Source organism: Stegodyphus dumicola, chromosome 8 (assembly GCF_044657685.1).
Source record: "Stegodyphus dumicola isolate Sdum_Otavi_A_Nest chromosome 8, ASM4465768v1".
Classification (NCBI taxonomy): domain Eukaryota; kingdom Metazoa; phylum Arthropoda; class Arachnida; order Araneae; family Eresidae; genus Stegodyphus; species Stegodyphus dumicola.
The window spans coordinates 172,806,291-172,950,469 of record NC_140775.1 but is presented as its reverse complement, the minus strand read 5'-3'; the positions used below and the strand labels follow the sequence as shown (position 1 = coordinate 172,950,469).

General features: G+C 32.7%; 14 non-coding genes across 14 annotated transcripts; all 14 read right to left on the bottom strand.

Annotated features, from left to right (window-relative positions):
- Nucleotides 1–44,880: 44,880 nt before the first annotated feature.
- Nucleotides 44,881–44,952, bottom strand: TRNAH-GUG (transfer RNA histidin (anticodon GUG)). Its single transcript has one exon. It is a non-coding gene; the product is annotated as a tRNA-His (tRNA).
- A 9,213-nt stretch (nt 44,953–54,165) lies between these two features.
- Nucleotides 54,166–54,237, bottom strand: TRNAH-GUG (transfer RNA histidin (anticodon GUG)). Its single transcript has one exon. It is a non-coding gene; the product is annotated as a tRNA-His (tRNA).
- Nucleotides 54,238–56,556: 2,319 nt separating this feature from the next.
- On the bottom strand, nt 56,557–56,628 carry TRNAH-GUG (transfer RNA histidin (anticodon GUG)). Its single transcript has one exon. It is a non-coding gene; the product is annotated as a tRNA-His (tRNA).
- Nucleotides 56,629–60,210: 3,582 nt separating this feature from the next.
- Nucleotides 60,211–60,282, bottom strand: TRNAH-GUG (transfer RNA histidin (anticodon GUG)). Its single transcript has one exon. It is a non-coding gene; the product is annotated as a tRNA-His (tRNA).
- A 4,659-nt stretch (nt 60,283–64,941) lies between these two features.
- On the bottom strand, nt 64,942–65,013 carry TRNAH-GUG (transfer RNA histidin (anticodon GUG)). The gene has a single exon. It is a non-coding gene; the product is annotated as a tRNA-His (tRNA).
- A 9,344-nt stretch (nt 65,014–74,357) lies between these two features.
- TRNAH-GUG (transfer RNA histidin (anticodon GUG)) lies at nt 74,358–74,429 on the bottom strand. The gene has a single exon. It is a non-coding gene; the product is annotated as a tRNA-His (tRNA).
- Nucleotides 74,430–80,146: 5,717 nt separating this feature from the next.
- TRNAH-GUG (transfer RNA histidin (anticodon GUG)) lies at nt 80,147–80,218 on the bottom strand. Its single transcript has one exon. It is a non-coding gene; the product is annotated as a tRNA-His (tRNA).
- Nucleotides 80,219–86,400: 6,182 nt separating this feature from the next.
- TRNAH-GUG (transfer RNA histidin (anticodon GUG)) lies at nt 86,401–86,472 on the bottom strand. Its single transcript has one exon. It is a non-coding gene; the product is annotated as a tRNA-His (tRNA).
- A 1,799-nt stretch (nt 86,473–88,271) lies between these two features.
- TRNAH-GUG (transfer RNA histidin (anticodon GUG)) lies at nt 88,272–88,343 on the bottom strand. Its single transcript has one exon. It is a non-coding gene; the product is annotated as a tRNA-His (tRNA).
- An 8,246-nt stretch (nt 88,344–96,589) lies between these two features.
- On the bottom strand, nt 96,590–96,661 carry TRNAH-GUG (transfer RNA histidin (anticodon GUG)). The gene has a single exon. It is a non-coding gene; the product is annotated as a tRNA-His (tRNA).
- Nucleotides 96,662–102,275: 5,614 nt separating this feature from the next.
- Nucleotides 102,276–102,347, bottom strand: TRNAH-GUG (transfer RNA histidin (anticodon GUG)). The gene has a single exon. It is a non-coding gene; the product is annotated as a tRNA-His (tRNA).
- Nucleotides 102,348–108,749: 6,402 nt separating this feature from the next.
- Nucleotides 108,750–108,821, bottom strand: TRNAH-GUG (transfer RNA histidin (anticodon GUG)). Its single transcript has one exon. It is a non-coding gene; the product is annotated as a tRNA-His (tRNA).
- Nucleotides 108,822–114,781: 5,960 nt separating this feature from the next.
- On the bottom strand, nt 114,782–114,853 carry TRNAH-GUG (transfer RNA histidin (anticodon GUG)). Its single transcript has one exon. It is a non-coding gene; the product is annotated as a tRNA-His (tRNA).
- A 10,912-nt stretch (nt 114,854–125,765) lies between these two features.
- Nucleotides 125,766–125,837, bottom strand: TRNAH-GUG (transfer RNA histidin (anticodon GUG)). Its single transcript has one exon. It is a non-coding gene; the product is annotated as a tRNA-His (tRNA).
- Nucleotides 125,838–144,179: the final 18,342 nt, after the last annotated feature.

Sequence of the window (144,179 nt, the reverse complement as noted above, 5' to 3'; positions counted from 1 at the left end):
CTAAAGAACTTAAATATCTCGGTTATAAAATTTCGCAAAAGTGTATAGAAACGCAAGATTCAAAAATAAAAGCTATTAAGAATTTCCCACCGCCCAACACCGCCAAGAAACTTTCTTCTTTCCTTGGATTATGTTCTTACTATCGATCTTTCATAAAAGATTTCGCTAATATTGTTGAACCACTCTTAGTAATCAAAAGAAAAAGGGCTAAATTTACGTGGACAGCGGAAGCTAACACAGCTTTTGAAAGATTAAAAGAAGCGCTTATTAATGCCCCTGTTTTAAAATTCCCGGAGGGGGACGAAAACCTGGAAATTGCAGCAGATGCGTCAGACTATGCGGTGGGTGCGGTTCTTATGCAAAATAACCATCCGCTGGCATTTTTTAGTAAAACATTGAATCAGACACAAAGGAATTATACAGCTACAAAAAGAGAAACATTAGCCGTATTAATGGCTGTACACAAATTTCGAGTTTATTTCGGCAAATCGCCAGTAACAGTCTTTTCAGATCATGCGGCTGTTGGTAGACTTTACTCGAGGAAAAACCTAACGCCCAGGTTAATAAGATGGGCTTTAAAACTCCAAGAATATAATATCACAATAAAATATAAACTGGGTAAGGAAAACAATGTAGCTGACGCACTTTCTCGTATAAAACTGGACGATGAAGGAAATGAACTTAAATGCGCTGTGTTGACTTCAAAAATTTTAGATTCTAGAGATACGGTTATTACTGAACTGAAAGCTGATCCTGAATTTGGAAATATCTATGCTTATTTGAAAGACCCCGAAAGCTTTGAGCATACAGATATCGATGCGATAAGAAATAGAGCAAAAAACTATGAAATAATAGATAATTTATTATTCTATACGAAAACAACAAACGAAAATCTTGAGTATAAGCCAGTCATCCCAGCCTCACTTCGATTAAGCATTTTGAAGGAGTTGCACGAAGCAAAAATAGCCGGCCACCTAGGGGTCAGAAAGACTTTAAAAAGGGTACGCGAGGCGGTATATTTCCCGCAATTATACAAAATAGTAACGGCGTATGTCAGGTCCTGCAATCAATGTCAGTTAATAAATGATATTAATTACAGCCCGGCCGGGTACTTAAATAGCATTCGCGCTACATTTCCGAATGAAATTTTAGACATAGATCTCCTTGGTCCCTTCCCCCAGAGCGAGTTAAATAAAAATCGTTTTCTTTTAGTAATAGTAGATCATTTTTCAAAATGGACAGAAATTGTTCCACTTAAACGCGCGTCAGCCAAAACAGTCGCAGATGCATTCTTACACAGATACATTTTAAAATACGGTGCACCGATAAAAGTCATTAGCGAAAACGGAAAACAATTCATTAGTCAAATATTTGAAAACATATGCAATGGACTTGGCATACGCCATATCAAAATGGTTCCGTATAGACCACAAGCTAACATAGCAGAAAGAGTTAATAAAAATATAGTAAAAATAATTCGCAGTTACGTGAGCACACATCACAAGCGCTGGGATGGCTACATAAATGAATTAGCTTATGCTTTAAGAACGGCACATCATGATACTACGGGAAAAACTCCAGCAGAATTATTTTTAGGCAGAAAGTTAATTACGCCTTTAGATAAATTATTCTTTGTGCAACAAAGAGAGCAGGAGTTTAAACAAAAAGATGTGCAAAAGTTGATTGATCAGGCGCTTAAAACCTCGGATACGGCAAGAAATAGGCAGAAACTATATTACGATAGAAAACGCCGTGAAGCAGATTTTAAAGTTGGGGATAAAGTATTGAAGCGGAAATTTTCTTTATCAAGTGCCCCAGACAATTTTACGGCAAAGCTAGCTCCAAAGTTTGAAGGCCCCTATGTAATTCAGGAAATTAAAGGGGTAGTCTTATATCTTAAGAACGAGAGAGGGGAAATCTGTAAAGCAAGTCCCGACCAGGTGAAAAAATACTATAATCCAAATGATTTTGAAATCCTTAAAAGTTTCTTGCAGGACTCAAGTCTAAACGAAGTAGAAGAATCAGAGACTACAACAACTATTCCACCACCCAAGAAACAGAGAACTGAAGAGAGACCTTCTACAACCCGGACGTCGGTATCAAAAAGAAAAAATAATTTTCAAACGCCGGCGTTTAAGAAAAACAAAAATACAGATGCACCGGGTAAAGAAACCGTGGTAAAGAGAAAAACACCACCTACAAAGGATAGCAGGAGAAATTTCACATCAAGGAGAACACACACACGGCCACAGAGTCAGGTGCCAGCAAGGCCGCCGTTCCGGAAACTGAAACGCCAACAGGAGGCACAAAAATACGAGGAACAGAAGAAATTCAAGAAGGACTCCAGACCGGAGGACGTCAAGACTAGCCGTCCCAGGGCGAAACGGAAGTGCCAACAACCAGACGATTACTCCGTCAAGAGGCCAGCATGTAGAGGACGCAAAAGAAAAAGCAACGTGGACGACACTCGGAGATCAATAAGGAGAAGATTGACATCCATGAAACCTCTAACTTGGGACCAATTCTGCCAAAAACGAATGACGGAGTTTCAAGCATCGAAAACTCAAAGATAAGTTAAAACCTTCTATAAATTTTTTTTTCTCTTTTGTTCCGAAATGTTATGCATAAGTACGAAGTTCTATGTTTTGACGAAAGTCAATATGTCTCGGTTGAGACTTAGTTTTGTTTTACTTTATTTAGCTAAGGCAAAAGTATTATTTTCTTTAAGTGTAAAAGCTAAAAACAAGCATTTTCTGTTGGTCGAAAGACTAATTCTGTTATGTTAAAGCCAAAATTTTCCGAAGATAAAAATAACTTCGTATTCTTGTACTAATAAGAATTTTAGTTTCAGTGCCGCCAGCTTGGCGAAGAATGAGTAAAGTAAAAATTTATTTTCTCTTATTCATTTTATGGTAAATTGTAAAAAGCATATGTATTAAAATTTTGTAAATGTACGTAAATACTTGAATGTTATGTAAAAGTAGAATTTAGTCTAGAAGCATAAAATTGTAGATGCTAAAAGTGAATGCTTAAAAGCAATGAAGTCAAAATTTAAGTATTAAATTGCAGATAAAGTCATGCTTTAGAGCGAAAGCCTGCATGTTTAAAGATGAATGAGGGGGAAGTTAGAATGAATGTGTTTTGTAGGGTTCTCCACCTACATTTGAATTTTTAAGAGTATTAAAGTAGCTCATTGAGTTGTAGAATGTCGAGTAAGGTGTGTCTATTTGGTCGTTGAATTCTAACAAATCATGGTGGTTAGGGGAAGTGTTGTAAGACTAAAACACGAATATTCCCGTTTGACACCACACACGGTGGAGAGCCAGGGTAAAGTTAAATTAATGCTTGAAAAATTGAATGAATGTGAATTAAGCAATAACTAAGAAAAACGAATCGTTTAAAAACAAAAATTTATTGTGTCAAGAAAGTGTAAATTATAATGTATGTAGAAAGATACTGATACTTATTCCTTCCAGATGCTGGAAGGAAAGACCAAGATTGATTGATGAAGTTCAGGAAAAGTTGCTGTAAGAAGACAGCTTTATAACGATCAACAAAATTTTAGATACAATTTGTTACATAAGATTTTTTTTTTTTTTTTTTTTTTTTTTTTTTTTTTTTTTTTTTTTGTGTGTGTGTGTGTAAACGAGGTTCTCGCCAGTTAGTTCAGAATTAGAGAAACTTACAACAGGTCGTTTGTAGGACCTGCTTCCAAGTTTTCCAAATTCTGGTAGCGGCAAATGTAGGGTTTATATTTATTTTAACTAACATTTATTTTAAGTTTAAACTATCTTTCCTGTCAAGCCTTACTTTCCCCTGGAACTGCCAATGCCAGAATATGTAAATTTGAGTAGAACGCGCAAGCATTCAAATTATCAGCGGAAGTATTATGATTTAAATAGGAAGGAAACAAGTTCGGTGTGTGATATTCTTACTTCACGAGCGCGGAGGTAGTTAGCGAGAAATTGAAGAACCCCGCGTTTCGGCCTATGTGCTTGGCGGGAAGTAGCGTTAATCGTCCAAGTGATCTTCAAGTCTGCTGAATTAGCAGCGGTATTGTAAAACGCGGTGAGTTAGTTATTTTAGAGAGCCTCGTAGTTAGAGTCTTGTCTTTAATTTCTTTTCAGGTTATTAATTTTATTTGACCGCCGAGTTGGTGCCGTCTGTAAGCGTCAAGAGCACGCAATTGTAATTTATTACGTTGAATAAAAAGGGACTTAAACCCTTCACAAGACTCGGTGTTTTATACAGTTTTCACAGTCACCTCTTGGTTGCCTGCAAGTTGGAGGCACGCAACGTTACAAGTTAACGCAGATACATACTTAACATGAAACGTTAACATTTATCAAATGTCCAACTAACAGTTCAATTTTTTTCAGAATGGCTTTAGATTAAAGCAAGTAAAGAGAGAGAATATTATTTCAAGAGTCAACTTGGATAAACACTAAAGATTAAACTCTAAATTTCTTTCCACAAAATTAAGAGTTGCGAATTTCAGGAATGGTAAACTATGATAGGTAATCCAAACTTACTGAAATAGCGATCCTTTTTCCTTCCTTGTACGAAGTAAAAAGGAAGTATTGTAATCGCGAAAAGCTTCAGGCAGCATATTCCAACGAAACTATCCACTTTAACCGCTTTCGAATGCAATTTAACGATGTTTTTGCGTGATAAATGTACGTAAGGACAGAATAAAAGACTGTTTTCCTCCAAAAAAACTAAAAAACTGCTTTAAAATGAATTCTGAAGAGACTTTTTCGTGGCGTCTGTACCTATGTACGTACGTACGTATGTACGAACGTATGTACGTACGTGCGTACGTAAGTATCTCGCATTACTCAGAAACGAGTAGCCTCAGAACGTTGAAATTTTGTATGTAAGACTATTATAACATGTACATGTGCACCTCGTATTTTGATTTCAATTGGCCGCACCAAACGTATATAAATATACACTGGTGTGCAAAAATTAAGGACGAGACGGTTTTTTCAATATAACTTTGTACAAAAGCTTTCCAAATCAACACATTTAATACCGTAAGATCCCCAATACGTAAGGACATGACTAATGTAAGCAACACTTACTAAAAGAGAAATCAGAGGGATAAAAAGAAGCTTTATTGAAAAAGTAGCATGGAGCGCAATGCGACTGAAGGCCGAAACATCCCTGTGATGGGTGTCCAGCAAGAAACATCCGGTCTTTAATAGGGGATATGATCTCCCCTGACTGCTAGGCAGGTTTCACAGCGTCTGCCCATGCTGAGAATGAGGGTGTCAGTGAGTTGTTGAGGCATTGGTGCCCATTCGTCTTGCAGCGCCAATCGAAGCTCCGGAATCGTTACTGGTGGTAAGGTATGAGCTGCCAAGCGTCTGCCTAGAAAATCCCATACATGCTCGATGGGATTGAGATCCGGAGATCGTGCCGGACAATCCATACGTTCAATATCCTCACTCTCTAAGAGCTGTTCGGCAGCTACTGTGCAATGACATGGTGCATTAACGTCCATGAAAAGGAACTGCGGACCCATAGCGCCTCTAAAAAGACGCACATATGAAAGAAGAATCTCGTTACAATAACGGGTCACGTTGACTGAACCTGCGTCGAAGATGTGAAGGTCTGTGCGACTACCAAGCATGATGCCTCCCCAAACGAGAACACCGCCAGCTCCATACCTGTCCCTTTCAATGATGTTCGAGGGATGATTTCGGCTTCCCCGCTCTCTCCACATGAGTATGCGATGAGAATCGCTACTCAGACTGAATCTGCTCTCCTCTGTAAAGAGTACTTGTCCCCATTCATTGTCTCTCCAATTCCGGTGTTCTCGGCACCACAGAGAACGCCTTCTCCGATGGGCAGGCGTTAGAGGTACACACCGTACAGGGCGTCGTGCAAGCAGACCACCACCGTGCAGTCTTCTGGCCACGGTAAAACGCGATATCGGTCGTCCAGTCGCCTGTGTCGTGTGTCTAGCGATTTCTCCCGCTGTCTGCCGCCTGTTTCATCTGGCCTATAAGGCAATATACCGGTCATCTGCGGGTGTGGTTCCTCGTGGACGACCACTACTAAACCCCCGGATAGCTGTTCCTGTAGTTTGAAATTGTCTCCAAAGTCGTGAAACGATGCTGTGAGCAATTCCGATCTCCGCAGCCACACTTGTCATACTGCGGCCTTCCTCCAACATCCCAATGATTCGACCTCGGATAAAAGCATCCAGATGTCGTCTAACAGATTGATTATTCGCCATTTCTCGCTGAGGCAGCAACTCGGTGTGATTTTAACTGCTATACGGCGTGCAATCTCTTTGTCAGAAATACTGATCTTACACCGACAACATGCTTTATACTACTCAGACACTCCCCCATTACGTCTACCTGCATATCTGCGCATGTGCTACCGTACATCACCTTACTTAATCTCCTGATTGGTCTTTCTGTCCACTCTGCCTCTTCGTTCAGCTGATATGCTAATTTTTCGACTTCGTCCTTAATTTTTGCACACCAGTGTATTTATAAATATATCCACTCTTTTACCCGGCTCAGTGATCTCAGTTTCTTTACTCTTATATGTTTGTAAATTGTACATTTTTTGCTTTAAAAATGATTGAATTATGTTGTTTTTATCTTCCGGTTACGGGTTTTATGCCTTTAGTAAATCTGTATGCAATATTTTTAGAATTATCAACAATTTTAAAATTGTTTAAGTGCCGCTAAGCCTAATTTGATGGCGGCCATTGCTCTTGTTTACATTTGAAACAGCTGAGTAGCGGATTTGTTGCCAATCTAGAGAAACTTTGCTTCGCAACAACAAATATAACGCCTTCATTTATTATTTAAATCATGCTTAATCCTTTCTGGAATTTTTTTGAGGAAATAAGCGTTTAAGATTTACTTCGTAATTTTTAATACAGATATTTTGAGTTTTTATGTATTTTTGCCTTGTCGCGAAGTGAAAAACTGAATTAATTGAATGAGAAATACTCAATCGTCTGTGATAAACTGTTTCTTTTTCGTTTTGTTTGCTTAATTTCTTTTATACATAATTCTAGCTTTATTATAGTATTTGAATAGAACATGTGGCAACGATTAGATAATTCTTTATATGATATAAATTTTGTGCATTCTGAGTTATAATATAAACGAATATAATACTGTTAAGTAAACCTAGTGCCAGAGTGTCGCTGTGGTAAACAGAGTGAATTTTAAAGAATGCGTTTATTCTATTGTGGTTTATGCGCTGTCATCGAAGTAGGTTTAATTCAATCTAATAAGTTTAAATAAAATGCAAGAAAAAATGCGTATAATTTAATATTCCATACAAGGAAGTCATGTGGTGTACACATCAGATTTTTTAATAAACATTTGTAATGAATACCAATAAAGTTAAATATTGTGATAATTTTGAATCAAAATATTCGATGGTTTTTAGGTTGGTATTTGGAAGATTTGAATGGCAAAGAAAATGCTAAGTTTCGGGTTTTTTAATTTCGATTCTTCTTCAAAACTCTTAGAATTTGACGATTCCATTTTCCCATCCTACTGAAAACGTACTCACAAAGGCTATTTTTGTAAAGTTAATCAACTCTACTTTAAACGGATCACTTTTGTAATATTTTGAAGAGCAAATACATAAGGGTAAATTTAACTTCCAAAAGAAAATATTTTGACGGTAAAATTTGGCTATGTTATTTGGATTATCGCAAAGTGCTCTACGGCTATCAGCTAAAGAGAAGCGATATCTTTGTGGAGGACTTTTTAAGAAAAGCTGGATCTATTCACATTACTCATAGACAAAATCACGAAACCTCCCATGCAGAACTAGAGTCCTATCGCTAGAACTAGAACCCAGAATGAACTACCAGATTTGAGCGATTGTACCTCTTGGCTGTTGGTGGTATTTTGACGAGGAATAATTATCTGTGAATTCAGTGAAATGTTAAATGTAGAAAGCTTTACGTTATCCGAAAAATTAAATAATTATTGAATGTAAAATTAGTATAGAGCGAGATTTTCTTTCGATATAAGAATAGTTATATTTAATTTAAAAGATCTTAAAGTGTATCATTCTACTATTTCGTTTTTTGTTTATTGAAATAAATAAAATAAGAAACAGTAAATCTTTTATGTGTAGAAAAATGCTACTGCAATCGAAATCGGCTGATTATAAAAGTTTGTTTTCTTTCTCGCTAGAAGCATTATTTGAAGCACGTATATCTTTCTAGAAAAAATTGTTTGGCACGTGTTGCCCTTTAACTAAAAAGATCAAAAACTGTTTTTTCTGACAATACCTACTTTGAAAACAAGAACTCTAAAAACAACATATTTAATACAACGAAAGCCGACAAGTAACGTCGGCACATATATCTTTCCATAGAAAATAATCCGGAGGCATTATCTTATTACAGAAACGATTTAACATAGTAATAAACATCCATGATAGGCATATTTTTTAAGGCGAACACCTGGACAAAAGATAAATATCTTTTAGAATTATGGGGTTTGAAGCACACTAGGGACCGATTAAGATTGCTGAATACTGGTAGTTTGACCTTGTCAAATCTGGCGCAGGAAAATTTTAGTAGATTCCACCTGTGTAATACACTGACTACCAATAAGTATTTGGACACTTGTGATAGAAAAGAAAAACTAACTTTATTCAAAATCAATAGTTGGTAGAGCCTCCACGAAAGGTAATTACAACGTGGACCCTCCGAGGCATATTTTCCACAAGTCTTTGTATGACAGCTAGTGGTATTTTCTTCCACTCGGCTTGGAGAAGACATAGAAGTTCCTTCACCGATTTTGCACGGGTAGTGCACCCCTAAATTCGGCGATGCAACTCGTCCCAGACGTTCTCGATAGGGTTCAGGTCTGGACTCTGGGCAGGCCAGTCCATTCGATGAACTTCATTGGCACCATACCAAGCCTTGGGTAACGTCGAAACATGACAACTGGCATTGTCGTCCTGAAAGTAACAGGGGTCCAACCCGTAAAACTGCCACAACGTAGGAAGCACATTGTCATCCAAAATAGTGCAGTAGGCATCGGAGTTGAGTTTACCATGAATGGGGACCAGCCCATACCAGGAGAAACACCCCCCAAACTATAATTCCATCTCCGCCGAACTTGACTGTTGGCACAATGCATTCTGGCAGGAGACGTTCTCCAGGTTGACGCCAGACCCAGACCCTGCCATCCGAACGGTAAAATGTGAACATTGATTCGTCATTCCAAAGAACCCGTTTCCACTGATCTACGGTCCGATTTCGAATGGTGTATACGAGCCAGTTTCCCTTAGAAAGTCCTCCACGAAAGGCATCCCTCCTCTTAGGCAGATAGCCCTAGTGTGCTTTGCCATAATTAAATACACCATACACCACCGATTTCGAATGTGCTTTGCACCACATTAACCGAACAGCGCGGTTGGACTTTGTGATCAAAGGCTTATGGGCAGCAGCACGACCATGAAAACCAAGCAGATGTGCTTCCTTACGGATAGTATTCATTGAAACAATACTCCCGGATGCCTGTTGAACCTCCTCGCGGATGAGGGCCATCGGTTGGGTGCGGTTCTTCCGAATTTCTCTGGACAGCCCTCGTCGGTCTCTATCTCTCAGTTTCGTTGGTCTGCCGACTCGGGGCACATTCGGACAATCACCGCTCACCTTCCACTTCTTAAGGCCATATAGGCCACTGTCATAGGCCACTGTCGATTTTGGGTACTTCAGATCGCTAGATATGTCCCTTAAGGATCGGCCACATTTGTGATACCCGATAATTATACCTTTCTCGAAATAAGAGAGCTCCGAACTGAGAGTCATCTTGCATGCGAATAAAGCCGCTGCTTTTTCCTACACGGTATATACCGGCGGAGTCCGTGACGTACCTTAGGACCACAGATATCGTCATTTGCATAAGTGTCCAAATACTTATTGGTAGTCAGTGTATTTACACTAGCAAACTTCTATCAAAAAATCATCTACAAAGGCATTCTTCCCTTAGCTAGAGAGCCCACCAGCGGGCGAGCGGTAAAGTCGCTGTGCACTGGTAGTTAGGCTTGAGGCTCTAATCCTGCGAAAGGGCTGGCTGAATAGGCGTTTTCGTGGCTTTCATCATGTGTAACATGTATATGAATCTGTTTCCCTTAGAAAGTCCACCACGAAGGCATCCCTCTCCTTAGGCAGGTAGCCCTCGAGGCTTTGCCGTAATCACATAAAAACAAAACAAAAAAAACCTTAGGCAGAGAAGCTTTGCGTGTCTTATCATAATGTAAATAATCCAAAATCATGTGGTCTTTTTGGATTGTTTCACCAAATAATAATTAATAATTTCAAAATAGATTAAGAATATCACTTGTTTGAAATAATAAGATTTTGCTTCAAGCAAAGTTCCTCCTTCTTGATTATTGAAAATGTTTTGTGCAGCGTTGACTTCGGAAAAATTTTCTCATCTTACTTATAAATCTGAAAAAAGAATCTGATACTATATCCTACTTTATCCGATTTCCTTTTTTTAGAGAACAATAATAAGACTATTATTCCGGAATGAGTTTGCATGGCTACTGGGATTAAGGTTCCAAATGAATTTTCATTGGCTGGAAAAAAACTAGATTGTTCCATCTTCTTTTATGACAGGACTGCTTTCCATTACCTTCTTTTATATTTCTCTAATAACTACGTATTATATCATTCTACGACCCTCTTAAATTAAAAACTTTTCCGCTTTTCTGATACTAAAGTAAGTTTTTATGCCAATTACTAGGTGGTAAAAAGAATAAAATCTCCCACTTACTAGCTTGCAATACCGAATAATCAGAGCGTAACGATCAAAAAGAAACTTTCCCTTGCAGATGACAATATATTACAAACTAAAATTCAGATTCAAAGTGAATGTTAGTTTTTACTCTTCGTGTGATCCCTTTGTAAGAAAACAGTGCATTCCCGAAATAAGTCTGTGGTCTTCAAATGAGATTATATAAAGTGTGTTGTCCCATTAGATCAAAGCGAAAGCTTTAAATTATTATACCGAGGTCAACCAATTCAGACTATATAAGTTTTGGAAGCTTTAAGATGTTATATTGTGTTCAGTAGCTTCGGGTTATATATGGTTTGGAGCCTTAAAGTATTTATATTGTGTTTGGCAAATCCAAATTATGTAAGTTCTAAAGCTTTAAAATATTATATTGTGTTCAACTATGGATTATGTAAGTTTTAAAATAAAGATAAAACTAATGCTAAGTTTTCTCAAATCCAAATCATGGAAGTTTCACGAACCTCTAGGAAAAAAAGGAAGAAAAAAGGAAAGAAAATTTTTTTAGAATAAAAGTTTTTAACGAAGCAATATTGGAAACTTAATGGAAAATAAAATTAAGAATATGTTTTTTAAAAATATACTCGTATTTATTACGAAAATACGAATGAAATTTATTAAATAAAATACATAATTAAACTCTTGAATCTTGAAGTTCCTTTTTTTAAGTAAGAAATGATTTTGCTGTAATTTGAATTCCCACTTAAAATATATTTAGTAGAAGTTCAAATATTTTTATAAATTTCTAGAATTTTTTCTTAATCAAAATATCAGAATCAAACATCAGGATTAACTTCAAGAATTATCATATATAAACAGTAAATAATTAACACTGTATCCCTTCCAGAAAATTAAGAAATATAAAAAACTAGTTTATGTCAAGAGCTTATAAATTCACTACACATTGAACTGTTTATTACTAGAAAATTCCGACAGATTCTCTTAGATGGTTCATTGTAATTACATAATAGTTAAGTTTGTCAAGAAGTGATATTGTTGATGTATGTAGGACTGAAATTTCAACAATAGCATTCTTCTAGTAAGGATGTTGTTTGTTTTATTTAATTACGGCAAAGCATGCGAGGGTTATCTGTCTAAGACAAGAGATGCTTTCGTGGAGGACTTACGAAGCGAAACCGGCTCGTTGCTAGGTTACACGTCAGGAAAATCACTTAAAAGCCCTTGCAGTCAATCCGTTCTCCTGGAATCAAGTCCAGGTCGAACTACCAGTATTCAGTGACTTTATCGTTCGGCGGTTAATGGGTTTCATTCGCAATGAATTCTTCTAATGGACGAGCTAATAATGGCTAGTGCCCACCATTAAAAATGTTAAAATTAATGTAGATAAATTTCAAGCTAATATGAGGATATGAACGATATGAATGATAAAAATTGCTTTAGACTTCAGGATTTGAAGTCTTGATCCTTATTGAAATGTCCGCCTTGTTAATAGTGCCTCTTAAAAATTCCAGCAACTTTCTGCAAGTTATCCATTGTTTAAAATGATAGAAATCGTCATAAGGATGTCTAGGCATAACGATGCTTCCTCCCATATAAAATCAATTTCTAACCTCAAGAAGTAGTTTTTATAAGCGGAGTAAATAAGTTCCAGGTTCACTGCGTTTTATCAGTATTCTTGTGGCATAAAAGTGCCCTCACCTTTATGAAGGTTGCGTTTCACAATTTAGAGACTGATCTTCATAAGTCTGTAGGCACATTTTTGCCGAGGCAGAGGCGGATTACGTTCAGTTGAGGCTCCAGGCTCGGAAGAAAATTTGGACCCTCTTTAAAACAGAGACAGTCAGGCAAGATCAAAATGCATGTTCACGATTTTTGATTAAAGTAAAAATACTATGCACTATTAATGTGTTATTTTCAATAAAATTTGAATATAATATATGTATAATACAATTAATAATGGCATCATAATAATAATAATCCCAAAGTTTTGAAACAACAGTTGACTTATATATAATTTTTTAATGTGTAGACAGATCTATACCCAAATGGTTCCAGTTCACATATTGAAGTATTTATAGATAAAAGTGTAGAAGTTTCTGCGACGTTCTTGATCAGGAATTCTCGAACGTTTTCTTGCATCGACCGCTTTTAATGGAAAGGTTTTTTTGCATCGACTAATCCCCTTACATTTTTTTTCTATTATGTTGTTGCGTGCTTACAGATTCCTAAAAGATTGAATGCACACAGCTCCGATGACAGGTTGATAAAATTTATTTTCTCAAAAGAAACACGGCAGTGTTCTGTAACTTTCTACAGAAATACTTGTACAGGTGTTCACAATATAACAGAGTAACGTCTGTAGTTACATTTCAAACTACTAAGAACGTTAAACACAACGCAGTGCAAAGCGCATCAGAAGAGGAAGCTTTAACCGGGAGATATCTCAATACTCCGAGCTCACGCTGAACTCTCAACTACGTACAACTGAAAGCAGGTGCTCTCTCTCCTGTCTTTTATAGTTTTCACTCTCCCGCTGAGATATTTCTAATCCTTTCTGCTCCTCGAATTTACTGGAAGGCATATGAGGTCAGAATTACAGTTACAGCTAATGTGGTGATCAATTATATTTATTCAATTACAATACCTATTAAGGTAATACAGGAACCGTCGCCAAATGATCGCCTTTGGCGACTTTGAGAAATTTCTCGCCAAATTTGGTGACAAAAACTAGTCGCCAAAACCTTTGCAGCTTGGCGTTATCTCGCCAAATTAGACATACAGCCATTTACTCAATGTTAAATAGACTCGCCCCTGTATTCTTATTTTTTTTGCAAGCTTCCTTACTTTAGATTTTCATGTTACACTATACAAGCGATTCTCAACCGGTGGTACGCAAAGAAACAAAGTATTTTTAACTATTAAATTAAAAAATCTCGTGAAGAAAAAGAATAATTGATAGAAATTTCTTATGATCCAAATCTAACTGAAGATTTCAAAAAATAACACACTTGTTAACTTTTCGCTGAACCGAAAAAAAGAATTTAAAGCATTTTAAATAATGAATTAAGATTAGGATTATTCAATTATGGCAAAGCACACGAGAGCTATCTGCCTAAAGGGAGGGATGCCGTCTGAAGGAAGAAGAAGGGGGGAGGTATTTCTTCGAAGTGTGTTCGAGGCGAGCCTACGTGGTGTGGTGGTGTGCACGCTCAGCGCGTAATTGAGAGGTCCGTGGTTCGATTCCCGGCGAAGGCATTTCATATTTTTAATTTTACCTGCCCCCCAAAAATACCTAATGTCTCTACAGTGGCGCCCGAACTAAAAGGGCGCTGGGTGATGATTCTCCTCACCCAGGATTTGGCGACTGGGTCCTCTAAAAAATCCCCAGTTGCCCTTTAAAAGGGGTAGTATATAAGGTATTTCTCCCACCTTCTTAGCGAGTCTTCGTGGTGTAGCGGTCTGCATGCTCATCGCGTAATTGAGAGGTTCGCGGTTCGATTCCCGGAGAAGGCGTTGCTAATTTTTCATCTCTCTTGCTTCCAAAATACCTAATGTCCTTACAAATGAAATAAATAATTTAATGTATTTTTACCTTATATTTGTTTTATATGATTTGTTCCTCATTGCATAATACAGCTTTATGTCAATAAAAATTAATTATAAGTTTTATTAATACTTTTTTGTAATAAATGGGATCTATATTATGACAATCAATTGCTGGTGTATATTTGGCTATCGATCCCTTGATTATCACTGACTTCCTCTGAAATTTCCAGTGGACAATCTAGTAATACAAAGCTTTAACTGGTTTATTTTTATTTAGTTATTTATTAGGATATTTTTTATTAGGTTAGTTATGGCAAAGCACTCGAGAGTTATCTAAGGGGCGGGATGCCTTCGTGGAGCACTTTCTAATGGAAATTGTCTCGTATACACGTTACACATGAGTAAAACCATGAAAACGCTTATGCAACTAGCTCGTTCGACAGGATTCGAATCCCTGACGAACTACCAGTGTTCAGCGATTTTACCGTTCAGCCGCTGGTTGCTCAACTTTAACTGGTATGATAGAAATTTGAAAGTATGATGTTGATTAACGGATAAATAAAATTATACTTTCTCGAACACTTCCCAAATATATAGCTAACTGTATATAGTAGTAAATAATAAATTTATTTTAGGATAAAAAATATTGAATATTTTCATTGATGACAGTGAGGAAAAACATACTGAAAGAGTCAGAAGATACTAAGATATGCACGGTTAATACGTACATAAATAAAATGGCCAAGTGAAATATGACACCCAGAAACTTGTATAATAATTCCAGTTAAAGATTCAACAAAAATTTTATAAGGTACGAACATATCTTAATCATTTCCTCAACTAACACATAAAATAGATTATGAATGCAAATGGAAGTCGAAGTTTAAAATGAATATCAAACTATTAAAGCGTGCTTCCTATTTAATGTCAGTTAATTCTTATTTCAGACAGCAAACCTATCTAAATTACTGTTACCGCTCACGTCTGGGAGGGTCTGTTATCAGATACATTGAGAAATCAGAATTTAAAATCGATGTTAGACTGTCAATTAGTGCTTCGTACCTAATTAGGCTACTTTATTGTCGTGCCCCGTCCTACGTCGCTGGGATAAAATCTCAGTTCTGCTCTGTTTCTATAATATGCTTAAATGTTTGTCACTCACAACGAGTAAACAAGTTTACTTTAGTAGTACCAGTCGCTCTACCAGGGACAAATAAATGAGATCGACCAGAAAAAGGAAACTATGTATTGGCAACACTTGCGTGTCTTAAATTCTGAATCCTCTTTGCAGAGGTGATAAATTTCTATACATAAGTTTTTTAGAGTAAATATCTTTTGAAATTCAGGTACAATAAATCTGAAATTACAGGGCTTTTGTAATTAAACGAATGTTACTCTGTACCTGCAGTCTGAAAATGAAGATATGCTAATAATTGTTGGACATGTAATTAGACCAAAACAGGAAATGTATAGGATGAAATGTGTCCATTAGAGATCTGCATTTTATGGCAAGTACACATTACAGGAAAGTTCAATAACATCTTCATTTCGAAAAGAGCGTTTGCACCTTGTTTTTGTGTTGAGTCATTTTATAGCTATTTACATTTAAAGAATGTCCTTGTCTTCTAGTTCTTCTGCGTGGATTTGCCTTTTTCGAGTTAATCTAATGGATATATGATTCTAAAAATGGTATGATAGCTGATATCTTAAATTCTATTAGTATAATTCCGAGATATTGCAGTCTTGCAGATGAATTAAATTGTCCAAAATTACAGCCAATCACAATTTCTCTTTCGACTCCACCCAGATGGTATGATGGTTAGCATAGCCGACTACGATATCGAAGGGCCCAGGCCAGTACCTCCTACATACGTATGGTAGGAGGTACTGCCCGGGCTTGAATCCCGGAGATGGCATGGTTGTAATTGTTCTTCCCTTTATAGGAGATAAAGGTGGTCACCTTTAAGTTTTTTTAAAATAGGATTATAAGTCTTGTGATTCGAAACCCATCAATGTAAATTGTAAAATGTGCTCGAAATGCAGGCAAGAATATTTTTGGCGAACCTTGGAAACAACTGGGAACTTTTAGCCAGTTTGGAAATTTCCGGAAAACGCATTTTCGAAGCCCCAATAGGTTCTCCCCTCAGCTTCCAGAGGGCCAGGTCAGTGTATGAATACGGCTCCAACAGGCTCAACAGTCCAATAGTCAGTTCCTATTACTTCATTATTTATTTACTTGTAAATTTCATACATCTTATATTCAGGCTTTTACTTATCTCTAAAACCAATCAAACTAAGCATCACGTGATAATTGGTCGCACACCTTTACTAATATTTCACTTCTCCTTTCTGTGGGGCGTTCATTCAGAGATTACTGGGCATCATGTGGGATCACCTCAATGAGCCAGAGTAACTCATGCAAAAGCACGATATTCTTGGCAAAAGAGCCAATTTATTTCTGAGTTGCTGCAGAACGCGGTTCAGAGAGTTAGCTACGTGGTAGCAGTAATCTTTGCCACATTTCTCGTGGTATTAAGGAGGATTGGCCTTTCATATGCGATCGCGATCTCTTTTTCTGTACATTTTTGTTTGCTATGTATTGTCATTAATTGCTATAAATTGTCAATTTCTTTCTGTTTAAGAGAAGAAATACTTGAAGATATCATGTGAAACCTGTAACTTGCAGCAACATTCGTGTAGTTATAAAAGATCGCTTTTTTTTTTTTTTTTTTAGTCCAAAGGGATTTGAATCCCGAAGGACTATTAGTTTCGTTTTGGCATTTTGCGTCGGACTCATAAATGTCGGTTCACTTTTCAAACTGTTGCCACAAAATGTTAGAGTCCTGCATTATATTTAAAGAAATTAAATAATGAAAAATCTGCATAAATGTATGTATATTTCTCGTATTGTGATAAAACAACGGTACATAGGGTCATCGAATTTTGAATAACGTAATCCTCCAACGAATATGAGCATGTGGAAGACCAAATTTGAAATTTGAAATTTGTTTTATGATCGATTTCCTATTTTTTAAAACTTTGACGAATTTTTGATTAACAAACTCAAGGATTTCAAAGCGAGCAATGGCAACGTTGTGCAGAAAAAACATTTTTATCTCCAGCGCGTGAGTCTCTGTATCGGAAATTCTAAAGATATGCTCGTTTTAAAACTATTTTGCGATATTGCTGTTGCACTGGATCTTATGGTTTAAGTGCGAGGAACATGATATTTAATAAAGGAAGGTAACACACAAAATGTTAAAAAACGCCCCTTTAGACGCAATTTAAAATCTGAAACATTTCAGATTTTTTTTTTTTTTTTCCCCACATTTCGCCCATTTGCGGGTTGGCTACCAGAAGTCTCTTCCCATTCACTTCAAAGCAACTTCTGCGCCTATAAACAAAAGGCCACTCTCGGTTGCCACTCATCGTGTGCACTGGAGTGAGGCCCAGGGAGACCCCCTTTGTTTCGAATAATTAAAGGACATAAAAGGGGTTGTTATTATTTCATGGCTTCAGCATCCGGCTTACATTCAGAATTTTGACCCACGCCGCCGACGCGATTATCTTAAGTTTTGTTGTAATTGTTCTTTTTCGCTAAGACAATCGGGGATGTTTCAGAAAAATGCACACTCTAGGTAGGTTTTAGAGCTCTTTGCCAACGAGAGAAATTGCAGCTCACAAAACTCGTATAAAAGATATTAAAATGAATACATTAATTGTGTTGCGGGTAATATATGCGTGAATTAATTCCAGCGAGTCTTCTTTTGTGTGTAACTATCTAAACTGGTGATGAGTTTAGGTGAAAGAAATTATTACGAAACAAAACAGAAAATCACATATGTGAAGACGAAGACAGAAGGCTACAAGCAGATAAAACTTTCTCGGCCAAAAAAGTGTATTAGCGTTTTGGCAGAAATAAAAGTGTGCGCAGAATATAAAATGCATGACGTAATGCGAAAATCCAGCGCTGTGAAAGTAAGGTATATGACTTCTGAGAGAAAAGATGACACAAAAAGTAAAGTATATGATTTATTGAAAAAAAAAATTGTCCAGAAAAAGAAACTTCTTTAAAATAAAACGAAATGCGCAGCGGAAATCATATGATGAATGAAAACTGCGCGTACAGAAAAATGTAACCGTTGTTTAAATAGGAACTACGCAAAGAAAACGAGTTATGCATGTTATGAATTTTAAAAAAAACGATGGGTAATTATATAAGATTTTAAATGGAAATCCTACATACAGAAAATTAAAGTACTATATACAGAATCCTGACATATCAGTTATTTTCTCCGTTATGGGAAGGTCCAGGATGTCTTTTGCTTATAATATAAAAAATCTGATGTGTACACCACATGACTTCCTTGTATTGGAATATTAAATTATACGCATTTTTTCTTGCATTTCATTTAAACTTATTGGATTGCGCTAGATTCACCTAACAGTATTAATAATTATATAGCAGTTAACTTATATAATAATTATATAACGGAAACTAAGTTAACTGTTATATAATCCAATAATTATATAACAGTTAACGTATATATTTCGTTCATATTATAACTCATAATGCACAAAATTTATATCATTTAAAGAATAGAATTATCTAATCGTTGCCACATGTTCTATTCAAATACTATAATAAAGCTAGAATGATGTATAAAAGAAATTAAGCAAACAACACAAAAAAAGAAACAGTTTTTCACAGACGATTGAGTATTTCTCATTTAACTAATTCAGTTCTCACTTCGCGAGAAGGCAAAAATACATAAAAACTCAAAATATCTATATTAAAAATTACGAAGTAAATCTCAAACACTTATTTCCTCGAAAAAATTCCAGAAACAATTAAGCATGATTTAATTGGCAATAATAAATGAATGCGTTATTTTTGTTGTTGCGAAGCTAAGTTTCTCTAGATTGGCAACAAATCCACTAGTCTCCTGTTTCAAATGTAAACATCAATGGCCGCCATTAAAAACAGGCTTAGCGGCAATTAAACAACTTTAAAATTGCTGATAATTCTAAAAATATTGCACACAGATTTACTAAAGGCATAAAATCCTTAACCGAAAGATAAAAACAACATAATTCAATCATTTTAAAGCAAAAAATGTACAATTTAAAAACATATAAGAGTAAAGAAACTGAGATTACTGAGCCGGGTAACAGAGTGGATATATATATAAATATATTTAAATTCTAAACAAATACGTATAAAATTAAAAAAGTAGAAAAGCAAATTTAAATTATAAAAAAAGGAAAAAAGCCAAAATAATTTAAAAATATGCAAACATGTAAAAGATCTAACTCTCGAACTAATCTACAATATCATTTAAATTCAGAAGCATAAGCAAATCAAGTGTAAAATCTATCCATGAAAATAAATTTACTAATTCAATAAATTAAAATTAAATTAAACAATTTTTTAAAAAAATGCATATGTGAATGATCGTAGAGTAGGCAGGAGACAGACTTATCAAGGGGAAGTTGCCTCCAAACCTAACTCTCCAATCATTCAATTCGTGTTTCGTCATTCATGCAGGCAAGGGTAAAAGTCAAAACCAAAAGTAATTCCAATAAAGTGGTACCCTTAGAAATTAACATTTAAGTATTAACATTTAAGAATTAAAGTTCAAAAAGGAAAATACTAATTAAGTCTTTTGAGAAACAAACAAGTAAAGTCAAGAATTAAACTTTTTCTTAAAAAATTTTAAAAATTGTGAATTAGTTCTTTATGTTACTTATTGTTTCTTATTGGTTTATATGGATTATGTATAGTTCTTTTATAGTTTCTTTTTATTGATATGCATATTCGTGTAGGGGAAGTTTCTGTAGACAAGGATTTCTAAAATACATTGGTTTCAAAATTTTTTTTATTATTTTATAAAAAATTAATTTTTAAAAAATTTAATTTTTTAATTTTTTAAGAAAAAGTTTAATTCTTGACTTTACTTGCTTGTTTCTCAAAAGACTTAATTAGTATTTTCCTTTTTGAACTTTAATTCTTAAATGTTAATACTTAAATGTTAATTTCTAAGGTACCACTTTATTGGAATTACCTTTGGTTTTGGCTTTTACCCTTGCCTGCATGAATGAGGAAACACGAATTGAATGATTGGAGAGTTAGGTTTGGAGGCAACTTCCCCTTAATAAGTCTGTCTCCTGCCTTAGTATTTTCCTTTTTGAACTTTAATTCTTAAATGTTAATACTTAAATGTTAATATCTAAGGGTACCACTTTATTGGAATTACTTTTGGTTTTGGCTTTTACCCTTGCCTGCATGAATGACGAAACACGAATTGAATGATTGGAGAGTTAGGTTTGGAGGTAACTTCTCCTTGATAAGTCTGTCTCCTGCCTACTCTACGATCATTCACATATGCATTTTTTTAAAAAATTGTTTAATTTAATTTTAATTTATTGAATTAGTAAATTTATCTTCATGGATAGATTTTACACTTGATTTGCTTATGCTTCTGAATTTAAATGATATTGTAGATTAGTTCGAGAGTTAGATCTTTTACATGTTTGCATATTTTTAAATTATTTTAAATTATTTTGGCTTTTTTCCTTTTTTTAGAATTTAAATTTGCTTTTCTACTTTTTTACTTTTATACGTATTTGTTTAGAATTTAAATTGGTTTAAATTTAAATTTCATTCCTTGCAGCAATGGCGCAAAGAATATTTAATTAAATATGTATTTAAATTTAATTTTTTTAATTAAACTCAATTTATTCTTTTGAAACAATATATAAATATATTTATATACGTTTGGTGCGGCCGATTGCAACCAAAATACGAGGTGCACATCTATATGTTATAGAAGTCCTATACAAAATTTCAACGTTGTGAGGCTACTCGTTTTTGAGTTATGCGAGATATGTACGTACGCACGTACGTACATACGTTCGTACAGACGCCACGAAAATTTCTCTTCAGAATTCATTTTAAAGCAGTTTTTTAGTTTTTTGGAGGAAAACGGTCTTTTATTCTGTCCTTACGTACAGATATCACGCAAAAACATCGTTAAACTGCATTCGATAGCGGTCAAAATGGATATTTTCGTTGAAATATGCTGCCTGAAACTTTTCGCGATTACAATACTTCCTTTTTACTTCGTACAAGGAAGTAAAAATAGAATAAAATAAAATTCAGTAAATCTATATAAAATGAAATTCAGTAAATCTGTCGTAAAGTTTCTTATATTTTGAGTACTTATAAATGAAAAGTAAAATGTGAGTTTGTATAGAAGTTTAAACGCGTATAAATCCATTTCCATTTCTAGGCGAGTTATACATAAGACTATAATAGTAGGTATTTATGACAATCGTTTTTAATAAAAAGAGTGAGTAATAATAGGAAAATTGTGTTTTTCTGTATGGTATTTTTCTTATGATTTAAATAAATTTTAAAATTATATACAAAGAAAATATTTTGTTGATTAAAATAACACTATATATTCAGTACTATATTATCCAGTAACCTAATTTAAAGATGTAATAGTGATGAAAATTCTTCAAAGTTTCCTTTACACAAATTTATCAATTTTTATATATGTTTAATACTTAGTTTCATGGGATCGCCAAAAATTAAATAAAAAATTTGTTTATAGATGCAATCGTTTACCTCCAAAGAAACTTTACAACTGTTTTCTAAAATTTTATAGAAAAATCTTGAATTTATGTTCTTTATAAGAGAGAAAATGGTCCTGAATCATTAAATTCGTTCACAAACAACTTCTGAAAATTCTGAACATACAGAAACGATATACTTTCTGCTTTTAATTCACTAAAATACATAAAGACTAGTATACATAAAGACTATGATTGTAATTTTTATTCTATGCGGATTTTATAAAAAATATAAAAATCTACGCCACCTTTTTTTTACCGAAATCTATAATCTATGCCATTAAAACTGTTTTCACAGAATTATGTAATTCCTTTTAAAAGTGTCTTTTTAAATTATAAATATTAACGCGTAAAGCCATATACTGTAATTTTCACCATTTTCGATTATCCTGTTCATGGATTTTGTTCAATTAATTAGTTAAATAATTTTATCTATAGATTCACAGTGCGCCTACTAAGTCTTAGGACTTAGTTTTTAAAGAGTCCCAACAAAGCTCACAAGTGATAATTGATAGCGTTTATTATTATAGCTTGCCTTTCTTAAAATATTGTCAACTTACGTACAGTTTTTTTTATCTAATGGATAAAATATGTCATAGATTCGAAAGTTGAGCAAAGAATAACAAAAACGTTTTTCCGTAAAATGGAAAAAATAGTGCGGCCAGTGCAACTCTGATTAAAAATCCAGTTTTAACCAAGAGCAGTGCTGATAAGGACCACGTGTTTCTGAGACTCCTTCTCCTTTATTTTCTTCTTTCTAGGTATTTCTTTCTCCTGATGAGGAGGGACCTTTAGCTGCCCTCGAAATCGATTGAGTGTTTCATTATACTTACGCTAAATACAAGGTTGTTTTTACGATTTTGATAGTAATGGTGATATTCAAAATATTTTGTAAAGCACACGAGGACTAAGCATTTACACAATGTAATGTCTTTTCCTCAGTAGAGGTAATTTCAATTTGGACGCGAAGATGTTTATGATGAAGCCAGTTTGCAATCGCCCTTTGCAGCCTCGAACAGATGAGACCATCGATAAAGTTATAGAATTGTAGCTGAAAAAAATCGTTATTTCTCTTTTCGAATGACAGAAGATCAACTTAGTATCAATAAAGAGACGTTAACAAAACTATCCTGGCTGATCTTGAAAAAAGAAGAATTTCTTCTCGTTTTGTCCCTCACAGTTTCTCTTACCCGACAATACACGGTCAAAGCAAAGTATCAAATCTGAATCATTCCCTTATTCACCATATTTGGTGCCTGCAGATTAATATCTTTCTTCTAAAGTGAAGTATGAACTGAAAGGTCATTATTTTAATGGCATTGAGAAGACTCAGGAACCGGCAACCACAGACATAACCAGGAAACCGTAACCACAGATTATTCCAAACGATAAGCTCTAGGAAAGGGATCTCACAGCTGTTGGAACATGCCAGGTGTTGTATACACTTACCAAAATTGTATGTTGAAGGTTAAGGAATAAAAATAATGTTTTCTTATCGATTTTGTAAGAAATTGGTTCGAAAACGTTCGAACGAAATGATGCGAGACGCACCGCGCATTTATATAGAATTAAACACACAGTTTTATACAGAATTAAACATTATATTTAATGTTTACTTCATTATATTTAATTATTTATTATTATTATTATATTAACATTACATATTAACATTATATTTAATGTTTTATTCTGTATAAAAATTACAGTTTTATACAGAATTAAACAATTTATACAGAATTAAACACACAATATTTTACCATATCTCTGTAGTCCCATTTGAAATGAGGGATTATTCCTCAGATGACATCTGCCTATTGTTGCTCATGATTCAGGTGCATTAATTCATTGGTGATTAGCTCCTGGTGATGTCTTCCGTCATCCCTTGAAAGTTTTCTTCATTGATTTCTAATCACAAGATCTTGCTTCAACATTGCAATTTTATTGACAATTAGCAATTTTATCGGTGCTCAGCTGTCAAAACAATACGCATTACTCTTACTGAAAGTAGCTTTTTATTTATCAAGTTAAAATTTATTGCAAATTTTTGATCGCCTTCTAAAATATTCTCATACCAAGTTACTCTCAATTCAAGGTTTTATTACATATTCAGTGTGCGTAAGTTCTTTATAAATTTAATATATATGGAGTTTAATTATGTTCAGAAGCCAAGCTATACACTGCTTGACTTCTGAACATAATTTGTTCCGAAAGCATGTTCGTAAACCAAAGCATTCATAGTACATTTTCTCATAAAAAATAACAGAAACTCACCTGATTCATTGCGAAATTTAAAAAATGTTCATATAAAAATGATAAGGCAAAATATAAAGTAAATATACACGGAAAGAACTTGTTGTTTGCTTTTGTAAAGAACCACTGTTAACTAAACGTAATCACTGCTATCTGTTGGAATTCCTTTCCATTTTTGACCTGTTTTAACTATGAACTCATTCAATGAGAGTTCCTTTTGTTTCATTTTGATTATTTTACGGAAATATGACACCACATTGTTGTTTAAGTTCACCGTTTGCATTTCTACAAACAACTTTATTCGTCTGGTTCTGTTCTACAAAATTTATACACTTTTTTCCGTACGAATTTTGTACATAGATAGATGATTTTAGTGCAATTATGTGCGAAACTGTTATATTTTGCTGCGTAATGTAACATAAAAAATCTTAAGAGACAAGCTATGCCGGAAAAGTATGAATACAGGGGTAAGTCCATTTCACATTGATAAATGCGTATCTCGGTAATTTGCCGAGACATCGCCAAGCTGACAACGGTTTTAGCTACTTATGTTGTCACCAAATTTGGCGATAAATTGCCAAAAGTCGCCAGATTTGGCGACATTTTGGTCCTGTCCGTGTTATTACAGTAATAAATATTGTAACTGAATAAATTTAATTGATCGCTGTATTAGCTATAACCGTAATTCGATCCTCATATTGCTTTCCAGTAAGCTTCCTAGTTAGCTGTTGTTATTGTTGCGAGTTGTTAGCTCAGCGTGAAATAGGAGATATTCCGAGTTAAATTTCCCTTTGGATGAGATTTTTATTGCGTTGTGTTTAACGTTCTTAGTAGTTTAAAGTGTAACTACTGATTGTACTGTGAGATACTGTGTACATATGCACAAGTGTTTCTGTGGAAAATCCCAGAAATTTGAAGTGTTTTTGTGGCTAAGATAGATTTTATGAACCTTACATCGGATCTGCGTGCATTCAATCTATTACGAACCCGTACGCATGAAACAATATTTTACCATATCTCTGTAGTCCCATTTGAAGTGAGGGATTACTCCTCAGATGACATCTGCCTATTGTTGCTCATGATTCAGGTCCATTAATTCATTGGTGATTAGCTCCTGGTCATGTCTTCCGTCATCCCTTGAAAGTTTTCTTCACTCACTTCTAATCACAAGAACTTGCTCCAACGTTGCAATTTTATTGACAATTAGCAATTTTATCGGTGCTCAGCTGTCAAAACAATACGCATTACTCTTACTGAAAGTAACTTCTTGTTTATCAAGCTAATATTTATTGCAAATTTTTGATCGCCTTCTAAAATATTCTCATACCAAGTTATTCGCAATTCAAGGTTTTATTGCATATTGTAAGATTTAGTTTCATTTACTGGTTTTTGCTTATATTACAATTTGCGTATTCTCCGAATTTTTTATCCCCTTGACTGCCAATTTGCCAGCCGATCCATTGGGATATCAGCATATCGGCGGAAATGACGTATGATGATCAATATCTTCATTTCCAATGACGATCGATATCTTCAATACAAAGTTGCGCGTCCCAAGTTGTCTTTATTAGTGGACTTTAGGATTTTGCATAATGTAACTCGATGTAACACTCGCCAAAAGATTATAGAACTGGCATTCGTAATTTTTAATTTCGGCTTACCTCGGAACTGAATGTGCAGTACACCTGGCTGGCAATCAAGAAGTCCAGGATTCGAATCTTCGCGAAGGCGTAAACATGATATTTAATAAATAAAGGTAGCACACAAAACGTTAAAAAACGCCCCTTTGGGAGTAATATATGAAAGCTTTCAGATTTTTTTTATTAATTTTATTTTAAAATAGGAGTATCTTTTGAATTTCAGATATATCTCAAACTGGTACTTCTTAAACGTAGGTGTGGATTTCGTAACCATGTAGTCGAAAACTAGCAACCTGTCAAATTCTGTTAAAGGCGGGGGATTTATTCATGTTTTACACACTGGTATTATGGTTTCTAGGACTTCAGAACTTCCTGTAAGAAGTAATACCTTTCACCGAAAAATTGTCGTAGGTTTCTATGCATTTCGTAACTAAATGCAAAGACAAATCTTGTTAATAATAACATTTTCTTCAAACATAATCGACACATAACTCGACTTAAGAGAAAATATATTTTTGTAAACTTAAGGCAAAAGTGTTTTATATTGTATGTAGCAAATAAATTAAGGCAGAGAATTTGTACTAATTAATTATATTGATATTAATAAATGATTATATTAGTAAAAGTAATTAGTTAATTGTATTGGTAATATTTCTTAAATTCATCAAAGATTTGTTACCGATAGTCTCCACTGAAATTGCTGAATGTCAAGTCAAAGGAAAATGCGTTTATTGTTGATGTAACTTACTGTAGAAATAGAATTGAATATCGTGTCAACTGAAGATCTTTCACGTTGTTTTACAGTTCAGAAACTTCAATTACATGTAATCTAAATTTATTAAATGTGATTTTGTACATTTAATTCTTGTCGAGAAAAATTGCACACTTTAAGTTTATTAATCATAAATAAAAAAATCTGATGTGTACACCACATGATATTAAATTATACGCATTTTTTCTCGCATTTCGTTTAAACTTATTGGATTGAATTAAATCTACTTCGCCGACCACACATAAACCACAATAGAATAAATGCATTCTTTAAAATTCACTCTATTTGTTTACCATAGCGACACTCTGGCGCTAGATTCACTTAACAGTATTATATTTCGTTCATATTATAACTCAGAATGCTCAAAATTTATAACATTTAAAGAATTATCTAATCGTTGCCGCATGTTCTATTCAAATACTATAATAAAGCTAGAACTATGTATAAAAGAAATTAAGCAAACAAAACAAAAAAGAAACAGTTTTTCACAGCCTATTTAGTATTTCTTATTCAATTAATTCAGTTCTCACTTCGCGACAAGGCAAAAATACATAAAAACTCAAAATATCTGTATTAAAAATTACGAAGTAAATCTTAAACGCTTATTTCCTCGAAAAAATTCCAGAAAGGATTAAGCATGATTTAAATAATAAATGAAGGCGTTATCTTTGTTGTTGCAAAGCTACGTTTCTCTAGATTGGCAGCAAATCCACTAGTCTGCTGTTTCAAATGTAAACAAGCAATGGCCGCCATCAAAAAAATTATTAGGCTTAGCGGCACTTAAACAACTTTAAAATTGTTGATAACTCTAAAAATATTGCATACAGCTTTACTAAAGGCATAAAAACCTCCACCGGAAGATAAGAACAACGTAATTCAATCATTTTTAAAGCAAAAAATGTACAATTTACAAACATATAAGAGTAAAGAAACTGAGATCACTGAGCCGGGTAACAGAGTGGATATATATATAAATATATTTATATACGTTTGGCGCGGCCGATCGCAACCAAAATACGAGGTGCACATCTGCATGTTATATCAGTCCTATATACAAAATTTCAACGTTCTGAGGCTACTCGTTTTTAGTTATGCGAGATACGTATGCACATACGTTCGTACAGACGCCACGAAAAATTCTCTTCAGAATTCATTTTAAAGCAGTTTTATAATTTTTTTTTTTTTTTTTTTTTTTTTTTTTTTTGGAGGAGAGTGAGTCTTTTATTCTGTTCTTACGTACAGATATCACGCAAATACATTGTTAAATTGCTTTCGAAAGCGGTCAAAATGGATATTTTCGTTGAAATATGCTGCCTGAAACTTTTCGCGATTACAATACTTCCTTTTTACTTCTTCTTTACTTCTTCTTCTTTTTACTTCTTACAAGGAAGTAAAAAAGTTTGAAAACTTTATATTACAATTCAACACCATGAAGATTTTAACAATGAGATTTCAAAACAAATAAATAAATAAAAATTTTAAAGTGTAATAAAAGATCTGAAAGTTTTCAGATTTTATATTACACTCAAAAGGACGTTTTTTAACGCTTTGTGCGTTACCTTTATTTGTTAATTATCATGTTCTTCACCCTTATATCATAAAATTCGATTAAACAGCATTATCGTAAAATAATTTAAAAGAACATATCTTTAGAATAATTCCCGATACATAGTTTCGAGGACTGGAGATAAAAATGTTTTTTTTTTTTTTTTTTTCCCGTACAGTGTTGTCATTGCTCGCTTTGAAATCATTGTTTCTTAATCAAAAACTCGTAAATGCTTTACAAAATAAGTAAGAACTGAGCTAATTGAATGAGAAATATATCTCTAACGAAATTCGAGGAAATGCTTCTTATTAGCCGCAAATATTGTCGCTATTCTGTCTCGGACAGAGGAAAATGTTTACAAGTAAGCATGAGCTTTAAGCAAGCAGCGCTAAATCGTCTGTGAAAAACTATTTCTTTTTTATTTGTTTAATTTCTTTTATACCTCGTTTTAGATTTATTATAGTATTTGAAAAGAACATGTGACAACGATTAGATAGTTTTTCAGACGATATAATTTTTGTGCATTCTTAGTTATAAAATGAATGAGATGTAACGCTGTTAATTGAAACTAGCACCAGAGTGTCACTATGGGAAATAAATATAGTGAACTTTAAAGAGTGCATTTATTCTATTGTGGTTTATGCGCTATCAACGAAGTAGATTTAATTCAAAATTCGTTAATTGTTAATTCAATATGTTTAAAAGAAAGGCAGGAAAATTGCGTATAATTTAATATTCCGTACAAGGAAGTCATGTGTTGTACACATCAGATTTTTTAAATAAAAATCATAAGCATGTTTAAAGTTACTTTCGCTTTCAGTTCTAGATAAAATAGATATTTTAATACAAATGGTTTTCGCTTTAGATTCCTTGTTCTGTTGCATAATGCAAACTCTGAATATACAGCACTGTCTTACATATACACTGGTGTGCAAAAATTAAGGAAGAATTCGAAAAATTAGCATATCAGCTGAACGAAGAGGCAGAACGGACACAAAGACCAATCAGGAGATTAAGTAAGGTGATGTACGGTAGCACATGCGCAGATATGCAGGTAGACGTAATGGGGGAGTGTCTGAGTAGTATAAAGCATGTTGTCGGCGTAAGATCAGTATTTCTGGCAAAGAGATTGCACGCCGTATAGCAGTTAAAATCACACTGAGTTGCTGCCTCAGCGAGAAATGGCGAATAATCAATCTGTTAGACGACATCTGGATGCTTTTACCCGAGGTCGAATTATTGGGAAGTTGGAGGAAGGCCGCAGTGTGACAAGTGTGGCTGCAGAGTTCGGAATTGCTCACAGCATCGTTTCACGACTTTGGAGACAATTTCAAACTACAGGAACAACTATCCGGGGGTTTAGTAGTGGTCGTCCACGAGGAACCACACCCGCAGATGACCGGTATATTGCCTTACAGGCCAGAAGAAACAGGCGGCAGACAGCGAAGAAACGACAGTCGCCTGTGTCGTGTGTCTAGCGAGAAATCGCTAGACACGCGACACAGGCGACTGGACGACTGATATCGTGTTTTACCGTGGCCAGAAGACTGCACGGTAGTGGTCTGTTTGCTCGATGGTCTGTTGTACGATGTGTACCTCTAAAGCCTTCCCATCGGAGAAGGCGTTCTCTGTGGTGCCGGGAACACCGGAATTGGAGAGACAATGAATGGGGACGAGTACTCTTTACAGATGAGAGCATATTCAGTCTGAGTAGCGATTCTCATCGCATACTCATCTGGAGAGAGCGGGGAAGCCGCAATCATCCCTCGAACATCATTGAAAGGGACAGGTATGGAGATGGCGGTGTTCTCGTTTGGGAAGGCATCATGCTTGTTAGTCGTACAGACCTTCACATCTTCGACGCAGGTTCAGTCAACGGGACCCGTTATTGTAACGAGATTCTTCTTCCATATGTGCGTCTTTTTAGAGGCGCTATGGGTCCCCAGTTCCTTTTCATGGACGACAATGCACCATGTCATCGCACAGTAGCTGCCGAACAGCTCTTAGAGAGTGAGGATATTGAACGTATGGATTGGGCGGCACGATCTGCTGATCTCAATCCCATCGAGCATGTATGGGATTTTCTAGGCAGAGGCTTGGCAGCTCGTACCTTACCACCAGTAACGATTCCGAAGCTTAGAGACGAATGGGCACCAATGCCTCAACAACTCATTGACACCCTCATTCTCAGCATGGGCAGACGCTGTGAAACCTGCCTAGCAGTCAGGGGAGATCATATCCCCTATTAAAGACCGTATGTTTCTTGCTGGACACCCATCCCAGGGATGTTTCGGCCTTCAGTCGCATTGCACTCCATGCTACTTTTTCAATAAAGCTTCTTTTTATCCCTCTGATTTATCTTTTAGTAAGTGTTGCTTACATTACTCATGTCCTTACGTATTGGGGATCTTACGGTATTAAGTGTGTTGATTTGGAAAGCTTTTGTACAAAGTTGTATTGAAAAAACCGTCTCGTCCTTAATTTTTGCACACCAGTGTACAGTAACCCTTTTAAAAAAGTAGCATATTTGCGATAGCACTTAAGAATCTTAAATACGAAGTATGTCAATTTGCATTGGGGAAAAAACAGAAAAATTAGTTCTGTAGCATTATTGTTCTCAGCTAAGTATGTTATGACACGGAGTTTTATCTATATTTAAATAAAATATTTTGAATTCTTATCCCGTAGGAAAAAAATACCTTTCGAATTGTATTGCTTACCTAGATAGAAATTTTTAAAATGTTATTTTTTTATGCTAAAAATATTGCAAAACTTTGTGAATTTTCTAAATTGATGCAAAATGCAACAGTTAACTTTAAAGTGCTCTGTAAGTGTAATCACGCAAAGCTGAATACTGAATACAATTTTCCGTCTGACTGCTCAGAACAAAATGCAACGCTAAATGAGTCCTTTTTCCTTTCGCTTATCAATAATTTTCATGTATCAAAATAGCATTCCTTTACGCTTTCGGGCTAAATACCCTTTAACGTTTGTGAATTCCACAATTTGGATGTTACGTTTAACAGTAACATAACTTCACGGAAACTTGGCATACCTAAGAAAATCTACCTAACGTACAAGCAATTTAAACAGAGCTAAGAAGAAACATGCGCCATTTTCTTTTCTTTATACGAAATCATAGGGTGAGAGTGAAATAAAAACATAAGAAACATAAATGAAACGAGAGGCTTTGTCCTGAATACTGAATAGAAATTAAACGGGAAATTGCCTCTTCATAATTGTCTTACTGTGGCGTGCGGCTTCCCACGTATTTCAAGCAACCGTCACACAGATTGGTCTTTTAGATTGGTCATTGGCACAGAAGCCACCTATTATCAAGAGAGAGACGTCTCCAACAAATCGAAGCCATGATAGTCTTGGACCGCATTAATATTAATAAAAAATTATGTGGCAATACATTCTGGTGAAAGTATGGCAACACGTGGGATGCTGCGAAATAAAGTCAAGTTGATGAATTTCAAACTTGAGCGCATGAAATCAGTAAGTAATGACATAAGATCTTATCTTTGGCAGATTAAAGCATTTGAAGAAGCAGTAATGTATAGAAGAGTTGCTTTTTCGTAAATCAGATAAGCGCTCATTGAAGTAACAAAGGAATAACTAACCATGTGGCTTCTAAGTATTTTTTCAACTCCGACACCAGAGGTTCTTTTCATCTACGCTTAAACTTATGCTGTTGTTGACAGCGAGTTCATCAAATACAGGGAAAACAGCTCTTCGTCGTTTCATTAAACACGATTTGAAAATCGACAGAATAGAAATCGTATAAATGGCATTTCTGTAAAGGATTTCACTTTAACATTACTCAAGAATAGAGTTGTCAGAGTAAAATTTTAATTTGAAACCAGACTGCGAGATTAAAAAGCCTAAGAAAGCCCAAAAACATTTAAACGCATTTAAAAAGCATTTATTTTTTATTGAGGAAGGGGGGTTATGGAAATGGCATTTGAGCTAGATAGAATTAATTCATATAACAATAATAATAAAGACGCTGAAATTTAAAATTTCGCTCTAATAGGTACACGGGAAGCCATAAACTTAGACGGAAAAATCTGAAGGTTCCCCCCTGAATATATATATACATATGTAAGATATAATAAAATCTGATGTCTCTGAATATTCTAAATTTGATGTTCTTCCCCTAAGTTCATCTTTTCTCCCAAATTCGAGATCTTTCCAAGTTACATAACGCTGCTTGCAAAGAGAACTAAAACCTAAAATTAACCAATCGCAGCTTAGCTATACATATGCACCTGCCTAGCATAAATACTGCTTCGCGAGCAATTACGTCATTCCTTTTATTAACTTCTGCATTGCTGTGCTTAATGGTCCACATGTCCCCCTTTTTTGCTCTGTACCTAAAACCCGTGTACATAAAAATTATTTGATTAAACTATGATCGAAAATTATCTTGTCTGCAAAAGAATGATTTGACGTGAAGAAAATAAAGATTGTGAGTCGTCGAATTCAGTTGTGTCTGCGTCATCTTTATGCACTATGCTCAGCCGCAACGACCGTCAGAAGTTACCGGGTTTTCTTCTACGCATTAAAATACCACAATTTTGGGTAAAAGAAGCACAAAATTAAAAGAAAACTCAAGGGAAGACTTTATAAAATGCATAAATCGATGTTAAAAATTTAACAAAATTTTTTCTTTAGCCCCCCCCCCCTCCATTCACAAAAAATAGTTCGCAGAAATTAAAATAGTGTGAAAAAAAAACTCAGAAGAGGAAAAATATTTCGTCAAACACGAAAACGTTTTATTTTAACAAAGGAATAACCAACCATGTGCTTCTTTACCAGGAATAAATAAGAAATGGTTTATTTGTTACATATTATTAGTACGTAATGCCTTTAACGTATTATTATTTTTTAAATGAAACTCTTGTTTCAACTCCCGTCTCTCCCTCCTTTGTTTATTAGTTCTATCTCCTGAAATTCGAAAGGTTAATATTACTGAGTCTATATTCTTTCTGACGAGAAGTGTTGAAGAAGAACTTAGCAGATTAGAAAGCGTACAGAAATTAGACGTATTAATATAATTATATCCTATATCAACTATATGAAATATATAACAAACATATCAATATACTTAAAAAATGAGCTGTAGTTGTTGTTTTCAGTGCTTTTTCTTTTAACGGGAAGTTTCTGTATTTATTAAATTTGTTGGCGATTATCATAATCATATCATTACAGGAAACTTAGAAATTTTTTATAACCTTAAATTCAGAAATTTTATGCAATAAGCAACTATAAATTTCGTCTTACACCCAAAACTAATAACAAGAGATACTTGGAACGCATTATTTACAATATCAAACAATAAACAGTTAAAACAAATTATAAATAAGGTTGTCCCATTTTATCTTTTTAGAAAGGAAAAACAACAGAAATCAATTAGAACGGACAATTAGAAATACATTTATATGTAAGAATATATATGTAAGAATGGCAAAACAGCATTATTAAAATATTAAAAAAGAAAGTTATGTAATTTAAACAAAAGAAATATACAACATCAAAATTCCTACTCTTCAAAACAAATAGAGGTTTTCAGTGGCATCCTAATGTTTACAAAAAGTAACAGATTGCAAATAGCAACAGATAATTGTTGCCCTTCGAAATGCGAAGCAATGTAAGAAAATTTTATCTTTATATATGATAAAATTATGGAAAAGTGAAAATTTAAAATAGGTAATCCATTTTTAGCCCAAAGAGGCTTAAGGCTGTATCACTTTTAAAATCGTTGCCACCAAATACTATCGCCCTGTATTATATTTGAAGAAATTAAAAAATGAAGAATCTGAATAAATGTATGTATGTTTCTTGCACTGTGTTAAAACAATGGTACCTAGAGCTATCTACTTTTGAATGGTGTAATCCTACTGCGAATATGGGCATCTGAAAGCCCAAATTTGAAATTCGGAATTTGTTTTATTATCGATTTCATATTTTGTAAAACTTTAACGAATTTTTTATTAATAAACTCAACGATTTAAAAGATGGCAATGGCAACACTCTACGGGGGGGGGACATTTTTAATCTCCAGGGCGCGGAACTCTTTATCGGAAATTCTAAAGATATGCTCCTTCTAAAATTATTTTGCGACATTGCTGTTGAACTGAATTTCATGGCTTAAGCGCAAAGAACATGATATTTAATAAATAAAGGTAACGCACAAAAACTTAAAAAAACGCCTCTTTGGTTGTAATTTGAAATCTGAAACCTTTCTTATTATTTTTATTTTTTAAAATTAAAGTTGATGAGTGCTCTAAATAAAGTTTGATAAGACCATTATTAATTTCTTGTAAGGGAAGAATATAACTGCCGCTATAGATAAAGCGATAATGCTGCTATCCTATTTATCATTATCGCTGTAGATAAAGCAAATACAAATTTTAGCATGAATTTAAAGATTTTCTGTTATGAATTAAATGTAACAGAATTTAATAATAATATTTTATATAAAACTTCCAATTACAATGAAAAAAATGTAAAGAAAAGTTAACACTTTCCACAAAAAAAAAAAAAAAAAAAAAAAAAAAAAAAAAATTAAATCTAATAAAACTTTTACAATCTTCATGCTCTCTCATAATTTCATAAAACACCAATTAAATTCAAATTTATTGCCAGTGGTACCAACAATTTTAAAAAAAGAACACAGACTTTATTTTTGAAGTTATTTTTTTTAAAAAAAGTTTGTTTTCACATTATCCATGATTCGAATTTACACCGTAACCATTACTGGATTATTAAAAAGGATGAAAAATTATGAAAAATAGTTAAAAATCATTGCATTAATGATATTAACAGTTATGATTTTGAAAATCTATATACTTCTCTTCCCTTAAAATAAAGTAAAAATACTCTTTTCAAACTCTGCGTACTATTTCGAGCACTCATTAACATCTTTAATTTTGAAAAATGGATTATCTATTTTAAAAGCTCACATTTTTCATAATTTATTAAAATTTTTTTAATTATTCAATTTATTCAAATAGCTAAAATTTTCTTACAAATTAATGGCATTCCGATGGGCACCAATTATTCACCTTCTATTTGCAATTTGTTGCTTTTTGTTAAAGAATTAAGTTTTATGAAAAATTATTTCCATGTATCTAAAAGTAAGATAAATCTTATCTCACTTTTAGGTACATGGATGATCTTATCATTTTCAATAATTCTTAATTAATTGAAACAGTTGATATTTACTCAAAATGTTTAAAACTTAATAAAACCAATTCCAGTAGTAATGAAATTGTATACCTGTATACCTTGACCTTAAAACTCCCAACTGTAAAATAATTAAACTTTTTGATTAAAAAAAAATTTTTAACTTTTTCTGAAACTCGTTCACTGGAATTCCAATAATTCCAAAGAACTAATTATTTATTCCAAAAAAAAAAAGTTAACTGGCATTATCAACCATATTCTCAGAATTAAAAATATATCTGTTTCTTTTTATTATAATTATAAATTTCTGTTTTCTTACTGTTTCTTTTATATAATTAAAAATATATCTGTTTCTTTTTATTATAATTATAAATTTCTGTTTTCTTACTGTTTCTTTTACTTATCTGTTTCTTTTATATAATTAAAAATATATCTGTTTCTTTTTATTATAATTATAAATTTCCGTTTTCTTACTGTTTCTTTTACTTATCTGTTTCTTTTATATAATTAAAAATATATCTGTTTCTTTTTATACAGTTAAATAGGTAAATTAAAAAAAAAACAAATACAACAACACAACACAAAATAACAAATTCACAGATGAAACGTGAGTATGCAGAAAGAAAAGAATGCCATTTTATCCTGTAAAAAACATGGAGATGGGAGGAATCTTAATATTTACAGAGTTTAACTGAGAAATAAATTCTTTTCTTTCTTCCGTAAGGTTGAAATTATTTGCATTATGATTAAGACATTATTCCGAAAATCCAATAGCTGAAAATTACACTTATCAAATTCTACTTAACGTTATTAGCTTACTTCTCGAAAAATTACACATTAGGTCTTTTTAATTTTACTTTTTTTTTTTATGATAGAATTTACTTAAACTAAGTTTGACTGGATTTATTGGAGATATTTACTGGATGTGAAACAACTGTAAATATACTGTAAATCTGCAATTATAAATATACTGTAATTGTAAGTGTACTTCTAATATGTGTATTTTTCCTTTTCACAATTTTTCCACCCCTTCACCCACGTAATCCTCTTTTTTTTTATGTACAAAACTTAATTTAAAAAAATTTACTTTCTCATATACAGTTTGCTTATACTAATTTTAATAATTTTAGAAATAAAATTTAAAAGGTTTGGTTTCTTTCCGTGAGTATTTAAATAGCTAATTTATTAATTTTTAAGGTTTAATTTAATAAAACGAAATTTATTCCTTTTCAGTTTTACACTAAGTTTACAACCACAAGCCACTCAACTTGAATTTTTTTTAAAGATTCTTAATAACCACTAAACATTCAATTGAACTTTGTTTTCACAGAATTCTTAGCAGTTACAAAAAATAACGTTGGTCGTAACTTCATTCAAATTTTAATTTCATTTTAATTTGTTTTAATTAATTTTTGAGTTCATTGATTCGGTTTCACTATAAATTTTCTCAGTTTTTGGGAACATTACCTTTTTATTTATCTTTCATTTATTTAATTTTTCCTTTCTCAATTTTAGGCTTCATTTTAAGCCTTCCACTTTCATGTGATTTTTCCGTATTTTTCCAATCTAGAAAATTTTCCGCATTTTTTATTAAAAAAGTCTTTATATTTAATAAATTTCTTTTTAATAAATTATTTTCCTTAAAAAATTTTACTTGAAATATTTTACTTTTACTTTAACATGTTTTTTTTTTTAATTTTAATTTTAGTAATTCTGCTTGTTTTTTGGTTAGAAATTTATTTAGCAATTGCTTAAAATTACCCATTGTTTATTCTGGTTTCGTACTAGAGTGTTCTCCTTTTAATGTTTATTTTTCAAATATTTATTTTAGAGTCAGGTCGGAGCAGATTATATAGCATGTTGATTAAATTTAAAACATTTTTAAGAAAATTTTCATTTTACTGCTCGTTTTAAGCACTTAGATTATTTTAATTAAATAATCTTAATTAACACTTAATTTTTATTTTGAAATGTTTCAAGAATTCACAATCATCCAGATGTAATTCAGAAGCATGACGCTGTTAAAACTTCTTCAGCAGCTCCCTGAAAAAGACTAAGGAATTTTCAACAATAATTTATATTATGTATCAATTTATTACGTTTTATTAATTTTGTTGAATTGCTATTATTTCATATTTGAATTATTTTTGTTTTAATTTTGATTTTAATATTTCCTATTAGAAAGTTGCCCCTCTTTCATGATTTAATTTTGATTTAAGTATTGCTTCTTAATAAAATACCTATAACCTTAATTTGAAATTTCTCAGCTTTTGTTTGTATATATATATATATTACAAATTAAGGAACTTTATAATTATGAAACTACATGCCTCTAAATATTCTCGCTGCTAATTATGTTAAACTAAAACTGGATAGTGAGCATAAGACTTAAATTGGCATTTTAATAGTTTTTAAATAGTTATCTTTCGAAACATAACTACTTGATGAAAGTGTAAAATGATATTCGAGTTACTTTTAATAAATTAATTCACTATAATCAACTGTTTATCCTCTGAGGGTTACCTTTCTGCACTTAAATATATTGCTGGAGCTGCCATCTATTGATCAGTAATAGACAATTTCAACAGTAGCTATAGTTCCCAAAATACACTGTTTAAAAATATGCTCGCTGCTAATTATGTTAAACTAAAACTGGATAGTGAACATAAGACCTAAATTGGCATTTTAATAGTTTCTAAATATTTATCTTTCGAAACATAACTACTTGATGAAAGTTTAAAATGATATTCGAGTTACTTTTAATAAATTAATTCGCTATAATCAACTGTTTATCCTCTAAGGGTCACCTTTCTGCACTTAAATATACTGCTGGTGCTGCCATCTGTTGATCAGAAATAGACAATTTCAACAGTAGCTATAGTTTCCAAAATACACTGTTTAAAAACTTACAGAATCGGAATAAAAGTAAAAATTTCAGCCAACCAAAACATTTATATCTGAAGGTACAATTTCTCAGTGGTTAGTATATTAGACCATTGGTCTGAAACTGGCAGCCTGTGCGTGCGGACCCGAAGCAATTTTATTTAACCTGCGAATGCATTTTACATACGTATTTGAGAGGAAATACGGTGCCAAAAATTTGCAAATGCATAGGGTTACTGAAACAAAATTAAAACAGTAAATGTTATTCGTGGATAACTTTGAGTCATCCAGTTTTTGCAGTATTCGAAGGAACTTAAAGTAAGTGTAAGGAAATTATTTAATGTAACTATGTGGAGGAGCTGCATTAAAATAGTTTCTGGATGTAATAATTCAAATCAAAATTTTCATGACACAGAAACAAAGAAATAAATAAGTAAAGCCATCGATAATCTGTACAGTGATACACGGGTAACAGATTTTGCATTTCTTGTTGATTTAACAGGACATTTAAATATTCTCAATAAACACTTGCAAGGAAAGAATAAACTTATTATTGAATTATGCTTGTATTAAATCTTTTAAATTTCATTTACAAGAAACACAACTTGAATCAAAATAATTCGATCATTTCTTATATCTTAAATCCTGTCCTATTATTTCAAATGAAAAATATCAGAAATATGCAATATAATTAACATTATTACCACACGAATCTGAAGGAAGATGTATGGATTCTAATGATATGTAATCTAGTTTTACATTATTTTCTTTACCATTGAAACGTGAATAACGTGCCCCAAAACCAAAAGAAATACAGATTTGAGTAATTTTTGTTCGTATTTACGAAAAAGTAAATGCCGTCGGTTATGTATTTTTCTTATAAGAATTGCTTGCTTTGCTTGGAAGTGCATTTACATGTGAGTAGTATTTTCCACAGTTAAAGATTAGTAAAGTGAAAAAAGAACCCGAATGACCAACACCTACAGTCCGAGATGAAAAATAGTTGCTAGCAATTTTCTTCAAGGCTATAAACTTTATCAGAATCGAAATGTTGTCAAGTATTAGTTAAATTTACAGCAAACACAAGGTTACTCTTTTGATTCATTTTAAGTTTTACTTTAGCGTGTTTCCCTTCTTTGTTGATTAATGCGATAGTGAATAATGGCTGGCATTGTCTCAACATTGTTTCGCTATCAAATGTGTGCGAAGCTAATGCTCTGTTCAAATAGTGGTATAAATGTCATAGAGGCTTAGTCATGAGGCATAAAATGCGAGAGTTCCGTTCACACCTGCGAAATAGGCTCTAAACCGTAGCCAATTACAGAAGCTAAACTTGCGCGTGCGTGGACGTATCTACAGATTTCCAGCTCAATTGGTTCCTCAAGTTCGCTCTGATTGGTGAACTCTTTTAACAAAGTCGGCGTAAAGTTGGAAATTTCGGAATTTATGCCAAAACCTCTAAACCAGTTTTTGTTCCTTAGCAAGATCTGGTTACCAAAGAATTGCTTATTTTTGTGTCATCCATCTTTACACTTGATTTTACCGCCAAAAACTCTCAAAAACATGCTCTCTACCGTGTCTTTACCCAGTTTGTTCATCGGCAAAAATTCAATACTTATGTAGAAATACTGGTATTTAATTTAGTTTCATATCTGATGAAAACGTGTTTATCTAATTTTAGAAGAGCAACAATGTTTATAATATTTGCAGGAAACGGAAATCTTTTATTATTGAGATGTGTACTATTTAACATTGATGGTTTTAATTTCCAAAACACAGGCTCTAACTTTTAATTCATTTTCGTTTTTCATACGGCTACCTTTTAATACTCCTACGCTTAATCAAATGCAAGAATTCAGGACCTATTGTAGAAGACAAAAGCGAAATCTTAAGAAAATTAGTAACAGATTAGCAACTTTATTAGAAAATTAGCAAATAAATTAGCAACTTTATTAGAGCAAGATCCTCACCAATATTAATATGTTTGACAGTACATTAGTGCCACCCAGTCTGCAAGAATTTATGTAAATTAAAGCATTTTCTTTTCTATTAACAGTTAAATTATTACACCGTTTTGAAAAAAATTTATTTCTTTTTGGAATTTAAACATGCGATATTGTGGCTAGATTGCGAACAATCAGTTGCTTGATAATTCGATCTCTATTCAAAACCATTCCCCAGCGGCTGGGCAGTAAAGTCGCTGAACACTGGTAGTTCGGTCCGAGGTTAGAATCCCGCGAACGGGCTGGCTGCATGGGCCTTTTCGTGGTTTTCCCCAGATGTAACGTGTATACGAGCCAGTTTCCCTTAGGCAGTCCTCCACGAAGGCATCCCTCCCCTTAGGCAAATAGCCCTAGTGTGCTTTGCCATAATTAAATACACCAATACACACCACCAAAACCATTCGTTTATAAAGTTAATGGGAGAATTAAACAGTCCCTTCTACAGAAGGTTTCCTCGGAGACTAGAATCATTTAATAAATTAATTTGTCAAACAAAACTTGTTTCATTTTACCACAAAAGATGGCAGCACCACGTCTTAAAGCTAAAATCTTCTTATAAAGACATATCCAACCGAAAAGAATTTATGGGCTGCTTTGGAAATGTATTTCATTCCGACTGGCAGCATTATGTATTTTATACTTTGAGGCAAAAATTTAAAATAGATTATATTATTGTTATAGTTTTTATTATTATTCATATATTAACAAAAGAACAGTTAAATATTTATTATTATACATAAATAATTATAATCAGTGCCGGATTTACGTATAAGCTGCGCACGCTATAGCTTAGGGCCTACTCTCTTGGGGCAACCTCCAAAAATTGTACCATATCCCATATAAAAAAATTGTTCCATATCCCATATAAAAAAACTGTACCATATCCCATATAAGAAAATTGTACCATATCCCATATAAAAAAAATTGTTCCATATCCCATATAAAAAAATTGTTCCATATCCCAATATAAAAAAAATTGTTCCATATCCCATATAAAAAATTGTTCCATATCCCAATATAAAAAAATTGTTCCATATCCCATATAAAAAAATTGTTCCATATCCCAATATAAAAAAATTGTTCCATATCCCATATAAAAAAACTATACCATATCCCATATAAAAAATTGTACCATATCCCAATATAAAAAAATTGTTCCATATCCCATATAAAAAAATTGTTCCATATCCCATATAAAAAAAATTATTCCATATCCCAATATAAAAAAATTGTTCCATATCCCAAGATAAAAAAAATTGTTCCATATCCAATATAAAAAATTGTTCCATATCCCAATATAAAAAAATTGTTCCATATCCCATAAAAAAAATTGTTCCATATCCAATATAAAAAATTGTTCCATATCCCAATATAAAAAAAATTGTTCCATATCCCATATAAAAAAATTGTTCCATATCCCAATATAAAAAAATTGTTCCATATCCCAATATAAAAAAATTGTTCCATATCCCAATATAAAAAAAATTGTTCCATATCCCAATATAAAAAAAATTGTTCCATATCCCATATAAAAAAAATTGTTCCATATCCCATTATAAAAAAAAAAATTTTTCCATATCCCATATAAAAAAATTGTTCCATATCCCAATATAAAAAAATTGTTGTATATTCCATATAAAAAAATTTGTACCATATCCCATATAAAAAAATTGACTCAAATCCCTTTTAAAGGGCCCCCATATCTCAAATAGCTTAGGACTGGTCAAATCTAAATCCATTCTGATTATAACAATACTAATCAAACCATAGAATAATCTTATATTTACTATAATCAGGGCGATATTTGTTTTTCCCTTTCCTTTATTTAATTTTTTTTCAAGTCGATTTCAATACTTATATTTGCATATCGTAACTGCAGGTTTTTGTTTTTAATTTAAAGACGCTCGTAATTTATGTTTCATGAAATTAATCTTCGAATAAAAGATTCGCAGATATAATTTGTTCCGCCACGGGCCACAAAAATTTTAAAGCGCAGGCTACGTATTTGCCATTCTTGCTCTTGCAAATTGATGATTATTGTTTTCAGCTCTATTTAAAACAATTATTTTCCTGTGATTCTTTAATCTTCATATAAATTATCTCAAAAATATACGTAACGTATATAATTAATACTTCAAGCAAACATTTCAGGTATTCTCAAGGTATCAATATTGAAGAAGTAAATGTTTTTTTATGAATTATCAAATACATTGTGCTGCTTCTATTATTTGTGATAGAATGAGAATAGTCTTCTTGAATGCTCCTGGATAAGTAATTTTATACCTAGTCATTAATTATGGCAATTTAGAATGTATCTTCCTACAAGCCGCTTTTCGTGAAAATTTTATAATGATGCTTAAAATCTTTTATCTATTCCACCTATGCCTTATTTAAACTTTATGCTTTTCAAATATTTCGCTAACACTGTATAAATATTCACTTTGCGCAATAAAACTCTTTATAATCAAGTTGTCAGATTAGGCGCAAACAACAGAATGCTTGAAAGACTTAATAATAAACCTGTAAGAGTATCATCAATTTGATATTTTTTTTAATGATTAGAATTCGACTCAATATAGCATATCTCCATAATTTTAATGTTGACGACACACCTTTAACTAAAATTTTTCTTTTTAGAAAATTTTCGCTCATCGAAATATATGTTCTACCTTCCGAAGAATGACTGCAAGGTTTTTAGACCAGTTTTTAAATAATATTTTATTCAAAATGTTCTTAGAAACTACATCTGTCATGCATGAAACTACCCATTCTTGAATTGGTTGTTACAGACCTCTAAGATTCTCTTTGCAGAAGCAATGAATGAAGAGGCAGCATCCAGGATAATGTAGTTCAAGTTGTAGTGCAAATGGCATTAAGGTATCTTTCGATCATTTCAGCAAAAAGTCGCATTTTCAGAAAAACCCTTTTGTTCCTTTGACCAAAATGTGGCACTGGTCATGACCCAACAACCGTATTGTAGGGTTTATATTTATTTTAACTAACATTTATTTTAAGTCTAAACTATCTTTCCTGTCAAGCCTTACTTTCCCCTGGAATTGCCAATGCCAGAGTATGTAAATTTTAGTAGAACGCGCAAGGATTCAAATTGTCAGCAGAAGTAATCTAAGTTAAATAGAAGGGAAACGAGTTCGAAGGTGTGCTTTTCTTGCTTCACGAGCGTGGAGGTGGCTAGTTAGAAATTACCGCCGGGTCGGCGTAGTTTGTGAGCGTCAAGAGCTAATTTCAAAAGTTGAATAAAAAGGGATTTAAATTCTCAAGACTTTGGTCTACTTCCAGTTCTTAGCAGTCACCACTATTGTTGCGTGCAAGTTGGAAGCACGCAACGTTACAGTATTTCTAATCCTTTGCGTCCCTCTGCTTTCTCTCATGTCCATAGTTCCATGAACTTAAAGACAATTCAGACTATTTAAAGACAATTCAGACTATGCAAAACATAGCGTAGGTTGATTAACGATACCAGAAGAGGCATTTTCACACTGCTTGTAGGAATACGAGGAGCTCTAAAGCCAGTGTGTGCGTTCAAATGAATTTTATTTCGAACGTGTTTGGATAATAATGTCTTTCAAGCAGAAATGCCTTTTAAGAGTTTTACCTGTCTTCAAAAGCTTCTTATGAATACTTTTGAAAATAAAAAATTGTATAATAGTTAAATTCATTCTAATCACTTAATAATAAATAGCCTTTAAGGCTATTTAGATTATAAAGCGTCTAAGAAACAATTTTTGTATTTCGATAGCAATAACCTACCATTCAGTGCCACAAAAATATTTGATAAAAATAACTAGAATTTAAGGAAGTCTTAAGGAGGAAAAAGAAAAAAGAAATTTTTATAACTTATGGTCCCACCAGCAGCCGAGCGTTAAAGACGCTGACCACTGGTAGTTCGGTCCGAGGTTCGAATCCCACGAACAGGCTGGCTGCATGGGCGTTTTCGTGGTTTTCCCTATGTGTAACGTGCATACAAGCCAGTTTTCCTTAGAAAGTCCTCCACGAAAGGCATCCCTCCCTTTAGGCAGATAGCCCTCGGTTTGGTTTATTAGATTACGGCAAAGCACTCGAGGGCTATCTCGCCTTAAGGGAGGGATGCCTTCGTGCAGGACTTTTTAAGGGAAGCTGGCTCGTATACACGTTATACATGGGAAAACCATGAAAACGCCCATGCAGCCAGCCCGTTCGCGGGATTCGAACCTCGGACCGAACTACCAGTGTTCGGCGACGTTACCGCTCGGCCGCTGGTGGGCCCAGATAGCTCACGTGTGCCATAACTGAATAATTCATCCAATCCAATCCATAGCTTATAGAAGCAGTGCACAGTTCTGCCGTTGATCTGGTAGAAAATTTAGATGACATCTGAATTTATCACGTGATATAGTAAAAGAGCGTTTCAGATTTAAACGATATTAATTTATCATCCTAAAAAAATATAAAATGTATGAAATAAAATCCTACAATAAATAAATGGATGTATTTTTTATGGGCATCGCTTATTCCATTACAGACGCAAAATCAAATAACCAGATTTCTCTCCTATAACATTTAAAAGTATTATCACAGTTATCAGAGAAAAAAGATAATAAAAAACATGGTTCAATCATTGATTCCATGTTCCTAAAATAAACGTTGCCGTGACCAGGATTCGAACCTGGGTTATTGCGGCCACAACGCAATGTACTAACCACTATACGATCACGGCTTCGAGGAAGCAATACTTTAATGCGATAAAATGCATTTATTTTCAAAAATCTTCCTTAAAATGTTTTTTTAAGCAAATGTGAAACGTTGTAAATGGAGCGTTACGGAGCTTTCTAGAATTACTAACAGATGGCAGCACCACAATGTAATGTTTGACAGCGGAAAAATTGGAAAATTAACTATTTCCTTAATCGTAAGTCCCAAAAATCTGCACTTTCTAATCATTTTCATTTGATCCATTTAAAGAAATTTTCTAATATTCGTAGTCCAGTATTATAGTTGTATAAATATTTTCTTAAGATCTTACACAAGCACATTAATCATAATTAGTCCTGTTTTCAATTTTAACAAACATCGAAGTTTAGCATAGATCCATTCCCACAGTCGAGATATCATTTTAAATGATGTAAATGAAGTTTTTCAATAACGATAAACTCAAGTATCTTTTGATAGATTACTTATTTGTGGATACAAAATAAAAAGTCCAGTCAATCATAGTAATTATAAACTTGGTCAAGCAAGAAAAAAAAATTCTTTTACTCAAAAAATTAAATAAGAATGGAACTGGTATCAATGCAGACATTTTAAATTATCTCATTAATTTTACAGAAAAACAAGAACCAGTATATGCACTATTTATATAGGCAAACGATCATTTCATTCATGAATTACAAACAAAAATTATCATTTCAACTCATTACATAATGCAGTAAAAGTTTGTAAGCGCGCTCCTAAATATATAATTTATTGTTGATCTAGTTGAGTGAAAGATTAAGCCGCATTCTGTTTTAACCCAGGTTTAAAACAGATAAGCAATACTTCTCTATAATTAAATTGATAATATGTAAGATAAAGCTATCCCAAATTTAAAAGCTATCTTTGACCTGCTAGAGACTTAACTATGAAAATCGAGTAGACATCAAATTATTGCAGGTAAGCAGAGCGGAAGACTAGTTGAATGAAGCATGATTTTTCGCCTCGTAAAAGAGATCCAATAAAGAAAATGGTAAGAATTATTACAAATCTGAAATAATTATTACAATAATTACTACATATGAATAATTATTACATATGAAATAATGAATATGAATTATTCATTATGAAATATGAAATAATTATTACAATGAAATGTTATTACAAATCTGAAATAATAAAACACGGATATAATTACTGAACGTTTTTGTTTCAACCAATGGTCGAAAATTTGCTTGAAAGCAATTCGTCGGGAATTGAAAAGCCCGACGTGATCTGTGAGGCCTTAAGTCATATCATCACCCATTGCACTGCACAGGAGTGGACATGTTGTGAACAAATAATGCATTTATGAAAGAGAGGGAAAAGATACGCCAATAAACACAATTAAGTCTTACGCCTAAGTCTAAGCCCAAGCTGGAGTCCGAAGGAAGCGTCAAATACCGTTGAGTAATTACTGAACACCGAAATCCTATATTTGCGATTTTATGCCTAAAATAATTAAATAATCCAATGAAGTCTTCAGACAGAGGTAAACTAATACATTATGCACAGGGATACGTACCTTTTGTATCCAAAAATTTCAATTTCGCAAGATATAAAATCAAAAAGGAAACTTTTACAATTATTCGGAAGGGAAAGAAATTTAAAAAAAAAAAAAATCTGAAATGTTTCAGATTTTAAATTACGTCCAAAGGGGCGTTTTTTTAACGTTTTGAGTGTTACCTTTATTTATTAAATATCATGTTCTTTGCACTTAAACCATAAAATTCAGTTCAAGAGCAATATCGCAAAATAATGTTAAATTAAGCATATCTTTAGAATTTCCGATATACACAGTCTCGCGAGCTGGAGATAAAAGTATTTTTTTTTTATATATAACGTTGCCATTTCTCGCTTTTAAAGCATTGAGTTTGTAAATCAAAAATTCGTTAAAGTTTTACAAAATATAAAATCTATAATAAAACAAATTCCAAATTTGGGATTTCAGATGCCCATATTCGCAGTAGGATTTCGTCATTCAAAATTCGATGGCTCTATGTACCATTGTTTTATCACAATGCGAGAAATAGACAATCATTTATGCAGATTTTTCATTATTTAATTTCTTCAAATATAATGCAGGACTCTAACATTTTGTGGCAAAAGTTTGAAAAGTGAACCGACGTTTATGAGTCCGACGCAAAATCGCAAAACGAAAACAATAGACCTTCAGGGACAAAGCCCCTTTGGACTAAAAAAAAAAAAAAAAAAAAAAAAAAAAAAAAAAAAAAAAAGCTTGGGGGAAAAAAAGCTTGGGGGGGAAAAAAAGAAAGAAAGAAACTAAAAAAAAATTAAAGAAAGAATGTCCACCCCCCGCACCCCAATAACGTACAATAGTCATTTTTAGGCTTTCACCAATACTAAGGCATGGAATTTCACCAATACTAAGGTATGGAATTGGTCGTCCTTTTTTTATAGGGACATCTAATAGACGGCCGCCGTTGCCTGCTATGAGGGGACAGACAACTCACATCCATACTTTCTCCGGGTGTGGTGATCCATGGTTTGAAAATGGTTTCTGAATCAGAAGAGATTCGTGCACTAACCTAGTGCTTCGCATTAGAGAGTAAAGAACATCTATGATATAAAAATATACTTTTATTTACACAGCGAAAACGCGCAGCAACATTATTAACGAAAGCTCATTCTCTTAATAACATACTTCTTTTTACACTCCACTTGCGCATGCGCACTGACAATTACCAAAGGAGCTTGGCAGATACTGCCATCTGTTGGATAAACTATTCGCTACATATTCCTCCCACCTGAATTTACTGGGAGGTAAATTCACACATCTGTTAAGTATAATATATGCATAATAGTACAGTATACAATATTGAAGTATAAAATTATGCCTACCAAGATGTTCTAATTAAATTGAAATACAAATTTACCTGGAGATGCAGCATTCCATAATTTTCTAGACATATTAACAGATAATACTAAACCTAGAAAAATAAAAATAAATCAAATTATTACAAAGTATTCAAACAAGTACAAAACATTTCACAGACGTATCACATCACTGGTTTCACAGTTCTACCACTGCTGGTAGTCATAGGAATATTTTCAGTCATATCCTTTTGGACTGGGTTATCCAGCTCAAGTCTGTACAGTCTTTGCACTGGTCTCAGAAACTCAGAAGTCTCTGTTTTTATGACAGCAAGTCTTATTTGTCCATCACGACCAGGTAGCAGCTTTATGACACGCGCCAGGTTCCAAAAAGCACGTTTTTTGTTGTTATCTTCAAGTAGAACAATTTCACCCACCTGGAGAGGTTTAGCTATAGAGTTTTTAATGGACTGCTGACGTAACTGTCCTAGATATTCCACACGGAATCTTGCTCTAAGTTGTTCTCTCACCTTTTGTAGATACTTAGCTCGTTTACTCAGTTTTTCCTTATCCACTGTATCGATATCAGGTACTCCTGATTTGGAAATCTCTCGCAGGAACATTTCTGGAGTTAATGGGGATGAATCTTCAACGTCTTCCGACACGTAGGTAAGTGGCCTAGTATTGATTACTCTCTCACAGTCGCATAGTACTGTAAGCAACTCCTCGTAATCCAGGGCAGCACGACCTAGAACTTTTCTCAGAATCTGTTTCACCATTTGAACTAAACGTTCCCACCAACCGCCCCACCAAGGTGCGGAGGGAGGAATAAATTTCCACTGAATTCTTTGCTCAGCGGCCTTTGATCGCAGACTCTCCCAATCAATTGTATCAATTGTCCGCTCCTTTAAAATTACTGCCATTGTCTGAGTATATTATAGATGGTCTTCCGCGACGAGAAATGAAACGTCTCAATGACTGGAAAAAAGCTTCAGTTGTCAAGGATGTTACTGACTCCAGAATGGCCCTATAGACCGCACATGTGTAAAGAACAATATAAGCTTTTCGACCATCTTTAAGGTAGAGGGGTCCTGCCAGATCGACACCCACTATCTCAAAAACATTTGCATCACGTACTCTATCTTTCGGCAAAATTCCTGGAGTTACATCACAACTTTTGGATTTAAATATTTGACATTTAACACATTTTCTAATGCAGTTTCGTACTGTCTTACGAGTTTTGAGGATCCAATACTTTTCCCGCAAATGAGACATCACCATAGAAGTACCAGCATGCAGCAGCTCATTATGTGCATTCATTATTAGTAATTTTACTACTGCATGATCAGATGGCAACATGACAGGAAACTTAAAGTCATCAGTATCGTCGCGATAAGAAATATTGGTTTTAGCTCTGATCAAACCATCACGATCAACTATAGGTCTGAGGTCTTTAATTTTATCATCGTTCACACTCTTAAATGATTCTCTTTGAACCAATAACATAAGAGTTATCTCAGCTCTTTCAATTTCCGAAACTGACAAAATTTTGGAGATTTCGTTTGTAATTCTTCGTAATTTAAAGTAAAACCTAAGAATCCAACCTAACATGCGTACAATTTTCTTTATGGATGAAAAGTACCTGTAATACCAATTGTCAGGTTTAGAATCTTTGTTAAGAGTTGTCAATACTGATTTACGCCTTTCTGAATTTATGATCTCTTCGTCCGGCAAATCGGTGCCTCTTGACCATGACGATTCTGGTTCTAACAGCCATGATGGGCCCTCCCACCATTTCGACAGCAAAAACTGTTTAACTGAACAGCCTCTAGAAGGGAGATCGGCGGCATTCAGCTCCGAAGGGATGTAATGCCAATCTTCTATTTTTGTAAGTGTTCTGATTTCTTGGACACGATTCCAAACGAAAGTTCCCCACCGTACGTCTCGCTGGATCCAGCACAAAGCGGTTGTTGAGTCAGTCCAGAAGAATGTTCTTAAATTTGGCATGTTCAAATCTGAAAAGACCATACGTCCCAAGCGTGCTCCGATTAAGCAGGATAATAATTCCAAACGAGGAATGGATATACTCTTTAAAGGCGCAACTCTAGTGCGTGCTTGCACAAAATTTAAATAAACCTTATTTTCGGTCTTCGCTCTTAAGAAAATACAGGTAGCATAGGCATGCTTGCTGGCATCGCTGAAAACATGAAGACTTACATCTCCGTTAACCGATCTGTCAATATTAAGCCATCTAGGAATTTTGACATCAGACAGCAGTTTCATTTCCTTTACCCATTGTATGGACTTCTTTTCTAAATGTTCTGGCAATTTTTGATCCCAATTTAATCGTAATTTCCAACACTCTTGCAATATCACCTTTGGGAACAGGGTAACGGGAGAAAGGAAGCCTACTGGGTCAAATAACTTATGCGCGCAAGAAAGGAGTGTTTGTTTACTCGCGACAATCTCCTCTTTCTTTAGTGACTCAATTTTACAGGAAAGAGTATCATCCTTCAAATCCCAGTTTAACCCTAAAACGCAAACGAATGTATCTAATTTAGAGTTGGGAATTATTTCGGTTTCACAATTCGACTGCCATCCTCTAAGATTAAACTTTCCCAGTGACAATAACATTCTCGATTCTAGTACAAATCTATTCAATTCTTCAACATTCTTAAAACTAGTCAGGCAATTATCAACATAGAAGGACTCCTTCAAAATGTTGGCTGTAACTGCAAACTGATCTTGGGCACGATTTAAATGATAGTTCAACGTAGCGGCTAACAAAAATGGACTACAGTTAAGCCCAAAAACCACGCGACAATGTCTGTAAATTTTAGTATTCTCTTCTTTTGCACCTTTCCAAAAGAAACGCAAATAATCTCTATCCTTCTCTCTTATACCAATCTGCAAGAAGGCTTTCTCAATGTCTGAAATTACTGCAACAGGATATTTCCGAAAACGATTCAACAATGTTGGAATTATTTCTATTAGGTTGGGACCTTTCTCAAGACAATCATTTAAGGAAAGTTCTCCTTTGGCGTGTGCCGAAGTATCAAAAACTGGCCTTACTCGCGTAGTTTGGCTAGATTCTTTAAAAACCGGCCTATGAGGCAAATAGTGCTCTCTATCTACTTCGCCTTCATTTACCTCTTCAATAATTCGTTCCTTCAACCAAGTATCAAATACTTCCTGATAAACTTTAATTCGATTCGAATCTAATAATTTCCTTCGCGTATTAGTCAGGCGTTTTTCTGCCAACGTTTTATTATTAGACAAGCGAGAGGGGTCCAATACCCAAGGTAATGCAGTTTCATATCTCCCGTCTGAATCCAAATTCAAATTTTCCTCAAAATATTGCATGGTCTCCTCATGAGTTTCAGCTTTCTTTTTAGACTCAACTGGGTCATTTATACCAATAACGTCTAACTTCCACAAGTTTTCTGCTGATCTTTCGTTTAGCAATAAAGAAACACATGCAAGAGAATCATTTATACTCGAAGATTCCTTCGCTGGAATTTTACCCATTAAAATCCATCCCAAACTTGTTTCCATCGCGACCGGACCACTTTGTAAACATTTAATATTTCCGGTGAATAATTTTCCAGCAATATCAGAACCTATGAACAATTTAATGTCACTTTCGTTTTCGAGAGCATTACCCTCTACATCTGACACTTGAATATTTAATTTACGAAGTTCTTTCAACCAAGGACCTTTAGGTATTTTCTTAACATCAGAACAGATAACAGATTCACTTAAACAATGCACACTACATACATATTTATTATCAAGGCTACTCAAATTAACTATATATTTAGAATGCAATTTTTCTTTTGTTTCTACACCTCCGAATAATTTATGAACTAATTTCACTTCACCAACACTGTTACATTTCAAAGAATCTGTAATATCTTTCGTTAAATAACTTCTCTCGCAACCCGTATCTATAATCCCTCTGACTATCCTTTCCCTGTTACCATTTTTTACCCTTACGATTAATGTTTGTAGTAACACATCGGAGCTCGCGGATCTGCTAGCCAAAACATTGACCTCATTTTTCGCCACAGGCTCTACTTGTTTAGTCTCTTTCAATTGAGAAGGAACTTGTTGACACATTACTGCCAAATGCCTTTTCTGGCAAATTAAACACTTAACCTTGGACTTACAGTTACGAGAAATATGGTTTTTCTTCAAGCATAATAGACATAAACACCTTCTTAAATATTAAATCTTTTTTATCCTGATATGTAAGCGTACTAGCTTTAAAACATTTTTCTGTTAAATGTGGCTTATCACAAAATAAACACGATTCCTCAACTTTCTTAATAGGAGCATTTTCTTTAAATTTGTCTCCTGTATACAAATCATTACAAGTAGGAATATTAGACTCATCATTAATGTAACTTTTAGATTTTCTACTTTTATCAAACGAAAAACGCGCTAATTTAATTCTCTCTTCAGATATCACTTCATTTTTCAAAAACAGAAGAATAGATTCAAGATCGCTCTTACTTTGTTGTGACGAGCTCTCCCGTTCCCTCTCCCACACGCGTAAGATGTCGGGGCAGGCAAGATTCAACTAACGGAAAAATAACACTAGCGTATTTATCTTCAGTCACACCGAGAGATTCCAGAGCACGCAGTTTTGTTTCTAAACTGTCGTACAACGATGATAGCGCAAAGTCCTTTTTGGTTGCATTATTATTTATCAACACAAGATTCAATAAATCCCGAACGTACACTTGTATAAGAATGTCTTTACATCCAAAACGATTCTTTAAATGTTCGATGACTTTCGGATAATTTTCTTTAGTTGTCGGGAAACTCTGCACTATTTCCCGTGCTTTCGATTTGGCAGCAGTAGCCTGGATCAGATATACGAATTTCAAATGATCATCTAGCACTGGATCTTCGTGTATCTTACTAAAGGTATTCCAGAAATTCAACCATTGTCGTGGATCACCTGTAAATTCAATCAAATTTATTTTCGGAAGCTTCAAATTCGTTGCCGTTGTTCTTGAATCAACAGTTCTGGTTTCATTTACCGATGCATGAGTCAGAAAATTTTTCTCTAGTTTCACAGTGATTTGCTTCACTTTCATCCTGGCTGCTATTAATTTCTCCTTGTAAGTCTCACATGACTCAAATTCTTTAGTATATTCTTCTTGCGAGACTTCTTTCGATTTTGATAGGAGATCCAATATTTCTTCATCCAACTGTTGCAGTCGAATTCCTTTATCTTCCAGAATTTCCAGGGACGATAATAGAACATCACTGTTCAATTCTGACTCATTCAAATGTCCATGTAGGCTATTATATGCTTTCGTGAAGGCTGCACGCAGTGGTATTCTTCTTACTTTCAAGGCTTCCATTTCTGCTGCTAAAACATCAAAAGTGTCCTTTACCTAACTAATGCGTCCTGTAACGGACGCCACTTTTTATTGTGGTGATCCATGGTTTGAAAATGGTTTCTGAATCAGAAGAGATTCGTGCACTAACCTAGTGCTTCGCATTAGAGAGTAAAGAACATCTATGATATAAAAATATACTTTTATTTACACAGCGAAAACGCGCAGCAACATTATTAACGAAAGCTCATTCTCCTAATAACATACTTCTTTTTACACTCCACTTGCGCATGCGCACTGACAATTACCAAAGGAGCTTGGCAGATACTGCCATCTGTTGGATAAACTATTCGCTACACCGGGATTCCAACCCGAGCGATATGGCAGTCGTCTTCCCTAACCACTATACCGTCTGCGCAACGATTCTTGCAATAATATGGAAAAAATACTTGAAAAGGTTTAACATCATTGTAATGTCAATATATTCTCTTCTTTCTTATATAATCTTACAACATAGTCATTCATTTCATTTATTTTTTTTTCGAATGTACCGCTTCCTTATGCTGAATAATAATTATTACATATTGAGTGCTTTATGCTTCATAGGCATTCGCAAATGTTGACGCAACACAAGTGATAACAACATTTTGAAACTACAGAGAATAACTAGTATTCGTGGGTTTTTAGAGTAGATTGCTAGAGACTTAACTATGAAATATTCGAATTTAAATTCTGAAAACATTGTTTCGCTAGGTATTTATACAACATTTCTTTAATGAAGCACACATTGTACTAACAATAGCATCAAAAGAAGAATTTTTGAGTATGAGCCCTGCGACATTTAATTCTTAATTAAAACTAAAGCAAAAATTAAAGGTTTGTTCACAGTTCGAATATAAAAGAATTTCAAGGAGAAATTTCATCTGAAATAAAACAAGTGGAAGAAAAAAAAGAATTCTTTTCACAAAAAAATTAAATATTTAATCCGCATTCGCAAAATTTATCCAAAAGCCTATTGCCGTGACCAGGATTCGAACCTGGGTTATTGCGGCCACAACGCAATGTACTAACCACTATACGATCACGGCTTCGAAAATGAGCCACTTTAATGTGATTAAAGGCATTTCTTTCCGAAAAACGTTCTTACAATCTTTTTTAAACAAATATGAGATGCCGTAAATGGAGCGTGATGAGCGTTTCTAGAATCATCACTAGATGGCAGCACCACAACCAAAGTTATTAAGTCCGCACCAAAAAAAAAATTGGAAATTAGCTATTCCTCAATAGTGAGTCTCTAAAATCTATACATTATAATCATTTTCATCTGCGTAATTTTAAGATGTTTTCTAACATTCGTAATCCAACATTATTCTTTTACAAATATTTTCTTGAAATCTTACGAAAGGACATTTGACACCTTTAATACTGTTTAAAATCTTATTAACTTTAAAATCTGTTTAGCGTAGTTTAGTTTCCGAACCATAATTTCAAATAAATTCCGCTAGACTACTTTTACTTCTGGATATAAAATAATAAGTCTAGTAACTCGCAGACACAGTAAACTTTGTATTAACAAGACAAACTTTAAGGGCAAATTTAATAATGAAACTTGTATAAATAAAGATACTTTTTAAAATAATATCGTCCATTTTGCAGGAAAAAATTAAAATAATTTATTGCTGATGTTTGTATAAAATGTTAAGGCATACATTGTTTTAAGTTAAATGCTAAATAGATAAGCAATACCTGACGACTCACTTTGAGATAAAGAACTAGTCTCTTTGAGACATGATCATATTAGGAAGAAGGTAGCTAACAGATGGGTCACTGTACATGAGGATTTGAAGATTTAAAGAGTGGTGGATATTAAAAAAATGGTAATATGTATACTATAAGTTTCAGAAAATTATTTCTTATGAATGGTAATTTAAAAAATTATATTTTTCTATCTGCATTTCTTTCTCTGATTAAAGGTAGCAACAAGAAACTCGAAATCATAATTAATAGTGCTGTTTAGTAAGATACCACTTGATAAAGCAGTTTATTGCTAGATTCACTTTAGTAACTTTTAACAGTAACGTCATTTTTTGTTAAATGGTATAAAAAATTTCGTCCAAGAATTAATATAACTAAATGAAAACTTTTCAATAAGAATATCTCACATAGTATTTTACTATTGAAGAGATGAGAAAATATACCCCTTATTATGTCCAAGCTGTTAAAAAATATTAAATTACGAAAAACTAGTTTCAGTTTTAATGCTCCAGGATTTCTTTTAGTCTTTTTATTTGATGAAGAGTGACTATCAAAACATTAACTTGTACATTAGATTTTGCAAAGGGAAATTACTCTTTCAAAACAATTTGAGAAACAAGGGAGAAAACTGAAACTTGTGCATGCAATCCTTTCGTTATGATAAGATTTATCACTGTCGCTATACTTTTATTTCTTGCCTTCCGGAAGATATAGTGGTAAAGGTAGCAGGCTGCGATGCCAAAGAACCCGGGTTCGAATCCCGCGAACGGGTTTGCTGCAGGGGCGTTTTCGTGGTTTTCTCCATGTGTAACGTGTATACGAGCCAGTTTCCCTTAGAAATTCCTCCACGAAGGCATCCATCCCCTTAGGCAGATAGCCCTAGTGTGCTTTGCCATAATTAAATAAACCAAACCAAACCAATCGAATCCCGGACAGGCATGGCTCTATTTGTCCATCCTCTCATAGGAGTTAAATGTGGCCCACCTATTAGATGCCTCCATAAGAACGTAGCCACTGCTTTTGGACTTAGTAGTGGTCAATGGCTGTTGGACGGTTTGGACTCGCCATTGGAAAAACATATATTTTATTTCTAATACAGGTGATAGTGTACAAAAGAACCGTAATTAGAAATTTTTAATTTGACACGTTATTTGATGCAAAAAAAAAACTATTATAATAATTAAAAGAAACAGTATTTGAAAATGCTCTTTTCAAAATGCTTTAAGAACTACTAGAGGAGAAGATGAAACATTTTGATTGCATCGAATTTGATTGCATTGAACAGTAAGTGCAACACGTTGAGCGCTGTTGGCTTCATACGTATTCACAGATTCTGAAGCAGCACAAGAGAGAACAACATTTAAAAAACATAATGAAAATATTTGATATCCGTAGATTTTTAGAGTGTATTTCTAGAGTCTCGACTGTGAAATATCTTAATTACAATTCTGATTCTTTGGTGAAGCTCATATTGTAGTAACAAAAGCAGTAACAGAATTTTAAGTATGAGTTAAGTTTTTCCTCGGAACAAATATAACAGAATTTCAAGGAAATGAAACTGAGTTCACTAAGACTCTGTTGAATAAAATGAGACGAAAAAGTATGTGTTAAAATAGAAAATTAAATATTTATTTCGCATCTGTAAAATGTATTGCCGTGACCAGGATTTGAACCTGGGTTATTGCGGCCACAACGCAATGTACTAACCACTATACGATCACGGCTTCGAAGAAGAGCTACTTTAATGGGATTAAACGGATTTCTTTTCGAGAAGGGTTTTTCAAATCTTTTTTTAAAAAATTTTTTATGCCGTAAATGGAGCGTGATACGACTTTGTATGAAACGCCACTAGATGGCAGCACCACAACCATATTTTTAAAGTCGTAACGGAAAAATATTGTAAATTCTTGCTACATCCTTAATCCTGCGTCCCGATAATCATTTTCATTCGCGTAATTTTAAAATATTTTCTAATATTCTGAATCCAACATTATTCTTATATCGATACTTTCATAAGGTCTTACATTTAATGTCTTTAACTTTGTTAAATACCATCTTGTTCAAGTTACTTGAATAGCATCGAAACCTGTTTAGCGCAGCATTCCCGGGTCGAGATATCACTTAAATAATGTAAATGACATTTTCTAATAATTATAAACCAGTGTTAATTCCGAACTATTAGAGAGCACTTTCCTCCCATAATATACGTATCAGTAGTTTAGATTATGTATAACTGTTTGCATATGTAATAGAATTCAAATAGTAAATGGATATCGTAAGTGGAATAAAACTTCTATTTCAAGTATTGTTGTTAATTTCAAGCATTTTTTAGATTATCCTGAGTAACAACAAAGGAAGAGTAGTGTAACAACGCATAATTACTGGATCATTAAAAATGATCTAATGATGAAAATAATGATAATGCATTTTATTACAAATCTGAAATAATGAAAAGCAGATCTTACCCTTGAAAATATTTTTTCAACCAATGGCCGGACATTTGCTTTGGAAACCATTTTTCAGAAATTCAAAAGGCCGGCGATTTTCATGGATCGTTTAGTTGTAGAGTCACCAACAGCAATGCAAAGGGGGTACCAGCGTTAACAAATATTGCATACATGGAAGGGAGGCAAAAGACACACACAGAAGTATTACGTGGAAGTCGGACCCCCAAGCTGGAATTCGAAGAAGCAGTTCAGCCTCCAGTAACTGCTACACCGCCCAGGATAATTACTGAACACTGAAATAATTTCTTTTCGTTTTATGCCTAGAACATTAAATGATTCCAATGAAACCTTGAGACGGGTAAGTGTGTCTGAGATAGTATCTTTGTGTGAAAAAATTTTGAATTTCATAAAAAGTATAATCGAAAATTAAAATTTTGCATTTATTCTGGCGGAAAACGGACTTATAAATAAAAGAAAAGAAAAGAAAAGAAAGAAATAAAAATCCTTGTCATCGAAATTTTGTAATCACATAAATTACTACAATAAAACATAAAATATAACTAAAAGTATTTAACATCGTTGTAGTGTCAATATCTTCTTCTTTCCTGTGTAGTCTTCCAAAATACTCATTTGTCTTATCCGTAAGTACGACATTATAGATAATCAAATTTCTCTCAACATCCACTCTATTAACAGGAATGTAAAAACTATAAATACCTGACTTTTCAAAGTTTTTCTGACAGAAAACTCTTGCTATAACATCAACCGGAGTGTCTTGATTGAGCATAGCAAGAAGTTGATTATGGAAATAACTGTATCCATTATGACTTCCTCTTTTGGAATGTCTTTAATAATGTCATTTTAGAGAACTTTTCCGCTAATAGGCTGTTGGGCTTCAAACCTGTTGATGAAATGCTCGCAGTTACAGATGGTAAGGTTATTCAGCGAATGTGATTAAAGAATTCATTTGTTGCATTAGGTAGCAGCCTTTGTAGAGCATATTCTTTTAAACTATTTTAAGCCTTTGGTCATTAATATTATTTAGTGCTTCTGATCAAATTTTCATTTCTTGTTTTTCAGAAAACATTCTATTTTTCCTCCGCAGTAACCGTCAACTTGGCTTTCAAGACAAAAATTCAAATCGTCTGACTGACTGATATAATAGCTGCGAAACCATGGTTTGAACCTTCTTAATTATGAATATGTTTCATAACTATAGACAGAATTCAAAACTAAGGCCACTTGCGCTCGTATTTTGCTACTTTGAAACACATTTTTAAAACTTTCCTTCGAGAAATCACTATTCGTGTTGTCATATTCATATTCATTTAAAAAGCAATAATATGTTTACATGCACACTAAAATAAATACCTCAAACCCAAAAGCAATATTCTTTCAAAAGTTTCAAAAATCATATGTCACATTTTTTCGTTGACTAGTAAGTTTCACATTTATCCGCATCTATTTTACAGATAAAAAACCATTCATCCATAATTATAGAAGAAGCACCCTGACAGAAAATAATATGGTAAAATATAACGGGCGTAGTGCACGTGATAAGACGATCATCTAAGATGTAAAAGGATTATGGTCTTCTGTGGAAATGGTGATCCCGGACATATGATGTTCGATTCCAAGCTTTAAACTCTTCAAAATACTAGAGACTTTTTGATATGGTCATATCAGGAGGATATATCAGAGGGGTGGATATTGCTCAAAAATGGTAATATGTGCTCTTCAAATTTCAGCAAATTATTTGAACTCAAAGTTAATTAATAAAAAACATCTTTTTGGTGTCATTTCGTTCAGTGGTGTTACGTAGCAACAAGAACCTACGAAGCAATAAGATATTAATACTACTTTTTGGTAGAATCTCACGTGATCAGCCAGTTGCTTGTTAGATTCAGTTTAGTGATTTTTGCATGTAACATCACTTGAATATTTGTTAGTACGGCACAAAGGAGTTTCGCTTAAGCACTAATAATTAAAAGAAAACTATACAATTTGACATATCTGGCAGTATTTTGCCGTCAAAAAGACAAAAAGGAAAATACTGCTTCTCATATCCAGATGGAAAAACTAAATATTAAAATAACAAATAGAAAAGAATTTCAATTTTAAAACTTCGACTTTCATTTATGATCACTAATTATCAAAACACCAAAAGGTTCAATAGAGTTTAAAAGGAAAATTATTCTTTCAAACCAAATTGATAAAAATAGAATTTTAAGAAGTTTTTTCATTACGATAAGATTTTATTTCTGCTACTACATTTTATTTCTAATACAGGTGATAGCGTACAAAATAACTGTAATTAGAAATATTTAATTTCACGTGTTATTTGATGCTAAAAAATTATTTCATTAATAAAAAGATATTGTTATCTAAAAATACTCGTTCAAAATTGCTTTAAGAAGTACAAAGAAAAGGGGCTGACTTTTTGATTGTATCGCTTTATTACGCTGAATAATAAGTGCAACACTTATTATATTCAGCAACACTTATAAGTGCTTCTGGCCTCAGATGTATTCACAAATTTTCAAGCAACACATGTGAGAACAACGTTTAAAAATAACAAGAGGGATTAACACTCTTGGATTTTGAAAATGGGCAACTAGAATATTGACTACAAGATATACAAATAAACAATTCTGAAAATATTGAATCGCTTTTTACGTATAGATTAATATTTCTTTAATAAAACAATTAGCTGCATAGAAGAATTTGGAATATGAATTAGGCTTCCCTCACAAGTCGAATGTAATAGAATTTCAAAATATTCAAACTTGGATTATCCAGGCGGTACAGAAATAAAACAAGAAGTAAAAATTAATGTTCCACAAAAAAAAAAAGGTCTACTGCCGTGACCAGGATTCGAACCTGGGTTATTGCGGCCACAACGCAATGAACTAACCACTATACGATCACGGCTTCGAAGAAGAGATATTTTAATATGATTAAATGCATTTATTTTCGAAAAACTTCCTTAAAATCGTTTTTTGAAGAAATGTGATATGTAGTAATTCGAGCGTGATGAGGGTTTCTAGAATCACCACTAGATGGCAGCACCACAACCATACCTTCGAAGTTTATATCGGGAAAATTTTGTAAATTCTTTAATTCTGAGTCCCTTAAGTGTATACTTTATAAGCTTTTCATTAGCGTAATATAGACATATTTTCTAATCCTCATGGTAAGTTTTTTTTTTTTTTTTTTTTTTTTTTTTGTAAAATCTTACAAAAGGAAATTTAACATTGCAAAAGTACATTAAACTTTTCTTTTACACGAGAAATGAAATAATAGAGCATATAGCATCAAAGAAAACTTTTTTGTGTCATGATAAATTTACTAGTTTTTTTCGAAGACTATAATGTTTAGCCGATTATAATATGTATTCAGTTTAGAAACTGAGTGGCATGTAACATGCAATGAATACTAAATTTTTAAGTGTACTAAGAACGATAGCTCTAAGCAACGTAGATGGGATCTTGTTCCACGTTGTCATAATATTTTACATTCCTCCTAATTTCATTCTGAAGAGATAACTATGATGATAAGGAGTTATGTATTTTAGCAATACGTTTTCCTTAGTACTGCCAAAATTTTAAGCTTTTGGAAAGAAATTACACACATTTGAAACATACCTTATTAGCCAAAAGGAGCCCTAGCTCAGGAGAACTATAAATTTCACTTTGGCATTTTGCATTGGTTCACTATGAAATTCTGAATCACTTTTTAAATTGTTGCCACCAAATATCCAAGCCCTGAATTTTTAAATAATGAAGAATCTACCTAAAAATATGTATGTTTCTCCCATTGAGGAAAAACAGCGGTACCTAGAGTCATCAAACTATCAATAACATAGTCCTCCACACGAATATGGGTACCCGGAAACCCGAATTTGGAATCTGTTTTATAGTCTATTTCATATTCTGTAAAATTTTAATAAATGTTTGATTAAAAACTCAACAATTTCAAAACGAGCAGTGGCAACACCATAGGGAATACAACATTTTATCACCAGCGCTCGAGTCTGTCTATCAGAAATTCTAAAGATATGCTGTTTTTTAAATATATTTAGCACAATGTGACGGTAGCCTAAACGCTTTCGAAACGTGTATATGTCTGTAATTGAAAAATTGCCACTTTTAGGAGTAAAAAAAAAGACTGAAAGCTTTCAGACTTTTAAAAATTGTTTTTTAATATACGACAAGTATAAAAAGGACAAATATTCCAGAAATTCTATGAAGGAAAACAGACCTGCGCAACTAATCGGTAAACCGTCAGATTTAAACTTTCACAAGGAAAACTTTTCTTCTATAACTTATATAACAGTGATTCAGATTATGCGACTCTCTTTACATATACATGCACTTCAGATTATAAATGGATATCGTAACTGAAATACAATGTACTTAACACTTAATTTTTTTCCTCTTTCGAGAATTTAAAAGTTATCCGAAATAGTACTAGTTGGTGTTCTAGTGCACGTCAAATTATCCCACGTAGAACACAACGGAAGTATAGTTGAATGGCGCATAATCACTCGATTATTAAAATAGATTCAATGAAGAAAATAATGAGGGCCAGATGGCATTCCTGAATTCTTTTAACCCAATGACCAAACATTTGCTTGAGAGCAATTCTGGGGAATTCAAAAGACCGTGGGTTCCATAAAGCTTTAGTCGTTGCATCGCCGAAAGCATTGCACAGTGTGTCCCACATTGGTGGATAATTATGTCCACCCCATGCGGTTTGTCCATGAAAAGAAGGACATGACAAACACACACAACTAAGTCTTACATGGGAGTCGAACACACATGCTAGAATTAGAAGCACAAGTCATCTTTCACCAACTAATATAGGATAGTAATTATTGAACACTGAGATCGTTTCTTTAACTTTTTATATCTAAAATAATTAAGTGATTCCACTGAAAAAATGAAACACGGAAACTAAGATATCCAGTATTCACAATTCAACGATTCGTAATTTTTGGTGACAAAAACTGAACATTTTTCAAAAGAAAATATAAAACTTTTAAAATTTGCATTTATTCAAGTGGGAGGATTAAAACAAAAGAAAGAACAACGAGACACAGTTACTTAACTTCTTGGCATCAAATAAGTACTGCAGCAGCATAAGTATTCGAAAAAGGATTTAACATCATTTTAGTATCGATATTCTCCTTCTTGGTTTGTTTTTATCTTCTGTCCTCAACTGTGTGTCCTTAACTGTAACTAAATACTATAGATAGTGTTATGGATTTGGTATTTAGTTAGTTAGTAGTTGTTGTTTTAAGAGTTTGTTTAGAAAACTGGTCTTGCTGATTGCAGCGAATTCGCGGGTTAGCTTTCTCTAGCTGTTTTGAATTATTAAGTTCTGTTGAACGTTTGAGTAGTTAAAAGATAACTACTGTGAGATATTGTAATTCTGAACGAATATCTGTGGAAATTAAGCGTTTTTATTGTGATAATAATAAATTTTGTTCATTTTTCATTGGACTTGTGCATTCAATTCATAACGAAACGGCACACATGCAACAATATTGTAATGTGTCTCAGATTCCATGCTGTTCACCGAACCATAAAGGGTTTGAGAACGTTTTATGGCCGAATGTTATTGCTTAAAAATCAGTACGAAATTGTCTGAATGCCTTCATTCATAACGGTAAAATGTTCCTTCTAGAAATAATTGCATCCAACATTTTAGAATATCTTTGAAACATAGGGATTTAGAGAAGATTTGCAATAACAGATTTTGCTTCAAGCTGATGCTGGATGCAGTAGTTTCAAGAAGGAAACATTAACCAGCAAATTTGCTTGTAAGATATATGTCTTGCTTTAGATGCATATGTAGATTCTGCTTAAAAGTTTTTCTGCTATTGTCATTAATTTCATTCTGTACTTCTGATCAAATGTTTTTCCAAATGTATTTTGATTTTTTATTCTTTGCGCTCAAGAGACGTCATTAAATCATGTGGCAGACACTGGATGTTTCATAATTATGGATAGAATTTAAAAAAATAGTCATTTGGTCTCTACTTTTACGATTTTATAATATATTTATAAAATCTTCCTTTATGAAACCGATATTCATATTCATTGAGAAAGCAAACATATGCCTACGCGTGTGCTAAAATAAACACTTCAAATCAAAACGCAATATTCCTTCGAAGGTTTCAAAAATAACGTTTCGCATTTAATCACTAATACTCGTAAATTTCGTATTTATCCCCATTTATTTTGTAAGGAAGAAACCAGATATCCCTAATTATATACGAAACATGCTCGATGCGAAAGAATATGGTAAGACATGACTAACATAATCCACGTGATAAGACGATCATCCATGATACAACGGACTTTGGTCTTCTGTGGAAATGGTGATCTCAGACGTGTGATGTTGGACTGCAACTGCATTGTTTAAGGGGAATCATACACCTTAAAACCCATAAGATCGTCTATTATGTGACAGTTGCAGGAATTGGATTAGTTATTTATTTTAAAAGCAATTACTTCCAATTTTTTACAGCTGACTACATAATATAGATGCTTTCTGAAATAGGGATAAAAACGTTTGTGTTGTTACAAATATTTTTATAATTTAATCCTCTTTGTGACAAAACGTTTCGTCATGTTTCCACTTTGCGCGTACATTTTAAGACATTCTGTTCCATTATTTAATTCGATATTCGTTAAGTTTGTAAAATGTATTTTATTAAAAAAATCTGTAATGTTTTCGTGCGTAAAAGTTTTTAATAATAAAATATTCATCAGATTTTTGGTTCAGTTAGAAAATAGTACCCATATAAAGAATTACATCAAATTTCAATTATGTATTATTAACCATTTTAAAAATATCATGGGCGCAAGGAGGAAACATGACGAAAAATTCTGTCACAAAGCGGATTAAATTATAAAAATATTTGTGGCAACACAATCTTTCTCGTTACTCATTTCCAAAGCAGCTATATTATGTAGTCAGCTGTAAAAAGTTGTAAGTAATTGCTTTTAAAGAACACAAAATTTCCGATTCTTGCAACAGTCACATATTCGAAGATCATGAGGGTTTAAAGTGTATGAGCCCCCGTAATATAATAAACATAGTACTCACTTTGAAATATGGTGACATTAGGAAGATAGTAGTTACGAGATGTGTCATTATACCTGAAGTTTTGAGGATTAGAAATAGAGAATGGTGGATATTGAATATGAAATGTGACGTAACATTAGTGAGAAAAATAAAGAGAAGAATTGATACTCGTAGATCATTAAAATGAACTGCTAGAGTCTTCACTACGAAATATCATAATTACAATTTTGAAAACATTGATTCACTTGGTACCCGTACAATAATATTTCTTTAACGTGATGAAGTAATTTTTGTAGTAACGACTTTAGTAACGAAAGCATCAAAAGAAAAATTTAAGAATTACTTAAGATTTTACACAGGGCGAATATAGCAGAATTTAAAGAAATTTTAACTGAATTCATGACAGCTCTACTGAAATAAAAGAAGGAAAAAATATGTTTCAAATAAAAATTAAATACAAATTATTCATTAGCAAATTTTATGCAAAATGTCGACTGCCGTGACCAGGATTCGAACCTGGGTTATTGCGGCCACAACGCAATGTACTAACCACTATACGATCACGGCTTCGAAGAAGAGCTACTTTAATGTAATTAAACGCATTTCTTTCCGAAAAACATTCTTAAAATCTTTTTTAAGCAAATATGAGATGCCGTAAATGGAGCGTGATGACGATTTCTAGAATCATCACTAGATGGCAGCACCAAAACCATACGTATTAAGTCCGCACAAGGAAAAAAAACGGGAAATTACCTATTCCTCAATACTGAGTCCCTAAAATCTATACATTTTAATCATTTTCATCTGCGTAATTTTAAGATGTTTTCTAACATTCGTAATCCAACATTATTCTTTTACAAATATTTTCTTGAAATCTTACGAAAGGACATTTGACACCTTTAATACTGTTTAAAATCTTGTTAACTTTAAAATCTGTTTAGCGTAGCTTAGTTTCCCAACCATAAACTCAAAGAAATTCCGGTAGACTACTTCTACTTGTAGATATAAAATAATAAGTCCAGTAACCCGCAGACACAGAAAACGTTGTACTAACAAGATAAAATTTAAGCGCAAATAAAATAATATCGTCCATTCCGCAGGAAGAATTAAAGTAATTTATTGCTGATGTTTGCATAAAATGTTAAGGCACACATTGTCTTAAGTTAGGTGTAAAATAGATAAGCAATACTTGACTACCCACTTTAAGATAAAAACCTAGTCTCTTTGAGATCATGGTCAAATTAGGTAGATGGTAGCTACCAGATGGATCACTGTACATGAGGATTTGAAGATTTAAAGAGTGGTGGATATTAAAGAAAATATGGTAAAATGTATACTGTAAGTTTCAGAAAATATTTCTTATGAATGGTAATTTAAAAAATTATATTTCTCTGTCTGCATTTCTTTCTGTAATTTTAAGTAGGAACAAGACACCCGAAACAATAATTAATAGTGCTGTTTAGTAAGATGCCAAGTGATAAACCAGTTTCTAGCTAGATTCACTTTAATAACAATTGAGAGTAACATTACTTTTTTCTAAAACGGTATGAAAAATTTCGGGCAAGAATTAATAAATATATTTAAATGAAACCTTTACAATCGTATATCTCACATAGTATTTTGCAATTATAAAAGATGAGAAAAATGATACCGCTTATTATGTTCAAACTGTTTAAAAAATATTAAATTGCGAAAAAAAGTAGTTTTAGTTTTAATGCTCCAGGATTTGTTTTCGTCTCTTTTTTATGAATAGTAACTATCAAAACATTAACTTGTACATTACAGTTAGAAAAGGGAAATTACTCATTCAAAACAATTTGAGAAACAAGGGAAAAAACTGAAACTTGTGCATGCAATCCTTTCGTTACGATAAGATTTATCCCTGTCGCTATAGTTTAATTTCTTGCCTCCCGGAAGGTATAGTGGTAAAGGTAGCAGACTGCGATACCTAAGTGCCTGGGTTCCAATCAACGACAGACATAGCTGTATTTGTCGGTCCTCTCATAAGAGACAAATGTGGCCCACCTATTAGAAGCCTCTATAATAAATGACCACCGCTTCTGGCCCCAATAGTGGCCAATGTCTATTGGACGGTTTGAGCCCTCCATTGGAAAAAAAATTTCTTATACAGAGGATAGGGCATAAAAGAATCGTAATTTTTGTAATTTTTAATTTGATACGTTATTTGATGCTAAAAAAACTATTCTATTAATTAAAAGATAATAGTATTTGAAAATGCTCTTTCCATAATGCTTTAGAACTACTAGAGAACGGGAGGGGACATTCTGATTGCGTTGCTTTCTAACGTTGAATAGTAAGTGCAGCACGTTGAGTGCTGTTGGCTTCAGACGTATTCACAGATTCCGAAGCAACACAAGTGATAACAACATTTAAAAAGTACTGAAACGATTTGATACTCTTAGATTTTTAGAGTGTACTCTTGGATAACTGTGAAATATATTAATTACAATTCTAATTCTTTGGTGAAGCCCATACTGTAGTAATAACAGCAATAAAAGGATTTTAAGTATGAGTTCATTTTTTTTTTTTCAAGGGTCGAATATAACAGAATTTCAAGGAAAGGAAATTGAGTTCATTAAGATTCTGCTGAAATAAAACAAGGCAATAAAAGAATGTGCTACAACAGAAAATTAAATACTTTTTTTTCGCATTCGCAAAATTTATTCAAAAGATTTACTGCCGTGACCAGGATTCGAACTTGGGTTTTTGCGGCCACAACGCAATGGACTAACCACTATACGATCACGGCTTCGAGAAAGAGTTACTTTCATGGGATTAAAGGCATTTAATTTCGGGAAGTGTATTCAAATCTTTTTTAAAGCAATGTTTTATGTCGTAAATGGAGCGTGATGCGACTTTCTATGGAACGCCACTAGATGGCAGCACCACAACCCCACTTTTAATGTCGTAACGGATAAATATTGTTAATTATTGGTACTTCCTTAATCCTGAGTCCCGATAATCATTTTCATTTGCGTAATTTTAAGATATTGTCTAATATTCGCAATCTAACATTATTCTTATACAGATATTTTAACATTAGGTCTTACATTTAACAGTAACTCTGAAATCTTGAATAGAAACGAAATCTGCTTAGAGCAGGTTAATTTACAGGTCGGGATATCACTTAAATAACGTAAAGGACATTTTCTAATAACTATAAATACATGTTAATTCCGGTAGACTTCTTCAGCTTATGAAAATAAAACAATAAATGCAGTATATCACAAAAATTGTGAACTTTGAAGAAAAAAGAAAAATTTTCTTTCACAAATTAAGTAATATGATAATATATAATAATAATAATATATAACTTAATATTAAGTATTATGGATCTAGAATCAATAAATTTATTTTCTCAAATTATCTCACTGATTTTCTTAGAAAAAATGACAACCAATATATCCACTTCTAAACAAAAGATCTTTAGATAGATGAAATACAAACAAAAATTTTCATTTGGATAAGTTATATAATGCAGTAAAAATTTTTAATCGCAATCTTGAATAAGTAATTTATTGGTGACCTTTGTCTAAAACGTTAAGTCGCATAATGTTTCAACTCAGGTTTTAAGCAGATAATCAATGCCATGCTATAATTTGACTGATAATATGTAAATTTAGATGTATTCATTAAATGCATGTATTACTTTTAAAACACTCGGTTTATTAGATTGATAAATGCCCTATTTTCTTTTGAAGTCTGTGATGTTTCCCCATTTGTAACACGCATACAGTTTTGAAAGTGAGAGATATACACTGGTGTGCAAAAATTAACGACGAGACGGTTTTTTCAATATAACTTTGTACAACAGCTTTCCAAATCCACACATTTAATACCGTAAGATCCCCAATACGTAAGGACATAAGTAATGTAAGCAATACTTACTAAAAGAGAAATCAGAGAGATAAAAAGAAGCTTTATTGAAAAAGTAGCATGGAGCGCAATGCGACTGAAGGCCGAAACATCCCTGTGATGGGTGTCCAGCAAGAAACATCCGGTCTTTAATAGGGGATATGATCTCCCCTGACTGCGAGGCAGGTTTCACAGCGTCTGCCCATGCTGAGAATGAGGGTGTCAATGAGTTGTTGAGACCTTGCTGCCCATTCGTCTCGAAGCTCCGGAATCGTTACTGGTGGTAAGGTACGAGCTGCTAAGCGTCTGCCTAGAAAATCCCATACATGCTCGATGGGATTGAGATCCGGGAGATCGTGCCGGCCAATCCATACGTTCAATATCCTCACTCTCTAAGAGATGTTCGGCAGCTACTGTGCGATGACATGGTGCATTGCCGTCCATGAAAAGGAACTGCGGACCCATAGCCCCTCTAAAAAGACGCACATATGGAAGAAGAATCTCGTTACAATAACGGGTCCCGTTGACTGAACCTACGTCGAAGATGTGAAGTTCTGTACGACTACCAAGCATGATGCCTCCCCAAACGAGAACACCGCCACCTCCATACCTGTCCCTTTCAATGATGTTCGAGGGATGATTGGGGCTTCCCCGCTCTCTCCAGATGAGTATGCGATGAGAATCGCTACTCAGACTGAATCTGCTCTCATCTGTAAAGAGTACTCGTCCCCATTCATTTTCTCTCCAATTCCGGCGTTCCCGGCAGCACAGAGAACGCCTTTTCCGATCGGCAGGCGTTAGAGGTACACCGTACAGGGCGTCGTGCAAACAGACCACCACCGTGCAGTCTTCTGGCCACGGTAAAACGCGATATCGGTCGTCCAGTCGCCTGTGTCGTGTGTCTAGCGATTTCTCCCGCTGTCTGCCGCCTGTTTCTTCTGGCCTGTAAGGCAATATACCGGTCATCTGCGGGTGTGGTTCCTCGTGAACGACCACTACTAAACCCCCAGATAGCTGTTCCTGTAGTTTGAAATTGTCTCCAAAGTCGTGAAACGATGCTGTGAGCAATTCCGAACTCTGCAGCCACACTTCTCACACTGCTGCCTTCCTCCAACTTCCCAATGATTCGACCTCGTGTAAAAGCATCCAGATGTCGTCTAACAGATTGATTATTCGCCATTTCTCGCTGAGGCAGCAACTCGGTGTGATTTTAACTGCTATACGGCGTGCAATCTCTTTGCCAGAAATACTGATCTTACACCGACAACATGCTTTATACTACTCAGACACTCCCCCATTACGTCTACCTGCATATCTGCGCATGTGCTACCGTACATCACCTTACTTAATCTCCTGATTGGTCTTTCTGTCCGCTCTGCCTCTTCGTTCAGCTGATATGCTAATTTTTCGACTTTGTCCTTAATTTTTGCACACCAGTGTATTACATACATTGACTACTGTAACGTTAAGCGGGCTAGGAACGACAGACATAAACGGAATGGCTGGGATCCTTCTTTGACATTGTCATAATATTTTACTTTCATCCGAATTTCATGAAGAAATAAATGCGATTATAAGATGTAAATTTTCTTCGAAATATTTTTTCAGTTCAAACGGGCAATTAGCCCCGAAGGACTATTAATTTCGTTTTGGCATTTTGCGTTGATTCACTGTAAACGGTGGTTCACTTTTAAAATCGAAATTGTTGCCACCAAATATTAGAGCCCTGTATTATATTTGAATAAATTAAATAATGAAGAATCTGCATGAAATGTATGTATACGTTCTCTCATTGTGATAAAACAACCGTACCTAGATCTATCAGATTTTGAGTAACGTAGTCCTCCATTCGAATATGGGCATCTGGAAGCCCAAATTTGGAATTTGTTTCATTATCTATTTCATATTTTGTAAAACTTTAACGAATTTGTGATTGACAAATTCAACAGTGTACTGATTCAAATGGCAACAGTGTACTGAAAAAAAAAAGAAAAAAAAAAAAAAAACTTTTTTTATCTCCTGCGCACGAGATCGTGTATCGGAAAATCTAAAAATATGCTCATTTTAAAATAATTTTGCGATATTGCTGTTGAACTGAATATGTGTTAAAAAGTGCTAAGACAGTGATATTTAATAAATAAAAATAACACACCAAAAGTTAAAAAAGCACCCTTATGGGCGATGTAATGTAAAATCTGAACGCTTTCAGATTTTATTTTTTTTTCTTTAAACTCCTTTAAAATAATTTAAATTCTTTTCAGCTTTTCTAAACGAATGCGTTACATACCACTAATAATAGATTATATAGTTCAATTAATACCCACTTTAAAAATTGTAAAACTTTAAGAAATTTAATGATTAAAAGCAGAACTGCACAACTAATCTGAAAACAGACAGATTTTAACTTTCACTACGTACACGTTCCTCCTATTAACAGCGCCCACCAGCGGCCGAGCGGTAAAGGCGCTGAATGCTGGTAGTTCGGTTCGAGGCTCGAATCTCGCGAACGGGCTGGCTGCATGGGTATTTTCGTTGTTTTCCCCATGTGTAACGTGTATTCGAGCCAGTTTCCCTTAGAACGTCCTCCACAAAGGCATCCCTCCCTTTAGGCAGATAGCCCTCGAGGCTTTGCCGTAATTAAATAAATTACTTAACCTCCTATTAACATACGTTTCAGCGGTTTAGATTATATGACTGTTTACATATGTACTAAATTCAAACAGTAATTGGATATCGTAAGTGGAATACAACTTCAAGTATTGTTATTAATTTCAATTATTTTTTAATTTTTTCCTCTTGTGCGAATTTTAAAGCTATTTCAAAATGTACTAGTTGAAAATGTAGTACGTATCAGATTATCCTGCGTAAAAAGAAAGGAAGAGTAGTGAAATAACGCATAATCACTAGATTATAAAAACTGATCTAAAGATTAAAATAATAAAAATGCATTTTATTACAAATCTGAAATAATGAAAGGTAGATGTTACCCCTGAAATTTTCTTTTCAACCAATGGCCGAACATTTTCTTCGGAAACCATTCTTCAAGAATTCAAAAGGCTAATGATTTCCATGGAGCTTTTAGTTTTATAATCATCGATAGCAATGGAAAGGGGGCACCGACGTGAAAAAAATAGTGTACAGGTGGAAGGGAGGCAGAAGGTACAAACACGAGTATTACGCGGAGGTCCAACCACCAAGCTCGAGTTCGAAGCAATAGTCAGCTTCCAGTTATTACTGCACCGCCCGGGACAATTACTGAACACTGAAATCGTTTCTTTACGTTTTTATGCCTAAAACATTACATGATTCCAATGAAACCTTCAGATAAACAAATAGATTATACACAGGGATCTTTGTATTAAAAAAGTTTTAATTTCTTAAAAAAATGAAACCCAAAGGTGCATTTATTTTGGCGGAAAAAAGACTTAAAAAAGAAAAGAAAATGAAAGAAACAAATACAAATTCCTGTCTTTCGAAATTTTGTAATCACATAAATTATTACAATACCATAAAAATAAGTAAAAGTATTTAACATAGTGTCAATATCTTCTTCTTTCCGGTGAAGTTTTTCAAAATAGTCATCTGTCTTATCCGTAAATACGATATTATAGATAATCAAATATCTCTCAATATCCACTCTAGTAACGGGAATGTAAAAACTATAAATAGCTGACTTTCCACTTGCTTTAACGCTACTATTACATCAACAGGCGTGTCTTGAATTAAAACATTAAATGATTCCAATAAAACCTTCATACAGATAAACAAAGAGATTATATACAGAGATCTTTCTATTAAAAAAGTTTTAATTTCTTAAAAAAGGAAACCCAAAGTTAAAATTTTGCATTTATTCTGGCGGAAAACGGACTTAAAAAATAAAAGAAAATGATCTAAGTTACTATCATAGTAAGAAGTTGGTTTTGGAAATAACTGTATCTATCTATGACTTCCTCTTTAGGAATGTCTTTAATAATGTCATTTTAGAGAACGTTTCTGGTAATAGACTGTTGGGCATCAAACCTGGTGATGAAATGCTCGCAGTTACCCAGATGGTAAGGTTATTCAGCGAATATGATTATATAATTCATTGTTGCTACCATTGTTGCATTAGGTAGCAGCCTGTGTAGAGCATATTCTTTTAAACTATTTTATGCCTTTGGTCATTAATATCATTTTGTGCTTCTGATCAGTTTTTAATTTCTTGTTTTTCATAAAACATTCTGCTTTTAATAAGCAGTAACCGTAAACTTGGCTCTCAAGAGAAGACTTTAAATCGTCTGATTGACTGATATAATAACTGCGAATCCATAGTTTGAACCTTCTTAATTATGAATATGTTTCATAACTATGGACGGAATTAAAAACTAAGGCCACTTGCTCACGTATTTTACTATTTTGAAACACATTTTTAAAACTTTCCTTTGAGAAATCACTATTCGTGTTGTCATGTTCATATTCATTGAGAAAGCAATAATATGTTTACATGCGCACTAAAATAAACACTTCAAACCCAAACGCAATATTCCTCCAAAAGTTTCAAAAATCATATCTTGCATTTTATCGTTAAGACTAATAAATTTCACATTTATCCGAATCTATTTTGTATATAAGAAATCATACATCAATAATTATATAAGAAGCACACTGACAGAAAGTAATATGGTAAAATAATGCACGTGGTAACACGATCATCCATGATGTAAAAGGATTATGGTCTTTTGTGGAAATGGTGATCTCGGACATATGATGTTCGATTCCAAACTTTAAACTCTTCAAAATACTAGTGACTTTTTGATATGGTCATATCAAGAGGATATATCAGACTGGTGGATATTGCACAAAAATGGTAATATGTGCTCTGCAAATTTCAGCAAGTTAAAATCAAAGTTAATTAATAAAAAAATATCTTTTTCTGTGTCATTTCTTTCAGTGGTGTTACGTAGCAACAAAAAACTGCGAAGTAATAAGGTGTTAATACTGCTTTTTAGTAGAAACTCACGTGATCAGCCAGTTGCTTGTTAGATTCACTTTAGTGATTTGTGCATGTATCATCACTTGAATATTTGTTAGTACAGCATAAAAGAGTTTCGCGTAAGCACTAATAATTAAAAGAAAACTATACAATTTGACATATCTGACAATATTTTGCCGTCAAAAAGACGAAAAGGAAAATACTACTTCTCATGTCCAGATGGAAAAACTAAATATTAAATTAACAAACAGAAAAGAATTTCAATTTGAAAACTTCGATTTTCATTTATGATCACTAATTAGCAAAACATTAAAACGTTCAGTGGAGTTTGAAAGGAAAATTATTCTTTCAAACCAAATTGAGAAAAATAGAATTTTAAAGAGTCTCATACAACTATTCCATTACGATAAGATTTTATTTCTGCCACTATATTTTATTTCTAATACAGGTGATAGCGTAAAAAATAACTCTAATTAGAAATATTTAATTTGACATGTTATCTGATGCTAAAAATTTATTTAATAAAAAAATATTGGTATCTAAAAATACCCTTTCGAAATTGCTTTAAGAAGTACAAAGAGGAGGGACTGACGACTTTTTTATTGTGTCGTATGCTGAATAATAAGGGAAACACTTTAAATGCTTCTGGGTTCAGATCTATTCACAAATTTTCACTATACAATGGAGAACAACATTTTAAAAATAACGAGAAGGTTTACTTGGACAAGAAGGTTTACTTTAAATACTCGTGGAGTTTGAAAATAGACAACTAGAATATTGGCTACAAAATATACAAATAAACAGTTCTAAAAATATTGATTCGCTTTTTAACTATAGAATAATATTTCTTTCATGAAACAATTGGCATCAAAGAAGAATTTTGAGTAGGAGTTATGTTTCCCTCAGAAATCGACTGTAATATAATTTCAAGAAATTGAAACTAGCACTATCCTCATTGTACAAAAATAAAAGAAGAAAAATAATGTGTCAGAAAGAAAAAAAAAAAAAAAAAAAAAAACTAAATGCTTATTCTACCTTTGCAAAATTTACGCAAAAGATTTACTGCCGTGACCAGGATTCGAACCTGGGTTATTGCGGCCACAACGCAATGTACTAACCACTATACGATCACGGCTTCGAAGAAACGCTACTTTAATGGGATTAAATGCATTTATTTTCGAAAAACTTTCTTAAAATATTTTTTGTAGAAATGGGATATGTAGTAAATGGAGCGTGATGAGGGTTTCTAGAATCACCACTAGATGGCAGCACTATAACCATACGTTCAAAGTTCACATCGGGGGAAAATATTGGAAATTAGGCAATTCCTTAATCCTGAGTCACTAAAGTGTATAATTTATAAGCCCTTTCATAAGCGTAATATGGACCTATTTTCTAATCCTCACGGTCCAACTTTATTTCTTGCTCAAATATTTTTTTATTTTTTTTTTTTTTAAAGATCTTACAAAAAGACATTTAACATTGAAAAAAGACATTAAACTTTTCTTTTACAGGATAAATTAAATAATAAAGCAGATACCATCAAAGAAGACTCTTTAATGTCATCGTGATAATTTTACTAGTTTCTTTCGAAGATTAATTGCTATAATGTGTTTACTATATGTGGTTTGTTCATGAAACGAAGGGCATGACAAACACACACAACTAAGTCTTATAATGCTTAGCCGATTATAAGACTTATTCAGTTTACTGAGTGGCATGTAACATGCAATGAATACTAAAATTTTAAGCGTACTAAGAGCGATAGCTTTAAGCAACATAGCTGGGATCTTGTTCGACGTTGTCATAATACTTTACATTCCTCCTAATTTCATGCTGAAGAGATAACTGTGATCATAAGGAGGTATGTTTTTTAGCAATACGTTTTCCTTAATACTTCCAAAATTATTTAAATGATTTAAGTTTTTGGAAAGAAATTACACACATCTGAAACATACCTTATTATCCCAAAGGAGCCCTAGCTCAGGAGAACTATAAATTTCGCTTTGGCATTTTGCATTGTTACACTATGAAATTCTGAATCACTTTTCAAATTGTTGCCACCAAATATCAGAGCCCTGAATTTTATTTAAAGAAACTAAATAATGAAGAATCTACCTGAAAATATGTATTTTTCTCGCACTGAGGAACAACAACGGTACCTAGAGTCTTCAAACTATGAATAGCATAGTCCTCCACACGAGTATGGGCACCCGGAAACCCGAAATTTGGAATCTGTTTTATAGTCTATTTCAAATTTTGTAAAATTTTAATAAATTTGTGATTAAGAAACTCAACAATTTCAAAACAAGCAGTGGCAACACCATAGGAAATAAAACACTATATCTCCAACGCTCGAGTCTGCCTATCAGAAATTCTAAAGATATGCTGTTTTTAAATACTGTAATTGAAAAATTTCCCCTTTGGGCGTAATAAAAATTCTGAAAGCTATCAGATTTTTAAAATTTTTTTTACTTAATATTCGACTATTATAAAAATGGCAAAAATTGCAGAAATTCTATGAAGGAAAACAGACCTGCGCAACTAATCGGAAAACCGTCAGATTTAAACTTTCACAAGGAAAACTTTTCTTTTATAGCTTATATAACAGCGATTCAGATTATGCGACTCTGTTTACATATACATGCACTTCAAATTATAAATGAGTATTGTGAAGGGAATGCAATGTTCTTTCGCTTAATTTTTTTCTCTTTCGAGAATTTAAAAGCTATCCTAAATAGCACTAGTTAAAATTCTAGTGCCCGTCAAATTATTCCACGTAAAACGCAACAGAAGTATAGTTGATTGGCGCATTAAAAAAGATTCAATGAAGAAAATAATGAGGGCCAGATGGCATTCCTGAATTCCTTTAACACAATGACCAATCATTTGCTTAAGAGCGATTCTGAGGAATTCTTTCAAGCAAATGTTCTCAAGCAAATTGCTCAAGCAGAATTTCTCTCAAGCAAATGACCAAACATTTGCTTGAGAGCAATTCTGAGGAATTTTCTCAAGCAAAAGACCGCGGTTCCGTAGGGCTTTAGTCGTAGCATCACCGGGAACATTGCATAGTGTGTCCCACATGGGGTGGACATATGATTTATTCATGAAAAGAAGGGCATGACAAACACACACAACTAAGTTTTACATGGGAGTCGAACACGCAAACTGGAGTTCGAAGCAGAAGTCATCTTTCACCAATTAATACAGGATAGTAATTATTGAACACTGAGATCGTTTCTTTAAATTTTTATATCTAAAATAATTAAGTGATTCCACTGAAAAAATGAAACACGTAAACTAAGATATCCAGTTCTCAGAATACAAGGATGTGTAATTTTTGGTGACAAAAATTGAACATTTTTCAAAAGAAAATATTAAAAATTTTTAATTTGCATTTATTTAGGTGGAAGGATTAAAACAAAAGAAACAACAACGAGACACAGTTATTTAACCTCTTAGCATCAAATAAATACTGCAGCAGTATAAGTATTCGAAAAAGGATATGAGATCATTTTAGTATCGATATTCTCCTTCTCAGTTTGTTTTTATCTTCTGTCCTCAACTGTGTGCCCTTAACTGTAACTCGATACTGTAGATAGTGTTACGGATTTTAGTTAGTTAATTAGTAGCTGGTGTTTTAAGAGTTTGTTTAGAAAACTGCTCTTGCTAATTTCAGCGAATTCGCGGGTTAGCTTTCTCTAGCTGATTTGAATTATTAAGTTCTGTTGAACGTTTGAGTAGTTAAAAGATAACTACTGTGAGATATTGTAATTCTGAACGAATATCTGAGGAAAATTAAGCATTTTTATTGTGATAATAAAAAATTTTGTTCACTTTTCACTGGACTTGTGCATTTAATTCATAACGAACCCTAACACATGCAACAATATTATAATGTGTCTCAGATTCAATGCTGTTCACCGAACCATAAAGGGTTTGAAAGCTGCCTTTGAGAAGGTTTTATGGCAGAATGTTATTGCTTAAAAATCAGTACGAAATTGCCTGAATGCCTTCATTGATCACCGTAAAATACTCCTTCTGGAAATAATTGCATCCAGCAATGAGTTAGTCTTTTAGAATATCTTTGAAACATGGGGTTTTCGAGAAGATTTGCAATAACAGTTTTTGCTTCAAGCTGATGCTGGATGCAGCAGCTTTGAAGAAGGAAACATTAATCACCACATTTGCTTGTAGGATATATGTGTTGCTTCAGATACTACAAATATATAGATTCTGCTTAAACGTTTCTCTGCTATTGTCATTAATTTTATTCTGTACTTCTGATCAAATGTTTTTCAAAATGTATTTTGATTTTTTATTCATTTGCGCTCAAGAGACGTCATTAAATCATGTGGCAGACACTGGATGTTTCATAATTATGGATAGAATTTAAAAAAATAGTCATTTGGTCTCTTCTTTTACGATTTTATAATATATTTATAAAATCTTCCTTTATGAAACCGATATTCATATTCATTGAGAAAGCAAACATATGTCTACGCGTATGCTAAAATAAACACTTCAAATCAAAACGCAATATTCCTTCGAAGGTTTCAAAAATAATGTTTCGCATCTAATCACAAATACTCGTAAATTTCGCATTTATCCAAATTTATTTTGCAAGGAAGAAACCAGATATCCCTAATTATATACGAAACCTCCCCGATGCGAAAGAATATGATAAGACATGACTAACGTAATCCACATGATAAGACGATCATCTATGATACAACGGACTTTGGTCTTCTGTGAAAATGGTGATCTGATACATATGATGTTAGACTGCCTTGTTTAAGATCTTAAACATACTACTCACTTTAGAATATGGTCATATTAGGAAGATGGTAGTTGCGAGATGTGTCACTATACCTGAAGTTTAGAGGATTAGAAATAGAGAAGGGTGGATACTGAATATGAAATGTGACGCAACACTAGTGAGAAAAATACAGACAGGAAATTAATACTCGTTGATTTTTAGAATGCTATGCTAGAGTTTTAACTGCGAAATATCATAATTACAATTTTGAAAACATTAATTCATTTGGTACCCGTATCACTTGGTTACTTTGTACCCATATAAACTCATGTCCAAAATTATCTTTACATACCCAAAAATGATGATATTCAATGAAATATCGAATCAATGTGATCCGTATTTGCAGGGAATGTGTGAAAACCAAGCCTAATTAGCATTATCCAATCAAAAGTAATCAAACGGTTTGTGATATGCAAATATAGGCGTTACGTCATCCAAGGGTGAATCAAGCGCTTTGCGCAAACTGAATATTTGAGTGAATTTCTGCAACATAGCGTTTGATTTCAGTGTGTAGGGACTCAAAGCAGTTTGTTATGGCTTCGAAGTATCATTTGGAAGAATCTGTAAAGTGGCGAATTATCGGCCGTTTAGAAGCAGGGCAGTCAATCATGGAAACAGCCACATGTCTGAATATTTCAAGACAGACAGTCTCTAAGCTATGGAAACAGTTTCAAAATCATGGAAGTGTTGTAAGGAGGCCTGGACAAGGTCGGAAACGAATGACAACTGCTTCTGAAGATCGGTATCTGGCATTAACTGCCCGTCGTAAATGAAAGGCTACTGCTCGCCAGTTAAGTTCAGAGCTTGCAGCCGCCACTGGAACTGTTGCATCACGGCAAACAATATACAGAAGGCTTAATGAAAAAGGCCTTTATGCCAGAAAGCCAAGGTTATGTGTTTTACTGTCTTCACAGAAAAAGAGGGATCGCTTTAATTGGTGTAAAGAACATCAAAACTGGACTGAACATCAATGGTCCCATGTTCTCTTTACTGATGAGTCGCGGTTTAGTTTAACTGGTGATTCTAAACGTGTTTACATCTGGAGGGAGTCAGGAACACGAAATGATCCCTCGAACATTGTGGAACGTGACCGTTTCGGTAGTGGAGGTGTGATGGTATGGGGTAGAATAATGATCGATGGACGTACGCCCCTACACGTTTTCAACAGCGGAACTGTGACAGGCCAGATATATCGGGATGAGGTCTTAGATCCTTATGTAAGACTTTCCAGGGGTGCATATGGACCTGACGTTTTATTTATGGATGATAATGCCCGTCCACATCGAGCAAACCTCGTTGATGAATTCCTTGAAAGTGAAGACATTAAGCGAATACCTTGGCCACCAAACTCTCCTGACCTTAACCCGATAGAGAACTTATGGGACTACCTTGGAAGAGCAATTGCACGTATACATCCTTATCCTAGAGATGTAAATGCTCTGAAGACGGCATTGCTGGAAGAGTGGAGATTAATTCCCCAAACTGTGGTTAACAACGTTATTTCCAGCCTTAAAACACGTTGTGATATGTGTGTACAAGTCAGGGAAGATCATTTTCCATATTAAATTCGTAAGACTTAATTCTTTTTCTGAATCATTCCTTTTTTTCTTAACTCTCTTTGTCACACTTTATTACCATTTTTATTGTTTCATGCTACAAATTTATATCATATGAGCCGATCTTCAATTTTTTCTTTTGCATTTATGTGTCATCATGTTATGCATGATTCCACGAAAATTCATTAAATTATAAGTCATAGTCTCTGAGAAATCCGTGAATTTATGCATGTAAACATAATTTTGGACATGAGTGTATTTCTTTAATGTAATGAAGCGCGCACTGTAGTAAAGATAGCATCAAAAAAAACGTTTAAGAATTATTTAACATTTTACACAGGTCGAATATAGCAGAGTTTAAAGAAATTCAAACTGAATTTATAAGGGCTCCACTAAAATAAGACAAGTAAAAAAATATGCTTCAAATATAAATTAAATGCTATTTATTCATTTGCAAATTTTATGCAAAATGTCGACTGCCGTGACCAGGATTCGAACCTGGGTTATTGCGGCCACAACGCAATGTACTAACCACTATACGATCACGGCTTCGAAGAAGAGCCACTTTAATGCAATTAAATGCATTTAGTTTCAGGAAACTTTAAAATCTTTTTAAGTAAATGTGATACGCATTAAATGGAGCGTGATGGGACTTTCTACGAATCACCACTAGATGGCAGCACCACAAATAAATGTTTAAAGTTCGCAGATTTTCTTAAGCCTCGGTCCCAAGAATCTATACCTTCTAATTAGTTCCATTCGGCTAAATTTAAGAAATGTTCTAATGATCATAGTACAGCATTATTATTGTACAAGTATTTCATTACGATCTTACACAAAGACATTTAATATCTTTAGCCCTGTTTAAAATCTTGCTTAATATCGAAATCTGTTCAGCTCAGATTCATTGCCGCAGTCGGGATATCACTTAAACAACGTAAATGATATTTTTAATAACCATAAACATATTTATTTATACTTCTGTTTGTGAATATAAAATAACAATTTCAGTAAATCACAGTAACCTGTAGACGTACAGGTAAAACTTTTCTTTTACTTGAAAAACTAAGTAATAATAGAACCAATATCAATAAAGATATTTTATAAAATTATATCATTGATTTTGAAGGGAAGATGAAAACCAATACATACGCTAATCATGTAACCGAATGATGTTTCCACAGATAAATTACAAACAGGAACGCTCATTTCAATACATTATGTAATGCAGAAGAAAATTCTAACCGCGTTCTTAAATAAATAATTTATTCCAGATATTTATACACAACATGAAGAATCATGTCATTTTAACTTAGGTTTTAAGCAGATAAGCAATATCCTGCTATAACTTAACTGATAACAAGTAAAATAATAATATATATATAAAGCGATAAGTGTAATACTTTTAAAACAGTTAGTTTATTAGACTGAAAATGTGTTATTTTCTTTCGACGTCTATGCTATTTATACAGTTAAAACACATACATAGTTTAGGAAGGGAATGAAATATAACGTACATTAAATACTGAAAATTTGCATAACTAAGAGCCACAGTCACAAATGGAACGGTTGCCATCATCTGCGTCACTGTCATAATATTTTACATTCATCCCAGTTTCATTCTGAGGAAATAAATGCGAAGGTAAGATCTATATCTTCTTCAAAATATTTTTTTTAATACCTCTAATGTTATTTAAACGCTTTTCAGCTTTTCGAAACAAACATGTTATAAAGAAATAATAACATACAATGTACAGTACAATTCCAACTATCCGAACTCCGACTATCCGAATCACTGATTATCCGAATCAGTTTCAGAATATTTCAGAATCAACTGAAGAAGAGAAGGAAAAGGAGAAAGAAATTCAAGGAAAGGGAAGCGACAGGCTTATTCACAAAGCCTACAGACCGTTTCTACTGCTGTTTGCTCCGATTGGTTAAAACAGGAAACGTAGGGTTACAGAACCTAGTGCTTGGCGACATTTGGTTCATCGCTTTTAGAATCTGTATTTGAGCGTGGTGTACCAAAAATTGTGCAAACTCCATAGGAGAAACCGCAGCTCAGCGGTAAAGAGCGCGGAAAAAAATTCTGACTTCTAGATCGCCGGTTCTTTCATAAACTCTGTTCTATACGGATTTATTTTTATTTTAACTTTATTGAATGACTTTGTCATTATTTGTCTTTTAGCCTTCGGGTGCGGTGTTAAAAATTAAACGCCTTTATTTTCTCTATTTTTGTTAATTTTTCTTATTTTTATTTACTGTTTTGTACTCTTTGTAGTAGGTACCAGTAGTAAGATTACGATCCAAGATCCCGAAAAGCGTTTCAATAGAAATAGCGCATAATGGAATAAAATATAATTTTAGTTATACTTACTTTTCATAATTCAGGTAAAAAAGAATAGGTATCCAATGCCCTTAAATGTTTACTGAATGTTTTCATTTGGTTTATTTTTTAATAATCCTATATTTGTATAAATTAATGCGCTATGGAAATTTACACAACAGACTTTTTCTAACAGAAATGACGAAAAAGCGCATATGCTATCTCCATGTAAACACCTTTTTCTTGTAAGCCAATTACGTACTTTTAAAAGTTTAAATTCAAATACAAATAAACTAATAATAAGATCAGTAAGTTATTTAAAATATATTCCACACAATTTCTCCAAGCTTTCAGTCATAAACTAAAAAAATATCGAATGAAATAAACGCCATTTCCCTTTGTTTGGCGTTAATTACCACGCCTACAGGGCGATAACTCGCCATTCCAAATATGACCGCCAAGCAAATGTTTCATCCAATGAAAGCAGACCTAAGAGAAATGGTCTGTAGGCTTTGTGAATATGCAAGAGACAGGAGAAGATGAGGATGACGTGTCACTTAATTAAGAAATATTTATTTGAAAACTCCTGGATGTTTAGAAGTTAGTGGTGAGGATACAGCATAATGGATGGTGTGTGATTCGTCAGAGTCTGAGTTTCAAATTCTAACGACTTGACTGCCCGAAAATGGATGAAAATTGTCAAACAGCTTACTTTGACCTAGCAAGCAATGGCTTTCAGCACTTGTTTGTACTGTACAGTACGCTATATAACATATACGTAAAAGTGTTGCCCTTTCCCTTTAATTAACTAAAATCTCTTTATCTTTAAAAATAGGTTTTTTTCCCTCCATTTTCAACATGCAGTACATACAGTAATTAATTAAAGTGTACGTAGACCCATTCTTCGGAAAAAATCAATTTATCCGAAATTTTGATTATCCGAATGGGGTCCGGTCCCAATTGATTCGGATAATTGCAGTTCAATCTATAAACACTATAAATAATTGAAAAAATTCTATGAAATAAAGTCAGAACAGAGCAGCTAATAGGAAAATAGTTCGATTTTCACTTTCACTGAGAAATGTTTTCTTCAGTAAAATAGATAATAGTGATTTAGATTACGCGACTTTTTACATGTATATACAATTCAAATATTAAATATGTCTAAAAATTGGAATATCAACTTCCATTTCACGTATTTATATTTAATTTTTTCATTTTTTGAGAAGATGAAATCTGTTCCAAAGAGTACTAGTTGAAAATCTAGTAGACGTCAGATTGTCCTACTTAAGCACAACGGAAGAGTAGTTGAATGATGCATAATCAGTCGGTTATTAAAATAGATCCAAGAAAGGAATTAAGAAGAATACAGCTCATCACAATTATGAAATTTTAAAGGCCAGATGTCTTTCCTGAACACTTTTTTCATCCAACAGCCGAGAATTTTCTTCTGAGATATTCGTCAAGAATTCAAAATCCCGACGGGGGCTCCATAGCGCTCTTATTCGTATCATCACCGAAAGCAATGCACAGGGTGCACCACATGTGGTGAACAATTAGTGCTTCCTTGAAAGGAAGGGAATGATGCATATACACAACCAAGTCTTACTCGGGCGCCGAGCTCGCAATCTGGAATTCGAAGCAGCAGTCAGCCTTCACTAGCTGCTATACTGTCCAGGATTATCATTAATGAACACTATTTCTTTACTTTTTTATATGTAATTGAAACACGTAAACTAAGATATCAATACATTATATCCAATGAAGCATAATTTTGGTAACCGAACATTCGCAAAAATAAATATAAAATACAAATATTTTGCATTTATTCAGAGGGAAAACGGATTAGATTAATGAAAGATTAATACATTAAAGAAAGATTAAAGCCTTCTCCCAGTGGAACGGTGTTTGAGACCCCAGGGTACCTAAGCCAAAGGCCTTACCTCTTGTAGAACAATTTGGTATCTTAGAATTTGTATCAGTAGTTAACTATTCAAAAAGCATATAGATTTAAGTTAGAATTTCATAATTCTTTTTATGATATATATATATATATATATATATCATAAAAAACGGATAATCTTATATATATATATCAGTACTAATATTATTAAAATTAATATTATTTAGGGTTAGATTTTGAGTCTAATAACTTTGATTTGGTACATTAATTAATGAGTTGTTAAGAATTCTGGGTATCGAGGCGAAGATGAAGGCACAGAGAAGCGGTCGAGCCGTGACTTGGAGAGAAAACATGGTAAGTGACAAGTTCACAGTAGTCTGAATCCATATTAATGACATGAAAATTTTTACATAAGACATGCACTGATAAAAATAAAAATAAGAGAGGATACATGGTACAAGAAAACATTACAAATACAGGTAACTACAGGCATAAAGTAATGGTGGGTTCACATGATGTAAACATTAAGTTGGGCCACTGGCCTATCTATGTTAGCAAGGTCGTTATAATTATAATCACAGATTTTAATGCATGGATTATTGATTTGCTGCTGCCGAGCATGGAATTTAGTGGCAAGCTTATAATAAAATGATCTTCATAATTCCATACCCAGCTCTTCGTGGATACGATTGTTGCGGATGTACCATTCGGCACTGGTAATTTGTCTAAATACAATATTCTGGCACGCCTGCCGCTTACTCATATTAGTCTTATGTGTATGAGCCCAGATGGGACTAGCATAACAAAGCAATGGTCTGAGAATGGACTTGTAAATAAGTAGTTTTTTGTCTATAGATAAGACACTGTTTCGAGCAATTAAGAGGTTGATTGTGCTTTACGAACACGGAACCTCTGGATAATAGAAGTGATGTGGGGGGACCATGTAAGAGTGTTGTTGAGGATCACCCCAAGATAAAGGATTTGCTAAGAAAGATTAAAGATCTGATCAAATAAATACTACAACAATATAAAAGGTATTTGAAAGGATTTAAGATAATTGTAGCATTTTCCTCCATAATTTGGTTTTATCATCTGTCCTTAACTGTGTATCCTGAAATATTGCTTCTGTCCTTAACTATAATTCCTGAAATATAACTTCTGTCTTTAACTGTGTGTCTTATGTAACTCTATACTGTATTTATTATAATGTGTCCCAGCTTCCACGCTATTAATGGATCCATAACGGCGTTGAATGTCTGCCTTTGAGAGGGACTTATGGCAGAATGTTTTAGCTTTACGTTGAGAATCAGTAGGATAACATAGTTAATCTGTTGATTAGTCAACGTAGAAAGTTCTGTTTGGAAATGATTGCATCCATCAGTGAGTTAGTCTTTAAGAATGTGTTTAAAATATAGCGTTTTAGAGAAGATTTTCCTCATAATTTGGCTTCGAAGCTATTGCTAAGAAATTAATCAGGAAATTTGATTATAGCATTCATTTACTGGTTTAGATATTATTAATATACGTGTAGAGTCATTAGGTATTTTGAAAGTAAGAAACTGAAAGAATGAGCAATGCCCTCGACGGGACTCGAACCTGTACCTCTTGAATACGCTCCGAGTGTGCTAACCATTACACCACGAAGGCATGCTTGAAGGAGGAAGAAAAAACTCTATTAAAATGTTCTCTGCTAATATCAATATTTTCACTTTATACTTCTCATCAACTTGGTTTTCAAATTCGCTTGGTTTTCAAAAGACATTTGGTTTCGTCCTCAGAAGTTCAGTCCGGAAACGGAAGTAGACTCGAAAGTTCGGTAGTCTTTTAAAAGAGAAAATGAGAAACTTATTGAGAGCAACATTCAATTTTATAATAGCACGCAATCTCTAAATTACTATAAAATTTTATTTCTACCACTAGTTATAATTTCTAACCTAGACTATGTGCAATGAAACTGCATTTAGAAATTTCGTAACGGATATATTATTTGATGATAAAAATATTTCACATTAGTTATATGCTAATAATAATTTTAAGAAATATTAAAAGGAGGAAAATGTTTTAAATGGAGCATTGTCTTACGTTGAGTGCAGCTGGCTTCAAAGAAATTCACAAATTTTGAAGCAAGACTCATGAGAACAAAAACTTAAAAATAAAGTGAAGAGTTAATACACTTGGATTTTTAGAGTGGACTGCTAAAGCTTTTAGAGTGGACTAAGAAACATGAGAATTACTATTGTGAAAAGATTGATTCGCTTAGTCCTTTTACAGTAATATTTCTTCAGTGGAGCACACATTGTTGTGGCAATAAAATAAAAGAAAAAAAGAAGGGGGAAAAGAAATTAATAAGAGTTAGGTTTTTTTTTTACATGTCGGATGTAAGAGAATTTCAAGCAAATGAAATTGAGGTAATCGGGGATCTACTAAAATAAAAAAAGGCAGAGAGAGGAATTGCTACAGTAAAAAAATTAAACACTAGTTTGACATTTGAAAAATATCAATTGCCGTGACCAGGATTCGAACCTGGGTTATTGCGGCCACAACGCAATGTACTAACCACTATACGATCACGGCTTCGAAAAAGAGCCACTTTAATGTGATTAAACGCATTTAGCTTCGAGAAACTCTCTAAAAAAAATAAGTAATATGTAAGTAAGTAAAATGGGTATGGTGTAAATGGAGCGTGAAGGGACTTTCTATGGTTCACCACCAGATGGCAGCACCATAAAAAATTTTAAAGTTTATTAAGATCTTGCACAATTACATTTAACAGCTTTAACCCTTCTTAAAATCTTATTAAATCTGTTCAGCGCAGATTCTTTCCCGAACCATAAACTCAAGTACATTCTGGTAGCCTACTTCTGTTTGGTAATATAAAATAATAAGTTCGGTAAGTCGCAGACATGGTAAACATTGGACTAAAAAGAAAAACTTTACTTTTACTTTAAAATTTAATAATGGAATTAGAATAAATAAAAAATAATATCTTTGATTCTGAAGGAGAAATGAAAGCCAATATACGCACTATTTATATAAGCAAGTGAATTTTTCATAGCTGAAACTCAAATAAAAATTATTATTTCAGTTAAATATTCTTCAATTATTATTATTATGTAATCATAATGCAGAAAATTTGCAAACGCGCTCTTAAATAAATAATTTCATGTTGATATTTGTATGAATGTTAAGAAGCACATTGTTTTAATTTTTGAACAGATAAGCAATAACCTACTTCTCACTTTAAGGTAAAATACTAGTCTCTATGAGACATGATCATATTAAGAAGATGGTAGCTACGAGATTAGGTTACTGTACGTGAGGATCTAAAGATTAGAAATAAATACTGGTGGATATTGAAGAACGAAATGGTAATACCTACACTATATACTTCACAAAATTATTTCTTATGAAAGCTAATTTAAAAAAATGTTTTTCTTACTGTATTTCTTTTGGTGATATACCTTCTAAGTAGCAACAAGAAACTACGAAGCAAAAGATGTTAACACTGTTGTTTAATGGGATATCACGTGATAAACCAATTTCTTGTCAGATTCACTTTGGTAAATCTTGCATGTAATGTCTCTTGCATTTTTTTTTTTTTTTTTTTTTTTTTTTTTTTTTTTTTTTTTTTTTTCAAAACAGTATAAAAAGGTTTCTTTAGAGAACTATTAAATATAATTTAAAAAATTTTTACCATAGTATACCTCAGATAGTATTTTGCCATTAAAAAGAAGAGAAAAAGATACCACAAATTAGGTCCAAATTGTAAAAAGTATTAAATTAAATAAAAAAGAATTCCAGTTTTAGAACTCCAGGTTTTCTTTTCGTCTTTAATTTATGAACAGTAACTATCAAAACATTAAAATGTTCATTAGAGTTTGGAAAGAGAAATTACTCTTTCAAAACAAATTGAGGAGAAAAAACTTTTGAAGAGTCATATGAAATCTCTCAGTTACAACAAGATTTGATCTCTGCGGCTATGTTTTATTTCTAATACAGGTGATAGCGTACAAAAGAATTGCAATTAGAAATTTTTAATTTGACATGTTATTTGATGCTAAAAATGAGTACATTAACATTTCAACAGGTAAAAATTTCTTTCTGAAAACATTGATTAGAATAACATCTCTTTCTGAAAATATTGATTAGAATACATTTCTTTGGTAAAGCACATATTGGAGTAACAATAGCATCAAAAGAAAATTTAAGAATGAGTTAAGATTTTTCCCACATCAAATGTAACAGAATTTAGAGGAATTCACGTTGAGTTCATCAGGGTTGTACTTAAAATAAAACAAGGTGAGAAAATAATGTGATACAACAAAAAATTAAATATTTATTCTGCATTCACAAAATTTATGCAAAAGTTTCAGTGCCGTGACCAGGATTCGAACCTGCGTTATTGCGGCCACAACGCAATGTACTAACCACTATACGATCACGGCTTCGAAGGAGAGGCTACTTTAATGGGATTAAAAACATTTATTTTCGGAAAAAAATTCCAAATCTTTTTTTAAATAAATGTTTTATGTCGTAAATGGAGCGTGATATGACTTTCTATGAAACGCCACTAGATGGCAGCACCACAACCGTACTTTTAAATTTCGTAACGGAAAAAATCGTAAATTATTGGTACTTCCTTAATCCTGTGTCCAGATAACCATTTTCGTTTGCGAAATTTTAAGATATTTTCTAATATTCGTAATCTAACATTATTCTTACACTAATATTTTCATAAGGTCTTACCTTTAACATCTTTAGTCCTGTTTAAAATCTTGATTAGCATCGAAATCTGTTTAGCGTAGATTTATGAAGCAGTTGAAATACTACTAAACTGATGTAAATGACTTTTTTTCTTAATCATAAGCTCAAGTATTTTCCATCAGACTACTTCTGAGTGTAGATGCAAAATATTAAGTCCAATAAGCGGCTGGAACTGTGAAATAACCATGCAAAGATAAAAACTTTTCTTTTCTTGAGAAATTAAATAACAAAGCAACTATCATCAATTAAGACCTATTTTTAAAGTTTGCTAATTTGCTAGTTTCTTTTGGTGTTTATCCAATTATAAGAAGTATTGAGTTTAGAATTTGAACGATATGTAATATACAATGAATGGCGTAATTTTAAGCATACTAACAGCAGTAGTTTTAAATATGCCTACATACGAAGCACTTTTTTTAAATACATAAAATTTTAATTAAACACACATGTTTTTGAGTAATATGGGATATAAAACTATGAATTTAAATGGAATTTTACAGAACGTTTCATTAATTTTTCAAATATGGGCAATATTTAGTAAAATTTTAGTGAAAATTTACATATACGCCAGATCTCCTAAAATAAATTCTAATGAATATACTTCAATAATATTTACATAGTATATGAATAACATACTTACCTGTGTTCTGTAACAAAAGATTTGAAGTACTTATAAAATTTTTTGAAATATTCAAAACTTGGTACAAAAACTCAAAAAAAAAAAATCCTCTTTTCTTCAAAATACTGTCAATAAAATCAGTAAATAAATACAAAGAGGTCAGATTTTGCTACAGAACACAGCTAAAGATGAATAAAACATTTTGGCAAAATTTCTTTTCAATATTCTAAATACATTTTGAGAAATTAACGTAATCGCAATCAAAAGTAACGAAAAACACGATTTCTCAGAAAATGCATTTAAAGATTTTTATACAGCACAAAAAATTTTGTAGTCACTTTAGATCTTTAAAACTTGCCGTATTTGTATGTCAGGCCCTCTCTAACTTCATTCTTAACTAATTTTGACTTTCTTTTAGCATTTTTCTGGTTAACTTTGTTGCTTGTAGAGATAGGCGTTTCTATTTCTGAATTCGCTGTTTGTCTATTCCCATGTAGCTTTCAAGCATAATGGGATTAATTTCTATTTCTATATACTTGAAAATAGGTAAAAGTCCTAAATATCTTGATTTAAATAATAATACAGCAATATGTGCACCTAAAAGCAATGTTTTCAGCTGGACAAAAGTTTCTTTAGGTAAAATATACCTCAAAAGGTTCTTAAAACACTCATTATTGTTTTGAGTCTTCCCGTGTAGGCATTTTATCAGCAAAGTGATACTTTTGATTGCGATTGTTTAATAATTAGAAAATAGTTGTTTAAACATTTACATTTTTACGACCATTTAAATGCCAACTTCCGGCATCTAAAAATTCACTTCCGGTTTACTTTTTATACTATAACTTTGCTTCTATTTATCGTAAAAACAAAAATAAAGCATTTTTGGAAACTTAAATATATGGTCTATCAAATGAATAAATAAAAACATTTCGAAAATTTTCACTAAAACGACGAATTTAGGGTAGGCACATACCTTAAGTAAAACACCTGGGAATTCTTTAGTGTTACCATTAATATTCTACATTTATCTCAATTTCATTGTGAAAAAATAAATGCGCTGATAAAATTAAAAATTTTTCCGAAAGAGTTTTTCTTAATTCCTTCAAAATTATTTCAATGATTTTAAGCGTTCCCAAAACAAATTACACGGCATAAGATGCCTTTAATTTTAAAGTATAACCATTTTAAAAATAACAAAAGTTGAAGAAATTCTGTAAAGAAGAACAGAACTACATAGACTAATCGGAAGGCAGTCAGATTTTAAGTTTCACAAAGAAATCTTTTTTTTTTTTTTTTTTTTTTTTTTCGATAACATTCACGACAACAATCGAAATTACAAGAAGGTTTACGCATATATACTCATATTGTAACTAGAATACATCTTCTATTTCATGAATTTTTATTTAATTTTTTCCTCTTTCTAATATTTAAAAGCTATCTCGGAGAGCTCGACTTGAAAATAGATTAAATGTCAGATTATCCAACATAAGTACAACGGAAGAGTATTGATTGACGCGTAATTCCTCGGTTATTAAAACAGATCCAATGAAGAAAATGTTATAAGAGTATACTTTATTATAAATCTGAAATAAAGCAACTGTAATTCCTGAACATGTCTTTCATCCAGTGGTCGAATGTTTTCTTGAGCGTGGGGCAATTCTTCGGAAATTCAAAAATCCGACATGCTCTAAAGGACACTTCACCGCTCTCTCACCACCGAAAACCTTTTTTCTAGTTTCGAATTCTGTGCGTGTGCCACAATGGGAGGCTAAAGGCTCTTTCATTAAGGTAAAAGGCAGGTAATCATCTCTCTTGTTCCAAGGTGACCTCTTATCGAACTTCGTTCTCAAGCCCATAATGGCTTCTTTTACTTTCCTTAGCGAATGCTTTCTCTTATTTATTTCAATTTTTATAAGGAGATGGGAGTAGTTGCATTCAATTGGAAAGGTACTCTGAAATCAAAACACCTTGGTCCGAAAACATTGCACAAAGAGCGCCACATAGGATGAACTAATAGTGTCTTTAGAAAGGGAGGAAAAGGACACACACAAGCAGCTAAGTCTCACGTGGGAGTCGAATTCACAAGCAGCAGTCAACCTACACTAGTACTACACTAGTACATCTCACAGGGTAAGAATTCACACTGGGAAGACGGAAATCAGTTCTTGACATTTTTATTCCATAAAATAATTAATGATTTCACTGAAAAATTGAAACAGATAAACTAAGATATCCAGTACATTGTACAAAAAGATGCATAATTTTCACTTTCAAAAATTTAAATTTCGCAAAAATAAAAGGAAAAAAAAAAATTTAAAAAAAAAAAAATCTGAAATGTTTCAGATTTTAAATTACGTCCAAAGGGGCGTTTTTTAACATTTTGTGTGTTACCTTTCTTTATTAAATATCATGTTCCTCGCACTTAAACCATAAAATCCACTGCGACAGCAATATCGCAAAATAGTTTTAAAACGAGCATATCTTTAGAATTTCCGATACAGAGACTCACGCGCTGGAGATAAAAATGTTTTTTCTGCACAACGTTGCCATTGCTCTCTTTGAAATCCTTGAGTTTGTTAATCAAAAATTCGTCAAAGTTTTAAAAAATAGGAAATCGATCATAAAACAAATTTCAAATTTCAAATTTGGACTTCCACATGCTCATATTCGTTGGAGGATTACGTTATTCAAAATTCGATGACTCTATGTACCGTTGTTTTATCACAATACGAGAAATATACATACATTTATGCAGATTTTTCATTATTTAATTTCTTCAAATATAATGCAGGACTCTAACATTTTATGGCAACAGTTTGAAAAGTGAACCGACATTTATGAGTCCGACGCAAAATGCCAAAACGAAACTAATAGTCCTTCGGGATTCAAATCCCTTTGGACTAATAAAAATTTTGCATTTATCCAGGGAAAAGTTATTAAAAGAAAAGAAAGAAACACCAGTCATTATTTGTCAGCCCCACTGTACTGAAATAAATATTACAACATTATTAAAAAAATATCGGAAACGATTTAACATCATCATGTCGATAATCTACTTCTTAAGTTTTTTTTTCTTTTCTTCCTACTAGGACACTCTAAAATATGTCTCAGCATTCACACTGTTAACGGAACCATGCAGTCTTTCAATAGCTACCTTTGAGAATGGCAGAATATTTAAGGATGACTATGACATCAACGTGAATGTCTTCAGTGATCACTGTAAGGAGTTATTTATGGAAATGATTGTATCCATCAATGAGTTAATCCTTTGAAATGTTTTTAAAACATGATGTTTTAGGAAGTTTTCAAATAATAACTTTGGATTCAAAACTTAAGCTGGATATCCAATTAATCAGCAAATCTGCATATAATATTCATTTACAGGATGCGTTAGAAATATACCAATCTAGAGTATGTTTACTTAGATCTTTTATGCTCCTTTATTAATATCACTGTATGCTTCTGACCAACTTTCAGTTTTTTTGTTTGTTTTTCAAAACCAATTCTGTTTTGTCCGCAGAGTAACCATCACTTTGGCGATCAAGTGAAAATTTTAATCATCTGGCTGACTCTAAAATCTAAGCGAATGCATAGTTTGATCCTTCTAAATTCAGAAATCAATTCCATAACTGCAGACAGAATTATGAAACGAAAGTCACTTGGGCTCGTATTTTGGGACTCTGAAACTCATTTTTAAAACTTTCCTTTAAGAAACTGATATTCAAATTTTCGTATTCAAACAAAACAAACATATGTCTACATATACCCTCAAATGAACAACTTCGAAATGAAAACAAATTTTTCTTCGAATGTTTCCTAGGTAACATTTCGCATTTAATTTCTAATACTCTCAAATTTCGCATTTATTCGAATCTGTTTCGTAAATAAGAACATATGCCAAATTATATGATAACCACTTCGATACGAAAGAACATGTTAGGACATGACGGACGTAATGCATGTGATTAGATGATCACCGACAATACAAAAGGATTTTGATCTTCTGTTAAAGTGGTGATATAAGACATTATGATATTTGATTCCATTGTAAGCTCTTGAAAATACTAGTCACTTTGAGATATGGTCATATTAGGAAGATGACATCTACGAGATAGGTCACGGTACATGAGATTTTTAGAATTAGAAATAAGGAATGATCCATATTGAAAGAGAAATTATAATATCTGTACTGTTCAGTAAAGTTCGTCAATTTATTTGTAATCAAACCTAAATTAATTAAAAAAATTGTTATTTTTCAGGGTCATTCCTTTTAGTGATGCTACGTATAAACAAGAAGCTACGAAGCAATAAGATATTAATACCGCTGTTTGGTAGGATGCCACGTGATCAGCCAGTTGATTGTTAACTCACTTTAGTGACTTTTGCATGTAACGTCAGTTGAATATTTTTTAATACACTATAAAGGAATGCTGTGCTAGAACTTGTTAACTTTTATTTTTCTTACTTCCAACAGTGGGCACTAGCCGTTATAGGCGTTGGGCACTTCTAAGGCCGAAAGCTGCGGTCACTTGTGTTGCAGACACCTAATAGGCGAGTCACCGTTGCCTTCTGTGAAGGTACAGTCAATTTATATCCATGCCTTTTCTGGGATTCGAACCCAGGCCCTTCGGTAGGGCAGCCAGTGTCACTAATCACGTTCCCGTCTGGGTGGAGAATTTATTAATGTAGCTAAAAGCAAGCTTTAGAATCTGACATCTCAGTGAATATTTTGCTGTTAAAAGTTAAACATAAAAGAAATCTGAAATGTTTCAGATTTTAAATTACGTCCAAAGGGGCGTTTTTTTAACGTTTTGTGTGTTACCTTTATTTATTAAATATCATGTTCTACGTACTCGAACCATAAAAGTCATCTCAACAGAAATGTCGCAAAATAATTTTAAAATGAGCATATCTTTAGAATTTTTGATACAGAGTCTCCTGTGCTGGAGATAAAAATGTTTTTTTTTCGTACAGTGTTGCCAATACTCGCTTTGAAATCATTGAGTTTGTTAATCAAAAATTCGTTGAAGTGTTACAAAAGATGGAATGGATAAAACAAGTTTCAAATTCAAATTAGGGCTTCCACATGCCCATATTCTATCAAAAATTACATTATTTCAAATTTTGATGGCTCTAAGTACCGTTGTTTTATCACAGTGAGAGAAATATACAGGGTGATCAGCAAATAAGCCCTGATTTCAAAATTAAATATCTCTACAACAAAGATCGATAGAATTATGCTTTAAACTGTACGTTCATTAGCAAAACTGTAAAAATGGTGTGCAAAAGTTTAGAAAATTTAGTTACGAAAATCGTTAACAGATGGCGCTCTGCGCTGAAAACTCTTTTTTTTTCCTGAAAAAAGTTTAAAAAAAATAAAGTGAAGCAGCCTTTGCAATCAAAATACAATTGTTTCAAAATGGTCACCGTTCGAAACAATGAGGTGGCGTAAACGAACAATGAAATTTGACATCACGTCTTGCAATGTCTCAACGGAAATGGAATCACGTGCAACACCAATCAACGATTCAAGCTCATCTAGAGTAGCGGGATTGTTTCGATAGACAGTGTCTTTTAATGCGACCCACACAAAGAAGTCACAAGGATTCAGATCGGGAGAATATGGAGGCAAAGCTATTCCTGTGACAGTAAATTGCGGATAATCTAACGCAATTACTCCATTCCCAAAGTATTCATGAAGAAAGCGAAAAACTTTATCTGTTCGATGTGATCGAGCCCCCATCTTGCATGAACCAGTCGATACCTGGTCAATCCTCCAACGCTAGTTGAGTGCTGACAAATTGTTCCAAAATTGTAACGTAACGTTCAGTAGTTATCGTTTCTCGTACGAAATTTCCTAGGATTTTACTGAACAATTCCAGAAACTTTGGCTGCATTTTCAGAAGTGAGTACAGTTTGCCTAGGCTCAACATTTCCCTTTCGATCATCAGCCACGCTGTCAGTCCGTTCGAATTTCGCGAAAAGCATGCAAATGGATTTCGCATCGGCTCCAACTGGAACATTGAATCGGTTTTGAAAACTGCAACGTGTTGCCATAGGACTATGTTCTAATTGGTGAAATTCCAGAACCAAAAAAACATGTTCAATGGAATACATTATTTCACTTTCTACGCTAGCCTTTTTTCACTTATTCAACAGTCGTTCTGATCACTTTCGAATTCGAAGCCCATTTTTAAAGGCTATTGAGAGGTCATTACGATTAGAGCGCCATCTGTTAACGACTTTCGTAACTAAATTGTCTAAAATTTTGTACACCATTTTTACAGTTTTGCTAATAAACATGCAGTTTACCGCATAATTCTATCGATCTTTGTTGTACAGCTATTTAATTTTGAAATCAGGGTTTATTCGCTGATCACCCTGTACATACATTCATGCAGATTCTTCATTATTTAATTTCTTTAAATATAATACAAGGCTCTAATATTTGGTGGCAACAATTTGAAAAGTCAAACAACGCTTATCGTGAATCGACGCAAAATGCCAACACGAAATTAATAGTCCTTCTGGGCAAATTGCCACTTTGTACTAAAAGGATTTCAGTTTCAAGTCAATGGCTTTTGCTTTCGTATTTTGTTTTTGGATAATAGTTATTAAAACATTAAACTACAGTTTGGAAACGGAACTCATTCTTTCAAAAGAGACTGAAAATGAGAAATTTATGGACAGTAACAGAAAATTTTATACTAGTGCACAGCCACTATGTTACTATAAAATTTTATCTTTGTCATTACATTATATTTCTATTATAGGCGATACTGTACAAAAGAACTATATTTAGAAATTTTGCTATGAACATATTATTTGAAGCTAAAAATTTTTCTATTAGTTATATGCTAATAAGAATTTCAAGAAGTATGAACGCTAAAAAAAATCTTTTAAAAGGGCCTGTTCTTACATTGACTGCCGCTGACTTCAAAGGAGTTCTCAAATTTTGAAGGAACACACATGAGAACAAATTGTGAAGAATGATGCACGTGAGAATAAATGATAATTTTGGATGGATTTTTAAAATGTACAGCTAATCTACAAAATATCAAAATTTCTATCCGCAAGCCATTTACTCAGTTAGTGCCTGTGCTGCAATATTTCTTTAGTGAAGCACTAAAAGCATCAAAACGAAAATTTTAAGAATGCGTTTGCGTCAAATGGTAACAGAATCTCAAGCAACTGAAATTGAGATAATCAAGGCTCTACTGAAATAAAACAAGAGGAAAAAAAGAATGTGCTACAATAAAAAAATTAAATACTTATTCCGTATTTGCAAAATTTATGTAAAATATCGATTGCCGTGACCAGGATTCGAATCTGGGTTATTGCGGCCACAACGCAATGTACTAACCACTATACGATCACGGCTTCGAATATCTGAAACTTTATAACGATTACTCTTCTTTCCTTTAAAGCATTTTAAAAAAATCTTTGAAATAAAACTGACGCATCGTAATTGGAGCGTAATAGAATTTATACTAATCGCCAAAAGATGGCAGCACTGCGTCCCGCTTTCAACTATGCAAGAACTGTTTACCAGCTATTTGCCATTCCATAAAAGCATCAAAATGAAAATTCATATCATCATTTTCATCCAGTTTTTAAAAAAGATACTGGTATCTTTTTAAGGATAATTATTTTCAACATTAATGTTTAGAGACAATGTTTTTTTTCTTATAAAAATATTTTTTAACGATCTTAAACAAGACCTTTTTAATACCTTTAATTTTCTATAAGATAATAATAATAATGGAGTTCTGTTTAGTAAAATGCAAGTCTTTCATAATATACCGTTTATAAAGCATTGATCCCCTGATGTTATACTCATTGACACATGTATTCTTTAATGTATTACAGTAAACATATTTTTTAAGTTTTAGAAAATGAGTTTTGACTTCTCGGAAAAATAAAAGTTAGCTGAATTAACGTGATTTAACTCCTAATGTATATTTTGATACAAAAATTATAATTTTAGGTCTTCTGATTTCTACTTGTAATTATGATGTTTATCCACATGTATCAGAAAAAAATAATTTCTTATAGAATAAATAAATTAATCATCACGGGAATGATCGCAGGATATTTTCTTAATATGAAGGTATTATTCTGAAATTATCAAAAATCAGGTTATAAAGTCCTAAAGTAAATAGATTAACATATTATATTCATGACTATTGCATATTATATTCATGACTATTACATTACATTTATGCTCATAAATGTTCACTTTGAGGAATTTCATCCAAATTGAATTATTAATTGCCTTAGTTTTCAACTAACATCGAGTTACAGAATTAAATATTACTCACTTCAATATCAGGCAAGTGAATTCCGTAATGTGATTAAAAGTATGAAATTAAATACTCCTAGATTTTATATTAAACTTGCGGCGTTTATCAAAATGTGTGGTGAGTAACATACCTCGAGGTTTTTATACATGCTGTTAAAATATTTCTGAATAAAATAACAGAAAGCTCTCATCAAAACTGGAAAACATTTATACACTTCTTGATTTAGAGATAAATCAGGATATATGATATATATCTTCTTCAAAGTATTTATTCCTAAATATCCAGGGAAAATATTTAAATTCATAGCGAGAACTTCTTAGCGAAATATTCGCATATTATTAATATTCAAATACAGTTGAATTTTTAAAAAATGACATTAATAAGCATGAAACATTTAAGAAATACCATTAAGAAAATTGAACGTTTTCAAAACTGAGCAAGAGCCTTTGATTCTTAACTTTTATTTGGAAAATTTTGTCTGCAATATATTCACCCCACTCCTGAACTTTGATAGTTTCCAGATAATAACTTTATATCATTGCTACAGCATATAGCCTATAGCATGTATTTAATTTTCTGATTGTTTATTCTGATTAGAATTTATATAGTATCATAAACTGCTGCAAGAGAAAATAATAAAATCGAAAATAAATAATTTTATCTCACCAAATTTCAATTTCATGTTTGAAAACTTTATGTGAAATGTCTCTTGCCTCAACCAGGAATGAAACCTGTGTTATTCATTTCCTCGAAGAATATTTTACTATTACAGAAATAAAAACAAGTATAATACCTGTTGTTTCTCATTGAGAAGATTAAACAAATTAAATTAAGAAACTAAAAATAAATGAAATATTTCAGTTCTGATAGCTTCGACATTTACTTGTGTGTTTCATTTTTGAGAGTAAAATAGTATAACTAGGTAAATATCAAAATATTAAACAGTAAACTACAGTTTGACATTGAAGGTTGAAACATCCAAATAAGAAATTTAATGACGAGGATTACTTATTTACTCGATGTATGTGTTAAACAACGTAATTCCGTTATTTCATAGAATGTCTAATAATTATTTTCTAGTTATTTTATTAAAGAACTTGTCAAGACCGTTAAAATGAGTGATAAATTAATAATTTAATAATTCTCCAATTTAACCAATCATGTCATATATCAACTAATTATCCTATAAACTAGCTAACGATAAACAATTAAAGTATATAATAAAGGAATTTAACTGAATTATACAGCATACTAAATGTCATATGTACGAAGACATTATAAAATCACTTGTTGCGGCAAGGATTACTAAAATGGCACTTGAAATTACATAGAATATTATTTCTAAAAAATACTTTTTTTTTTTTGTTTTGTTTTGTTTTGTTTTGTTCACACGATGAGTTTTATATGAATATATATTAAATCTCTGACTGGTGCCTAAAACGTTTAGCTGTAGCAACCAACCGGAACAATTTCTTCGGCATTATACCTGGCATTTCTTCGATCTGCCACCCGGGATATGTTTAGTCATTGTGACTGTCGTACCGAAGTGCCCGGATTCGAATCCTGGAGAAAGCATTGGTGTTTGTAAATGTATACTGTCTGTGCGGAATGAGGGCACTCTGAGGCCTAAAGTCCTTTCGAGAGATTGTTGGTAGGGGAAGGGGTGGGAGACCTTCGAACCCATCCTCCAGGGTGCTCTCCTTCAAAACCGGAGGCGGAAAAGTGCAAAGTCGTACGGTCACCTATATGGTGTTCAAGGCTCTTGTCAACGACAGAAGAAATCTTGACCCCTTGCCATGACGAATTTCGTGGGCTTGCTCTGATGCTATTGTCGATAATAAATAATGGAGGATAAATAAGGGTGGGATAAGTCACAAACACAACTAACGAAACAGTAGCAGATAATTATATTGAAATTGATAAACCTTTATCCCAAAATGCGAAAAATAAAATTTAAATAGAAAATCGTTTCCATAAATTGGAATTTTTAGATCTGGCATCACCTCTTCCTCTGTCAACTTAGGGTCACTGGGATAGGAATTGTAGGCACCACAAAGGCTTCAGAATGAGATTTTTATGATATTAATTTCATCTTCTTAGCTTGAATTTGCAAATATTCTTTGTCCCTGTGAGCCTTCATTTCATTAAAACATAATTTGCAGATCTTCTATACAATCTTGTTTCCCGAAACAGAGTCCTTTAAACACGATATGTCGAATGGCATATTACATTTCGAATAACCTACGTTTTCATTACATTATTGTGAACGGACTAAGCATACTTTATTTATTATATATTCTTAAAAGAAATATAAAGTTAATAATATTTATATTATATAAAACCTTATAGTACGTAGTTTGAAAATGATGGGCTGTTACTGACCAGTCTCACTTTCTAATTCGGAATTTTAATTTAAATCGCTTGGTGTATCACAATATAGTAGCTAGGCGATGTCATGTCTGTTACTTCGCCCTTTAACAGAGATTACATAGCTTCACTGTGAAATGACTACCTAAAGCATGGAATTACTAATTTATTACATATTTTTGTCAGTTATTTCGTGAAATGTCGGATTTCGTACTTTAATGGTAATATAGTATGTAGAAACTAGAATAAGAAATTTTGCAATGGATACATTATACAGCACTACAAACTTATTTTGTATATCACAAAACTGCATATGATTGATGGTTTAGAATGATTATGTATTGATGGTTTAGAATGATTATGTATTGATGGCTTAGAATGATTACGTATTGATGGTTTAGAATGATTATGTATTGATGGTGTAGAATGATTACGTATTGATGGTTTAGAATGATTATGTATTGATGGTTTAGAATGATTACGTATTGATGGTTAAGAATGTTTATGTATTGATGGTTTAGAATGAGGCTAGCTGCAAAATATTTTCAAGTGCAAGCAGAATTAGTTTGGAAAAATTTCACTTCCTTACGTTGATCAACAACACAGTTTTATAATAGCAAAGATAAATAAAAAACATTTAAGCTAATTTAGGCTTCGTCGAATGTGGATAATTTCAGAAATTAATATGTCTCTATTAAAAGGTTTGCTTGGTTTGAAAATGGGGCAAAACCAGATATGATTATTTTGCCCCAGATACTAGACTAACTATTCAGAAACTCAAAATACGCCTAGTCAGATACCAAATATGATTATTTTGCCCCAGATACTAGACTAACTATTCAGAAGCTCAAAATGCGCCTAGTCATACATAGGATCCAATATATATAAAATACCATAATACAGTTCTGTAAAACCATTATGTACACAAAAATATAAGTGAATGTAAGAACAAAAGATAAACTAAACACAGACAAAAGAAATGTAGACTTCAACTCAGAGACAAACTATTATCAAAATATAGAAACTCGTATCATTGGGCAAAAGACTAAAATATAAAACAAAACTATTGTGCACTGTGGTGCCAAATATCTCAAATTTATACTAAAAATTGCAAATGTGCTCACAGAAAATACAAAAAATATAAGATTATTTGTTCAAATTATATTGTCAAAAGGGAAAAAACAAGCAAAAACAGTTAAGAACTATGATATAAATTAATACATTAAAAAAATTAAAAAAATTAAAATGAGGTTTTAGGCCCAACTAATGTAATTAATGAAACGTCTTTTCGCCATTTATTCGTAATCAACACTCATAACGTATAAATGATGATAAAAATTCAGAAGAGGACAGTCAACTGAAATATGCTGGAGAGACATAGGAATTTCATATTCAGTGCAGATTAGCTGGCTCGGGTACAAGGAAACAAACGAAAACAAAAACACTTCTTAGAGTTTCTAACAACTTTTGGAGTAACATAATTTAATCCCCAATCTGAAAATACGTAGCTTAAATATGATACATATAGTGTGCTAGAATGGCCTGCCTAGCAAAGAGACATCAAGGTTGCTGTTTGCAGAATTCTGACTGGCTTGGTGGCAATATGAAGAATACGTCTTGAATAAAACTCACAATATAATTAGACTAATAAAAGGAGGACGATTTACTAAATCTGATGTAACTGGAATTATACTGTCATACAAAAGTGCACTTCAGTACTAAACAACTAAAATACTGAGACTCTAAGATCCCAATTTATGTAAAATTTGGATCATGATAATCAGGACTCTATAATCGTAAGAAAATATTTCATTGTGACAAACCAAACACTAATTCTGTTCTAAAAATTTATCTAAAATTTGATTCTACTATGATAAGAAAAAGGCATATTGCAACAAAAAATAGTGATTCTGGTCTTAAAATTTATCAAAAATCAGGATTAGGATAATTATCATTCTACTGCTATTAGAAAAAAACAGCTTTGCAACACTAAACAAACATTGGTTCTTTTTCCAAATTTGTATAAAATTCAGGTAAAGATAATCAAGATTCTGCTGTGGTAAGAACTCACTGCATAATAATGCCAAATCAAATACTGGTTTCTCATACTCAAAATTTATCTAAAATCAGGATAAAAATAATTATTATTTTACTGATAATAGGAAAAAAAGATGCACTACGACACTAAACAAATCTGGCTTTTTTTCAAATCAAATTTATGTAAGACTGAGATAAAGAGAATCGAAAATTCTATTGCGTAAGAAATGACTGCCGTGCAATGCAAAACCAAATTCTAATACTCCAAATCTATGCAAAATATTTGCTGCCGTGACCAGGACTCGAACCTGGGTTATTGCGGCCACAACGCAATGTACTAACCACTATACGATCACGGCTTCGAGAGAGAGTTTCTTTAATGCGATTACTTGGTTTTATTTTAAAAACGTTTTTAAACTGTTTTTAAAATAAACACAAAATCTCGTAAATAGAGCGTGATGGAACTTTCCATGAATCACCACTAGATGGCAGCACCATTATAAAATGTCTAAAGTTTGCATCAGAAAAAATTTTAATTGGTATTTCCTTAATCATGACTTCTAGGAATCTGTGAAAATTAAAATAGAACTGGACGCCACATTTTTCCTTTAATTTTTTAAGAAATTATAATTTTTTTCTAATAACAGTACTTCAATATTTTTCTTATCCAATTATTTTAGAATCTTACACAAAGACATCTAACTTTTTTAGCCATGTTAAAATCTTGAATATATCGAATGACTTTTTTTTTTTTTTTTTTTTTTTTGTAATTTCAAACTCATGCATTTTCCATAAAGCTACTGCCATTTGCGAATATAAAATAATGATATTGAATGTAATAAATCACAGTAACTGTTACTTTATGTTCAGAGGAAGAAATTTCTTTGCATTTTCACAGTTATTGTGATTTATTACACTTAAAATCATTATTTAATACTATTAGAGATTTAGTAATAAAGTAGCTAACATGTAAAAAAGGTTTTTGATTAAATCATTGATTTTGCATGAATTTTATTTAATTATCTCATTGATTTTACATATTTCATGCGTGATTTTGCATGAAACCAATACAGACACCATTTAAATAAGCAAATAATCGTTGAAGTAAAAATAAAAATTATCATTTCAATAAACACACAATGTAATGCAGTAAAAGTTTTTTAACGTACTTTTAAACAATTCATTTTTGATATTTCCATAAATTTTTAAGTGTAGTAATTATATAAAGAAACCTATTGTTTAACTTAATTTTTAATTCATATAAGCAATGCCCTGTTACAAATTAGCAAATAAAACATGAGAAGATGTTTAGAAGAGGAGACATGTATTAAGTGTGCGTGTGATTATGGCAAAGCCATGAGGATTATCTGCCCAAGGGGAGGGATGCCTTCGTGAAGGACTTTCTAATGGAAACTGTCTCGTATACACGTTACACATGGGGAAAACCACAAAAACACTCATGCAACCAGCCCGTTCGCGGGATTCGAAACTCGGACAGAACTACCAGTTTTCAGCTACTTTACCGCTCGGCCGCTGGTGGGACGACATGTATTAAGAGATACGAATATTACTTTTAAACCCTTTTAAAATATTACTTTTGTCATTTTGCCTCATTATATTATAATTTAAGAATTTATTCGCAGGACTCATGATTCACAGTTTGTATGACCATGAGGGATATTCATGCCAAGCGGACAATACACGATAAATACTGTAACTTCTTGAATACTAAGAGCGATCATTTTAAGAAAAGGGTGTGGAGTCTTCTGTGATATTGTCATAATATTAAAAAAAAAATCTTATTTGGTGCTGAAAAAGTGAACGAGATGATAAACCGTAAGTTTTCTATGAAATATTTTTACTGGAATTCCTTCAAAATTATTTAAATGACTCAGCTTCAAAATTATTTAAATGAATCACCACTAGATGGCAGCACCATTATAAAATGTCGGAAGCAAATGCGTTATACATCATAACCTTAAATAATGTTAGCACTAATGGCAGCACGTGACAATTTGGGTACTTGCGTATTATTGCAACCACCATAGTAGAAGTCTTCAAAGTTTCAGAACACGCCAAAATCTGTTAACCACGTGCGTAACATTTAGTCAGGCAACAGTGCGCATGACAGTTTCCAACATCGCCATTTTATTATTCGTTCTTTTTGCTTTGGTGCAAGTTCCAGTGGCTTTTATATTAGAAAATTATTATTATTTTTTGTCTTGAACGCGATTTTAAAATTATTCCTCGTGGGACTTTCCTATAATAGTAGAAAAAAGAGGAGAAATTTCTGCGAGAATACAGTATTTTGCTTTAAAATCTCTACAGGAATGATGGTTCGAATCTTTTCTAAAAGCGATTGTTACGAAGTTTCGACTCCCCCCCCCTGAAAAAAAAAAGTTTGTGACTGTTTCATTGAATGTTTTTTGGGATAAATATGCCGTTGAAACCTAAAACATATATATAATTTTTTAGAATAAAATAAATTGTTTTTTCTTCCGTAAAATTCATCAAACTGCGCTAAGGTGTTTGCGATAATACGTAAGTACCAACAATTTGAAGAAATGACTATTTTTCACTCCATATAATAGCGAAAGTTTACAAACCAGAATTTGAATATTCATATAATTATTTCATCATTCATACCATCATCTGGTATTTTTATTAAGAAATTGGTATTTTTATTAAGGATTTTTTTTAGCATTCACATTTTGAAATAATGTTTTCTCATCAAAATATTTTGTAACAAAATCTTTTTTACATCTCTAGCTTTTTATTAGATTTAGTTACGTTGTGTTGTGACTTATCTGTTCTTCTCTGACAGTAACTTCAGAACACCATACCATTCCACTGCAAGATTTTTATTTTATTTTATTTCACATTTTTTACTTCCTTGTACGAAGTAAAAAGTAAGTATTGTAATCGTGAAAAATTTCGAGTATCATATTTCAACGAAAATATCCATTTTGACCGCTACCGAATGCAATTTAACGATGCTTTTGCTTGTCATCTGTACGTAAGGACACAATAAAGGATTATCCCCCCAAAAAAAATTGTAAAACTGATTTAAAATGAATTCTAAAGAGAATTTTTCTTGGCGTTTGTGCGTACGTACTAATGTATGTATGTATGTATCTCGCATAACTCAAAAACGAGTAGCCTCAGAAAGTTGAAATTTTGTATATAAGACTGCCATAACAAGTAGACGTGCGCCGCCTATTATTTTAGTTGCAATCGGCCGCACCAAAACATATATATATATATCCGCTCTGTTACTCGCCTCAGTGATCTCAGTTTCTTTATTCTTATATGTTTGTAAATAGTGCATTTTTCTTAAAAAATGATTAAATTATGGTGTTCTGGTTACGATTTTTATGCCTTTAGTTAATCTGCATGCAGTAATTGTGGAATTATTAACAATTTAAAAGTCTTTTAAGTGCGGCTAAGCCTAAATTTTGATAACCATAGCAGCCATATTTACTTACATTTGAAACTTAGCAAAATAGGGGATTTCTTGCCAATCTCGAGAAACTAAGCTTCGCAACAACAAAGATAACGCCTTCTTTTATTATTGAGAATTAAATCATGCTTAACCTATTCTGGAATTTATTGGAGGAAGTAAGTGTTTAAGATTTACTTCTTAATTTTTAATATAGATATTTTGAGGGTTTTTTTTTTTTTTTTTTTTTTTTTTTTTTTTTTTTTTTTGCCTTGTCGTGAAATGAGAATTGAATTAGTTGAATGAGAAATACTGAATCGTCTGTGAAAAACTGTTTTTTTTGTTTAGTTTTGTTTTGTTTTTTCTTTTCTTTTATGCACCGCTTTAGATTTATTATAGTACTAGCAACTACGCGGCCAGCCTTTGTCTGGCTTTTAAATGTACCAGGAAAATGCCTAAAGGGAACACCAAACATTAAATTTAAACAGCCAACAATCTGAATGAAAACCTGTTGCCAAAACCACATTTCTAAAAGAATGAAACTATTCAAAATGATGCGATAAAATTGAAAAGATAAAATTTAAAAAAATCTGGTTTGAATTTTGAAAAAATAGCTTCGATATGCACTGGCTCTTGTTTAGATGCACCTATGTAGCAAATTTTGTAGTCCTGGGTCTATTAGCTTACGCGCAGCACGAACGAAAGCACACAGACTCTTTCTTTTATTATATATAGAGATAATAATAGAACATGTGGCAACGATTAGATAATTCTTCAGATGATATAAATTTTATGCATTCTGATTTATAAAATGAACGAAATGTAACGCTGTTAAATGAACCTAGCGCCAGAGTGTCGCTATGGTAAATACGTATAGTGAATTTTAAAGAGTGCATTTATTCTATTGTGGCCACAACGCAATGTACTAACCACTATATGCACTATCGACGAAGTAAATTTAATTCAATCCAATAAGTTTAAGTAAAATGCAAAAAAAAAATGTGTATAACTGAATATTTCATGCAAGGAAGTCATCTGATGTACACATCAGATTTTTAAATAATTTTTTTTCATCAAAATATTTTCTAACAAAATCTTTTTTGTATCTCTAGTCTTTTATTAGACTTAGCTGTGTTGTTTTCTGATTTATCCCACTTGTCTGACAGTAACTTTCATTCCTCACACAATTCATCGTGGCAAGGAGTGCAAAATTGCGCCTGTCATTAATAACAGCCCTGAGCACCATACAGGTAACAGTACGTTTTCACTGAGTTCCACCCCCCCCCCAATTTTGAAGGAGAGTACCCCAGGAAGACGGTTCCCAGGGTCATCCAGGGTCGATAACCACTATCCCGGGAGGCTTATTAGACTTGAACATGCATTTAGCAAATGTATATTCTTTTTGTAGTATAATATTTCTATGGTGTAAAACCATTAATATTATACTCACAAAAGCAAATATTCATCATTATATGATAATAAACATAATTTTTCAATTGCAGAAAAGCGAAAGTTTTGATTCTTAGGAAAACCTAAAATTCAATAGAATTAACATTTTTGTTTTCCATTTTTGATGTACTTTGATCACAAAATTCTAACATTAGCCCTCTCGTTTTCCACATGTAAATATAATGTTTATCAACATGCATCATAAAAAATATAACTTGTAAAAATAAAGTAAACGAAGCATGATATGAATGAAAAGCATGCATTTTTCTTAAAATTCTGAAGAAGATCCATTTAATATAAGAATTAGCTTGAAGGTATATCTCCCAAAGCAAATTAATAACCATATTATATTCATATGGTTATTAATTTGCTTTGGGAGATATATCTTCAAGCTAATTCTTATATTAAATGTTACAGAAAAGTGTTACAGTGTTACAGAAAGCCATTTTTCCTGTTAAGAAATTATACCATCGCATAATTTTTTACGAAATGAAATAATAATTTTCTTTGATTTCTGGCTGATAGGTGGCAAATTTACTGTAAATTATTTCAGTATCGTAAATTCTGCTATGCAAAAAAAAAAAAAAAAAAAAAAAAAAAAAAGTTTCATTAAACTCTTTTAGATGTTCTGTTATGGGGACTCATACACCTTAAAACCCATAAGATGTTCAAATAGGTGACTGTTGCAAGAATTGGGATAACTTATTTATTTTAAAAGCAATTACTACCAACTTTTTACAGCTGACTGCATAATATAGCTGCTTTCTGAAATATTAATCAGAAAGTTTGTGTTGCCACAAATATTTTTATAATTTAATCCGTTTTGTGATAACATTTTTCGTCATGTTTCCAGCTTGCGCGCACAGTTTAAAACGTTCTGTTTCATAATATAATTCCATATTTAATATATAGCTTTTATAACATTTGGAAACTACTGTGAACCTAAAATTCTAAAAATTTCACGTTAAATTTTTATTTTATTTTGAGTTGAGTTTATAAAATGTATTTTATTTAAAAAAATTTTAATGTTTTCGTCCATAAAATTTTTCAATATTAAAATATTCATCAGATTGTTGGTTCAGTTAGAAAATAATGCCCATATAAAGAATTCCATCTAATTTCAAGTATGTACCATTAGCCATTTTTAAAATATCATGCGCGCAAGGTGGAAACATGGCGAAATATTTTGTCACAAAGAGGATTTAATTACAAAAATATTTGTGGCAACACAAACTTTCTGGTTACTAGTTTCCAAAGCAGCTATATTATGTAGTCAGCTGTAAAAAGTTGGAAGTAATTGCTTTTAAAATAAATAAAATATCCCAATTCTCGCAACAGTCACATATTCGAAGATCCTGAGGGGTTTAAGGTATATGAGTCCCCTTAAGATCTCAACATTTATTAAAATGTACAAAAAGTGTCGATCTAAATATGAGTAACTGGTAAATACAGTAAATCTCGAGATTTTTATATATGCTGTTTTCTGAATAAAATAATGGAGACACTAGAAAATATTTCCATCTTTCTTTATTTAAAGATAAACATAAGAATACGAAATTTAGGCAAAATTTCTACTGTCGTGAGCCCACCAGCGGCCGAGCGGTAAAGTCGCTGAACACTGGTAGTTCGGTCCGAGGTTCGAATCCCGCGAACGGGCTGGCTGCATGGGTGTTTTCGTGGTTTTCCCTATGTGTAACGTGTATACGAGCCAGTTTCCCTTAGAAAGTCCTCCACGAAGGCATCCCTCCCTAGGCAGATAGCCCTAGTGTGCTTTGCCATAATTAAATACACCACACCACACACACCATCTACTGCCGTGACCAGGATTCGAATTACTGATTTTTAATATTTAAAATTTATGCAAAATATATCCTGCCGTGACCAGGATTCGAACCTGGGTTATTGCGGCCACAACGCAATGTACTAACCACTATACGATCACGGCTTCGGTAACCCATTACTTTAATGCGATTACTCTTTTTTCCTTTTGAATACTTTTTGAAAAACTTAAAATAAATTCGATACAGCGTAAATGGACCGTAATAGGAGTTTATTACTGTCGCCAACAGATGGCAGCACCACACTCGACTTCTAAAAGTGCATCAAGAAACGGAGACCTAGTTTTTATTAGTATTTAGCTCTTTTTTCAGATACGAAACTCATAGAAACCTGTTCATGAAATGCCAAAATGATATTATAATTTTCTTTTTCTATTTTAAATAAATTATAATTTTGAAAATTTCTTTTTTTTTTTTTTTTTACTAATTTTCATATTTTTACAGAATCTTTTCTTCTTATAAAATATTTTCCAAGTATGTATAGCAAAATCTTAAAGCTTTTTTAGTTTCGTTTCAAATTTAAAGATCTGAAGATCTACTTAATGAAAATTTACACCCTTCGTCAACACGTCACTACATTAAACGGCGTTAAATTTCATTTCCACGGGCTGAATTGTGTGCTCATTTATAATAAATATTAAACTTCAATTATTGAAGAAATTTTCTCATAAAGAAATGGCCTACCAATGACACAATGGATAAATCCTTTGAATGCTGGTATTTTTTTTTTGCAGTAAGGGGGGTCAGTTGTAAGTTTGTCTGCAGGATTTAATGAGTATAATCTAGTTCTTGCTGGAAAGTCTCCCGAAGTATCCCTTTCTTTAGGCTGATAACCCATGCGTTTACTACATGTCTGAAAAATATACAAAAACTATATGCTTAAGTCAGGGATGCTTTAGACGATAATTTTTAATAATTAGGTTATATTAGATTACTTGAATACCGTGAAACACAGAAGTGCTATCTGTCTAAAGTTAAAAGTACCTGTGCAAATGACTTAAGGAAACTGGCTCATGTTACACAAAATAAAACATGAAAATGTTCCTGTGGTCACCTTTTCCGCTAAGATTGAAAGTGGATGCGAACTTCTGTTCAGCAGTTTTAACCGTTTGGCCTGTGCTGTTAAAAGTAGTTTGCTTGAATTGAACGAAGAAAATTTCAATGAATAATTACTCTCATGTACTATATTCACTCCTAGATTCTGTAGTACAGCTATGGCGCTTATACATTCTCCATAAATATAGCTTTTAATATGAGAAATACACAAAATATAACAAATTTCTAGCATTTCATGCCAAGGTTCCTAATGAAAATAACAATGAGCACATACCTCACATTGAGAAAAATTTCCTAATTTTTCACTTAATGGATAGATATGAATATAAGGAGTAAAGCATATTTGAAATACTTATCCTGAACACTTCTTAAAAGTCCTTGAAACATGTTCACTTACTCGACAAAATATTTTTATGTAAACTTAATAGTAAATTATAACTCAGTTTTTCAGAAATTTGCAGAAAAAAATTATGGAAATATTCTATAAACTCCATGAAGAAAATCAGATATTTTGAAAACTTAAGCAAAAAATGTTTCACTTTAACTTTTGTTTGAAAAGTTTTGTTCTTATTCCCATAAGTATTTCTAGTAAATATTATAAGTATTTCAAGTCATAAGGATTTTATTTCCGTAAGTATTTTATCCACATATGTATTTCCAGTTTCAACTTGGGTATCTTCAACTTAAAGAGCTTTCAGATATTTATTATTATTACTTCAGGAATGTTTCGCCTATTAGACCAATTTAATTTTCTATTGGTTTGGAAATTTAAGAAGTGTTCGTTTGTACAATAGAAAATAACAAAAAATGTGTCCGTAGCAACAACATACAAATTTCCATATTCCTAAAAGTAAAACAGAAAAAAAAAATTCTGCCGTGACCAGGATTCGAACCTGGGTTATTGCGGCCACAACGCAATGTACTAACCACTATACGATCACGGATCGTGATAACGACTCCACAAAAGGGAGAATGTTCATTTGAGAAGTATTTGCTCTAAAATTGTATCTGAAAGAAGGAAAAATGATGTTTTTTAAGAGGAATTGGAGCGTTAAAATAAAAAAAAATAGTAGTTTAGAAACCTCATCAATAGATAGCAGCACTAAATTTTATCTTTTGACTCGTTGACTGTGATTGATTATTCAGAGGCACAACTACTGAGATTTTAACTTGCAATGCTTTTAGTTACTGGAGATTAAATATAAAAGAAGCATACAAGGCTGATAAATGGCGGGAGCATGAAAGCTGTTCTAGCTAGTAAAGGAAATTTGAAAACAAAAATGAGAGCTAACTTGAGAGCTAACTAATGAAAGTAGTGGCACCTTAAATTCCTCTGGGCTCCAAAAAATAATGAATATAATACCTTGAAATACACAGCAATATGGAGGTTGGAATAACACAAGTAGCTTTCAAAAGTGTAAGCACTAAGATAAATCCAAAACTCAAACTTAGTTCATGAAATAATATACAAACGCGAATTTGGGACTAGAAATATATGAACTGAATTTTAAAACATAATATGGGAAACTAAATACAAAATACTTGAAATTATAATAGTATAAGATTTCATCACAACCATTAGATTTTGTTTTAGATACAAACAATAATGCATATAAAAGTTAGAATTAGAACTTTAGCATTAGATATGGTACTTCACTTGTTTCTGGTTCCTTGCAAACCACGATGTGTTCGTAAACGTTCCGAAGATTCTATTCTGAAAGACAACGATTTTGATACTGTAGGCGATACTGACTCAATACACGATTTTGATACTGACTCAATACACGATCACGTCTTTGATATTGAAGAAAAAGTTAGTGCATGGCAATTTAAATTGTATCTCGGCAATATATTACTCAAGATAAGGCAATTCATTTAATTCTTTCATTATAGCATACAGATAAGTCACTAATACAGATTACATATATGTTACAGATAAATAATTTAATCATTTGATTATACTTTTGGTCGAAACTGGATTATTCATTTAGATATTTTTCTTATTAATATTTTAAACCAATTTTTAATATTGTGTAAGTACTTGTCTGACTTCAACACATCTTTAATACTTCTAAGTTCTCTCAAAATTTTAGCACTTTTAAGATCTTTCAGGGAAATAAATTATTATTCGATACACAGGTATGCAAGATATTCATTTAAAATTACTATAACAGTGATTAATGGAATGCTAAAACAAGAATTCGCAAAATAATTTCTTAACATAGAGTGGGTTTATATATAAATATATTTAATCTGAAAATGCAGTTTTTGTTTTTCTGGTCTTAGAAATGAATCTGTGATAATAAATGAAAATAAAATATTTTTGTTTTTATTTTAATGTAAAGCTGAAAACGTCACGTTCTGCGATTACAGTTTAGTACTATGTGAATAATTATATGAATGCTACTACTTTGAAAATTGCTATTTATTTGAATCTTTTTAATTCCAACTTTTAATAGGTATACCGTATTTTTTGGGGTATTTTCAGACATTTTTAACTACTTTCCTCGTCTGATAATTGAGAGGAAGGGGGAACTTATGCGAGTAATTTAATTTCGGTTACAGTTAGAACATAACAAATGAAAAATAGTCATTGATAAAGTGCAGGTAACTACCACAAAAATATTTTTTAAAAGAAACCAAAATTCGAACAAGAGTAGATAGTAATATAATAAATTACAGCTCAGTGTTTTGCAAAATACACTAAAAATAATAAAATGTTTAAATGTTAAGTGAAGAAAATCGGTAATGTTCAGAAATTAGCATAAGGGAGAGTGTCAGATTTTAAATTTTGGTTAAAAATTTAAGTTGTATTATATTCACATTACTTTTTCAAATTTATGTATACCTTTTTTGAGTTTTGATAATTTGGCGTTATAAATTTATACCATTACTGGCATTTATTGCCTGTTACGAATACTTCAGAATCTAGCTCTTGATTCTTTTCTCAGAATTTATATGGTTTCATATATTTCTGAATATATTTCAGTAATAGTGAGAGCAAAAATGTATAATATCATCTTATCAAATTTCAAAATCCATGTTTCTAAACTTTAGGCAATCTATCTCTTGTCGCAACACGGATTAGAAGCTGGGTTATTTATCAACTCAGAAACCAGGAACTTGAGCTACCTGTTAGCTCACAAAGTATTTTATTGCAAAAAAAACTAAAATAATAGTTCTTGCTTCCAATTAATAAAAGACATATTTACTATTAGATTAAATTAGAGCTTAATTAAATAAAAAAGGAAAAGAATTTCAGTTTTGAAAACGCTGGTGTTTAACTCTTTATTCCCTTAATGAGACTAAAATGATATAATTAGATGAGTATCGTAATTTTAGTTTGGAAACGACGGTTAACAGCGTTTGAAATCATTTAAGAATGGAACTTAAAAGAAGATTACAATCTCTATTCTATTTTAAAGATTTCACCACCAACATCAAATTTTGTTTTTGATACAGGTAATAATGTAAATAAAAGCTAGAATTAGAGCGTTTGCATTATACAACGTACTTCACGTGTATTTTTCCGCCTAGCGTTTTAGTCCAGATACATCTGATATTTATGTGTCTCGTTAAAAAGAAAGTGAACAAAAATTATATAGTCCTCATCAGAAATGCTAAAAACATTTGACGCTGTATAACTCAAAAAAAAAAAGACCCATTTATTACTTCTGGATTTCCAGAATGACCTGCTAAGATTTTTAAAAAAGATATTTTAAGTTTTCCCTTTCACAGAGTTCTGACTTGTTTGATAGGAATACGAACAACATATCTTGATTGAAACACATGGTATATTAATAGTAGGAAGAAGAAGAAAATGCAATATTAATTAGACTTTTTGGTATGTCAGTTTGATTTCGTTTATTTAATCATGGTAAAGTACGTTTATTTAGGCAAATACGTTTATTTAATTATGGGTATCTATTTAAGGAAGAGATGGCTTCATGAAGGATTTTCTTACAGAAACTCATCGTATTCACGCTGCACCTGTTTTGGAATATCAGGATTATAGGATAAGAGCAACGAGTAAAATCCCGATTCTATTGCGATAAAAAATGCACTGGTATACGAACCCAAATACTGTAACTGTAATCTCAGAATGTATGTAAAATTTAGGTTACGAAAATCAGGAATATCTTGATATATAAGATAAAAAACGCACTACACAAGCATTAATTTTGTTTTCAAAAGTTACTTAAAAACTTGTTTTTATACTGTATAACGTTGCGCGCCTCCAACTTGCACGCAACCAAGAGGTGACTGTGAAAACTTGTATAAAAGATAGAGCCTTGTGAAGGGTTTAAGTCCCTTTTTATTCAACGTAATAAAATTACAATTGCGTGCTCTTGACGCTCACAGACTGTGCCAACTTGGCAGTCAAAATAAAAATAATAACCTGAAAAGAAAGTAAAGACAAGATTCTAACTACGAGGCTCTCTAAAAATAACTAACTCACCGCGTTTTACAATACCGCTGCTAATTCAGCAGACTTGAAGCTCACTGGAACGATTACCACTACTTCCCGCCAAGCACATAGGCCGCAACGCGGGGTTCTTCAATTCTCGCTAACTACCTCCGCGCTCGTGCAGTAAGAATATCACCCACCGAACTTGTTTCCTTCCTATTTAAATCATAATACTTCCGCTGATAATTTGAATGCTTGCGCGTTCTACTCAAATTTACATATTCTGGCATTGGCAGTTCCAGGGGAAAGTAAGGCTTGACAGGAAAGATAGTTTAAACTTAAAATAAATGTTAGTTAAAATAAATATAAACCCTACAACTGATTAAAAAAAATTGCCTTCAACGTCAAAACAAATACTGATTCTATTCAAAAATTTGTCAAAAATCGGAATTAAAATAGTCAGCATTCTACGGAAAGCAGAAAAAAAACTGCGTTGCTACATAAACAAATATTGATTCATTTCTTAAATTAAATTGAGATAAGCACCGCACCGCCAGGCCAGTTACTGATTTTAATATTCAAAATTTATGCCAAAATAACGCCTGCCGTGACCAGGATTCGAACCTGGGTTATTGCGGCCACAACGCAATGTACTAACCACTATACGATCACGGCTTCGATAACTAGCAACTTTAATGGGATTACTCTTCCTTCCTTTTGAGTACTTTTTGGAAAATTTAAAATTAATGCGGAGCACAGTAAATGGAGCGTAATAGGAGTTTACAACTTCCGCCAAGAGATGGCAGCACCACACTCGACTTCTGAAATTGCACCAAGAAAGGAGGACTTACATTTTTATCAGCATTTAGCTACATCTTCGGATGCGGAAATGTTAGAAACCTGTTCATGAAATATCAAAATGATATTATAATTTTCTTTATCCTTTTTAGATAAAATAGAATTTCAAAAAATTTCTTTCTTTTTTTCGAGTTTTCATACTTTTATACAATGTTTTCTTCTTATAAAATATTTTCTAAGAATGTATTTGCAAAGCAGTATTTTAGTTTCTTTTCAAATTTAAACATCTAAGGATCTTCTTAATGAAAATTTACTCCTTTCATCAACACGTCACTACATTAAATGATGTTAAATTTCACTTCCACACTAAATTGTGTACTTATTTATAATAAATGTTAAACATAAACTACTGAAATTTACCCCTAAGGAGAGGACTTACCAGTGGCAGAAGGGATAAATCCGCTGAATGCTGGTATTTTCGCAATAAAGGTGTCAGCTGTTGGTGTGTCTGCAGGGTTTTCACAAAGTAGAAAATAAATACCATCTAGTTCTTCTCAGAAAAACCCCTGTTAAACTATTCTTTTCTTTAGGTTGATAATACAATCAAATAAAAGTTCCAAACTAAAAATTACCTGCTAAAATAGTTAAGCTTCTTTCCTCTGCTAAAAATAGTTAAGCTACGTTCCTCTAGTTTAAGCTTTTCGGATTTTGATTTACTCGAACATCGAAAACTACTCATTCTACATGTAAGTCTATCCAAATAAAACGTATTTATGTGTATAAAAACTCCAAAAGATTCATGATGTTAAGGAGATTGATTCTTGAAATTGTTAAAACATTTTTTATGTTATTAGATTTTGATATGAAGATACGTGTTTCAAAACAAGGTGGTAACCATATTACTTTTATGAATAATTCGAATAAGACATGTAATTTCAAATTTTTCTGCCTCTACTACAGGGCCGAAACTTACATCTTAATGTATGGCCGTAAAATACACTAAGACGACCTGTCTAAGTCAGGCATGATTTCGTGGATGAATTTGTAATAATTTGATTAGATTATATTTCTTGAATACATTAAAATACACAAGAGCTCTCTGTCTAAGCGAAGAAGCCTTCGTGAATGGCCTCATATCATATCTTTTATATCATATCTTTCTAAAGGAAAATGGGTCATATTCATGTTATACAAAATAAAGCGCGAAAATGTTCATACCGTCAACTTTTGCCCTGGAATTTAAAGCGGATGCGAACTCTTTCTATTCACCAGGTTTATCCGTTTGGCCCTGCTTTTAAAGGTGGTCTGCTCAAAACGAACGAAGAAAAATTTCAATAAATAACTACTTCCCGTTACAATAAATAACTACTTCTACTGACGATTCTGTAGTACATCTCGTAATATTGATGTACAAAGGTCAACAAGGAAAGCAGTGGCTATTATGAAAAATTATGTTTATGATAAATGGAGGGAGGAGTGGGAAAAGTGATCGAAATAAAGGTTATATGAAATTTGTCAGACTTAAAAAGGTTTATGTTATTCAGACATTGACGTTAACCAAATCATTGCAGGTCATGGCCGTTTTCCTTTCTATTTTAAAAGGTTTAAATTACAAGAGTCTGACCTCTGTAATATCTGTAAAGAACCGGGCATTGCGAGGGATTATGTGGAAACATGTAAATATTTTACTGATATCAGGAACGAGTTTAAGAAAATTGATGTTTTTAATATGTATGATATTTTAGAGGATTTCAAAAGACTGAAAACATTTGCCAGGAAAATGATGGAGAAGATTAATCATAATAAGGTAGCAGTAGGGATTTTAATTTAGTTTTTTAGCTATGTTCTTTATGTCTGTTTGTTGTAGGTGTTGTTTCTAGCTTTCTCTGGCGCAGCCCGCAAAACGGCCATAGGGCGACGTAAAGTCTGCCAGGAGAGTCAGACTGCGTTCCTCATATCATATCTGTAGTACATCTATGACGCTTACCCAGTGTCCTAAACTTAGCTTTTAATATGAACAACACACAAAATATCATAAATTTCGAATACTACACGCGGATGTACTAAATCAAATAAAAATGTGTACAAAACTAATATGGGAAATATTTCCTAATTCCTCACTTAATGAGCAAATGTGAAGGTAAGTTTTAAATTTTATTGATGCTGCATCATTAAGGTTTACTCTGTGTACCTATTAAAAATGTTCGAAATATATTTGTATATTTGATACAAAAATTTTGTGTACCATTAATAGTAAATTATGATTCAGATTTCAGAAATGTACAGAAAAAGGAATAAAACGTTTTATAAGCTCCAAAAGGAAAATTAGACATTTCCAAAACTTAACGGGAAAATGTTTGACTTTAATTTTTTTAAGTTATATTCACGACAGTATTTCGAATTTCTATTTAAGTTTCCTCAGCTTAAAGAGCTTTCAGGTGGTAATATTTTATTGTTTCATGAAATTGTTCCATCTAGTACACCTAATTTTCCGTTTGTTTGCAAAGTTAATTTAAAAGATGTTAGTTTTAACAGCAGGAATTTTTTTAAAAATTCCTTAGCAACACTGAACCTATTTCCATACTCTTAAACGTTTCCCAAAAATTTAACCTGCCGTGACCAGGATTCGAACCCGGGTTATTGCGGCTACAACGCAATGTACTAAACTCTATCCAGTCACAGCTCAGAACGGAAGGGAAATGAAAAGCAAAACTTCAATTTGTGAAGTGTCTGCTTTGAAACTGCATCTGAAAGAGAAGATAAAAGTGCTTTTAAGAGCAACTGAAGCGTTGATTTTTTAAAATTGCAATTCACCCATAGATGACAGCACTACACTACCTTCCGACTCGTTCACTACGATGGATTGATCCACAAGCACAACCACTGTGATTTTAACCTGTGTGCTCTTAGCCACTGACGTTCAAATAATATGTGGACAACTTTTGTCACTCCTAAAGTGGTGGAGTCTGCGATCACCGAGGCAAGCGGCAGCACGATCGCTGCGCTCCGTAAAAAAGTGAAAATATTTCCTTTCCTCTTGGTGATTATCAATTAAATTTCTTTGAAAAATGTTTTTTCCCCTACAACACCTATATCATTCCAATGAATTTCGGCTCCGATGTTGACGAGAATAAAACAGCGGACAATGTAAGGATATACTCCAAAAGCCTGGAATTTTAAGATAAGTACTTTTCTTTCATCTAAACTAAATCAAATTTCTTTAAATAAGTGCATTTAAATCAATAAATCTTAATTTTTCATCAGTTTAAAGCATTAAAAAATACTTGAAATTGCCATTGCTTGTGGCTTCCTCTGTGTATCAACTCCAAACAGACGCCAGCGTTATCAGTTCACGTCTGTCAACACTTACAAAGCCCTTAAGGAATCTCGAGAGAGGGAAAATTTGGGGATGAGAGGGATAATTTGGGCATCGCGCTATTTCCCTCTCGGATCTTCTGGATTCTCATTTCTTTCTAGATCGCTTGAATATAGTTTCGCCTTTAAATAATATTATACCTCACCGATTTTTTCTCATACTGTTCTTTGCTATCTGTTAAATGTCCATATTTAAGGGATGGTTTATTCTTCACCGCCTTAAATGAATTCTTAGAACTATGAGCTTATATAAATAACAGTGTGCCTCATTGTGTTATACTAACATTATTTAACTAGTAATAAATTATGATAGTAAAATAATTAATCTTGTAATAAATTATAATAGTTAAATTAATAAATACTGTTTAATTTGTGTTTTTAATACATATACTCAGTAATTTACACACACATATATATATATATATATATATATATATATATATTGTGTGTGTGTGTGTGTGTGTGTGTGTGCGTGTGTGCGGTTGTGGTCTTGTATTGTATATATTGTATATGGTTCTCTGTTGTTAGTCTGCTGCTGTTTTTTGAAAAATGTACGAAAATGTTGAGAATGAAAGTAGCATAAGTTACTTTGGTTAAATTAATATATACTTTTGTTTGATGACCTTTGTTGATATCTCAGGATGCAAGCGTACATATTACTTTATATTCCATGCTAAATACCTTGATACGAAGCATTTTAACACCGTCAATATTTGTTTTTTCCCCAGTAACACATCTATTCACCATTACCAAACACACTCACTACACAAACACACCTGTGAGACACTATTTATTGTAAATGAAGACAGTTTCTTCTCCTTTTAACTACACTCATGGACACAATCGTATTTAGGATATTTTCTACTTCTTTTCCTTTTCTTTCTATAAGCCCTTTTTTTTTTTTTTTTTTTTCCCTCTATTGTTTTTGGGCCATTTATTTTAAATTTTATTTTGTCCCATCTTTTCTTCCTGGCCTTTTGAACTCGTACAAGATGTACGAAGTTCCTTTTTACTCTCCTCAAATACGAAATTGCCCCTCTTTCTATATACCTTTCCTTCGCACCTATGCTTGATTTTTCGCCCATCGGTGCAGAAAGACTTAGCGGGTGCAAAACAAGACATCTGTCTACTTTGTCTGTCTGTCTGTCTGTCAAATAATATGTAAGAAGCATAGAGTGTCGATAAACGAGGAGAGAATGATAGCTGCTCGAGCGCTGGTAATAGAAATTAGGGGGTAGAAATGAGAGCTAATATAGAGACTGACAACTTAGGTGGCAGTGAGCTGCATGAAAAGATCAAAATAAGAATCTGATATGCACAGTAAGTCTGCAAAGTATAAATCCTAACATACATGTATATATAACATACATGTATCCTAACATACATGTACGCTTCAGTAAAACTCAAATTTACGGCTTGAAACTTACATTTAAACAATGTAAAACGGAAACTTAGGCCTTGAAATGTATGAACTGAATTTTTCAAGCGCAATATGGGTAGAAGCGCAATATGGCGCAAATACACAACACTTGAGAATACTAAATCATTTTTAATTAATTAGGTGCACTCTTGTAAATATTATGTAAACTATATTCATTCCCACTTTACTGCAAAAAAAAAAGAGGTACTGTGATGAATGATTCGAGGTGGTTTGAATGAATGTTCGACCGTTGGATCATAATCTACCAATTTATCAGTATGGGTATGATTTGAATTCGTGACCTGTGTGAAAAAATTATGAGATCTTGTCAGGATAAAGTCTTGAGTTTCGTTTATCTTTAGATACTGGTGTATGGATGGCCCCATGCTCGAACCCCTAAGAAGGCTTGGATATTTGTAAGGGTATAATGTCTGTCCTACAAAAGGCAATCAAAATACACGGTGAGCCCAAGTTCTTTGGAAAGGCTGGTAATAGAAAAAAGAAGTAAAGACTCTCGGATCATCCTCCGAGGTGCTCTCCTTCAAAACTGGGACACATAATGCGGTGGGACTATACAGGTACGACCAATGGTGGAACTCTGTTGTCCCGCCACTTCTACCTGTATATGTGTATTTAGAATTTTATGAATCTCTGCTTCTTTGAAAAACCAAGTAGCGCTCTTAAACGCTGTCAAAATTTTATTCTGAAAGATAACTTATTTCTTACAGTAGGGTCTAACTCTACACAATCAAGTCTTCGATAAGCTATGGATGCACGTTTTTCTTTTCAAAAAATCTGAAACGTTTTTAACAAAACGTTTCAAATAAACAAAACGTTTTTTCAAATAAACCGTAACCTGCAGTGCAAATTTTGTATTAATTATGAATCGATGGCAGCAGTGCATTAATTCCTTGTAAGATTCTCACTAGTGTAAATCTCAGTTACTGTAGAAAGTGACGAATCTTAAGAACTAGATAGCGAATAATCGCTCCAGTTCGTGTGACAAGAAGCAACAAGATAGAAGGGTAACTAACCCTTTATTATTTCAATAAGATTTAACAAAACTCCGTTTTGGAGTGTACAATCAAAGCCGACACTTGGCTTTGGACTTAAGATACTAAAAATTAAACTAAAACTAAGATTAACTAAAGAAATATAGCCGAAGCTAATGAAGATTTTGGACTAGTCGGCCCCTTAACTCTATTTGACTACGAAGCTTATCAAGGGCCTGAGTACGGCCGAGCGTAATAACAGCTTTGAGTGAGAGAGAGAGTGGCCAAAAGGCAGACGCGCGTAAATCAGAAACTCTGATTCTCTCTCGCTAAGACCAAAGAACTTCGCGGTTAAATACCACTCTTCCTCATTATGTATTCAGAAAGATTCCAAAACTACGTTCTGGCCGGAAGTGGTAAGTTGAAGTTAAGAATTTGTCAGAAAAGGAACTTTAACTTAAAATTTAACTGTTAATAAAATTAACATAATCCTTATATCCTTAATTTTGAATAAACAAAAAAGTCAATGCATTGCAACTTAGATTGTTTCCTGGCAATATGTTAAACCAGATAACGAAATTCTAAATCATATAATTCGTTTCATTACCTTTTCGATAGAAATTGTTATTTTCGTTTAAAATAATTTTCTTACTCATATTTTAGAAAAAAAAAATTGTCTCTTCTTCAAGTAGATCATTAACACTTTTTTTTAGTCCAAAGGGATTTGAATCCCGAAGGACTATTAGTTTCGTTTTGGCATTTTGCGTCGGACTCATAAATGTCGGTTCACTTTTCAAACTGTTGCCATAAAATGTTAGAGTCCTGCATTATATTTGAAGAAATTAAATAATGAAAATCTGCGTAAATGTATGTATATTTCTCACATTGTCATAAAATAACGGTACATAGAGTCATCGAATTTTGAATAACGTAATCCTCCAACGAATATGAGCATGTGGAAGACCAAATTTGAAATTTGAAATTTGTTTTATGATCGATTTCCTATTTTTTAAAACTTTGACGAATTTTTGATTAACAAACTCAAGGATTTCAAAGCGAGCAATGGCAACGTTGTTCAGAAAAAACATTTTTATCTCCAGCGCGTGAGTCTCTGTATCGGAAATTCTAAAGATATGCTCGTTTTAAAACTATTTTGCGATATTGCTGTTGCACTGGATCTTATGGTTTAAGTGCGAGGAACATGATATTTAATAAAGAAAGGTAACACACAAAATGTTAAAAAACGCCCCTTTGGACGTAATTTAAAATCTGAAACATTTCAGATTTTTTTTTTTTTTTTTTTTTTTAGTATTTTTAAAATTTTTCCAGAAGAGAAATTTTTATTTGATGCACAGACACATAAGATATTCATTTAAAATTGATATAAAAGCAATTAATAAAGAAAAGAAATATTCGTAAAACGCCTTCTTAAGCACAGTTTGTTTTTAAACTGAAATTGCAGTTTCTTTTTCTGGTTATAGAAATGCAGTCTGAAATAATAAACGGAAATAGAATATAATTTTTTAAAGAAATCTGAATCTCAAAGAATCATATTCTACGATTACAATTTTTAAAAACAGTATGTGAATAACTATATGAATGCTACTACTTTTACTTTTAATCGGTATACCGTAATTTTTTTTTTTTTTTTTTAAGCCTAAAGGGGTAATTTATTTGCCCAGAAGGGCTATTGATTTCGTTTTATCATTTTGCGTTGCTTCACTATAAACGGCGATTGTTGCCACCAAATATTAGAGCCCTGTATTAATTTCAAGAAATTAAATAATGAAGAATTTGCATAAATGTATGTATGTTTCTTGCATTGTGATGAAACAACGGTATCTAGTGCCATCAGATTTCGAATAACGTACGTCTCCACCCGAATATGGGTATCTGCAAGTCCAAATTTGGAAACTGGAATATTTTTTATACTGTGTATTGGAAATTCTAAAGTTCTGCTCTTTTAACTATTTTGTGATATTGCTGTTGAATTGAATTTTACGGTTTAAATGCGAAGAACATATATAATAAATAAAGATAACACGCAAAACGTTAAAAAAAAACGCCCCTTTGGGCGTCATATAAAATCTGAAAGCTTTCAGTTTTGGGAGAGGCATTTTACTCCCTTTTCTTTAACTACTTTCATCGTCCGAAAATCGAGCGGGAAAAATTATACAAGTAATTTAATTTCCGAAGACCGCGGTTACAGTTAGAACATAAAAAATAGAAAGTAGTCGTTGATAAACTGCAGGTAATCATCATATGACTGTTTCTTTAAAAGAAACGAAAGATTCCAAAAAGAGTAGATTGTAATATTCATAGTAATACACTGAAATATAGCTCTGTGTTTTACAAAATGCTCTAAAAATAATAAAGTACTTAAAAGTTCATTAATGGAAATGGAAAGTCTTTGGAAATGAACATAAATGAAGGGGTCCGATCTTGAATTTTGCTTGAAAGATTTTGCTTTTATTACATTCAAGTTATTTTTTCGTATTTAAGTGTACCTTTTTTATCTTAGATAATTTTGGATAATAAATTTATATCATTATTGGACTTTTTTCAGAATTTATATATTTTCATAAATTTCTGCAAGAGAAAATCGTGAGAACAAAAATATATAACACCAGTCTTAGCAAATTTCGATTCCATATTTCTACATTTTAGGTAAAATACCTCTTCTCGCAACGCGGATTCACAGCTGGATTATTTGTCAACTCAGAAACCAGGAAACATGGGTTATCTGTTAGCTCCCGAAGTATTTTATTACAGAAGAAAAAACTGAAATTATACTTCTTGCTTCCAACTAATAAAACTAAATATTTACTATTAAATTAAATTAGAGCTTAATTAAATAAAAAAGACAAAAACACCTGAAAAGTTTCAGATTTTAAGTTACGTCCAAAGGGGCGTTTTTTAACATTTTGTGTGTTACCTTTCTTTATTAAATATCATGTTTCTCGCACTTAAACCATAAGATCCAGTGCAACAGCAATATCGCAAAATAGTTTTAAAACGAGCATATCTTTAGAATTTCCGATACAGAGACTCACGTGCTGGAGATAAAAATGTTTTTTCTGCACAACGTTGCCATTGCTCGCTTTGAAATCCTTGAGTTTGTTAATCAAAAATTCGTCAAAGTTTTAAAAAATAGGAAATCGATCATAAAACAAATTTCAAATTTCAAATTTGGTCTTCCACATGCTCATATTCGTTGGAGGATTACGTTATTCAAAATTCAATGACTCTATGTACCGTTGTTTTATCACAATACGAGAAATATACATACATTTATGCAGATTTTTCATTATTTAATTTCTTCAAATATAATGCAGGGCTAACATTTTGTGGCAACAGTTTGAAAAGTGAACCGACATTTATGAGTCCGACGCAAAATGCCAAAACGAAACTAATAGTCCTTCGGGATTCAAATCCCTTTGGACTAAAAAACCTGAAAAGTTTCAGATTTTAAATTACGTCCAAAGGGGCGTTTTTTTAACGTTTTGTGAGTTAACTTTATTTATTTAATATCATGTTCTACGTACTCGAACCATAAAATTTAGTTCAACAGCAGTATCGCAAGTTAATTTTAAAATGAGCATATCTTTAGAATTTTCGATACAGTCTCGCGCGTTGGAGATAAGAATGATTTTTTTTCGTACAGTGTTGCCATTGCTCGCTTTGAAATCGTTTAGTTTTTTAATCAAAAATTCTTTGAAGTGTTACAAAATATGAAATCGATAATAAAACAAATTCCAAATTAGGGCTACATATTCTATGGAAGATTACGTTATTTAAATTTTGATGGCTGTGGGTACCGTTGTTTTATCTCAGTGCTAGAAACATACATGCATGCGGATGCATTTATGCAGATTCTTTAATTTCTATTTAATTTCTTTAAATATAAGACAGGGCGATAATATATGGTGGCAACGATTTGAAAAGTGGTACAGCCTTTTAAAGTTTTCAACGCAAAAAAAGCGTTGAAAAAATTAAAGTTTCCCAAAACGAAATTAATAATAACTTTTAAACAAAATTAATAGTAACTTTTAAAGTTTCCCAAAACGAAATTAATAGTAACTTTCAAAGTTTCCCAAAACGAAATTAATAGTTACTTTTAAAGTTTCCCAAAACGAAATTAATAGTAACTTTTAAAGTTTCCCAAAACGAAATTAATAGTCCTTCAAGACAAAGTGCCCCTCTGGACTAAAAGAAAAAGAATTCAGCATCGGAAACTGTAACATCTAATGTTTACTTCCTTAATGAAACTAAAATCAAAATATTACAGTAAATTACAGTTTGCAAGCGAAGGTCAACACCGTTTGGAATCATTTAAGAAAGAGGATTATAATCTCTATGCTATTATAAAATTTCATTACTGCCATTAGATTTTATTTTTGATACAAGCAATAGTGTACATAAAAGCTAGAATTAGAATATCTAAATTAGATATCCTATTTCACATGTATTTCCCCCGCCCTCCTAGCTTTTCAGTCCAGCAATGAAATTGTTTCTCTTTCTTTAATGTATCCAGAGAATGAGTTTCTTTCAATTTTAGTATGGATTCGTATATTCGTTTATAACGTGTTCTTATATTCGGCACAAAATTTTTGTGTGCGGTTAATAGTAATTTATAATTAAATTTTCAGAAATTCCCAAAAAATAATAAAACATTTTATAATAAGGAAAAGGAGATAATATCCAAACTTAAGCGAAAAATGTTTGACTTTAACATTCTTTTGAAAACTTTTGCCTTAAATTTTTCACAACAATATTTCAAATTTCAACTTAGTTTTTGTCAGCTTAAAGAGCTTTCAGGTAATATACTATTTTTACGGCTGCAAGAATTTTTCGTCTCTCGCATTTAGTTTATTTTCTGCTTGTGCGCAAACTTAATTTAAAAGATGTTCATTTTTACAGTAGAAAATAACAAAAACAAAATTGGGTAGCAACATCGAGAACCGATTTGTGTGTTACTAAAAATTTCTGAAAATATACGATCTGCCGTGACCAGGATTCGAACCTGGGTTATTGCGGCCACAACGCAATGTACTAACCACTATACGATCACGGCTTCGAGAAAGAGCTACTTTAATGGGATTAAAGGCATTTCTTTTCGGAAAAGTTTTCAAATCTTCTTTTAATAAATGTTTTATGCTGCAAATGGAGCGTGATAAACTTTCTATGAAACGCCACTAGATGGCAGCACCACAAACATACTTTTAAAGTCGTAACGCAGAAATATTGTAAATTATAGAATCTCAGAACAGAAAGGAAATGAAGGGCAACACTTTGATTTGGGAAGTATTTTCTTGAAAATTGCATCTGAAAGGGGGGGGGAAGATGCCTTCAAGAGCAACTAGAACGTTAAAATAAAATTTCTCTTTTAGAAGCCTCACCGACAGATGGCAGCACTATATTTTTATCTTCCGACTCGTGAATGATGATTCAGAAGTCTACGATGGATTGATTATTCAGAAGGCGGTTGATTCAAAAGCGCAACCACTACAATTTTAACTTGCGATGCTCTTGGCCTCTGGCGGTTCAATATGAAAAAAGCATAAATGGCGATAGAATGATAGCTATTCGAGCTGGTAATGGAAGCTGGTGAACAGAAATGAGAGGAAAATTTTACAATGACACCTTTAGTGGCAGTGAGCTGCATTGAATGAGGGAAATAAAACCTTGACACTCATAGCCGTGCCACCGTGGAAATTGTAAACACTATGAACGAGTGTAACTCAAACGTGAACTTGATGGGCTTGAAAGATACGAATTGAATTTTTCAAACACAATGTGGAAACCTAAATACACCATTGAGAACAGTAAATCATTCTTGAATAAATAAATGCACTTTCGTAAAAAATATATACACTATAATCAGTCACATGCTCTTACCTAATATGAATATTGAAGCCTTTTGAATGGTATTCCAGAGTTGGATGGTATTCTACCAATTTTGCAAATACGTGTAATTTGAAATCATGACCTGCGTGAAAAAATAACGAGAAGTTGCTAGTGCACGAATGACCCCGGGATTAAATCCCGAGGAAGGCATGGATATTTGAAGTGTATAATGTTTGTGCGGAAAGAAGGTATTCAAAACAGACTGTGAGCCAATTGGCCTCTCGAAAGGCCGGTGGTAGGAGAAGAGGCGGTGAAGACCTCGTACCGGTCTCGGAATTGTTCTCCTTCGAAATTCGTACCAAACTGAACAGATAGGGCAGTGAGACTACACCGGAACCAATCATAGCGGGATCTTGGTATCTCGTCCACTTGCACATGTACACTGAAAAAAACGATTGGGACAGTTCTATATCTCCCGTTCTACTGGGCCGATTGACAAAATTCAAATCGCGTTTTTCATATCTCGAAAGCGCGACTTAGGATATGTATTAGATTTATATACAGCATTGTTTTAACATAGGTACTTTGACACAGAATGGGACTTTTTCTGAAATAACATACCTATTTTTTCCCAGATTTCGATTCTACGACTCAAATTATTAAATTTTGCATTAGTTATTAAATTTTGTAAAATTTGGTGCGAAATTTACGGAAAAATTCAAAAATTTATCTCGGCGAATTTTTTCAGTTTGCGCAAAGAATAATTCAGTTGGCGAACTTCTTAATATATGGCAATATATTTCCTTTCCCTTCCATTATGCCGGAGAGGAAAAAAATGCAGCTCGTTCCTACCATTTTACATTGTGCATGAGCGGGAAAAAAGTCACATCGTTCCTATTTTCGAATTATTTTAGCAAAGTGTCTAAACCACATTTGATGTTTTATCGCTTTCAACAAATATGCCAAATTTCAAAATGCGCCAATATATAAATCCACGTATATCTTCGGAAATTTTGAATAAAAAACCATAATTTTTGCAGGTGTGTTTAGAAATACGTCTACGTTAAGATTATGGTTTGGTTTGGTTTTATTAGATTACAGCAAAGCACTCGAGGGCTATCTGCCTTAAGGGAGGGATGCCTTCGTGGAGGACTTTCTAAGGAAAACTGGCTCGTATACACATTACACATGGGGAAAACCACGAAAACGCCCATGCAGCCAGCCCGTTCGCGGGATTCGAACCTCGGACCGAACTACCAGTGTTCAGCGACGTTACCACTCGGCCGCTGGTGAGCCGTTAAGATTATGGTAAAAATTTTGTAGATTATAATTCAAAATTTTTTCGAAAAATTTATAAAAATTATTTAAAAACACAAATTTTAAAAATCACAAAAAAAAATGAGTGAATTTTTTTTGGAATGAAACTGAATTTCGAAATGTGAAAGGAAGAATCAAATAAGCTTAATAAAAAAAAAAAGAAAGATTAATAAATATATACCAAACTCAATTAACATTGAGGAGCTAAAATTTTGAGAGCTAATTTTTTAAAAACTACTCGAGTGATGTTTACAAAACTTAGTAGTTTGGCGTAATTTGAGTCGTAGAATCGAAATATGAAAAAAAAAATGGTATGTTATTTCTTTCATCAATCTGCCCAGTGGAATGGGAGATACAGAACTGTCTCCCCCCTTTTTTTTCGAAGTGTACCTGTATGTTTAGACCTTCATGAATTTTTGATTCTTCGCAAACCAAGTAGCGTTCACAATCGCTATCAAAATTTTCTTCTGAATACTAACTTATTTCTTACTACAGGGTTTGACTCATTACACGATCACGTCTTCAATAAGATGTTGTGTTTGCGCGTTTTATTATTTAAGAAATCTGAAGTGTTTTTAACAAAACTGACACATTGCACCCTCAGTGCTAATTTCATATTAATTATCAAAAGAAATTTTTATTTTAAAGAAACAAAAAAAAATTTGCTTGATGAAGAAATTTTTATTTGATCGAGAAAAAAAAAATTATTTAATGCACAGAAATACAAGATATTTATTTAAAATTTTTATAACAATAAAATGCCAAAATGTTAAAAAGGATTAGTTATTATTAGTCCAAAGGGATTTGAATCCCGAAGGACTATTAGTTTCGTTTTGGCATTTTGCGTCGGACGGATAAATGTCGGTTCACTTTTCAAACTGTTGCCATAAAATGTTAGAGTCCTGAATTATATTTGAAGAAATTAAATAATGAAAATCTGCGTAAATGTATGTATATTTCTCACATTGTCATAAAATAACGGTACATAGAGTCATCGAATTTTGAATAACGTAATCCTCCAACGAATATGAGCATGTGGAAGACCAAATTTGAAATTTGAAATTTGTTTTATGATCGATTTCCTATTTTTTAAAACTTTGACGAATTTTTGATTAACAAACTCAAGGATTTCAAAGCGAGCAATGGCAACGTTGTGCAGAAAAAACATTTTTATCTCCAGCGCGTGAGTCTCTGTATCGGAAATTCTAAAGATATGCTCGTTTTAAAACTATTTTGCGATATTGCTGTTGCACTGGATCTTATGGTTTAAGTGCGAGGAACATGATATTTAATAAAGAAAGGTAACACACAAAATGTTAAAAAACGCCCCTTTGAACGTAATTTAAAATCTGAAACATTTCAGATTTTTTTTTTTTAATTTTTTTTTAAATTGTTTATTGGAGCATTGTTAAAAAAATTAAAGACAGTTTTTGTTTAAGTTGAAAATGTAGGTTTTTCATTTTTTGTCTTATAAATATAAAATAATAAATGGAAATACAATATCTTTTTTCTTACCTAAACGCAATCTGAAAATGCTACGTTCTCCGACTACAGTTTTAAGACACAGTACATGAATAACTGTCTGATTACTACCACGTTGAAAAATTCTGTTTATTTGAATGCTTTTTACTCTAAATTTAATTTTCATTAGGTATACCTTGTTTTTTGAGGTATTTTGCCCCTTTTCACGTATAATTACTTCTGTCGTTAAAAAAATAAAGAAGAGCAAATTTTTCGAGTAATTTAATTTCTGAAGAACAAAGTTGCAATTAGAACATAATAAAAGGAAATCGTCGTGGATAAACTGCTGGTAACTATCACGATATTATTTCTGTAAAAGAAATCAAAATTCCAACAAAAATGGGTAGTAACATTAACATTACAATATCTAACGGTTACCGAATTGATATCTGACGATAACTGAATGTTCATTGTAAAATCCCAGGGGCACCTCACATAAATGAATCTTGACCGCAGTACCCAAGAGGGACACCAGAGGAACGAAGCAGAAGGGGACGAAAAAATAAATAGATTTCAAAAGATCAAAACACGTCGATTGTAGGTAAGGTTACAGTGAACTCGAATATTAATAACAGAAGTAAGGGGAAATCACATATTTCGAAAGTGTTTTAACTTTGTGAAATCCTGCCGCCTCCAGGTTCCTTAACCCCCTAAGTGGCACGGTTACAGCCGAAAACATCGCGGGCGAAAACGTCGCGGAGAAAACAACGCAAGGCGAAAACGTCGTGCTACAAAACATCGTGGGAGAAAACATCGCAGCTCTAAAACATCGTGGTACAAAACATCGTCGTCGAAAATAAAGCGGTTCAAAAACTTCGCAGTTTAAAATCATCGCCGTCGAAAATATCGTGGTAAAAAATAAAGTATCTACAAATCATCGCATGACGATAACATCGCAGACATGCTTTTTTCAGGCTTTAATAACTGTAAATGGATATTCCCATAATGATTTGTGAGCGAAAGTGATGTAAGGAAGGATAATTTTTCCTTTCACATTTTTTTATTAACTAATAAATTTTTGCTGAAAAAATAAGAAGGAAACTTAAGCATAGAAAATTAAATGCAACTTAATAAATTATACTTTTTATGAAAAATTACCTGTAAAAACTTTATAAAAAATGATTTATTAATGGTCTTTGTTAGTTAACTATGTCGGTTTAAAATTCTATTAAGTGCTATAAGTTGCATTAATTTTCTATGCTTAAGTTTCGTTCTTATTTCCTCAGCAAAAATTTAATATTTAATAAAAAATATGAAAGTAAAAATTATCCTTCTTTACATCTTGCGCTCACAAATCATTATGGGAATATCCATTTACAGTTATTAAAGCCTGAAAAAAGCATGTCTGCGATGTTATCGTCATGCGATGATTTGTAGATACTTTATTTTTTACCACGATATTTTCGACGACAATGTTTTTAAACTGCGAAGTTTTTGAACCGCTTTATTTTCGACGACGATGTTTTGTACCACGATGTTTTTAAACTGCGAAGTTTTTGAACCGCTTTATTTTCGACGACGATGTTTTGTACCACGATGTTTTAGAACTGCGATGTTTTCTCTTTGCGATGTTTTCTCCCACGATGTTTTGTAGCACGACGTTTTCGCCTTGCGTTGTTTTCTCCGCGACGTTTTCGTCCGCGATGTTTTTGCCGCGATGTTATCGGCGGACACCAAGTGGCACAGTTTTTAGCACCTGCCTATGATGACTTGTTTTCTTCTACAAGGTAAAACATTTCCACTTCTATATTTTATTGAATTTGTTTCTCGAGACAAACTTCACAAAATTTGTCTCTATATAACTTAATTTTTATTTTAATAAAATGACTCGTTTTCGTGTTAGGATCTGTTCTGGAATTCTGCTACTTCGTTTACTCCATTAAAATATGCAAATAAATTTTAAATAAGGAACGAGAAAATTTTAGGAGAGAGGACAGTCAACGTAAATCTTCCGTGGCGAAACTCCTGTATTACTATCTGCCTTCAGAACTGTTGCCAATTAAAGTGATGAATTTGTTTGTGGTTGAAAAGTAAGTTAGTAATTATGGATTAACAAAGCCAGGCTGTTAAGTTTTAAGCTTAAATTATAAATAGTAAATATTTTAATCATTGTTATCTCTCAATCCCGAAAGAAGCAGAAGTGAATTTTTTTAAATATTTTAGTTCTACACTTGAAGCTCATATTTAAAAAAACCCTTACCTGTTTTCACATTATCAGTTTAATGTTCTGTAATTAAAAAATAAACACGGGACAGTAATTCGTAAGGCAGTCTTAGAATTTTAAACTAGTATTTAAATTTAGGCAAACTACGTATAACCTTATAAATCTAAAACTGGGACAAATACAAGAAACCACAGAGTATAAACACATAGATTATTTTTTTTTAATAAAGAGTTTACTAAAAATATGATTTAAGGCAAATATTTTATCTAAATGTGTTAAATACGCTCATCAGAGTCAGAGAAACTTTACTTCTGAAGTTCGTCTTTTAACTAAAATTTCAAAAAATTAATTATGAAATTAATTATGAAAATTATTTATGAAAGTGATAAGAATTAAATGTTGTATAATATTTCAAAACTGTCCATTTTGAACTGTGTCAGAATGTTTGTATGTTAATAATTTGCCATGCATTAAATATGACATGAAAGCACACTTTAAATGGTTTTGTTACATTAAAATTCAATATTTCTCTTACCCAAAAATTCGGAAGAAATTATTAACTCTTATTAATATTTCTCGGAAGGAATGAGAAACTCATAATAATAAAGAAAACAGCATATTTGCTTAAAAAAATTAAATAAACTTTTTTTAAAAAATGGAATTTATAAACTTATTTTCAAACAAAAAAATTTAATTCGTATTTCCTTCACTGCTTGTGTTATATCATTTAGAATTTTCTAAACTTGAAAAACTTAAATATTTACTCGCTTAAATTTAAAATATCATTCTTACAAATTTATTTAAAATGATACACATGCCGTGACCAGGATTCGAACCTGGGTTATTGCGGCCCCAACGCAATGTACTAACCACTATACGATCACGGATTCAAGCAGAAAGCTATTTAAAGCAATTACATAGGTTTTCTTTGTTGAAGTTCCTGAAAATTTTTTAAATGAAAATGATGTGTCGTAAATGGAGCGTAAAGACATTTTCCTTCACTCGCCGACAGATGGCAGCACCATATCTAAATTCCCAAAGAATGTTTTACTAAAATTTCAATTTCAATATTTTAACTTTCGACATCTAATCGCATTAATTTATCAAACTGGTCGTTAAATCCATTATCCTACAATGACTTTCATAAGCGTTTTAAAAGAAACGACCTTGAAAATGCTCAATTTATGCAACTATGTCTGTAATATATACAGCTATCTTCAAGATCTTCCAGAAACTAAATGTCTGTTAGTAAACGATTTAGTTTCATACAGGCAGGTACAACGTTTCCGCTAGAATAAAATAAATACGAGATTAATACGTAAAGGGCAAAATAAAAAACTAACATTAAGCCAATTCTCCTTTTTATTCCCTCCCCTCTTATTATTTGTACTTTGCATGAAAAACTAAATTATTAAATTTGATTTTTTATTTAAGTCTATGACATTTACCTGAATATATCGTACAAGAAGTTGTAAATTTAATAGACACTCAATGCCGGAAAAATGCTATTTTGCTTGTGTTAAGAATAACTGTAGTAAACAAATAATAAATTTCCATTTTCTGAAATTTTTGATGAAAAACATATTTCCGTTCTTATTTCTTAATGAAAATAAAGGAGTCATTTTTCAGCTTTGGGTGTCTAATGGATTTCAATCAAGAGCAATATTCTGTATATAATGATATCTCCACAGGCATAAATCCAGGAGAGTCAGATCGGAGGATCGCGGTGGCTATGCGACTGCTCCGACTCTGCCATTCCAGCGATCAGGATATGTCCTATGGAGGTATTCCCGCTGAAATGTGCAGGTGCTCCATCAGGCTGAAACTAGATGTTTCGGAGTATACACTCTTTCCACATAAAATGTCCATAAAGAACTGAGTTAGTAGACCGATTTATCTTTTCCATGTAAAGTTCTCACCTGAAATGATCACACTTCTCATTCTCCCAAAGCCTACCAACATTGCTCTCTAGCGGTCGCCGTTCGTGTTTTCGGATACAAGTTCCTAGGTAAATCTTTTTTGTCATGGTATGACAAACCAGCATGTCAAGTTTGGCAGCGATCTTTTGAGATACCCTGTATATCACTTTATAGCTCATTAATATATGATTTGATTGTTTTCATTAAAAACACATTCTACATGATTTTACTCCAGACTGAGAATTTTTAATGTTTCCTGCGCAGAAAAAGAAATAGATGAAGAGAAAAATATTTTAATAAAATAAACTTAAATTTCATGTTATAAATATTAAAGAGTATATTTATTATATAATTTAGAAACAGATTTCGATTAAAAGGTGTTTTATAGAGGCTGATTTGCATTTAAAATAAACCACATAATCTTTGGAATTTGTTTCTTTTAGTACAAATTTGTTATGATATACAAATATGTTTATGATTTTTTAAACAGCTATAAGAAAAGCTAATAAAGGTAGGCATTCTAAACTTTTTTTTGCTTTTAAGAACTACTAGATCTTTCATTGAAAGACCCATGAAAAATCAATTATGCCCTAGCAGCAATTCGATTGCAGTCTGGAAGAACTAACCTATGGGTTCACAGCGGGGTTACTGACCGACTGGATGTCGATGAAATTTTAAAGGTGTCAATGGTGATCAAGAGGTCGACTAGAACTTAATAGCCGAGAATTAATGTGCACCGAGAATTACTCAGAATAATCAAGCTAACATTGATTTAAAAACTAATTAAAAAATTATTAATTAATTGTTCATTAATATAAGCTATATCATACAAAGTAAAATATTTTTAAAAACATATGGGGAAGCTACGTTTCGGAATTTAAAAGTCATCCGAGAAAAATATCCCAAAGTAAAAGTTATTACAGAACCAACATTATTGATCTAGTAGAAGCAGGGTTTAATCAAGTCAATAATTTACTACGGAAAACAAGAAATGGGTTGAATATTTTTGAGCGAGATAATTGAAGAACTAAGTTAAGCAATTTTACACTAAATATAAAAAAAAAACATCAAAATATCAAGTTCACCCATCACATTACTTAAAATCAATCTCTCGGGTAATTAGAATCTGTGATTTTGTTTCTGAAAATGTATTTATATTTGTAAAATTAAATATATATATATAAAATAATATAATATAAATCGAATAAGCCATTTTTTTTTTCAAAACTTTTGTTTGTTTTCTTAGGTGAACTGTTATTTAAATGCAATGCGATACATTCCACAAGAGAAGAGGAATGAACTTATTTGTTTACATTAGCTATACATAAGTCACGTGATCTCTGAGGTCATCGGAATGTATCTCATTATTTATAGTACGATTATGCTACATATTATACAGAAAATTATATGGTGGTCGATGAAGAAAACTGTTGTTTTAAAAGGGGCCAATATAAGAAAACATTTAGAAGCCCTGTATTAACCACTTACACCACGACAGTACGGGGGAATGCAAAATTTCTATGCATTCTCTCGCACTTGAATAGCGACTGGGAGACTATGCACTTTAGTTCGAGTACCACTGCAGAGATAAATCTATCTTTTTATGAAGGAATGTTTTTGAAAATCAAATTTGCTTTCACCGGTATTCGAACCACATACTTTTTTAATCACCTGTTAGACGTTCTAATCATTTATGATACAATTAACATCCACGTGCTATTAAAACATATATCATTTGATGATATTCTAATTACCTTTTTTGATTGGACATTTCCATAGCTTTCCTCATGTGAAGTGCAAATATTAGCAGACTCTTAGGCAGACAGCTTTTATGTATTTTACCGAAATTGATTAAACAAAAACTAATATCATTATTTTTTTTAATTCTTTAATGAGGAATAGAGCAAAATAAAACGGGAGTTAAAATCTGCCAACACTCTTTTTTACCAATGCTCTAATTCTGTTCCAAACTAGATCAATCTGGATAAGCTACAAGTCGAATAATTCGAGTTTCGTAGCGCATTCTCTATGAGTAAGCAGCCTGTGAGGCTTTCTGAGTAATTTGGAAGCTCTTTACACAACCGTCAAAATATCGCCTTACTCATGCTGGACGTGGCAAAAGCCTTCGATCGAGTCTGGCATGAGAGGCTTATTTTCAAGCTCATGAGTACTGGTCTCTCCTGTGCTCTCATCAGGATTACTAACTCCTTTCCGTACGGACGAAAATTCTTTTTCTCCATAGGAAAACACTGTTCTGACTTTAAAAGAATTAGAGCCGGGGTTCCCCAAGGTAGTATCCTTGAGCCTATACTCTGGTTGTTTTATGTAGCAGACCTGCCTAAGGTGAACTTAGACTACAATTGCTTCCTCGGGTGTTATGCAGACGACACTGCCCTGGCAGTAAAGTCTGCATGCCCAAATTTGGCAATTAGGAACCTGCAAAATATAATAGTAGATAAAATATGAGAGTTCACCTGCACGCGGCGTGCGTTGGGGTGTGGGGTGTGGGCGTGGTCAGTGACGTTTGCGGAAGGGAGGCTACGTCATGCATAGTATCACCGGAAAGGGTAAAGATTGTGGAAGAGTTCGCAGGCTGCTGCTATGCTATTAGATTAGGCAACGCTGAAAGTTTAGGTTTGATCGAGTGGCAACCGTACAGGGGTAACGGCAAATGCAGACATGACAACAACCGTGGGTTACTATGACAAAGCGACAGTGTCCTTTTCTGTAAAGAAATTACTGTTACAAATAATGCGAACAATAAATTTCATCATTTAGTTTCACATACACACACATACATAATCATTTCTAATATTAGTCATCCTAAAATATGAATACTTATTACTATAATTTTAATTTATACTGCTTTAATTTTAGTGTCTTCGGTAGTGCTAACATTTTAGTTTGAATAAGTGAATATCGGATATTACTTTTTCGTGACCGCGATTTGAACTCGGAGTGAAAATATCTCCTGAGATCAGTAGTAATTTAATCTTTTGACCACTGACCTGATGGGATATAATTCATTTTAACATACGAAGGTATAAAATAGATGTATTAAACCACTGATTCCATTTGTCATTGTGTCCACGCCTCAGGAAGTTACGTTCATATTGTGCTTTTACATACTCATATGTTTCATTTTACCGTTCATATATATTTTACCGGAGGTGATAAACTGCCTATTGATTTCACATTTCTTCTGAACAATGTTGCATATATGACTCTGCGTTTAAATGAAACTATATAGAAATGAGGCATTTTCGTGTCACCGTTTCGAATAATCGTATTTCCTGCTGCAATGAAGAAAACGTATCAAGATTCGGAACAAGTCGCAAGCTATGGAGGTTTGGATGCCTTTTTATCGTGCTGCTTAAGGCAAAATATCGAAGACAGCGATCAAGAAATGGTTGAAAGGTGTAGATGCTTACACGCTTCACAAGCCCCTTCGCCACCGATTTCCCACGAATCGCTTCACAGTTTACAGTAAAGAAAGCCAATGGCAAGCTGATTTAGTGGACATCTCGCATTATGCTTAGACCAAACAAAAGGCTGTAAACATCACCACTGACAACAACAACATAGTCAAAACAGTAAAGAAAGAACCATCAACACTAAAACGATATTTGTCTCAATAGCTTGACTTCCGATAAGGCACACTTCTGGTTGGATGGAAGTCGTCAAAATTATCGGATTTGGGGCAGCGAAAAGTCAAAATTTGTCGCTGCCAAGCCTGCTCATCCACAAAATGTCACAGTTTTGCGTCGTTTTGGGTCTGATGGCATTTTGGGTCTGTATTTTTGTGTCCAGACAGTGAATTCTGAACGCTGTCTTAACTCTTTGAGAACGAGGTTCGTTCTTAATGCTTACCACGAAAACTGGATTCATGACACATAGTTTCAGCAATATGGAGCATCTCCACATTCAACAAGAGACGTCTTGGATTTGCTCAGATTTTCTATGACAATCATGCCATCGCAAGGGGCTTCTCAAATTGCTTTGGCGATGGACATTTTTGGACCGCTTGATTTATTACAACTGCACTTCTTTTCTTCTAGGGTTATGTTAAAGATCGACCAAAAACCATAGAAGAGCTGAAAACATGACAGCAAGTGCGATAAGTAGATTCCAAGAGACCAGTTTAAATAGGATATCTCGAATTTCGAGCAGAGATTTCTTTTATTGTCTTCTCAGATGGCAAAATTTTTGAGCAACTCATCTTTAGTTTCTTTTGCTTTCATCTTATATCTTGAAAATTTGAAATAGTCTTTTTCCGTTTAAAAGTTTTTTAATGTTTTCGTTTTCTATACCATGTGAAGCACTCTGTATATGAGTTATATATTTTAAAATCTTAAGTAAAATTATGTATTATAAAATATATTGATGGATATACTTCTAACTGGATATTATAAAATATATTGATGGATGTACTTCTAATACTAAGTGTGATTTAAGAAAATAATCACGCTAATTGAAATAAAAGCCTTTTTCCGTTTAAAAGTTTTTCAATGTTTCCGTTTTATATACCCTGTGAAGCATTCTGTATATGAATTATATATTTTAAAATCTTAAGTAAAATTATGTATTATAAAATTTATTGATGGATATACGTACTTCTAAATCAGTATGATTTAAGAAAATAATCACGCTAATCCTTTATAAAGGTTTAAGTTTCATCTAAGTGGTTTTTATGGAAAGATACACAAAGATTACAATCTCTGTTTTGTTCATACAATCGTAAACGAATGACTGGATCTTCAGGATAATATTAAATATTTCAAATGAAAACGTACTATGATTTTTTAAGCAAATTGGTCAAATGTCCCTCATCCATGTTTAAATGGGTTGTTACTTCCTAGTGAACTGACAGCATTTCAGAAACGCTTTAAAAGACTCTTTACGAATCTAGCTAAGAGTTTTAAAAGATTTGGCACAATTATAAATTACGATTCTAAAATTAGTTTTCAGATCAGAGAAGTTAACTATTATTAACTCTTTTAAATGCTACATCGTTACCTTCTTCTATCGATTATGATGCGAAAATGAGAATAAATGGAATATTCTGAAAAAGAAAAGTCGTTATAACAAATCATAATTCAGTAATTTATAAATGCGAACAAAAAGATTATTGTTCTTTTTTATATTTCCTTTTCAGTAATTAGGTAATAATTAATTTAGATAAAAATTTTGTTGTTCTTATTTTACTTTTCCGTAATTAGGTAATGAATCATTTAGGTAAAATGGCAACTGTTCAAGAGGAATATTCTAACAAAAAATATTCAATTTTAAAAAATTAAATTTTTTAGGCGCTTCTTCAGCAGTTTGTTTTTGTTTCATGTTATATTGTTTTATGCAATACTATTCAAAGTGTTTAATTAGCTTATCGTATTCTAAGATTCTCAAAATTAAATATTCCGGTACAGGCAGAAGTGGCTGAGACACCAGACTTGCACAATTGGTCGTGCATGTACAATCCCAATCACACTAACTGAGGAGCTCCGCCCAATTCGATGGACATCTTCCCGAGGAACGGAATTGGTTTTCGATCCATTGTTCTCCAAACCACTCGACAGAACTTCCGGTTCACCAGTATTTTAAGTGCCTCCATGTCACACATATACTATACACTTATAAATATCATCCGAAGCCACTGTACCGATCTGGAGGTAGTATTCTTACATTTTTTTAAATTACAATGAAAACAATTATTGAAAGTATCCATTTATGTAGATATACTGGCAATTACATTACTATTATTACATTGCTATATTACTATGTTTTATATAGATATATTTGCAGTTACAACAGACGCTGTTTAATCTTTTCACGATTAATATTTTCATTCAGATATTGCTATCGAATTGCCGATGTCTCACCCGTTTGTATATAGAAACATGGAAAATAATTGCTGATTGTATCAACAATCCGGTTAATACTATAATCAAAATATTATAGAAGAATTTTTTCAAGTAAAGCCGACAAATGAAGTCAAAATATATTATTATAAAAATTGTCAACTGACAGTGAAGTCCCATCAAGTAAGATAGTTAAGTCGCCAAATAGCTTGGTCAGTCAACCATTTAAAGTTAACAAAAAATCATTCCTAGTTTAACAAAGATTTTGAATGACTCTATCGATTCGGAGTGTGGTTAGACATAGGAAGGTTAGTGATAATTACGTGTTTTAACAGCGCTCAGGTATCATTTGTTTGGAAATATATCATGTATATTTTGTGCTAATTATTTGTAACTTCTCGAATATGTTTTCTGTTTCTTTTGCCTAAAACTTTTGCTTAAATTTTGCTTCTCCGATAACTCAACACCACAGAATTCTAATCGCTAGAGAATCAAAGTTAGCAACGTGGCGTTCAAGCAGGCGAATCACGCTCTGATTTCAACCTCCCAAACTCTTCTTTTAAATACTTCCTTCTTTCTACTTAATATGAATATCACACGTGCTGGAAATTTGCATTCTGGCAGGAAAATGACATGATACCTGATAGGAAAGTAATTTAACTTAAAATAAAGGGTTAGAAAATTTAAATGAACCCTACAGTCTCAAAATGCCCTTTTTGTCTGTATCATTTTTCTGTCCGAATCACTTTTCAAACTGTTGCCACCAAATTTCACAGTGAAATATTATTTCATAAAAAAATCAAGTAAGGAAAAATCTGCATTGATGGCACCTAGAGCTGCCTAATTTTTAATATATGTGGTCGTCTACCCGAGCACGAGACCTGGAAACCAGAATTTTGAATTTTGAGAGTTTTTTTTTTTAATTATTATTATTATTTCTTTCATATTTTGTATACATTTAACAATTTTTTTCAACAAACCCAGCGATTGGAAAGCTAGAAGTAACAGTACTATTCGAAATTAAAACATTTTCATCTCCAGCGCATCAGACTGCTTCCATTCAGCAAAAATGTAAGATATTTATCTTTCTGTTTTTGTCCACAAATCTGGCTATTTGAAAGTAATGTGTTGCCACTGCTTTAAAATTGAATACTTATTATCTCCAGCGTGTTGCCATTTAGTAAAGCGCAAAATATTTAATTTTCGAATTTAATCTTTCTGTTACTGAGGAGCAAACTAAGTGATTGAAAAGTAATAAACGCAGTTGTTAAAAATACCTTTTCCGCTTTTTAATCTTATTGATTTAAATCAAAATACATTTAAGCAATTAGATGTCTAATTAGAAAAATTAAATATTTTCTTGAAACGACACCAGCTGAGTCCATTAAAATCATTATGTACGTTTTTCTTTTTATTAATAACTTTTAGGCGGCTGGTCGCTCAAGCGACTGGTTTTCAAAAAAATAATATACAAAATATAAAAAACTGTACAGCAAACTTCTAACACTCTGTCGGGATTATTAAAGATATGCTGTTTTTTAAAATTTTTGTGAGTTTGCTATTGAACTTTATGTAGAGTAATTACGAAGAAACGATGCTTAAGCTAAAAAGACAAAAAAGATTCTGTTAGCAGGAGTGAATTCAACAGCGAATTGGTAACCTGCGATGTTCATCGAGAGAATAAAAAACTTTTGCAAATCATTAAGTGTGACTTTAAATTCTAAATCCTTTCAGATTTTCATTTCTTTTCTTTGTAATTCTTTATTTCAATGTCTTTTCAATTCTCTATATTACAATATATTAACGGATATATCCTGTTGCATACTGAAAAAAAAAAACTGACTGTATATACTCGGGTGAGAGGAAGTAAGTTAGTTCAATGTGTCCGAGTTAGGAAGGTGGAGTGCAATAAGAGATAAACGGTTTGGTTTTATGAGACTATGACAAAGCCTCGATGGCTAGGGAGAGGAATGCCTTCGTGGAGGATTTTCTAAGGGAACTGGCTCGTATACACGTTACACATGAGTAAAGCCATGGAAACGCTAATGCAGCCAGCCCGTTCGTGAGATCCCAAGCCTCAGACCGAAACTACCAGTGTTCATCTACTTTTATCGCTCGGTCAATGATGGGCCTCAGAAGTTAATATACACGCCATTTGTTTCATATTTGGCATCTTATACATGCACAATATTTATTTTTAGCAGTGAAAGTAGTCAAAAAGCTAGTTGTTTTTGAGAATTCTAATGTTATAGGTGAATCCATTAAAATATCTCCAAACTCACTGTGACCTACCACATATGATAGCAAAATGTCTTTATAAAGTTTATAAACTCCCATATTTCCTGCTGCTAACTAAGTAATTAGGCGTATTTGTGACAGGAAATCCCGGAAATTCATTATGTCCTCGCCGGAAGTAAACTCCAATAACAAGCCTTCTCCAGAACTGGTTTACGCCCTCGTCGAAAGTCAATTTCCAATAGCAAGGTCTTCCAGTCTAGCAGCTCATTATATTACACAATAATATAGGGAAAATGTATTTTCTTTCCTTACAAGTTCAACATCTACATTTTATCATTTTACTACTTAAGTTATGTGATTTGTATAGCAAATTTGAATTTCCTGTATTACACCGTTGCATGAAAGTATGCTGTTATCTACTATAATGTCGAATTAAGAGCTGTGTTATAGACGTGACGGCACAGACTTCTAGTTTTTATACGGTGTGCCAGTCCTGCCAAAATATTAAAGGTTTTAGAGTCTATATTACGTTCTTTTTTTTTTTTTTTTTTTTTTTTTTTTTTTTTTTTTTTTTTTAGGTCCAAAGGGGCAGTTTGCCTAGAAGGACTATTAATTTCATTTTGGCATTTTGCCTTGAAAATGGCGGTTCACTTTTCAAATTGTTGCCACTAAATATTATCGCCCTGTATCATATTTAAAGAAATTAAATAATGAAGAATCTGCATAAATGTATATAAGTTTCTCGCAGTGGCTTAAACAACGGTACCTAAAGCCATCCAATTTTGAATAACGTAATCAGCGAATATGGGCCTCTGGAAGCCCTAATTTGGAATTTGGAATTTGTTTTATTATCGATTTCCTCTTTTGTAAAACTTTAACAAATTTTGTATTAACAAACTCAGAGATTTAAAAACGAGCAATGGCACCACTGTACGAGGGAAAAAAAAATTATCTCCAGTGCGCGAGACTGTGTATCGGAAATTCTAAAAATACGCTCATTTTAAAATTATTTTACGATATTGCTGTTGAACTGAATTTTATGGTTTAAGTGCGAAAACCATGATATTTAATAAATAAAAGCAACACACAAAACGTTAAAAAAAAAAGCCCCTTTTGGAGTAATATAAAATCTAAAAGCTTTCAGTTATCCCCCCCCCATTTACAGACACATACACTCTTTCCAAGAGCATTTAGCTAACGCTACATTGGCCTAAAAATATTTAAAAACAGCATATGTTTAGAATTTCCGATAGACAGTCTCGCGCATTAGAAGTAAAAGTATTTTGTTCTCTTACTGTGTTGCCACTGCTCACTCTGAAATTCCTAAGTTTGTTAATCAAAAATTCGTATGTTTTATCAAATATTAAATAGACAATAAAACAAATTCTAAGTTCAGGCTTCTAGGTGCCCATGTTTGGGTGGAAGAACACGTTATTCAAAATTTGATGACTCTATGTACTATTGTTTCTTCACATAGCGAGAAACATACATACATTCATGTAGATTCTTCATTATTTAGTTTCTTTAAATTTAATATAGGGCGATAATATTTGGTGACAACAGTTTGAAAAGGGATGCAACCGTTAATAGTGATTCAACGCAAAATGCCGTTTCGAGATTAATAGCCCTTTTGGGGTAGCGTCCGTTTGGGTTAATAAGCTGTTATTTCTTTCGAAAAGCACATCAAAGGCGCTTTAGGTGCCTTCTGTTAACGCTCGAAACGACCTTCTCCCTTCGAAACGACCTTCAATTCATCGTAAGTAATAATAACTTCCATGCGGTGCATAACCCACCAAACCAGGGTGACCTTACAAGATAGAAATTTAATTTAAAATATATATCGCTTAAATTTATTCTTAACTGAGAAATGCGCCATTTAATTTGCACCTAAATTTATTACATCTTTTGTTTTGTTTTCTTTCAACTAATATTTAACGCGCAGTTATTTATTAATTAATGGTCTCCTTGAGAAAATTTAAGTTAATGAAAACCTCCTGGGTTCATATTGGTTCTTCTTCGTAAGTATGATCAAAATAATAGAGAATAAATGGAAAATAAAAATTGTTCAAAAAATTTTCAAAATGGAAAATAAAAATTGTTCAAAAAATTTTCAAAATGGAAAATAAAAATTGTTCAAAAAATTTTCAAAATGAAAAATAAAAATTGTTCAAAAAATTTTCAAAATGAAAAATAAAAACTGTTCAAAAAATTTTCAAAATGGAAAATAAAAACTGTTCAAAAAATTTCAGAATGAAAAATAAAAACTGTTAAAAAAATTTTCAAAATGGAAAATAAAAACTGTTCAAAAAATTTCAGAAGGAAAAATAAAAATTGTTCAAAAAATTTTCAAAATGAAAAATAAAAATTGTTCAAAAAATGCTGAGGGATGGGGGTGCATCTTATAAACTTCATGATTAAATCTGATGTGAACACCACATGACTTCCTTGTATGTCTATTAAACTACACAAATTGTTTGCTGAATTTCAGTTAAGCTTATTTCCTCAAATTATTAAAACTTAATCCGTCAAGGTAGGTTCAAAATAATATGAAAAGT